This window comes from Prionailurus bengalensis, chromosome B4, assembly GCF_016509475.1.
Source record: "Prionailurus bengalensis isolate Pbe53 chromosome B4, Fcat_Pben_1.1_paternal_pri, whole genome shotgun sequence".
Taxonomy (NCBI): Eukaryota; Metazoa; Chordata; class Mammalia; order Carnivora; family Felidae; genus Prionailurus; species Prionailurus bengalensis.
Window position 1 is genome coordinate 6761124 of NC_057358.1, and position 144179 is coordinate 6905302.

Genomic DNA, 144179 nt, shown 5'->3' on the forward strand with positions numbered 1-144179 from the left:
GTCGGTTTAACGTGTCACTCGCTGCTCCGTTTACGGGTATTTCACGTAATTCAGAGATTTCTACAAGCAAGGGGTGCGGTTGGATTCATCAAGGCTTTTTGTCTACAGCCCTAACTCCACGATCCCTCAAAACATAAACGTAACCACATGCTGTGTCTTTATGTTTCATTCTCCTAGTTTAAAATTTTTTTAATGTTTACTTTTGAGAGAGAGAGAGCGCACGCGTGCACGTGAGCGGGGGAGGGGCAGAGAGGGAGACGCAGAATCTGAAGCAGGCTCCAGGCTCTGAGCCATCAGCACAGAGCCCGACGCGGGGCTCGAACCCGCGAACTGTGAGATCGCTTAACCGACTGAGCCATCCAGGCGCCCTGGTCTTAATTTTTTTTTTTTTAAGTCTCTTGAACGTGAACTATCTCGTGCCCTACTTATTAAACCGACTAAAATAAATATTTAAAGTTACGTTTCTAAGTCTTTGCCTAGCCGTGTGACTTTATGTGCTGCTTTTTTTTAGCTGGATCACGTTCTAATGGTTCCAAGTTAGTAACTGCACTGTACATGTTGTGGGTGGCTGGACGAAGGAGATAGAATTCGCATTTTGGATTCACTGTCTCAGTCGGCTCAGGGTGCTATTCCAAGAATGCCATAGACCGGGGGGCTTAGACTGGGGGCGCTTAACCAACGGACTTTCCTCTCCCACAGCTCTGGAGGCTGGGGGTCCAGGGTCCATGGGCCTGCGGGTGCGGCGTCTGGCGAGAGCCCTGCCCCTCGTTCACAGACAGACGCTGACTTGGGTCTGTCCGCGCGTGGGGGAGAGCAGGAAGCCCACCTCTGCGGTGTCCCTTCCTACAGGGGCACTAATCCCATCCGGGGGCCCCAGCCTCGTGACCTCATCACCCTCCAAAGGCCAGGCCACCACACTGGGAATTTAGGCTGCGGCATGTGAATTCTGGGGGGAACACAAACATTCTCTGCATGCCGTTCACTTCGGCCGGGAGATAAATTTCAAGAAATAAATCCTGTCCCTTAATCCACCTATGAGGACACAAGACGCAAAGACTCGGCATGATGCCTGAAAGAAGCAGGGAGGTGGCCTGTCCCGCTCCCAGCGTGCCACCGCTCGGCTCTGATGGAGTGTCACCGAGGTTTATGCGACCGGCCCCACCCCCTCTAGCCGGAAGTAGTAAATCACCCAAAAGTCCCACGGAAGAAGATAAGGCACCCAGCACGGGTGGGTAGAGAACATTCCGTCCCTTTAATTGGGGAAATGGGATGCTTTGAATCGGGAAACCCTTAGGGAGGGACCCGCTCAGAGGTTTCTCTTCCTCAGATGAGGAGGGGATACGGATCCGGGGGCGGTGGGGGGGGGGCCTGCTAAGACCCCAGTTCGGCAGCCGCTTGGACGTGCTAACACGGCTGTGGTCAGGACAGGAGACTCTGGCTGGAACGTGGTGGTGGCTGATGTCATGTAACTGCTCACTCAGCACCACTCCCCCCATTGATACGGGAAAGACATGACGGCCCGGACGGTGAGGTCACGGTGAGGTCATGGCAAAGCTAGCAAGTTCAGCCTGGCCCTGTTTTAGGTCTTCCACACGACGTGGGGAAAACCGCGCAGCTGCGCTCTGCCTCAGTTTCCCCACCTGAGAAGCGAATTCCTTCCCTCTGCATTTACTTTTTCTCAAAGGCTTGCGATGCACAGCACACGTGACCCACGGAAAACACTATGTTTTCCAACCAGATTATGAGGTCCTTAGTACAACGTGAATGTGGAGATATCTGGAGATATCGCGGTCTCCAGCTAAGAACACTTAATGGTAAATAACTTCCGCAATAAAAAGACGCAGACAACAAAGAGGAGGAAGAAGAAAAGTGGGATTTGTCTGAAGTAAGTAAAAACGTTAAAATAAAAGCTCAACCTTGATACTTGAGTATAGGAGAGTGAGAGGTACCTGGCAGGAATACTCGTCTCTGCTCTTAGAAACCAGTAGTAACTGGGGGTCCCCGGGGGGATTAGTCGGTTGAGCGTCCAACTTCAGCTCAGGTCATGGGCTCCTGCTTCGTGGGTTGGAGCCCCATATTCGGCTCTGTGCTGACCACTGAGAGCCTGCTTCGGATTCCGTGTCTCCCCCTCTCTCTGACCCTCCGCAACTAGTGCTCTCTCTCTCTGTCTTTCAAAAATAAATAAATAAATACATAAATAAATAAATGTTAAAGAGATGTTAAAAAAAAAAAAAAAGAGGGGCGCCTGGGTGGCTCAGTCGGTTAAGCGTCCGACTTCAGCTCAGGTCACGATCTCGCGGTCCGGGAGTTCGAGCCCCGCGTCGGGCTCTGGGCTGATGGCTCAGAGCCTGGAGCCTGTTTCCGATTCTGTGTCTCCCTCTCTCTCTGCCCCTCCCCCGTTCATGCTCTGTCTCTCTCTGTCCCAAAAATAAATAAATATTAAAAAAAATTTAAAAAAAAAAAAAAAGAAAGAAAGAAACCAGTAGTAACCGGGAGTTAACTGGTAACGTGTAGTAACAGCCCCTTCTGTAATCTGTTTGGGTTTTTTGGTGTTTTTTGTTTGTTTGTTTTGTTTTGTTTTTTGAGGAGACTCCACGCCCAGCACGGGGCTCGAACTCACAACGCTGAAATCAAGCATCAGGCGCTGCACGACTGAGCCGGCCAGGCGCCGCCCCCCCCCCCGCCCCTCCCCCCACCGCAGCCTGGAGGCCCAAACCCGGACGGCAAGGCCGGCACGGCACCCCGAGAGCTCCAGGGACGTCTGCCCGGCTGGGCGGGGTTTACATACGGGAGGCCCCCGGGGAGCCCGCCCTGCTTCACACCCCTCCTCTTCCTCTGAGCCCCGAAGTACAGACGGACGCGTCTGTCCGCGGCTGGGCTGGTGTCTTCGCACCGCCGGCACGAACTCCGGCAGCGGGTCTGGGAAAACCCGAGAGCTGGGTGGGTTCGCGCGGCGGAGAGCGAGCGGGTCCTCGAGACGGAAGGGAAACGTCCCCCCCCCTCCCCCCCGGCCGCCCTCAGCCCGGCTTCCCCCCCCCCCCCCGATGACGCGACGGGTTCACGGACGGGCCCACTCACTGACCTCTGAGGCCCCCGCCACCGATGTAACCTTTCCCTCGCGCGGTCGGACCGTCTGTCCGGAACAGCCGCAGTGCCCCCCGCGTGCCCACTTCCTGGCTCCGCCTCCCTGACACGTGGGACGGCTGCCCAGACTGCCGGCGCGGCCGCACCTTGGCTGGGAACGCGGGCAGGCCCATGAGGCCCCGTGCCGGCCCCACCTCCCATCCCAGGGCCGCGGGGTCCTGGTGGGTCACCTCCCCCGGGACCGCGAGCAAATGAGGCCGGAGTCACGACACAGGTACAGCAGGAGGGCCGAGTGGAGCACCGGCCGAGTCTCCAGCTCCGGGACGAGCCAGGAAAAACCAGCCGCGCGGGGCTGTCCCGTTTATTAGCGTTACCGGAACAGACAGAAACATGTCAGCACAGCCGAGCGGCCTTTTACGAAGCCCGCAGAGAGAGAGATGGTCTCTGGGATGCAAGTTTTCGATTTTCAACCACATTTTTTTTTTAATGAAAACTCACTTTCAAGGGCAAGGTATCACAGCAGAAGAAAATCCCCTCCTAAGAAAAGCCTCAATTGCTTACAGTGATCAAACCTACGAGCTAGCTGCATGACCCGGGCCCGGGCCCACGGCAGGCTCCCCTGAGGCGGAGGGTGGCCACGCACGCGGAGGCCACGCACGCGGAGGCCACGCACGCGGAGGCCACGGGAGCTCTGCGAGGGGAGATTCCGAAGCGCTAACGGCAGGCGAAAAGCAGAGTGCCCAAACGTGGCCCTTGCCACCGAGGAAAGCGGCTTTGTGGCGACGTTCCTTCACCGGTTCCCTCACGACAGGCCGTGAGGGGGACAAGCCGGCCGGCCTGATGCGCGCGCACCGGGCCGACGAGGCGGCGTGACCTTTCTCCTCGGTGCTACCCTCTCTCTCCATCACGGCGGCGGCGGGGGCGGCGGAGGGGAGGACGCAGCAGGAAAGACCCCTGTCGCCCCAGCGCCCCGCCCCTACGCTTCTCTCAGGCCGACCTGGGGCCTACGCGCCAGCAGGGGTGGGTCACGGGTCGCAGTCAACCGTCGGGAGGCCGCACCGTGGCGTCCCTGCGCGTCCCCGTCGTGCACCCTTTCGTTCGGGCCCGGCGTCAGAGCCCCCCGGGCGCTCCCAGGCCGAACGCGGTCTCTGAGTCAAACGGGTGCGCTGCTACGTAGTCCCGGTACTCGCCGTCCAGCAGCCCGGCCGCGTTGCTCCTGGCGAACCAGCAGTCTACCTGCTCCTCCCCGTTGTAGATCCTCCTCTGCTTCCGGACCACCGGGACCTGGCGCCCTCTCACCTTCAGGACCGTCTCCGGCCCGTCGCCCGCCCTCGGGAGCGGAGGCCGGCCAGGGCCCTTGCTGAGCCCGGCGGGCTCCTGCGTGAGCGTGGCGTCCCGGCTCAGGAACTGACCTAGGGGGACACAAGAAAGCGCCGGGTGTGAGTCGAGTGCGGGCCGCCCTGGGCTGAGGAGCGTCAGTCCCGAGGGGCCCACCGGTGGCGGCCGGCCAGCGCTCAGCGCTCGGGGGTTACCCGAGGTGGGGGGCGGGGGGCGGAGGAGCTCGGAGGCGGGGGGGTTTGGCTGACCGCGGTCCGAGGTCGGACCCTCCCGGAAGACTCGCGCCTTCTGGTGTCAGCGACGGGGCGCGTGTTGGGAGGGTACGGACGGGGGACGGGGGGGCCCCAGGTGGCATTCAGAGCGCCCCCCCCCCCCCCCCGTTAACAATGGGAGGCTGCCGGGGAACCAGAGCTGGAAGGACAGGAGCGGGGGAAGGGCGGGGCGTGCCCTCTCCTCCGGCCACAGGCCCCTCCGGACCACGCATTCGGCGGGCAGGGGCCGAGGGTGCTGACGGCAGTCTGTTCGGTCTCCTCCGGAAACACTCGGCAGAGTACCGCAGGTCACGTGAGGGCACGGCCGAGGCCAAAGGAATCCCGGCCTGCGCCCCTGGCCGTCAGGCCGGACCCCACCCGTCCAGCTCCAGTGCCAGGAAATCCTGCTTTCTAACCAGGCCCTGGCGGCGGCCGCCCCGCACTTGTGGGCAGAGGGCCCACGTGGGACCTGGCGCGGAAACCAGAGGACACGGCCTGCCGCCCGGGGCGGGACGGGAGCCTCACGCCCGTGCTGGGCGCGGACTGCCCTCCGCTTGCAACTTCCCGAGTCAGGAGCCAGACCCCGAGAGGATTATCCCCCCAAGTCTCGGCCCCTTCTCCCAGAAGGCCGGTGACAATTCGTTTATGAACCCCTCCCCGTTCCGGAAAGTCGCCAGCAGGCAAGACGTGTGATTTCACGACTGCGCTTCTCACTCAAGCTAAAGGCACGGGCAACAGGAGCCTCGCTCTGGGACCCTGACGTCTAACGCTCGACCCGGCGTGAGGGCGGCCGCCCACCTAACAGTCCGTGGCAGCTGCTGGACAGGCCTCTGCTGCTGGAGATGTAGAAGCCCAGGTGGTCCCGCTGGTAGGGGGCCGGCTTTTTGTAGAGGTGAATGAGGACGACGAAGGCAATGGTGCCCTGGATGGTGACGGTGACGTTGGCGTTGGCGGACACCGACACCTCCAGCCCGCGGCGCCCCACCACCGCGCTCCGGTTGCACGGGAGGACCACCCTGTCCCCGCCGTCCAGGATGACTCTGCTCGGAGTGATCTCCAGATACGACCGCTCGGGCTTGTTGGCGAGGATGGTGATGGTGCGGAAGTAAGTGCGCTGCTTCTTGTGGCCGCCTGGGGGAGCCGGCGCCCCAATCAGCTCCCCGTTCACCGTCACGCCTCGGAGGCAGAGGGGAGAGGACAAGGGTCAGCGGACCAGCCCACCTTCCAGCCACCTGCACCCGAACATCTGATAGAATCTCCTCCCTCCTCTGGCCTTGACTCTGAATCTCCAGCCCCATGAAGTCTGACTCCCGGGTAGGTAGGGGCCGCTCAGTCCTACCGCGTGAATGAGTGAAGGCAGGAAGGTATGAACCTACCTCCCCCATCTTTCCCGTATCTTGGGGTGGGGGCAGCAAAGAGGGGGCGTGGGTCAAGATACCACAGAAGGAGGTGTGCATGTCTGTTTGCCTTTGTCACTGGGTCTGGTTGTAGTGACGAAAGCCCTTCATGGCCCTGACGCCCATTTCCTATCCACTAGTTTCCACCGATCCTGATGTGGTGATCCCGTGATGCCACGGGCAGTGTGGGAGAATGTGAAGATTAACATCTTCTCTAGTCCAAAAACTCAGGTTCTGCACCTCCTAGGTGGGTATGCCTGGATAAGTCACTTTAAAAAACAGCCTTGATTATCACATCTATAAAATGGGCATGTAACACAGATCAGATCCCAGGAGGTCGCACACGCATAAGATGTCAACTGCCGTCAAGCTGAACTCCATTCTTTTTTTCCTTCATCGTCACTAACACCATGGCGGCTTTCCTAGACTCACGTAGGCCCTAAGGTTCTGCGTTGTCCCAGTGGACAGCTGACAGGAGAAGATTCCACGTGGAGCAGCCAGGCCTGCATGAGATGCTGCCTGGTGAGGGTGTAATTGGCAAGACTCAAAGACTTCTATCTAATGAACTCTTGTCTTGCTCTGCTTTGGGAATAACCTTCCTCTAAATCTCGGCTAGCGGCTCCTTAGACATTCCAGGAGAAAAGTGCCTTCCCTGGGACAAGGGGTAAGGGGGACAGGAGAAATCCCAGCCAGGTACCTCAGCCTCAAGGCTCCAGGCATCACCTTCTGGCGGTTTCCCATCTCAGACACCACGCTGAACACAGGAACGCCAGGAAGGTGGGTGGGTACCTCCTAGGAAGGCGGGTACCTCCGGGGAGGACACAGGCAGGCCCCTATCTCACTGCTGAGCCCGAGTGAGGACAAGCTGACATTTAGCTCAAAGGCTACGAAACCTCGTGAGAGCACAGGGCGGGGAAGGGGCCCCGGGACCGCACATTATGTAATCACATCGCACGGTCACCCGGCCATGGGACGCTCTGTAACCTGGCCTTCCAGAAACGCATCCTCTCAGAACTGAGAAATGCCACATAGCCAGCCCTCAGGCACTGTTACCTGCGTGTGACTCGAGAGCCTTTCACACTGACCTCCTTCCCCCAGCCGCTCTACAGACTGAAGGAGATCAGAGCCCTCGTTAGCTCAGTGTTCAATGCTCACAGAGCCGTGGGCTTCGCATCCGCGTCGCCGAGGAACCGGGAGAGAGGACCGCAGGACTCCAGCCCTCCTGCCGTTCGAGTCCTCGGCTGGAAAGTCACAAACTCCACAGGACCCGTTCATTTACAAAACAACTTCAGATCCATTACTGACAACAGCCTGGTGGGGCTGCCCGAGGAGGTACCACTGTCTCCATGCTATGAGGAGCACGTGTGCCCAAGGCCACGAAAGGAGTCACGTGAGAGCAGCGCTTCTAACCCACGTCGTCGTGACACCGAGCCCCGCACCCAGCCCACTGCCGTCAGTGTGTGGTATGTCCCCTTACACACACACACATACCCGTCGCAAGGACAGAGGGGGCTGTGATACCTACCTTAACCTTGCCCAGAGGTCACAAGGGAGGGAAGAACTTACCAGAATCCGCGTGATCAGAGACGAGCCTCAGGATGTCCCCCGGCTGCCCGTCGATGTTGAAGCAGACGGTGAGATTGCTCAGGGGGAAATCCACGACAAAATGGGGGTCTCCGTCCACTGCCAGGCCGGCAAGAAACAGGACAGAGAAAGAAATTTACTGGGTGCTTTCTGTGTGTAAACAGTCCCCTCTGTTTTCTCCGAAGTCAGTTAGCTAGCCTGTCCCTCATCCTCCGTGTGTGTGTGAGGAAGGGCCAGGCGGCTGAGGCACCAGGGTTACCACACGTGGAGTCTGTGAACCCAGGTCCCCGAAATCCAGACACGAGGCTTTCGCCACACCGCAAAGATCATTTCCTTTCTCTTTGACCGCCTGTCCCGGGAAGAGACGTGGTGACAGCCCTCCCCCTCCTGTGATCCCAACGCCACGGCACTGGAGACAGCGATGTACACGGTCCCCGAAGGACAGCGGCAACGGCCAAGCCCGGCGCACGGCGGTGACCAGGAAGGGTGCAGGGTCACTGGGGGTGACAGTGGAAACCCCCACTCTGGGGCACACCGACTTAAACGCTCTCAAATTTTTGCCCACAGATGAGACCACAGAGCGTGGCCGGCCCCTGTTCCTTCCCACTGTCCTCACGGTCACCTCTGCTGAACACGAACAGCCTCGCCTCGTATTGTCCAGACAAAACAGTTCCCGACAGTCCACAGCAATTCTCCTCCCTCATGAGACGGGACAGTTAGTTTCCTTCTAACTTGCATGCCGAACACAACGTGTCTGTGAACTCCTCTCCGTTTTACGTGCACGTACCCGCGTGAGCATATGGTCAGTCTTCTCAAGTCCCAAGCAAATTCATGTCCTTGGTATGACTGCTGAAAACCCCTTTGTGTCCCCAGGATGACTCACAAAGGCCCATGGAAGAATCTGGCTGATCTCACCGTGCAGTGACCAAAGCATCCTATGACTATATAAACAGATATAAGGTACTGGTCTTTTACAGATGGGGGGACCCGGGACGCCCATAGCAGGTTAACAGTGCTGTGCATACTTGTGGCGCCCCCTAGGTCTGAACACAACGATGTGACAGTTCTTAGAGGGTTTCTTGTGCTCAGGCCACATCACTTCTACTCAAATCATCCGGATCATTCTACAGGGAAAGATGCTCCTTATTCCAAAAAGGAGAGGAGATGTCTGAACGTCATCACTCCACACGGCATCCAAGAGGGAAGTTCCCTCGCACTCCACAGAGCACATGTGCGTTTGGAAGCGTGCGCTCTTATCCGTCGGAGACGGCGCGCACCCCCTCCGCACGGCTAACCTCGGGGACGCTCCCAGCTTTGTGAACCTGCGCGTCCAGCACGATGGCAGCGAGGCGATGACAGAGACTCACCGAGGAAGACGTGTGCCCTTTAAGAATACAACCCTGTCTTTGTGTTGTCATCCCGTCTGGATTTTTATTATAATCCCAGAGAGCCGGCCAAAGGGCATTTCATGGTATTTTTATTTGTCTTTCCCTTCTAAAGCCAAAGATTAAAATAATAATTAGTAGTAACAAACCCTGTTCGGGACGCCAGGAGCTGGAGCCTGAAGACCTCGGAGGTCTGAAACGAGTACCTTTTAACTCAGTAATGACGAACACACGCCCCACTGTCCATCCCTCCTTCCCTCAGAGCCGCCGGGCTCCCAGGGCCGTGCTGGCCACGGTGTTCCTGCAATGGTTTAAGGACCACCCTGTTCCTGGAGCTGCCTCACGCTGCTGCCTTTTGCTAACCATCTGAGGGTTGAATAAAGGCCGTGTTCTAGGTGCCGGTACCGTAACTGGCTTTGGGGACGCCCAGTGCCCTGTACCATCGGTGCCCTGCATGGTACACCCCTCAGCTCCCCCAGGGACACACAGCCACATTCTGTTCTTTACCTGATGTTTTGGAGACTTTAATTCTTGGGTTGTATGGTTTCTTGAGAGCAGGTCCTAGAAATCAGAAGAAAGAGAACCACCCGTGTTATTAAGGAGGACACGGATGAGGGGAGAGAGAGACAAGAGGTTTGGGGTGAGTGAAATACAGCTTTCAAAGGTGTTCGTGGCGATTTAAAAACATCATCTTTTTTTAAAGAGGGAGCTTGGCCTCACGACACGAGTGAGGGCGTAACACGTGGAGGCTTATTTTAATTTTTTTTTTCACACTTACTTAGTTTTGAGAGACAAAGAGAGAACATGAGCAGGGGAGCGGCAGAGAGAGAGGGAGACACAGAATCCGAAGCAGGCTCCAGGCTCCGATGTGTCGGCACAGAGTCTGACGGGGGGCTCGGACTCCTGAACTGTGAGATCATGACCTGAGCCGAATTTGGACGCTTAAACCGACTGAGCCACCCAGATGCCCCTAGGCTTATTTTATTCTTTTGTAAATAGATAATATTCTCTGAAGTTCTACCTAATTCTAATATTAGCTATTCTTCCTAAGACTTCTGCCCATGTAATAGGGGAAAACATTCTATTGTATGTAAGATGCAGTTATGGGGTGGAGGGGAGCAGAGTTGTCTAAGGGTACGGAGTCTCAGATCTGCAAGATGAAACAAAGTTCTGGGGCTACATGAGTCTACTTAACATGACTGAACTGTACACTTAAAAACGGTTAAGAGGGTAAATTTCATGTTATTTTTTTTGCCACAATTTTAACAAGCATTTAAATACAAAAGTGTGAAAAAAAAAGACAGTTAAGATCCACATATAATTATAATCTGAACTTTTCCATAAATTTCCATCCAGGTCTACAGACCTCATGGCAGAGGGTGTCTAACATTTGTAGAACGCTTACTATGGACCAAACACTTGTACATCTTTCCTTGGCAGCCCTTCAGGGAAATCATTAGTGTCTGTGTTTTACAGGCCAGGGAACAGAAGCCCAGAGAGGGTCAGGAACCTGCCCGGAGCCACACAGCCAAGCCGAAACGGCGGTGTCTGGGTCCTGCCCTCACGCTCGCTCTCAACCAGGCCCGGGTGCTTCTCAGAGTTGAGCACACGAGGGACAGGTGAGGCAGCACTTGTAGGCCCTGGGTTCCTGTCCCCTCCCTCTCTAGGAGATGTGAACTTGGCAGGAATGTAATAATCATGTCGCGCATAGACACCATGCTGTTTGCCGCCGAGTGGGATCACTGAGGACGTTCGTGCTCTGTGTGGGCTGAACTACGTTTCCTTTCCTTTTCTTGTGCTTGTCGCTACGAATTTCCCCCAACAAAACGGCACGAGACTAAACTCTGCGCTTTCTGTTTGGGCTCTGAGAGACCAGTCGAGGATGAACTGTCTCGAGAAGTGACAACACAGCTCCTCACGTATGTTCTCAGGACAACAGAAACCATGCATCTGAGAGGAGAGTTCTCTCGCCTTCCACAAAGCCCAGTGCGTGCTCAAAGGAGTTAACGTTCTTCCGCTCGGGGCCCGTGTGCTTCCTGTCCGCACGGCTAACCTCTGGGCGCCCAAGGCTTGTGAACGTGCACGCCAACACGTAAAATGGCATGGTCCCGAAGTACCTAAAAATGTAGCAGGGCGGGGGCGCCGGGGTGGGTGGAGTGACCGAGCTAGGGTCACGATCCCAGGGTCGGGGCATCGAGTCCCGCATCAGGCTCTGCGCTGTGCACGGAGTCTGCTTAAGATTCTCTCTCTCTCCCTCTCTCTGCAACACCTCCCCACTGGCTCTCTGAAAGTAAACTTTTAAAAAACGTAGAGGGGCACTCAAACCGAGTACCGTATCCGTTTATCTGTGTGTTCACCATGCTGCCCCGTGCTGCCTCATCCGTGGCAGGCCTCCAGTGCACGAGTTACCAACAGACCGACTTCACCTGGCGGCATTTCTGGGACAAACGCCACCTCTGCTCTGCAGAGACGCACTGGGTGCATCGATACAAACACGAGGGTTTACCACGGCCTGTGCAGACCGGTGGGCAGGCGGGCGTCCGATTTATACAGACTGTGACACGGGAGGGCGAGGCGGACGGCCCAGGTGTGTACGGAGTGTGACACGGGAGGCCCGGGCGGCCGGCCCAGCTGATGCGGCCCACGGAGGGCTGAGCACGCACGTCGGCTCCCCACGGCCGCCCCCTCCAGGCGAGTTACCTGGCTGCGGGCTGGCGCCTCGCAGACTCTGCATCACAGGTTCGGGGCCTGCGGCCGCGGACATGCTCTGTGCGTCCTCCGGCTTGTCCGTCTGCAGCCCCGACCTCTTCAAGTGCATGGACGTGACCGGGGTGAGGAAGCGGGAGGCCACGGCCAGGGCCTGCGCCTTCTGCCTCAGCCGCTCTTTGTCCCGTTCGTCGCTGCTGTGCAGCCAGGCGCTCAGCAGCTCCTTCGTGCTCAGGTAGCTCCAGAGCCGCTGCACGTGGTTGGGGTCCCCGGCGCCACCGCCTTCGGGCCTGGCGCTTCCCGCCACGTCGTTCCCCGCCTCCGGGGGCTCCACGGGCACGTCCGCCTTCAGGACGACAAACTTCTTGCTGTTGCTGGCCATGACTTCCACGTGCAACCGCTCCACCGTCCTGTGGGCCAGCTTCCCGGCGATGACGATCTCCGAGCCGTTGAAGTAGTTGGGGAACAGGGTCCTGGTGACGCGCTCCACCGCGGCGGGGGGGTAATCAATGCGGATGTCGGACAGCAGAGGGGTCCGGATCTCGTCATAGAACCTGCAGCGGAAGGACAGAGAGTCAGGGCCACCGTGGCAGCACAGGCCCTGCTTGCCAATGGCGGGGGGAGGGATCTGCTACTCTGGGCCCTCAGTGCAGCCCTCCCCACAGAGCACTTCCGGCAGGAGGCCAGGCAGAAGCTGCTTGAACACTCCTGGTGACGGAGAACTCACTCTCGCACTGGCTTCCCACCCGGTCTCAACTGCTGCGACGAGGCAAAGGAGACCTGGGAGTAGACTGCCTCCTTCCTTCCATCAGCTTCCACTCGCCGATGCCCGTCCCGCCTTCCTTCCAGCAGCTTCCACCCGCGATGCCCCAACCACTGCTACAGCAACGCCGTGCGTACGGTCTGATCTAACTCCCCTTCCGCACTCAGATGCTTGACAAACGGCCGTGAAGTGTGCGACTGCCATGTGCTCCTGTTCCTGTGCACCTCACCCCTCCCCCGGTTTCAGGACTATCGCCAATGGGATAGGATTTCAAGAATCCCCAGCTGAGGGACCTTGGGGTAACTTCCCTCTGTACACACCCACGCTTCTCAAAGGGCCTCTTAAAACCCGGTTCCTTAGAACACGGCACGTATTCCGGATGCACCCTAACCGGCCTGCTCTCCTGGAGAAATCACCTTGATGCTGACACGAGGCTGGCGTGTAACGGATGCCACATTCGCTTACCTTACCTTTCCCCCGGTTGTTACGCAGCTGCTTTTTGCGGAGTAAAGGGACAGTCAAAAACCTCCTCCCAAAGATCTAGAGAGCAGAGGCGGTGGAGGCCATCTTAACCACTTCCCGGCTGTGTGTCTTGGGACATGTGACTTACCCTCTCTGAACCGCAGTTTCTTTCTCTCCACTTGCAACGTTGAAGTAACTACTTTGGTAGACTACTGCCCACTTCCCGGCTGTGTGTCTTGGGACATGTGACTTACCCTCTCTGAACCGCAGTTTCTTTCTCTCCACTTGCAACGTTGAAGTAACTACTTTGGTAGACTACTGCCCCCTCGAGCCCATTCTCCTTTTTTCACAACTGAGTTCTAACCATCCAGCTCTAAAGTACATCTCTCAGCCTCTACTGTGGCCAAACACGGCCATGTTCTTACCAACGGAACAGGAGGAGGAGCGATCTATACAACTTTTGCAATGCTTGCTTAAAATACAATGGCTTTCTCTGGCTTTCTTTTCTCTCTCCCTCTTTGGGGCTGGAATACAGAAGTGACAGTGACCTCATCTCAGGGTTGCAGCTAAAGATGAACCGAAGGGAAGGACCTGGGGTCTCCGAATGACTTCATGGAGCAGAGTCCAGTGTCCCAGATATCACAGGAGAGAGCCACCTGCGTGATTGCTTAGCTTAGACCCTAATACACCTACTCCTTGGCTTTCTGGGAGGATCGCAGGACGTAACGGATGCAGGAAAGCCTGGCACACCGTAAGTCCTCGAGAAATGCTGGGCACTGACACTGTCTTGGTGACAGGGCAGTGAAGCTGATTTGTTGCCACGTGATTACTTTTGCTTATGAACACGCTATTAAATCTTAGCCCTGGTATACAATGCCCTAGATTCCCCCTCTCTGAATGTAGTTGTGAATAATTTTGAAAATATGGGAAGCAAATCTGTGTTTGTATTTAAATCTTTTGATGGAAACGCCGGTGGGGGGGGAGGGGGAATGGTGACTAGCCCCTTACCAAGAACCCACTTTCACTGCCCACCTTACAGACCTCCAGTTAGACTGATCACCGGTGAACGTTCCTTGAATGTGGCTATCGAACAGCTGTAAATCTACCGAAACCTCACTTTCCTTTGAGCTCCCTGCTATATGCGAAGGTGATCCAAGGACACGATGTGGAACTGAGAGTCAGTACTCTCTCAAATCAACAGCGAAGTCGTACCCCGGGTGTGGCCATGTGGCATCTGAGGGAAGGCTCCGGGCGTAATTAGAAGACCTAAGATCTAGTCTTTCCTCCACCTCAAGAAAATAAGCGCGTCAGTGGCCAGTCTTCACCAGCTCACAAAAAGGGGACAGCGGGACCTCTCCTGCTTACGCCACCTGTGAACTCACAGCAAATACACTAGCAAGCGTGCTGGTCCCCTGGCGAGGACACGAGAAAAGGCAAGAACAGAGTCACAACCACGAGAGCGGACTGAACATCTAACGTGCAACAGCCATCCCGCCAACAGTCTGCACGGTTTTCTCACTAAACTCTGTCAGCCGACTGTACCCCTCACATCACAGACGAGGAAACGGGGCGCAGACTGGCTCGAGTCGTGCCTAGAGTCACAAAGCAGGGCCAGGACCTGAACCCGGATCGACCTGGCTTAAAAACCCCTTCCGACGGCACCCAGTGTGATGGGTTCCGGCCACATGGCCCCGCACCCCCTTCTGAGAGCCTGAGTCTCACTCTCCAGCGCGGACGGACCCGACGAGCTGTGAGCCCGCGTCGTCCTCCTCGAGAACGTGCCGGGTGAGGCCGCAGTTCTCCAGCGACAGTTTCTCCAGCAGCTTGAAGTCCACGTCGTTCCCGATGCCGATGGTAAAGATGCAGATCTGGCCCCGGGCGGCCTCCCTGGTGTTGTTGAGGATCCTGAGGGTGTGGGTCTCCCCGACGGTGGGTTTCCCGTCGGTCAGGAAGATGACAAGGGACACGCTGCGGTCTCCGACGTCGTCGTGAGCCATGTAGTCAGTGAGCAGCCTGATGGCCCTCTGCAGCGCCCCGTTGATGTCCGTGCCTGGGGAACAGCAAAACAGGCCGGCTCGAGCCCTCGTGCTGCACACATGCACGGTCAGGCACGGACACCCCGCCACGTTCAGGCGTTAGCAGGAGTACGTGCGTGGGAGGGGGTCACCCGCACAGGCAGGTGATGTCAGCTTACACAGTCTGTCTGGACACTCGCCAGCGTCTGCCGAATGGACGGAAGCGGCACGGGACTATCCCCCGTACAGAACTCCCGAACGTATGCTGGAGAAGACGCCTTGGCTCGAGCCCCTCACTACCTAACCATCAATGGCTCCCACTCCTTTCCTGGGAAGAGCTCTGTAAAGGGCAACCCCAAAGGGGTCGGATACAGGAGTTTGGAGGGAGGGCGAGTCCCACAGGGAAAGAAAGGGCAGCTGGGGAAGGCCTCTGCTGCCTCTCCTTTCTCTGCTTCCCGCCCCTTCGGGTTACCTCTGCCTATCGGAACCCCCACGAGGCAGAGGCTTTAAAGTTTATGCCTCCCGTCTCCACCTCTGCCCCTGCCATTTCCCCTTCACACAGCTTGTCGCCAGCAGCTCCGTCAAAAGCCAGGGACAGTGTCTGCGGCAGGTGCCGGAAAGGTATGTGCTTGCTGGATGGAGAGACGGGTGGTTGGTTGGTGGAGGTGGGCATGGCCCCGAGATGAGCCTTCTGGATTAGCTAAGAATTTCATTCGGGGGCTATTGTTCTACAACCACCCAGGAAGACTGAGTGCGAACACGTATTTCTGCCCCCTGGCTCCAGGGGGGTTGTTTTTCTTTTTCTTTTTTTCAATGTTTATTTATTTTTGAGAGACGGAGACAGAACACAAGCAGGGGAGGGGCAGAGAGGGGGAGACATAGACTCTAAAGCAGGCTCTAGGAGGGGGCTCGGCGTGGGGCTTGAACTCATGAACCATGAGATCACGACCTGAGCCAAAGTCAGATGCTTAACCAACTGAGCCACCGAGGTGCCCCTCAGTGGGTTTTTTAATCTTACTGACTTCGCTGAGATGAAATTTATGTACCAAAAACCTTACCCGCTTTCGGTACACAATGAATTACTTTCAGTAAATGTACAAAGCGGTGTACCCATCATCACCGCAATCAATCACCCTCACCGGAGGGATTTTTAACTACCTGCAAAATGTACCATGTTTCAGTGAACCACATAATTTCCCCCCATTGCTTCACATTCTGCAGAATTTCTGGCTAAAAGAAAAACAAAACAATCAAACAAACAAAAACAATACCCGTCTATGTCCGTGCAAACACACTGATAATTCTAAGATGCACACCGAGTCTGAAGATAAGGGAAAGTTACAGCTGAAATAGTATTTAGCATTTCTTTGGGCTCATTAACATGCCTTTCTGGAAGCCCAGCTTACTTTCACCTGGCCTCTGGATATATGGCCCTGGAAGAAAAGGCAGGTGTTTATTTTCCCTTTAATCTAGAACCTGGCAATGGTGCCCAACCTTTTATTCCACCTTAAGTCCAAGGAGCCCAGGCAAAGGGATGCACTTAGCTTTTCTAATACCAGCACCAAGCACAGCAGGGCCTGAACCAAACCCATGCTAAGAAAGGGGGGGGCATCTCCTGCACTCTTAAGAACGGGGAGGCTCCCTCCACCGGTAGGGGGGGCCCCACAGAGCTGCCCCAGCCCTCCCCCTGACAGCCCACCCAGGTCATCAGAGGACCCACGTGCACCAGCAAGAGGGACTACTTGGGTGAAATCGGCCACGTCTGACACGAAAGAGACCCTCCCGTGTGCCAGCCACTGTTCTCGGCACTTCAGATATTTTAACTGATCTCATCCTGATCACAATCCCATTACTGTCCCCATTTTAGAGGAGGAAACTCAGGTGCAGACACATTAAATGGCTCGGACACGGTGGGGCTGGCTTCAGAACCTATGTTCCTGATCCTGACGTCCCCACTTCTTTGAGAGGAACAGATTAATCTTCTGTTCACCTATAGAGGTTGGGGTGATGGCCGCATGGCGAAAAAATACAGGAGACCAATAAGGTTTCTAAGGTGTGGACTCCAGAAGGACATAATACACATCAGCTGTCTCCTAAAGTTTTATCCCCACACCCTCTGCCAACACACACGCGCGCGCGCGCACACACACACACACACACACACACACACACACACACATCCCATTCTGCTAGTGAGTAGTGCCACTGAAATACATTCAATTGAGCAAATACTCGTTGAGCACGAGCTGTATGTCAGGAGCTACGCTGGGAACCAGGGGCCATGCAAAGATGAAGAGTTTCTTCCCTCAAGGACTTGACTTGAGTCTCGTCAACTTCCTGCCGTGTTATTAAATCCGATCTTTTCTCTCTCCCATCAACCCGTCAAGCAGTTCCCATATCACACGGCTGTGGGGGCAGTAGGAAGTCCCACTGCAAAGTCAAAGTCCCATCCAAGCAAGATCAAGTTCCAAGCAAGATCAAGTTCCAAACAAAGTTTGTTTGGGGAATCAGAGCTCTGTCTTGGATAGAAAAGAATACATATCGAAAGATGAAGATAGAAAATAATACACATATGAAAGATGAAAAACGTCAGAAGAAAACTGAACTAAGTAGGTTCCCCAATAACCAAAACAGAATTAACCGAGACAATCACCCCAGAAGAAGGTGTCTCTGCAAAGGCCCTTTTCAGAAAGCGGGGGAGGGAGTCGGGATGAGTTTTCATAAACACCCCAACACTGTGCGCCGGTCATGTGCCCCCTGTGCTAGGGCCAGACACGCCAGCGACAGTGAGCCCCAGTCCTGAGCCGAAGGGACGGGCATCGAGCACAGCTGGGTAACGTACTGTCCCGATTCTATCTCCTTAAATCCTGTATGACCGTCTCCGTCCTCCGCACTCTTGCCTGCGCGCCGTGCCCGAGCCCAGTGTGCAAGACTCCGAGCTCGTCACGCTCTGCGTGCACAGCATCTCCCAGGCCGCCTGGGCCCTGTGCTCTTCTCACTGGCACAGACTGGCCAACGGGGCTGTCCCGCTGACGCTGCTAACGTTCAGGCACACAAAATACGGAACCATTTCTTTGACTCGGATTCCCCACCCGAGAGCAATTCACAAAAACGGCTTCGTTGTTCGGCTCCATGAGATAAACCAGGAATGGCTCCAAAACCTATCGAGTATTTCCCCCCTAACCTACTTGACCATCTTACTTCGGGCCTGGAAGACGAGAACTGACAGACTTGGTATTCAGAGAAACGTAAGCTTCTGGGAAAGCGCTCACCTTTATCTCCTTTCCTGTGATCGGCTTTGGCTTTCAAATCCTTGTCTCTTGGCAGAAAATTAGCTACTCACTTATTATCACGTCGAAGCCAGCGTGGAAACAAGGACTCGCATTTACCTCCGCTGGGCGACATGTGGTGGATATACACTTTGCCGTCGCGGACGTTGTCGGGGGTAACTGACACCAGATGGTCTTTCCACACTTTGATGCGGTTGGAAAAGCCGATGATATTGAAATGATCCTGGGGTCGGAGGTCGTGGAGAATCGTGAACAGGGCATCCTTGGTCTGAACAAACACAGAAGCAAAACCAGTCACATCTGATCGCCCGGGTCCTCGCGTCTCCTGGCTCGGAAACTGCATGCCAGGAACAATCCCGGGGTTAAAATTAAGTGCCTAAGATGTGGAGGGACTTGGATAGATGTCGAGCAGCTTGGTCACCTAACTGGGAAAAACTGGCATCAACGTGTCACAATGTTCTACGAGACACAGATGTGTGTTTAATATATGAAATGTCACACACTGCTGTGAGTCATGCTATGTCAGGCCTCCGTATTTTCACAGCGGCCGTTCTCTTGACCCGGAAGGTTCTTTTCCTCTGTCTTACGCCCATTTGTTACCTGACAGGCTCCTAGTCATTCTTCAAAACCCAGCTAATGTGCTCTATCCTCCATCTGAAACATTTCCTCCTCCTTCCAAAGAGAACCGATCCTCTCTCTTCTAGGCTAGCGCTGCACTCAAAATACTCATGGGGTGCGTAATTACCCAGTCGTGATTGTTTGCTTCGTATCTGTGTCCCTTACTGTCTTGTAAGCTCTTGGCAGGGAGGTCCCATTCATCTTCATATCGCCCCGTGGGCGGGAGAGTTCCCAACACACGGCGGGGGGCGGGGGGCATACGTGGAAGTTCAGCGGAGACATGCATGCAGAAACATTTTATGAACCATAAGACTAAAGGTATATATAATTAATACCCTAAGAACTTAAAAGAGAATGCAAACATAGGGCCGCAGCGAGGTGAGAGGGCTTCACGGAGGAGGGGCAAGATGAGGGCAAAGGAAGTGGGTGGGCTGAAAGACTAGGAAGGGCATTCTGGAAAGCAGCGAGGACAAGTGAGCTGAATGAGTAAATAGAGGGAGAGCAAGGGAGAGGTGTGGAATACAAAATACCGTTGCCGATACAAATGAAGTCGGACAGACACCCCCCTTCATCTCTGGGACCCACAGAAAGAGAACACCAAGAAGGATGGGGTGTAGGACACACAGAGCTGACAGTGTTCGAGTAAAAATAAATCAGATAGTTACAATAACCAGATGTGGGTGGAGGGCCCTAAGTGTTGACACGGACGGTGTTGAGGCAGGAAGCTGGCAGAGCTCAGACTCCTCACCCTTCCTTCCACGTGGAGCCAACGCCACCCCCAGCGTGAGCATCGGATGGCCCGGCAGTCTAGACCTCCGGGACGCCCGGAGGCCCACAGCTGCGCGGTGACGGGACCGCGGGCACTGTTGTCCCTGAGACAGCCCCGCCGGCCGCCCGGCTGGAAGGCAGGCACCTGGACAAACTCGCACGCTCCCCAGAGTGCGGAGCCGGCCAGGCGCCACAGGGCGCGGGTGTGGACACGGGGCAGCTCCTGGGAACACCACGGCAGCCAGCATCCTTAGGGATCCTTAAATAGTGCGCTGGAGACCTCGGCAGGGGCCCGCCCGGCTCCTCTGTGCCAACTCCCCTCCCCCGGCCCCTGATGGATACTCTGCTTTAGGAATAGTCGCTCCAGCCTCTTCCCCCTCCTCCGCTTGACTCGGCGGCTACAGGTTTCTTGTGACCTTGTAAGGCCACAGCTGCAGCTCGCTTATCCTCACATGCACCCAGGGGAGGCGGGCCGGCGGGCTCCAACGGCCGCCTTTCCAGTTGCCCCGGGGACCGGCCGGACGGCCTCCCGCCCCTCGTCCCGGGAGGCCCGGATGGAAGCTGCCACCGTCTACGGCCAGCTCCTTCCGTTAACTCTTTGCAGCCGCGGCCCCCCTCCCCGTGTGGCCGATGACGCTGGGAGCTCTGCATTCTTGGAGGGCTTGAAAGGCAGGCGGAAGGGGAGCGTCCAGAAAGAAGAGTGAGCGCGAGTGGACTTCAGCCGACATTTCTGCACGCTCTGTTTACGAGCCGAACGTGAACACAGACCTTGTCAGACCTTCCAAGGGTACAGTCCAGAGAACTAAGCACATTCCAGGAAGATCAGAGGAGGCCCAGAACGGCACAGAATGCGCGGTCCAAGCTTGCTTGAAGGCCTCAACTCCCCGGAAGGCAAAGCTGTGTCACGTGAGGGGCTGGCCTAAAACCCTTAAGAGACTGGAAGGTGACAAGGAAGACGACCTGTAGACGCTTCCAGTGCAGGTGGGCAGATGACGACGGTTCCCACCGGCGCCCCGGCACCCTTGCCAACTAGTGTGACCGACGGGAGAAGACACGGATATCCCAGCCTGCCGTGTTCCTTGGCCTTCTTCCCTGTCCCCAGAGCTCCACTCGGTGCCCTTGTGCCCTAGAGAGAAGCCTGTCTGCTCGAGACCAGTCACTCCAAACACAGCGCTGGGAGTGACGATGCCCTCACTGAACAGGTGACCACGGGACACCATGCAAATGTCTTCCCCGGAGACGTTTAAAATAAGCACATACGACGTGTGCACAGAGTTTCTGTGGAGGTTAACACAATCGGTGGCTGGGTCTGGTTAGCGAGGGAGGCTAACTGTCCGACACTGGAAAGTTACACTGAGCCTTTGGGATCCCGAGAACACTTCCAGGAAGCCACCATCGTCCACGTTTACTTCCTGGGACAAGGACAGGGCTTCTCTGCGAAGACGGGTTCAGGTCACTGTATCCAGCCACCAGGTGGTGAGCCTGCTGGGGAGGAATCAGGAGGTCTTGGGGAGAGGGGGCGGTTGGGAAGAGGCAGGAAAACCATACCCCTTGCGGAGGGAAGGAAACATAAGGAACAGCGGGGGATCTGACTGCGGAAGAAAGCAGAGTTCTTAAAGAGGCCAGCCGGCAGCAGAGACAGCAGGCCACCTCTGGGGCCGCGAATCAGTTCCTAGAGGCCCCAGTCCACGGACGACAGGCACCCGCACTGTCCCTGCAGACGCCGCTCTGCAAACGTCACCAGAACATTCCAGAGGGCTTTCGGACTGAAGAGAGATGAAAGGTGCACAGCTACAACTAATAAAATAAAAGGATGTCTCTCTTACTGTCCAGGCAGTGAAGAAGTACCTTGGCCGGCAAGGTCATTAACGATGGCTTTGTATAATCCTAGCTATCTGGAACCACGATGGATGGGGACTGCTCTCAGCTTGAGCCTGTTTTATGGGGATGAATTCCTCTTCTTACACACTCTCCTTGGGTTAAAAGAAGGAAGACATATTTCCCTTGGAAACAATGCCTTAGAAGTTAATTCCAGCTCTGCCGTAGGGTTACCATTAAGTCTTTTAGTCCCTGTCCTTAAAGTTAAGTACCTTCGGGAACAAGGTGGATATAAATAACTACAAATAAAACTCTCTGGTTCAGATTCTCCATTCATTCAGTGTGCTTGGCTACAGTCCCCCTGTTCTAGTGGATCTTCAGGAAGGAAGCGATTACGGTACCCTCTGATGGCATCTGTCGAACGGGCAGGACTGGGTCCCTGGAGTTCGAGCACGCCGCCCCTCGGGAGGGGAGTGTCCAGGAGGCAGCTCTGCCCTGTGCACGTCGGGCCCTGCATTAAACCAGGGCCAGCGATGGGAACGTCCTCTCCCCCTTCCCTGCGAAACGGAACCCTAGCAGCTGCAGGCGCTCGGCAGAACCCTCGAGGGGGTGAGCGTCCGCCGGGCTAACTACCGCGCCAAGAATGACCGTTCAGCATTTCACAAGCAGGGAAGCATCGTATGGTGAGACCCTCAGAGTGAAATGTCAGTGAGGCCGTGACAAACACAGCTGCCTGCCCCCTCCCAGCTACCACTGCCACCAGGGTTCCCGACGATGCCGCTTCTCTCAAATATTTCTGTGTCTGTGCCAGACCACACTCGACAGGAACCAGAGGACACAAACGGCTTTTGTACCACAAAGTCTGGGTTGTTGGGCGTAATATGAGGGGATCCATGACATCATGGGCGAAATCCAAGTTCAAGGGTGTTAGGTATTAGCCCTTGTATGTTTCCAGCAGAATGGTCACACTGTTCTCCTAAGCAGTGCCCTCACTTCCTCGTACTGAGAAGTTTACCAAGACGTCAGCGTTCTTTCATTTTTCCACGTGGTCCTTTTCAATGAACCCAAGAGAAAAATCGCCTCTGATGAACAGCTTAAAATAATCCCGCAAAGAAACGTAAGCCCGCCTCACGTCTGAGTTGGGCCCCGAACAAAAATCAAGAACAGACACACACCAGGGAAACAGCCCTGTTTCTGAAAGAGAGGCCCCGGAAGTGGACGACGTCCACTATAAACCGAGGCCGTGTGTCCGCCTTCTCCCTTCCCCAGGGGGGTCCATACAGGTAACGGGGAGAAGGAGCAAAGCCAATTTATACTGTGCTCCTGTTAGCCTGCAGTCCTTCTTGACGCCAGCAGGGGGACGGCCTCATTGCCCACGGCCTCCCCTGGCAGTCCGTCCCCACAGTCATTCTACCATTCTACGCAAAAAAGTCTGTGACTCCAGCAACGTCTGCAACACCAGATCCCCACCGCAGCGTTAAAGTGCGTGTCCAGGCCCGAAACGGGGGGAATGGATACGTCCGCCATCCCAGAATCTCTGTGCTCACGCCACAGGCTTCCACGCAGGACGCTGTCCCAAGTCTCCCTGGAGTCACGGTCACGGTTCAAGACCGCAGCAGCCCCAGCGTGCCAACAGATGCTGCAGTCCATGGGGATCAGCTATGCTTCAGGGGGACTATTTCAAGACCGTGGTATTTCAAGATGACGAGAACTTAATCCACAAGAGGCAACAGGACCTTAATATTTTTACACACTGCAAGTCTTCCAATAATTTAAAGGAAAGTTTTGAAATCTTATTGTGACTGACCCACCAAATTATCAGATTTTTTAAAATCCCAACTTCAGGAGCAAGGCAATAAATGGGGTGAGAGAGACTGTTTCTTCATAACATAATTCATGCCTATATCATTGTTACATTTAAAAACAAAAATCTAGCCACAGACTGGTTTCAGAGAAGAAACCAAAACATTAAAAAACAACATTACCCCACTGACTACGGTTAAGGCGCCTCAAGAGGTTCTGTAAGCTCATAAAGGAAATCCGTGATAACACAATGCCTCTTGCCGCCTCTCTGCCACAGTATTTCCTAAAATGAACCTCATTATATAATTTACATTTTAAAATTATAAACTATAATACAAGAACCAGAGGGTCGAAAAAAAAGTGTCTCTCAAATTTGAGGAATCTTGTTGAAAAAAAACTAAAACTATTTTTCTATTGGCTGAAATGTTCTTTATGGAAAGAGCAGAAACTAAGAAGTCTGCTTTACATAAATGGAAAACTTGGAATAGAAGTCATCACGCCTTCCAGTACTTGAAACAACAGATGTCGGTGAGGATGCAGAGAAAGGGGAACCCTTTGGTGCTGTTGGTGGGAATGCAAACTGGTGCAGTGGCTCTGGAGAAGAGTATGGAAGTTCCACAAAAAATTAAAAATAGAGCTACTCTAGGATCGAGCAATTGTACTAGTAGGTATTTACCCAAAGGATACAAAAATGCTGATTCGAAGGGGCATAGGCACCCCAGTGTTTACAGCAGTGCCATCGACAATAGCCAAATTAGGGAAAGAGCCCAAATGTCCACCACCTAATGAATGGATAAAGAAGATGGGGTTTATACACAATGGAATTTTACTCGGCAACCAAAAAGAATGAATACCTGCCATCTGCAACAACGTGGACGGAACTAGAGGTATGATGCTAAGAGAAATTAGTTAGTCAGAGAAAGAGAAGTATCATATGATTTCACTCATATGTGGAATTTAAGAAACACCACAGATGAACATAGGGGAAGGGAAGGAAAAATAAGATAAAAACAGAGAGGGAGACAAACCATAAGAGACTCTTAAATACAGAGAACAAATGAAGGGTTGCTGGAGGGGGTGCTGGGTTGGGGGATGGCTAAACGAGTGATGGGCATTAAGGAGGGCACTTGTTGGCATGAGCACTGGATGTTATATGTAAGTGATGAATCATTAAATTCTCCTGAAACCATTACTATACTGTATGTTAACTAGCTTGGATTTAAAAAAAATTTTTTTTAATGTTTTATTTATTTTTGAAAGAGAGAGACAGAGTGCAAGCGGGGGAAGGGCAGAGAGAGAGGGAGACACAGAATCCGAAGCAGGCTCCAGGCTCCGAGCTGACAGCACCGAGCCCGAGGCGGGGCTCGAACTCACGAACCGTGAGATCGTGACCTGAGCTGAAGTCGATGCTTAACCGACTGAGCCACCCAAGCGCCCCTAACTAGCTTGGATTTAAATTAAAAAAATTTTTAAAGTTCAGTAAATGCTAAGTGAACTTGAAATCTCACCTAGAAGCAAATGTAGAAAACATTATTTCTTTGGTCTCTACAATGTAATGCTCATGCTAGAACGAAGAGAATATTTGAATTAAGCAAAAGCATAAGGTTCCTATATTTGAAAATGTATTGTGTTATGCTATATAATCTCCTTTACCGTTTGACTTCTCACTTCAAATGCTCTTTCAATGCAGTATTGCACTAGACTCCGTTAGATTACCTCCTTACTTCTGTGCTTACCCAAGCTGTGTAAAACTATAAGATTGTGGTTATTTCATAGGTAGAGAAAGGCCCCTTTTTAGCCTAAATATCATTATTCCTTCAGGCCTGGATCTAAGAGAAAATGATTGCTAAACACCAAATTCTGTCTAAATTCAGCCTTAACGAAAAAAAAAAAATCTGAATAGGTTTAGATATTAGAACATCTTTGTGATGTAAGCATAACTACACTTCCCAAGTCTTTCGTGTTTGAATAACATTAATCTAACTTGAGAAGCAAATGGTCTCTCATGTTAATGCTCTGGCTAATGTTAAGATTCATCACCTAATGTTTTGACTCTTTTTGACAAATATAAGAAACATTTGCCTAATAATGTCATTGTACATTCTTCTAAAAAGGCTCCCTGCCAATAACATTAACATCTTTGATTCTTTAGACATTAATCACATCCATTTTTCACGCTAGATGTGTCAACAACTAACTCAAGACTCAAAACAGATTATGTGTTCGCACCTCTTTGCGTGGTGGATACTCGGTCGGGATTTGTTCTCATTGTTGATCCCTCACTGTGGCCAAGGATGGAGCTGAACCACTTCTATCTGTAGGCTCCTGCTCTAACAGGAAGTAAGAGATACTGACCATGAGATGTCCACCTCCATTTACATGTCTCCTTTGTAACTGGTGTCCTTCATCCATGTTCTGACACACCTACTGACTGCCCTGATTGAGTTCTTCGTCCCCAGGGCCTGGTCTAACTTCTTAAGTTTGCACTGCCCAACTGCGTATCTGGATTCTGGAGCCCTGTTTCGTTCTAGAGAATTTCGTGGTGTCTGACTCACTGAGTGCCCTTTGACCCAGTCAGCTCTCTCCTGACGTGTCAGTTCTCATGCCCGTCGCCAGGGCATAGGTCCACCCTGTGCCACCTGCTATAAACCTCCAGGGATGTGCCTCGACGAGCATTTAAGAACCGAAAGGTTGGAGAGGCTGCAAAGAGCCATGCTAAATATGGAACAGTGGAACGGCTAGCAAGCAACCACAACACAGCAGCACGTGTAGATGGTACGTACAAGAAGATATTCGGAGGAAGTGGAGTCACCCCCCCCCCGGCAGGCAGGGGCAGTGATGACGTCCCTGTGTCTCTTTCATCTTCCCATACCCTCGAAGACACCGTGAGACTGCAAAGCGAGATTCTGGTCGCAGGAAGGAATAGGTGAACTTCGCTGTCGGGGGTTGGGGAGGATCTTCGCTTTTCTTCTGAGTTTTGGTAACACTTATTCTTATTTGCAGACGGAGACTGATTCTGGAGAGTTAGAGGGTCCAGAGCAGAGAAGGCAGGAGCTTCCTTCTGCCCCCTGCCCACTGCCGTCCTTCAAAGGAGCCAGCTTCACGCAACGGTCTCGGGCTCAAATGCCCACCTGCCGCCAAATGGCACGTTCACTCTTGTCTCATGACTTCCTTCGTGTTTTTCCCCAACCAAGAATTCACTCCCTCCCTTCCTGTCAAGAAAACTGCGTCCCATCTTCAAGGACTACACTTGCTAGGTCACCTCTGTCATTCATCTTTTGTCGGCTACTTCAAGCCCTTGCCCTTCCCTAAAATTCTTTCCACTAACCACTTGACGCGTTGGTTTGATTAACGTGGGATTGCTCCACATTTCTTTTCCCCAGCAAAATTCCGAGGTCCTTAATTAGAGGGGCTTGAATGTGCTTCTCCGGCACACACGTTTTCTCTTGCCATTCATCCCCCTCTGCTGGGCTCCTCTGGACCTTCCCACCCCACCGACTTGACTAACTTCTAAAAGACCTTAAGGCTCACTTGACTACCCCTGCTCTGAGAAGTCCATTACCCCCTTCTTCACTCCTAAAAAGACTTGACCGGCACCCGCTCTGTGCCATGACTGGACCACCGTATACCTCTGTCACAGGGAGCACTGTGCACACAACGCTCACGCGACTTTTCTTCTCCTCCGGACCTCCTGAGAGAAAAGGTTCTGTCGTACTTATCTTTGTATCCCCTATGCCTCGCACCTCTCCCACAGCACATAATCAACGTCTGTTTCATTCTCTGAGGATCTGGAGTCTGCAGTGGAAGCCAAGGTGGGACCCGGGGGCAGAGTCAGGCGTCCCGCAGGGGAGGGGGGAGCCCGTGCTCTCGGGCAGGGGTGGCACTCCGGGACCTCACCCTGGCGCAGTTCCCCAGCCCGGGCGGGAAATCCCTGATAAGCATTTGTTATCTCATTTAGCTGGCATCGACAGGATTCATCTTGTTCCTTGTAGCAAAAGTTGCCTTTCGGGCCCCGTCTAGCCCTTTACGGACAGCCGGCTGATCCGACTGGAGAGACTTGAGTACACACGTAGGACGCCAGCAAGGAGAGGCCAAGCTTTTTGGTGATACGAGGACCAGGCTGTCAGATGCTGACCAGGAGGCCCACAACCTGAACAGATCATGCAGGAGAACTCACAGCTCTATACTGTTCGTGTTTCCTTCGTAGGACAGCCACGTGGTGCCTTTATTCAGAGAGCCTCAAAAGTTTTTAAATGTGACCTCATTTGGGTAAATCTTAAGTGCCTCCACAAAAAGGGTTTTAAATGGGTGCCTCTGATTTATTTAAAATTATCTATATTATCGTTGTTGAGGAGCAAAAAAAAAAAAAAAAAAAAAAGAAACAATCCCAAGTTTTCCTTGGTGCTAGGGGGAAAAATACTTTGCCCTCTGTCCATCATTTATTTCCTCATATTCTGAGTCAGAGTCACAAACACGTTTTCCCCACTGCCTTCTGTTCCCCACCCGAAGTCCCAGATCTCTGTTTTGCAATGTGCTTCTGAAACACACGTCTGCTGGTGGCCGTGTCTGGGCGAGAGCAGCTCAGCAGATGAGAATAAATCCTACCAACCGGAATGATCTTTAGCCATGCCGGTCAGTCACCCCTGTAGACCAGGGGTCAGCAAAGGATGGCCTGGGGGCCAAACCCAGACTGGTGCCTGTTTTCTGATAAGCACGGCTTCTCTGCAGATTGCCAATGGCCGCCTTTGTGCCACAAAAGCACGGCTGAGTAGTAAGACGGGGACCGCCGAGCCTGCAAAGCTTACGGTATTCACTATCCGTCGTCATAGAAAGTCTGTTGACCTTGGTTCCAGGAAACCAGCTGGACGTTTTTGTTATTAGCTGGAGCCACGTTTTCAGATGCTTACAACAAGGTCTGCAAGAGTACCCAAACCTTCCATCATCCATTTGTATTCCGATGACAGCCATATAGTGCCTATCTCTGAGACCCTCCAAATTTCCTAGACATGATCTCATTTGGCCCGCTGGCATCTTTCCTCTCCAGAGCTCCTTCATTTGTTCAGGGAGCTCCAACCAGGTCACTACTCCCTGAGGCCCTTCTGGGTTCTGCTGGCCTTGCCCACACTCTTCCCAGCCGCTCAGTGAACCTCAGGCCGCCCTTCCTTTGATCCCCATCCCATAAAAGCTACTTTCGGGGTGCCTGGGTGGCTCCGTCAGTTGAGCGTCTGACTCTTGGTTTCAGCTCAGGTCACGATCTCATGAATCGTTGAGTTCGAGCCCTACGTCACTGACGGCTTCGGAGCCTGCTTGGGATTCTGTATCTCCCTCTCTCTTTGCCTGTCCCCCGCTCGCTCGCTCTCTCTCAAAAATAAACATTTTTTTTTTTAAAAAAAGCTAATTTCTCAGTATCTTTTTTTCCAGCATCTTCTCTTTCAAACTGTGACAGATTGACATGTTCTTGAAGAGGACGGCTGGAAGGAAGGTCACGGCATCACTGCACCTCCCAGTCACAAACCTTCTCCTCTCTACACCCCCGCTGTCTCCATGCCCGCACTCGGCCTGTCCAGCCCCAATCCGAAACGGAAAGAAGTCTGCATCCCTGTACGTGCCCATGGTGTGCTTCGAGTCGAATAATAAATCACTAGTAGTTAATTCTGTGCAGCAGGGCAGAGCAGCTCCATTCGTGTTTCGTGGCGCCAGCTGCCGGCCGAAGCCTCCCAGGGCAGCTGGCATCCGTGTGCACTCACCCGCGACGGGCAGCGCTCCGCATCACGTCGCTTGGCGGTGAGAACAGGTAGAGCCTGGAAGCTGGAAAGGCGGTCCAGTGTTATGGTCCATGTCTAACGGCACAGTGAAGAATGACATGGGGAAGAGCTTCCGAGTGGGAGAGACTGGGCTTGACGCTGAACTTCTCGACTTCTAACTTTCTGGATTTCAGCACAGTGAAGTCACCTCCCTGCCCCTCACCTTCTCGTTTGCAAAAAGGGAATAACAACGTCTCTCTCATTGCATTGCTGAAAGATTGGATGAAAAAAAATGTATGTAAACCACTTAAGAGTGCTTGGTATATACTAGTCACTCAGTGGTACCTACTGTGACTTAAAAGAGCATGCTGCATTTAATGTGCACGTGGTGGTATGCTTTTCAGCAAAAATCATTACCTACTAGGTGGGAATATGTACTCTCATGATCAAAAGTAGGATGGTTCCCGAATCCACGCAGACAGGCTATATGCACATAAAATGTCCACACAGCTCCTGGAAGCAAAATTCCAGACGTGAAGACGAAAGTGCTTTCCTGGAGCATGAAGGGAGCCAATGAATAAGGCACAAGCAACATTCACGTCTCCCCTCATTTTAATTTGGCAGTTACAGAGAGGAACATTATGCTTGTTCTTTACCCTCCAAAATCGTTCACCAAATGAACTGGTCAAAGAGGGGCGCCTGGGTGGCTCAGTCGGTTAAGCATCCGACTCTTGATCTCCGCTCAGGTCATGAGCTCATGGTTCATGGGCTCGAGCTCCACGTCGAACTCTGTGCTGACAGCATGGAGCCTGCTTGGAATTCTCTCTCTCTTTCTCTCTCTCTCCCCCTCCCTCCCCGCCCTTCCCCTGCTCATTTATTCATTCTCTCTCTCTCAAAATAAATAAACAGACTTTTTCAAAAATGGAGAAAGGAAGACAAGCTTGCAAAAGCTACATGGAAATCTAGGGTTGGCACAGAATGGCACAGATTATGGGAACGAGTCTGTAGAAAGTTATAGCAAGAAAGACATCTGGTAAATGATGCATCAGCCAACTGCTCGGTTGCCAGATAGAGTCCGTTAGCCAAGTTCCTAATTATGAAGGCAAAAGTAGATCCAGTTATATAGATTAGGGAAAGGAAAGAGAGGAACATGTAAATCTTGGTCAAGGAAAAATGAATTTCATGGAAATACATTCCCCTTAATGTTCCCAAGGACATGTATGTTTGCTAGTTCCAGCGCTTGAAGCATGAAATTCATAACGAGAAAGAGGTCTACGCTGATCACATTTTCTGAGGCTCTTGTGAGCTCTTCTTCCCACGAAGAGGTTTTACAAGTTGAAACGGAGAGGCGGAACTCTCGCCTACCCTAACACCAGACCTGTCTCTCGACAGATTCACCAGTCAAAGCACACGGGATAGAAAACAGAGCCAAGTCCGGTGCCAGCAGCCTGGGGGAGGCTCCGTAGCTGTTCCCCAGCCAGTTAGGTCCTGGCCTCCAGACTCGCATCCCCACTGGGATGACGACCAGAACCAGAAAGTGCCAGGTGCGCACGGCTACGTGCACTTCCCAGGCACTGACAAGCCCGTTAGCGAGAATACGTTTCAAGATCAGATGATCCCACGATTTCTATACATCAACTGTTCAAATGACAATGATTAAATACCGACTCTGTGTCCTTATTGTGATGAGTAACGTGAAATACTTCAGGCCCATCAAAGATGAGGGGAGCCAAGAACCTCCAGCCTTACAGTGACTGATTCTTCACAGGATCCAAGTGGACCTGTGACAAATGTCTGACGTTGCCAAGCCTGTTGACACATCACGAAAGCCCCGTGCTTGGAATAATTTTCCTCTTCACCGGTGGACATGATATTGTGTTCGAGACTCTGCAAACAGGCATGTAAGCTTTTCACTCACTGCTGTGGCCTTTGAGAGCTGCTAAAATAGCCAGCAGTTTTCGAAACACTCCGAGGCGGCGATGGGCTTTAGGAATTGTCTAGAAGCTTCTGACATGTGTTTGGCTGGTCTAGGGTGGTTCTCCTGGAAATAGGCCACGCTGGAGCTCAGAAGCCAGCAGAGCACATGCCAGATTTTCAGTGCCCAGAAGTGATGGAATTTTAATACCCAGGAATGAGGGAGGAGGGGAGGCTGGCTCCCCGTGTGACGTCCACACTGCTCTTGCAACAGTGTGTGGACATCCCTCCTGCCGCGACACGGGTCCTGAAATGTCAACCTGTGCTCACCTTGCAGCCATGTGCGCTTCCAATGTTGCACGCGAGAGCGATGCCCAAGCACACGGCTAACCTGCACCAGGACACCGCACCATCATGGTGGGGTTCACGGGCTTAGAGTCAGACCTGGCTTTGGAGCCCGGCCCCGCCACGTACTAGCTGAGTTATCTCCCATTGCGAAGCCTCGGTTTCTCCATCATTAAAATGGGGATGACAGCCAAATTCTTACAAAGATTAAATATCCTCTTATCCAATAATTCACGTAATACCTTTAGCATAATGCTCTGCGTGTCGAAAATGCTCCGTGCTCTATTTTAGAAGTGCCCAAATTATTTTATCGCTAATGGTAAGTCTGGGAGACCCTGACTTAGTCCATTAGTTTTCTCTGAACGATTTGGGGCAGGATTTGTCTTTCTGGGGGTTATTTAGTTAGGAGGTTCTTGATCGTTCTCCCATCAGAAGTGGAAGAAGACACTGCGCCCAGGAACGGACTGGGTTTGAGGTTAAACCCTGATGTGACTCAAGCAGCTAAAGACAGGAGTCCTTCAAGCTACCGGGGCTTTGGGGTAACCGATGACCTTCGTCAATACTGGCCACGCATTTTACCATTTTGGCGTTCCTTAATATTTACTGGGACATAACTTAAATATTATAATTGTGCTGAATTCTACCAATGCATACTACAGATGCGGTCACTGTAAGTAATTTACGTTATTTTGACAACATGAAGATAAAAACAGCATTTTGTAATTTGCATTTTCTTAGTTACTAGTACACTGGGCTCTTTTTTCATACTCTTACTGAATCTTATTTCTTTTCTGAAAACCGTTTCATCTTCTCTGCCCATGTCTCATGTAGGATGAATATTAACCGATCTGGAATAGCTCTGCTATATTAAAGGCAAACTTCTCTTTGCCACATACGTTTTCCCAGCCTTCTGCTCGCTTTCATTCTATTTCCACGGAAAACAAAAGTTTAACATTTTTATATAGCTACAGTGATTGGCTTTTTCCTTTTGTAATTATTCCCATTGCTTTTAGGCTTAGAAGGTCTTTCCCTATTTCAGAACTCGTTCAATATGCGCCCATATTTCCTTACTTATTTTTGGGTGTGGTTCATTGGTTGGTCTTCGCTGCTTAATCCGTTTGGAATTCTTACTTGGGCAACAGTCATAAATATTAATAAACTGGTAGGGCCTTTCTAGAAAATGTGTTTTTAATATCTGTACAAGCCACAAATTAGTTAGTATTCCTTACCCCATTAATTCCACTTCTAAGAATCTAGATTACTTAAGAAAACGATTGGCACGTGGTCAAGGATTTCTACAAGAAGACAGTCAGTCATCCCAGGGCTGTTTACAATGGCTTAAAAGTGGAAATAACTGAAAAATCTCTCGCGGGTGGTGTGTGTGAGTAAATGTCTTCAGCTGCACCCTCCAACACGGTGACCACTAGTCACACGTGCCTACTTATATTTCAATGTATTAGAATTCAATAAGATAAAAAAATTCAGCTGCTCAAGTTGCATTAGTCACATTTCAAGTGGTAATAGCCACGTGTGGCTAGTGGCTACCACACTGGAGACAGCACAGGTACAGAACATTCCCATTCTCATAGAAGTTTCTATTGAGCAGTGCTGCCATTAAAGTCAGCTTTTTATGGAATAGCTAATAGTATCAGATGTATCCCTAATATGAAGGTAAGTAAAACTACCAAAATACAAAAAATTTGGTGGGAACACAGATTCAGAGGGGTTGCAGTAATTTTTTTTTTATTTAAGATTTTTAAGTTTATTTGAGAGAGAGCACAGTGGGGCAGGGGCCGAGAGGGGGAGAGAGGGAGAATCCCAAACTGTCAAGCGCAGAGCCCGATGTGGGGATCGAATTCATGACCCGTGAGATCATGACCTGAGCCAGAATCAAGAGTGGAATGCTAAACTGACTAAGCCACCCAGGAATTTTAATTACCAACTTCTTCATCAAGTTGTATATTCTTCCCCCAGAGGAAACCCAAACCCCGGCCTCATGAAGGTCATTGTGTTAAAGAAAAAAATAATTAAGAAAAATGAAGATTTATGGGTGCATAGGAAGTTGACGACATACACAGGGAAACCTAGTTCATGGCACCTACTCAGTAACTTAACTGCTAATTTTTTCCAGATCCAAATGGGACTTCCCAGACTGGGTCAAATGCAAGATGTAATTAACACTATATTCTGTGGCCAACAGCGGTCCCCAAAGAAGCCATGATTATCCTTCTGTCACCACCTGTATTCCAGCCAACAAAGTCACAAAAACAAGAATGGCACTTAAGAACCTGGAGTACATAAAGAATATTCAGTAAATATGGAAAGGCTGTGAGGCCTATCAAACACCTCTCAAGAATCAGCCACTACCGAAGAACATTTCACGTACGTGTGATTAATCACTTTGGGAAATACTGCCTGTAGAGAAAACCTACAGCGAATCTGTACCCAACTCTCCCACTGAAAACAAGTAAAAAAAGCAAACTACAAAATGAAAAAAATTTTGAACCAAAACGGTATCGAAATAGCGAGAAAAAATGATCTGCGAAAAGATGAAAATTTCAAGAGGTGGGCTCAGCATTTGGGATCACTGTTATCTAAGGGATGTCTGTCAAGGCCAAAGAAGCATCTGAGAGGCTGAGCATCATGTTAGTTCCTTAGAGGGTCGGAAGTCAAAGTCCAGAGCCCACCAGGGATAGGTGCTCAGGAAAAACCTCCATATTTTGTACCAAACAGAAATAAATCAGTCTTGAGAGGACTGTGAGCCATCTGGGCCATCCAGGAAAACCCCAGGCCATGAAAATGGACTAAAACAATCCCAGATTTAATCCCCCAGCTACCTTACAGAAACACCCCAAATTTTCTCTAGCAGAAAAGATCATCATCCGAGGCTTTAAACTATTTCTACAAACAAATGTTTAATATGATGTTCATCACGCAATCAAAAATGACCAGTCACACAAGAAGAGAAGAGAAACAGTAAGAACAGCTCCTCCTGGCCTCAAGTTTGGGATTATCAGATACGGACTTTAAAATAAGTATGTTTATGGTACTTGAAAGAAATCAAAAATGTTATTACAAACTTTGCAAAATAACTGAACATTCTAAAAAGTGGCAGATTGGAAAAAGAACCAAATGGAAATTCTAGAACTAAAAAACGCAATAACTGAAATAACAGGATAGACGAGTTTAACAGCATACTGGACATAACTGAAAAGAGAATTTGTAAACTTGAATAGCTTTGGAATGAAGTATGGAAAGGCAAAAGTTGGAATAAATAGAAGAGATCGTGGGAAGCAGAATATGGAGTGATATTCTAACACTGGAATCCTAGAAGGAAAAGGAAAAGTGACCCAAAGCAATTCCAGAAATAATGGCTGAGGATTGTTCCACGGATCCACAAATTCATGAAATCCTAGGAACCTCAGGCAGGAAAAATAAGAAGTCTACATCTGAAATCATTATACTCAAACTACAGAAAACTTAAAGAGGAAAATCTTAAAAGCAGTTGGCAATAGAAGATCACCTTTAGGGGAACAACAGTTAATAAGACTCCTGACTTTTCAACAGCAACAATGAAAGCCAGGAGACAATGGGATCGATCTTCCAGGGACTGAAAGAAAATCACTACCAACCTACAATTCCATTCCTTTCAAAATATCCTTAAATACTGAGAGTGCAAGAAATAATTTTCAGACAAACAAAAACTAAGAGAATTCTTTACTGGCAGACCCACATTTAAGAAGATACCACGGAGTGTTCTTCAAGCAAAAGGAAAGTTAATCCCAGATGGAAGGTCAAAGATGCAAAAGGAAGGAAAAGCAATCACGTGGAGGAGGCAGCAGGTTGAATTCTGGACAAGGAGGGGGCGTTGAAGAACTATCCAGAACCGATTTACAGGGTGAAGTTATCTTGCCCCTATACTAGTTGAAATTATATCTGGCAATCTTCTGAAAGAAAAAGAGTTCAACCTTATTTTTGCATGGAATCTCTTTTTTACTATTTTGGAGTGGAGAAAAACCAGATGCCATGAAGAAAAAAAAAATCAACAGATTTTACTACATGACTCTTCAAACGCAGATGGCCAAAGAAACAACTTACAAAGTCGTAACTGAGAGAAAATACTTACAACAGCTGATCAGCTAAGATCAGGTTCCACTGCATGTGGAGTGGGATCTAGAGGTGGAAAGAGGTGAAGCAGAGGACTCTTTTGAGGTCTGAGGTACTATTTCACGCATTAAACCACGTATTTTTAATTGCTAAAAACAGATCGTGAATTAAGAAAGAAAAGTTAAGCGAACTAAGTGTTTGATGAATGTAGAGTTATTATTGGCTCTGGCAGCCAGTAGCTTTTTGTTTTCTGTTATGGGAGTTGAAACTAGATTATAAATGCAAGTTTCTGATATTTATGACACCAGAGCAACATGAGGAATAGCCTTTTCCCGTGGGTGAAAAAGAATAATTTAATACTTGTATTTTTAGTATAATTTATAAATTTATAATATTTAATATTTCATGTACCTTAATGTCCCTCCTATCCCTAGAACTTTAACATTCATCCTCAACACTATAAGAATATCGCTCCTGGGGCACCTGGGTGGCTCAGTCAGTTAAGCATCCAACGCTTGATTTCAGCTCAGGTCACGATCTCGCCGTTTCATGGGTTTGAGCCCCACATCGGGCTCTGTGCTGACAGTGCGAAGCCTGCTTGGGATTCTCCCCCTCTCTCTGTCCTTCCCCACTTGCATGGTCTCTGTCTCTCTCAAAATAAATAAATAAACTTAAGAAAAAAATAGTATCACTCCTGAATTACTCAGACAGAAGTCCTTTGTTCTGAGGATAGGTCAAGGGGGCCGCCAAGGACTCTATTCTATTGCTCTTCAAAGGACATCACTACCGGACAGAATGACTCCGTCGACGATGGTGCTGTGAATTCCTGTCCTGCTCACATTATATACTCTGCCAGTTCCCTTTATTTCAAAGTATTTCTATAGCATATGTCTCTGCTCTCTTAAAACTGCCATCCTGAAACGATAATGTCAACGGCTTAACTGAAGCAGTTCAGGAATGTTCTCTGTAGGCAAGAAGAGCTGGATGGCAGGGCGGACATTTGGCATCCACTGCACTTTATTCACAGAGAACGTCATGGCTCCAGGCACAGGTGAGAAAGCACAAATCTGGCGGCTGGCGGCCACTCACCTGCCGGAGCTTGGTTCCCACCATGGAGGCACTGCTGTCCAGCACAAATACCACGTTCTTGGGTAAAGGAGGCAGGTCTTTGGGGGCAAAGTAGTGCACAAAATAGCCATTTAGAACCTGGTGGGGGGAAGAGAAGGTCGAGATGGTAGTACCCAGGACGGGCAGGCAGACGAGCTAAAACGGCCAGTCTCCATAACTTCTAAAAGTCAGAGCACGAAACAGCTTCCACACCCCCAGCAAAAGTATCTACTGACCCCTCCGGGAGACCCAACTGCCGATTTAATCTGCATACGGTTAATATCAGCCCTTAGAAACTTCCCGACTATGCTGACTAGCTCAATTTCTTTTACCCACCCCCTTATGACCCTTGGCCACTTGGAATTCCTGCTTCCTTCAGTATCTGGTTTTTACAAGTTGAGACGTCAAAGTTGTCTGCATTCTGGACGCGTGCAAATACATTTTAATATTCCCGCCCTGTCTCTGGAGCAATAAAACCTAAAGGGAAATGAGCCATTGCACAGGCTCTCAATTAAAATTGAAGACGAACTAAAATTCTAACTTCATCTAAAACACGGCAGGGAAAATTATATTACAGATTTCATTTGCTCTCCAGATTACTGAAGCAGGAAATAGCCTCAGCCTCTAGGAAGGGAACACCCTAGTCCCCTCGGAGACCTATTCTAGGGTAAAACAAATTTCTAAGAACCAGAGAGTTCTCCCTCCCTTAGGTAAGAACTGGAATCCCTCGCCCTGAGTCTAACGACAAGTATCAAGCAACTGACAGGAAATGGTAACAATGAACGCATTACCTGGATGTCCCCAATGCTCTGCTCCCTGTTGACATCATACCTAACGATGAAATCTCCCAAAATGCCATTCTGGGCAATCTTGGCTTGTTGTACCACGCTAGGCTTAAAAATGATTTTGGCAAAAGTGTCATTTTGGTTGATAACAGTGGAAGGAGGCAGCTCAGAATCACCTGCAAATAAGACACAAACATAATCAATAACTGAACCTACCAGCATTTTTCTGAAGAGAAGCTGGGCTGTTTTCGATAGACACAGAGGGTTAGAGTTTATTTTATTGCAGGTTTACTTTCCATATGAACTTCACAGACTTCATACTGATAATATGTCACCGTGCAAGAGAGGTTAGATATGTCACCTCTATGCCTTCTTTTTCAACTTTTACGTGAACTGTGTAACGTACGAAAGCAGGGAGAACAGTAAAATAAACCTCCGTGTGCCCTTTATCCAACTTTAACAGTTACCCACCTCGTACCAATTTCTTGTACCCGTTTTCACGAATCCCCTCACCATCTTTTGCTAGAATATTTTAAAACAAATCCCAGACATCATATTTCATCTGTAGCTACTTCGGTATGCATCTCTCATCACAAGTAACAAAACCAATGTTCAGTGCCGTATCATCCTGGAGTACTCCGTCTGTATTGAAATTTTCCTGATTCTCTAGAACGTGTCTTGGTAGGGCTGAGTTGTTTGAATCCAGATCAAAAACAGACCACACATCACACTGGGTTTATGCTTCTTAAATCTTTTTTAATCTACAAATATCCCCTCCCCCTGCCTTTCTTCGAATGCTACGTAACAGTGTGGTGAAACACTAGTCATCCGTCTCATGGAATTTCTCACATTCTGCATTTCGCGATTATTTGCTTGTCTTGTCTTTTAACTTGCTCCTCGATTCCCCTAGTTTCCAGCCTTAGCTCGCATTCTAACATCTGGGGGAGCTAGAAAAAATACCAGTATCCAGGCCAAGAGCTCATTTAATTGGTCTGGGGCACAGCCTAGGCATCAAGACTTTAAAATTCCCCATGTGAGTCTGACGTGCAGTCAAGGTTGAGAACCCCAGCGCCATCCTCCGTGTTGTCCTGTGTTCTGGTAGGAAAGTTAGAGGCTTGGTGGGGCTCAGGTCAGGACCACTGACAAGAACACCTCGCAGGTGATGCTGAGTACTTACCGCTTTTTCAAATCAGAAGTATACAGTATCTACTTGTCTACCTTCAGTCGTAGTAAGAAAGATGGCGGGCGCCCATATGGTCAATCGGACCCCCCACTATCAAGCTCCTCATCGATCTTTCACTTCATAGTTTTACCAGTCACTGACGAGGTTCGTCTGGGTCCACTATTTCATCAGAGTTGCAAAAGGGCGGGGTCTAGTCCTGCCATGCCTTCCATATGGGAATCTTCCACAAAAAACACCTTTCTCACCCCAATCTTTTAGCTGCCCTAACATACTGTGTGTCCGGAAAGTTTCTGGCTCTTTTTAAAGAGCCAATGTTTTCCCCAGCATAAATCTTTACATATAAATTAGAATTACAGAAAGATACATACATGGATTTTAAATGATTTATGAAAAATAACTGGGATGAAAGATTAAGTACAGCCCATGTTTTACCCCTGACCTTCATTTTCTCTTAGAACAGAGAATTATTTTGCAGACTACTCACCTTTCTAAATCCAAACACCACCATGTCTATGTACTTAGCAATGGAAATTCAAATTTTTTAGCTCTGCATGCACCGAGGGGAACATAAAAATAAAATGGAGAATATAGGAACATCAGTATACGTGGAGACTTCATCCGGATACTGAATCAAAGCCAGGCTTACAACTGCTGCAAAGCATCTGACTGTTTTTTTTAAATCTATTCAAGTTGATACCATAGAGTGAGCTGACCAGCCATCTCCCATCACTAATTAACAAAATAAAAAAGGAAACAAGGCATAATTTGCCCATGCCAATTTGTATTTAAAAATAAACTTCCTTCTGCTAAGCGTTTATTAGACATTTAAGTCAAAGGAAGTTTAAACATTTCCTGCAACAGAACAGAACGTTATTTTTCAGGAACAGTTTAGGTGTAACTTGAACAGGAACCACTGGGAAGAACTGATTCTTGTATTATTTGCACCCATCAAGGGCAGGAGTTTCGGGTGTGACCGGAAAGGCAGCAAATCGGAGATTTCATTCTTACAGGAGGCAGTTGTAGGAAAGACACGCTTCCAACAGACCTGCTCATCTGCAGAAGGAGCTGGAAACGTCAACCGCACATTTCCAGTTCACCAACACGGTCCAAGACACCTGAGCACCACTAAAGACGAGGAAGGAAACAAAGGCTGAAAATGGAAAGGTCCTTGACACGGAAGGAAAATGCACGCTCTTCAGAGTGGATCTCACATTGGTGATCACTGGTAAAGCACCAAGAGTGAGAGTCCTGGTAACACAGCTGAGCACTTGGAATCCTGAATGAGTCAGAAGGACCTGCTTCTGATACTGGCTCTACCTCTTATGACCCATGAGACTTTGGGCAAGTCACTGAGCCTTGGTCATCTCATCTGCAAAATGGATTCTTTTTGTGTCTACCAAACACACACTATTGAAAAGATTAAGTGATGTAATAGAGAGCAGTCCTTCCTTAGCCCCACCCTTATCCACATTCCAAGATCCCAGGGGATGCCTGAAACCCTGGATAGTACTGAACCCTGTATACACTATGCTTTTTTCCTGTACATACGTACCTACGATCAAGTTTAATTTACAAAGTAGGCACAGTAAGTGACTAACAACAATAGCAAATAATAAAATAGAACAATTACAGCAATAGCCTGTAATAAAAGCTACGTGAATGTGGGTCTCTCTCTCTCTCAAAGCATCTTCTGGGGCTGCACTCTTCTTCTTGGGATGATGTGGGATGATTAAGCGCCTCCATGATGAGATGAAGCGAGGTGAACGACACAGGCACGTGACCTAGCGCGAGGCCAGTACTGACCTTCTGACCACATGTCGGAAGGAGAAGCATCCGCTTTCAGGACCGTGGGTGACCGTGGATAATCGTGACTGAGGGAAACGAAATCATGGAGAAGGGAGGGGGGCTACTGTACTTAGACCCTTCTGACTCATGGTAAGCAGTCATGCTCGCTAATGTTATTGTAAGCCTTAAAAATACACGAAACAGAATAAGGGAACTAAATGCAAGACAATACAACAGATTGAACTTGGGATACTGCGTGCAACAAAAAGGAGAGAGCCGCTGTGATTTACAACATCTCACAGTCATTCTGAGTGGAAACAGAAGACACAGAAAGAGGATACTCTCCACCCTTCCATCTACGTAAAGCTTAAGACCAGCACAGCGCGTCCGCGGCAACTGACGCAGGACAGTGGTTAAGAATGGTCGATACCCCTGGGGGACAAGCACCTACGGGGAAAGAGTGCGGGAAATCCTTTGCGGTGGTGAAAATACTCTATGTCTTGGCCCGGAAGTAGTTGTAGTACGGGTGTACACACGTGTGAAGATTCACCCCCGAGATTTATACGCTTTGCTCTACGTGCAAACCCAATTTAAAAAAACCCAAACCCGCTGGGAGTTGGGTAGCAGAATAGATTGAACAAGCATTCCCTAGCATGGAGCGGAACGGCATCATTGGCCAAACGGACCCTATCTGTTCTTCTCCTTAGGATAAGTCTGTTAGCGTAGGCATTTATATGGGGATTAGGTGTATTCAGAGTAATTCCAGCTGGCAGACTTAGGACCGGGGTAGGGTTGCTGGGAAGCAGGCTCTGTGCAGTATGAAGAAGCTCTAGGAAAGATGCCCCGCGGGCAGAGGAGGCAGCTTTCACAGTCCATCTCACTGGAAGGGTTCCAGCAAACCCTGCATGCATCAACCACCCGCAGGGACCGGGCAGCGCAGTGCTCATGACACGGCCTGGGGCAGCAGCATCACCGGTGAACTTGCCAGAAACACAAACTCTTGGGCCCATCCGGAGACTCTCAATCAGAAACTCTGGAGGTGGGACCCAGAAAGCTGTATTTTCAGAAGCCTGGCAGGTGACTCTGTTCCTGCACAGAGACAATGGTCACGTGCCTTTTGGTGTATGTAATTGGGCGGCGTTAGATTATCTCCAACATTCAAATTCTACATTAGAATTGACCCTCTTTACCCTACCAGCATGTACCTACTTTTCCTCACTTCAAATCTCTCTCACTCAAATGCTCCTTATAATGCTCTGAATTAATACCATTCATGGTTGAACGAAAGCACTGAGGATTCAAAAGTATAATTTCTCCCTTCATAATTCATTTGACTAGGCTCTTTGATAGAAGCCATGAGAAAGATAGTGTATTATTATTTTGGTTTCTTAATGACCTCCGATGTTTGTTAGTTCGTGATGAAAATTCATGAGATTCCTCTAAATGGGCTTATTTTATATGCCCCAAGAGTGGGTTGATTCCCACTTTGGTCACTCACCACGAAGCCTAACTCCCGAGGCTGATTTCCACCCATTGAGGATCAGAAGTCCATGTGACCCAACGAATTTTCCACTAACTATCAAAATTTAAAAAAAAAAGAAAAGTTTGCTGGGAAAAATTCCGGAGCAACAACTCTAGGAAATAAAGTCGTCTTTTTTATTAGAGAAGGGAAAAGCCTTTTAATCAATGAGGTTAACATAGGCTGCCCCACAGTGACTGACCAACATCCCAAACCAGAGCACTGCTGAGATTTTCCTTATGTGCATTGTGGCCCGTACTGCTGACGGCCACAAAACAGCTCCCGAGCACAATGAGCTTTATGAGCAGGGCCCTGGGCGGTCACGGCATGTGCTCTAAAGATAATGAAGAATACAAGGGAAGAGGCTGGGAGCAGACCAAAAGAGTGAGACTCTGACCTACTTTTCTAATGAGAACCCACATGTCTTTTCCTCCTCTTGGTTTTCTCTCCTTCGTGCCCACTTGGTTGGGGGGAGAGAATGCAGCGCGATGACCGCTCTGATTTGGACGAAGCCGGGTCTCCTAATGGCATCTTCCTGTTTCAATGCAAGCATCAGAGCTCGTGAGCGAGACGGCCTTCTGTGGCCCACCGGGGCCTCCAGTACCTCCCCGGGAAGGTTCACCAACCACTCCTTCTCCACCCACTCTTCCGCCACCCGCAGGTCACCAGTGTCCCCGGGACGTGCTCTTTTTTCCAGACCCCGGTATTTTCGAACAAGATACATGTTCTTCTAGAAGCCACATACTACTGAGGAAAGTGGACTCTAGGGTCTGACAGAATCCCCGCGACTGACTTAAAGCTCTGAGCCTCAGCTCTACCTCCGTTTGACGTGAGTAAATCCACATCATAGCATCGTTGTCGGAATTAAGTGAGATCACATATATAAGGTACCAAGCACGGTGCCTGGCACATAGTAGGTACTCAATACGTATCAGCCTCCAGCCTCTGCCCCTTTCTGAAGTAGCTTCTTATACTCTCTGTCTGGGATGAAAGGCAACTCATGAGGAAAAAAAAATACTCTTTTTAACACACAGTTTACGTTTTTGCGGTGACAGGCTTCTCCACACAACTGAGAGCTTGGTAAAAACGAAATAATCATTATTTGGAGCAGAAAAGAGAAATCATAATGAACATTCATAATAGGGAGTTCAAGAATGTTTGGAGACAGAACAATCTTTATAAAGCATAAGGGAGCCGGTAGTTTCCCAAGAGCCCCCTGAAATTATACACAGAATTTGTCATGAAAGTATACATGGATGGATTTTTTCTGGACACAGCGCCCAAAGCCTTCTTTCACGAGACTCTCCAAGGAGTCTACGTAAGGTTAAGAATCATACATGCAAGTGCTATTAAGTAGTCCTCCTGCTGATTCTATCTTGTAAGGACAAAGCACTTCATACATTTTAGAGAATGAAACGGATGTTCTCCGTTTTGTCCTGGAGCATGGATGTTATTCACAAATAAACATTCTCCTCCCAGACAACCACATGGGGAAAAACGGAAGTCAGCTGCTATGTAAAAGGTCTAAAGGTGAAAAGATTTAGGAGCAAAGAACCACAGTCAAGGACATCAGCTGAAAGCCATGCCCGTTTGGGTGAGCAGGCAGAGGGCTTTCCTGCCTCTTTCCTGTGGCCCGCGGGCTTGCTACTGAGAAACACGGCAGACACCTGGTGCTTTACAAAAGGATTTCCAAACAAACACCGCCTGCTCATTTCCCCCCCGGGGAAAGGGCTAAACTATCTACATTTGTTTATGTGACCTGCTCACCTGGACCCCAGTGGGGAGATTTCTTCAACAGAGGGCAGTCCAAAATATTGTGACTAATTGGGCAACCACCCTTTGACGGTAGCAATACAGACGAAATTCAAGCAAGCTGGCGGAGCATCCGGAGAGAAGGTGATGAGGTTGTAAGGCACAGCACGCTGGCCAGAGTTCATAATGCTGCACCACGTGGCTGAGGACAGTCAATCTTAAAAGAGCTCTCACCACAAGAAAAAACAACTCCGTAAGTGGGTGGTGATGGACGCCAACTAGAGTTATTGCCGTGATCACTTTGCAACATGTACAGATATAGAATCATCACGCTGTACGCCTGAAACTAATATAATGTTGTGTGAATTACACCTCAATGAAAAATACATATTGGCGCGGTCTCGGGGGGGAAAGCGGTAAAGTTGCGTTGATCAAGATGCGTAGGAATTTGGTTCGATGCCTTCATAAGTCCCCTATTATCATTTTCTCATGGGAAGGGAGTTTTGTCCCCTATCCTGATAATAGGTATTTTATACCCTTTTGGAAAACAGCATCATATAGACATGACAGCAACATGCAGCATAAAATACTAATGCAAATTTATAGTTGGAAGAGTTCAAATTCAACTCCATCACTTGACATTTGAGTGGCACTTGCCCAAATTTCTTAGAAAATTTGCCTTCTTCACTACTTCCCCGACGCTCTTTCTTCCTAAAATAGTACATTCCTGAGCCTCAGTCTTCCCCGTGTGACTGACTTCCTCAGAGAAACGACGTGGGAAACAAGTCAACTACCTCACACATTCTACACGCAGTTAGCCCGCAAAGCATGTGTTCTCTCTTCCTGGTATCGTTTTGTGTCCATGGAAGGCCTCAAATACCAGCCACTCTAAGTATAGATGGAAAGCCTACCAAAAGCGGTGCCACAGCAACAAAGATCCAGAGATTTCTGTTAAATCCCTCTACACTGTTCTCTTGCACACAGGAGGAACACGGCCCAATCACTGGGAAAGCCTTCATGGCATCTCCTAGATTCAACCTGACAAAAGCGTTGTTATTATTCAAAATTGACAACTCTATATACCATTAGGGTGACTCCAACCCAAAACAAACAAACAAACAAACAAACAGAAAATAACAAGTGCTGGTGAGGATGTGGAAAAATCGGAACACTTGTGCACCATGACTGGGACTGCAAAATGGCATAGCCCTATGGAAGACAGCATGGAGGTGCCTCAAAAAATTAAAACTAGAAATACAATACGGTCCAGTAATTCCACTTTGGGGTATCTACCCAATAAAAATGAAAGCAGGATCTCGAAGATCCTGTACGCTATGTTTATAGCAGCACTATTCACATTAACGAAGAGTGGAATCAACCCAGTGACCTCCAACAAAACGTGGTCTATATACACAATGGAATATTTTTCAGACGTGGAAAGGAAGGAAATCCTATTTTTGCCACAATACGGATGAACCTGGAGGACATCACGTAAGTGAAATAAGCCAGGCACAAAAAGACAAATACGGACTGTGTGATGCCACTACGTGAGGTATCTAAGATTGGCCAAACTCCCAGAGACGGAAAGGAGAATGGCAGTTTCCAGGGATTTGGGGCATGGCGGGGCAGGGGGTGGGCAATGGGGAGATGCTGTTGAATGGATACAGAGTTTCAGTTCGGGAAGCTAAAAACGTTCTGGAGATTGGCTGCACAGCAATGTCAGTAAATTCAACACCGCTCAACTGTTCGCCTGGAAATGGTGACGATGGTGAATTGAACGTGCGCTTGTTACCACAATTGAAACTTTCTTAAGTTTTAAAAATTACCAGCTGTAAGTTCGGCAAGGGCTGTGACAAGATCTTAGACGTTTCTAGGTTCCGGGCATCTGGCACAGCTGCCAGGAACACGATGAGAACTCAGGACAGGCTTGTGGAACATTTAACACGGAGACGACTCAACATATCGGCATGTGGTTGCGCAGACGAAAAGGGGAGACTTTCAAGAAATCCATCGTGGGAGTGTTCCGGTGGTGGGGCAGGTGCTGTCAGTAACCCAGGTCCCACGCGACAGGCACATCTCTGGCTTCAGCCACAGCTAGAGTGGGCAGTGCCTACGCCTGGACCACATTCCACCTCACACACCAGAGAAGAAGGAAGAAGGAAGAAGGAAGAGAGAGAGAGTGAGGCGTCCCCGAGAAGAGCAGACTGGTCACCAATGTCAAGTGAAAGAGAGAAGGCCACCTCTTAGGTCTCTCTGAGCCATCCTGCTCACAGCTGGCCAGTGTCAGAACAAACAAGAGAACACGGTTCTCATATCAGCATTAAATACAAAACAAAAGAAAACAAAACCAAACAAAACCAACTATGGAGCCAAATGATTCATACCTGAATCACTGCTACGCTGAACAATGCTGGAAACCCTCACATAACAACCAGATTATTATTTCCTGGCAAGTGTACACAGCCCAAACAGGGCCATTCCCTTCCAGCTGAAGAGACTAGATCCCGGGGAAGAACACGGAGAGCAGGGCAGCTGGAACCAGGGGTGAACCATCAGTCACGACACAGTGACTGGGTTAGCAAATAAAAACACGGGATTCCCAGTTAAATCTGAATCGCAGATAAACAAAAGGTATTTTAGTGTAAGTATGTCCCAGAGATGGCACGGGACATACTTGTCTACCTGAAACTCAAATTTAACTGAGCATCCTAGCTTTTCTCTGGGAACCCAGGGAAGAGGAGAACAGCCGTGTATTTGCAACCAGTCTTCTGGAACCAAATTCTTTCCCCTAATCCCCACCCATGCACAGAAAATAAGAGCTGCGCCTAAATTCTGGCAAAATTACCCAACTTAAACCAAGAAGTTGTTGAAAACCTAGCGGCACCTTCACTGCCAACAGTTATTTGTTCCTGAGTTCACTGAGCAGATACTTCCTGAGCACCTGCTCCACGGCAGGCACCACGCTGGGTGCCTAGAATACAATCCTAAGAGAGCCTGCGCAGCAGAAGACAGAGTCTTGAGGTTAACAGACCAAACAGAGAAAAAGATAAATGGGATTTTTTTGACAGATTCAATCAACCCCTTATTGGGTGTTTACTGATCTACAAGACCCTGTGCGAGTCTCCGGTCGGAGGTCACTCGATCTTGCAGGACGTAACCTCAAAGCCTGCTGCGGGCCAACCTCCTGCCCACACCCACACAAGAGGCGATGAGGCTCGTTTCAAGTGGTTCTCTTCTTTCTAACTAAGTCTCCCCGGTTCTTAGGCTTATTTGAGGGTCAAAATTTTATCGGATGCTTCTCACGTGGGAGGACAGGATTAAGAAGCAGGCTGTATGGAAGTGGAGTTCCACTGAACCCTACCATCTGTCTTCTGGGACATAGAAAGGGTGCACAGCCAAACGCTGGAGGGCACAGCAGACCCTGATGCCCAGGACACTGGGGCGAGGTAGGATTCTAACAGGTAAAGTCAACCATAGAATGAACCTTTCTGAAGTGCACGATTCGGTGGCATTTGGTACATTTACAATGTTCCAAAATGCTTTCATCATCCCCAAAGAAGCTCTGTAACCACTAAAGCAGTCACTCTCCCTCTGTCCCTTCCTCCCCAGACCCTGGCAATCATCAACACGCCTTCTGTCTCTCTGGATTTATCTATTCTGGATGTTTCATATAAGTGGAATCATATGGCACATGACCTTTTGAGTCTGGCTTCTTTCACTTGGCATAATGTTGTCAAGGTTCATCCATGTTGTATTTTATCCCTTACATGGCTGAACAATATCCCATTGTATGGCCATAACCGGATGCCGACCATCCATTCACCTATTGATGGACATTTGGATTGTTCGCACCTTTTTGCTACTGTGAATAGCGGTGCTATTCACATACAAGTATGTGAATACTAGTTCTCAATTCTTTCGTATATACATCTCGAGAAACTGCTAGATCTTAAGGTAATCCTCTGTTTAACTTTCTGACGAACAATCGAATAGCTTTCCACAATGGTTACACCATTTACATTCCCACCTGCAATGCACAAGGGTCTCCACATCTCTGCCAAAAGTTGTTGTTTTCCATTTTTGTTTCTTTGTATTATTACAGCCATCCTAATGGGAGTGAAGTGCTATTTCTTTTTTTTTTTTTAATTTTTTTTTTCAACGTTTATTTATTTTTGGGACAGAGAGAGACAGAGCATGAATGGGGGAGGGGCAGAGAGAGAGGGAGACACAGAATCGGAAACAGGCTCCAGGCTCTGAGCCATCAGCCCAGAGCCTGACGCGGGGCTCGAACTCACGGACCGCGAGATCGTGACCTGGCTGAAGTCGGACGCTTAACCGACTGCGCCACCCAGGCGCCCCTGAAGTGCTATTTCATTGTGGTTTTGATTTGCATTTCACTAACGACTAATGGTCGTGAATGTCTTTTCATGTGCTTCTTGGCCATCTACATGTCTGCTTTGGAGAAATGTCTATTCAAAACATTTGCCCGTATCTAAATTGGGCTGTTTATCTCCTTTTGATTGAGTGGTAAGAATTCTTTACATATTCTGGACATTGGATGCTCAGACATATGAATTGCAAATATTTTCCCCCATTCCGTAGGTTGTCTTTTCAGAACGTACTTTCACAGCACAACCCTGGTACTCTAGCTTTTTCTGTGCTCTTGAGTATGGAGCCCCAACGATGATGAACCAGATACTGGAAGAAAATGAAGATAGTTATGTTGGTCTCTTAGCTCCTGAAACTAAAATTTCCTTTTAATGTCAGATTAGGGTGACATCACATGAGTCCGTCAGTTTTGGCAAAGATGAGGAGTTGGGATTACTTAGGAACTCCAGCTGGGAGGCTTGGAAACAGAGTCAGCAGCCCACGATCCCAGTTTTAGGGAACAAAGAGGTAGGAATTAAGCCAAATAACACTTGAAAACAAGCTTTCACCCCTGGTGACTCTAATTTAACTGGCATGGCTAATAGATCTACAAAAGCTCCCGGTTGATCCTAACATGCAGCACAACCTGATGTTTGGGACCCACTGGGCCAGGAAAGGAGCTGTGGGAGACAGGAAGGCTGAAGGTGGACACGCTTCGAAAGGTAGGAGCCCCTGCTCTCACTGTGGTGTGGGGAAGAGTGGGGAAGAGCAGGAGAGGTCTAGGAAGCCACAGTAGGAATCAAGGAAAGGAGAGAAGCTCTTTTGACTCCCCCCAACCCCTGCCCGCCAATGCACTGAATGATCACGTTCGTCTTTTCCAAGAGAAGATGGGCTACCCAGTTTAATAAGCTCAAGACTATCCTAGAAAGACTGCACCAACCCATTGGCTTGTTGGTACTTTTCCATTTCCAACCATGTTGATGAGCAGAAGAAACTGCTTATGGAAAGAGGTTATTTTCCACCAACTGTGTGAGTAATCCTATGTTGGCCTGTATTCAACAGTAAAAACATGTTAGTGGAAACGAGGGACGATGCACATTTTAGTAAGGGTCAAAAGTCAGAGTGTGCTGAGGGTCCCGTGAAAGTACAAGAACAATCTTACTTATTTTCAAAGGTGTTTCTGTAGGTCAAGATCTTGACCAAGCGAATGTCCCTAAAGTCTGCTAGTAAGTTCAAAGTAAGGGTTCCTAACATTTGCAGAGCATCAAAATCACCTGGGCTGCTTCTGAAAGTACAGCTGTCTGAAGACACACAGCACGTAGATTAGCGGCTGCCTGGGGCTGGGGTGGAAACAGGGAGTGACTGCAGATACGTGGATCTTTCTGGGCGAAAGAAGTGTTCTAAAATTGGATGGTGGTGATGGTTGCACAACTCTGCAAAAACTAAAAATCTACAAGTCGTACATTTACAATGACCAAATTTTATGCTATATAAACTAAAACCTCAATGAGACTGCTTGTTAAAATGTTAAAATAAAGGGGAAACCATGGAAGTCATAGAACCAGACCCGTTCCGTGGTAGAAACATACGCAGCCTCATTCTTTAGCCTTACAACTAAATGAACACGTTAAAAGCACTCATATGTTGTTTGGCTTCTCGTATAAATTTGTAAAGCTATCACACCCAGAAATCCAGCCACCTAGGGCTCACCCTGGTAAATTCTGATTCAAGTGCTTAAGGCAGGGCTCAGTCATCTCTATGTTTTTTGGGTTTTTTTAACCTCTCCAGGTGATTAACGGGTAGAGCCAGGTTTGAGGGTCATTGATGTAAAGCAAAAGGGAATAAAACAGGCAAGCTACCCTATTTCTCACTTTGTTTATCTCATTCTGTTTTACTCCCCACTATCTGGGATCTTATCATAAATAAAAATTTTCTGCAAAAAAAAAAAAAATTGGAATCATGGAAAGGGCAGTAATTTAGGTGTCATGGGACAATAGGAAGTTTGGGTTTAACACAGAAAGTGAAATAACCAGCCTCAAACAAGCCACATACACAGAATATCCATCTTGGCGTGTGCCTTCAGAACATCACACATCCCATCATGCTCCAGGAGAAGTCTCAGTTTCAAAGACTCTTTCCCACTGAGCTCATAAACCATCAAAATATTTTAGGGGAAGAGAAACTGCGGGTGGGAGGCATAAGAGAGGAAGTCTTGTCTTTCACTGTAAACCAATTTATAATCTTTTAGACTTTGAACCACATACAGGAGTTCACTCTACTTTAATAATCCAGTACGTATGATGCCTTGGCTTCCAAATTACATCTCCCAAGATTCGTTTTTACACTGAGAAGCAACACTAGCTATGGGCCCAATCCTGGCATACCTGATATATGAGACAATGAAACCGAGGCCAAGATAGGTTGTACTGCTTCGAGCCTTTCTTTTTCTTCTTACGTAACTAGGGAGCCATCTGGAATTTGAGCTCAGACCCTCGGTATTTTGCCATTTCTATTTACTAAGGAGGCAGTACAGTTCAGAGGGCAAGGGCATGACGTTGGGAGTCAGCTCTATGCCTAGAGATTCTGTTTCTAACAGTAATTAAATATGAGTCCTTGTTCGTATTATAAACTCTATAAGCCTTTTTCAGAAATAAAATGGGATAAAAAATACAACACAAGAGGGTTGTTGTGAAGGTTGAATGAGATAGCGCACGCAAGTGCTGAGTCTAGGATCAAGCACACAGTCATCCCAATCCAGAAGTGTATCCCCAAGGATGCAAACGGGTCCAGTGGTCACAGATTTGCTTTGAGAAATTCCAGAAGTCTGATCTCTTCACGGCAGCCAGATCTATCAGAGGAATGTACTGGCTTGGGTCCACATTCACACAGTTACAGCTCATGTTCTGGGGCAAGCCCAATTCTAGTTTGATCTCTACCCTGGATTTCTTTGGGTAACACGCAATAAGGTCCAGACAAACATCACAACATCCTGTGCATTTCCATGTCGGGGCCGCCATTTTGCAGGGACAGTAACAGCTGAGCTCGGAAGGATGGGAACGAGGAGCCAAAAGGGAACTGGTCCACTGCACCTGGCTTGGATACGTGCTTGTGAAATCTCCATGCTTTGGAAGGCAAAATATCCGCTTTGGTACAAAAAGCTAGGAAAACAACTTTCTTAAAAATAAACAGGTCCCAAGAGATCAATGGTCTGGAAAAACTCCTCTGAGGTTCTCACAGGCCCAGAATATAAACAGTAAGCAACTTTCTTGACTAACAATCCTAATCCATATGGCCTCCACAGATAACACATGCATGCCACAATTCACACACTAAAGAGTCACAGCGGTTCTGGAAATTCGGCAAAGTGCACACATTTCATTACCGCAGCAGGACTACCCCAGCATCTCCAACGAGCCCCTCCACATGGTGGCTCCGCCCTCTCTGAGATCCCAGCAACTCCTAAAGAATTTTCCTTCTTCTGAAAACATACCTCCTTCACACAGCAGTACATAGGAGAATTTCCCTATAAGTTATGATTAGGAAAAAATGAAATTTTAAAACATTCTTTTTTTTTTTTTTAACGTTTATTTATTTTGGGGACAGAGAGAGACAGAGCATGAACGGGCGAGGGGCAGAGAGAGAGGGAGACACAGAATCGGAAACAGGCTCCAGGCTCCGGGCCATCAGCCCAGAGCCCGACGCGGGGCTCGAACTCACACAGGGCTCGAACTCACAGACCGCGAGATCGTGACCTGGCTGAAGCCGGGACGCTTAACCGACTGCGCCACCCAGGCGCCCCTAAAACATTCTTTACTAGCTTTGGTATATATTCGTTCTTCTTTCCTCACTGGCAAGCACTTAATTAGCTATCTACAGTTTAAAAGGCATTGAGTTAAATACCATAAGGAGACAAAGCATTTTCTGGGCCTCAACATCACAAATACTGAAATCTAGAGATTCCCAGCCCTGTGCAGCTTTCTAGCACATCTGCCTCGTTATCTGACTTGACACGAAGGCTTACTGGTCTGCTTACGGCACAGCCCAACACAGGTGAACGTTCAGGGGCTCCTGGGTGGTTCCGTCGGTTAAGCATTTACCTCTTGGTTTCGGCTCAGGTCACGATCTCAACGGTTTGTGGGATTGAGCCCCACATCAGGCGCTGCGCTCACAGCATGGAGCCTGCTTGGGATTCTCTCTCTCTCCACCCCCCCTCTCGCCCCCTCCCTGGCTCACATGTGCACAGATGCACATGCGTTCTCTGTCTCTCTCTCTCTTAAAAACAAACATTTAAGACAAAAAGAGGGGGGCACCTGGGTGGCGCAGTCGGTTAAGCGGCCGACTTCAGCCAGGTCACGATCTCGCGGTCCGTGAGTTCGAGCCCCGCGTCAGGCTCTGGGCTGATGGCTCGGAGCCTGGAGCCGGTTTCCAATTCTGTGTCTCCCTCTCTCTCTGCCCCTCCCCCGTTCATGCTCTGTCTCTCTCTGTCCCAAAAATAAATAAATGTTGAAAAAAAAATTAAAAAAAAAAAAAAATAAAATAAAAAAAAAAAGACAAAAAGAGGTATAATGGGGTGCCTGGGTGGCTCAGTCGGTTAAGTGTCCGACTTTGGCTCAGGTCATGATCTCACGGTTCATGGGTTCGAGTCCCACATCAGGCTCTGTGCTGACAGCTCAGAGCCTGGAGCCTGCTTCGGATTCTGTGTCCCCCTCTCTCTCTGCCCCTCCCCTACTCTCTCTCTCTCTCTCTCTCAGAAGTAAATAAACATTCAAAAATTTTAAATAAAAATACATACATAAGTAAAAATAAAACAAAAAGTGGTATAAGAAAAACAAGTGAACATTTACATATAAACTATCAGCTGAAATTACTGTAATTAAAATTATATTATACTGAATTTATCATTATCATTTCAACAAACAGAGTGCTATTTTAAAAATCAGATTTTGAGAAAAACCTAAACTAAGAAGTCCAGGTTATGAACCAAAATGCCCATGCCCTCAATCAAATGTATAGTACAGAGTTTCCACTACTTAATTTTAGAAAGAGTCTCACACGTTGTTGAAACGTTTATGTTAGTGTTATATGTTTAATGTTTCAAAAATGGATTTTTAGAAAAATAACCATGGAATCCCTCATCCTCTAGTATAAAATGATTACTTTATATAACTTTCTAGCCTTTTGTCCACTTCACATTTAACATAATTTTTAAATTATAATTAGTTAAAAATTAATTTTAATTAATGTTTATTTATTTTTGAGAGACAGAGAGCATGAGCTGGGGAGGAGCAGAGAGAGGGAGACACAGAATCTGAAGCAGGCTCCAGGCTCTGAGCTGTCAGCACAGAGCCTGATGTGGGCCTCGAACCCACAAACTGTGAGACCATGACCTGAGCCAAAGTTGGACACTCAGCTGACTGAACTACCCAGGCGTCCCTCATTTAACATTATAGAATGTGTACAAATGCGTCTTTTTCCCCCCAATCACATGCTGAATTGTTTTCATAACCATATTTTACTAATCACGTTTGTATGGTTGAATATTTAGGACGATAGAACATTTTTGCTACTACAAATGTTATCAAATAGGGTTATGCAAAGGGACACCTGGGTGGCTCATCAGTTAAGCGACCGACTTCAGCTCAGGTCATGATCTCACGGTTCGTGGGTTCAAACCCCACGTCGGGCTCTGTGCTGACAGCTCAGAGCCTAGAGCCTGTTTTGGATTCTGTGTCTCCCTCTCTGTCTGCCCCTCCCCCACTCACGCTCTGTCTCTCTCTCAAAAATAAATAAATGTTAAAAAATAAGGAAAATAAACAGGGTTATGCATGTAACATCCCCAATATTTTAGATGCTTCACTTGGGTTAGATGCCCAGAAGTGAGGATTACTGTATCAAATGATTTAAACTTAAGACTCCTGATAGAACCCTGGTTTAGGAAAAAAAAAAAAAATACTCTACAAGGGGGCGCCTGGGTGGCTCAGTCGGTTAAGTGTCTGACTCCTGATTTGGGCTCAGGTCACGATTTTGTGATCGGGCTCTGCACTGACAGCACAGAGCCTACTTGGGATTTTTTTCTCTCCCTCTCTCTCTGACCCTCCCCCGCTTGCACACACGCTCTCTCTCTTTCTCCCGAAACAAATAAATTAAAATCCCGTACAGGGCATTGCCTTTGCTTCGCTGTCGTCTTTCAGATTCCCACAAACTCTCAGAGCCTTTGTTGAAGGGGAGCTGTTTTATAGGCTTCCGTAAAGCCAACACCCGCCCCAAGCCAGCGCCGAAGACCCAGCAACCGCACTCACCTTCCCCCCTCACGCTGCCCTTCTGCCTACTGTGCTGTAACCGCAGCACCTCCAGCGATGTGATGCCGGACCTCTCCAGAACATTCACTTCCACCGTCAGCCTCCCCACCAGCTGCTGGGGCCGCACGCTAACAACGTGCTCATACTTTCCCAGCCGCCTCTGCAAGAGTTCTTCGTAACTGAGCAGGAAGGCAGCTTTGTCCTTGCTGGGAATCACGACACAGGCTCTGAACGTTTCAGTCCCCTTTTCCCTGTTAGAAAGAGAAAAAGGAAAACCTGGTTCCCTCAAGTCCCTTCAGGGCACCGGCCACTGTCCCAAGAGAGTCCTTGGGAAGAAAACCGATACGTTAGTTTTGGGAGGGGAAGCCAAAGGCCTGAACTAGAGGAAGGCTACAAAGGATCAAGGAATACTGAAGAGACAGAATTCCAGACTGCTGAGCGTCCTTACCTCTCCCCAAGTCACGCCCAAGGGGCAGAGAGGAAAGGGCATTTTGAAATAGGTGGCCTGCTGGAAAACACAGCTTTGGGGTCAAGATGTGAACTGCATCCTTCTCTTTACAGGAATGGCCAAACAAGCCTGACATCTGATGTGACTTTAAAATGCCTAATATATTAGGTTTTTACACTTGGTAAAGTTTGGTGGATGTGGCCAGGGGTAAGGGTAAGGAATAAGGGATTACAAAGCATATAAAAATACAAACCATTCCAAATGTTTTCAGTGCTTGCAGTGAAGGTTCTCTGATTCAAGATGGCAGACTGACCATAAAAGGGATCGGATTAAACCAAAGGAATAAGAGTGGCAGGGGCAACCATTAGAGGGTACAACACTTCAAACATTTCTGGAAGGTGGGAAATTGGGCAGAACAAGAACTCTACAGCTCAGCCTACGTGGGAAGAGGCTGCAGTAAAGGACCAAGATGCAAACCATCCACAGAACATCAGAGAGACGGCAAGCTCTGGCTCAGCACAAGCTGGGAGTGAGAAGGGGGCCAAATACAGGAAGGAGACCTCCAAATCCATGTGTGAATGAGTGACTAAGGTGAAAGGCTTCCTACACTTCTCTTTCCCAGAACTAAAAATGGACATACATACTAAGATGGAAAAGCTTCACTGACAGTTGGGAAGAATGGCTGAAGAAAGACTGACACCTAAGCCCATTACCGTAAAATCTCCAAACATCCAGTAGAGAAGACACAGAAAAGGAATCAGGTATTAGAGCATATTAAATGCATCACCAGCAATGCTGATTGTTATAAGATGCTGGGATGATGAAGTGTTCTGAATCTTCAATTTCACATACAGTCAAAATGTTAATCAAGGTCTCAGAAAGTTTGTCTCTCACATACCCATCCTGAGGAAGTTATTTCAGAATATACTCCAGCAAAGTAAAAGTGAAAAAGAAAGAGGAAGACATGGAAGACCAGGAGAAATAAGACCAACTTAGAAGAAAATGAAAAGAAATCCCAGGGCACAAGGCTGCAAAGCAATGACAGTATTCCTTGGACCTGGAAACACCATGCCTCCACGACTGACAGCTCTGAAATCAAGATGTGCCTCCCCATCCACGATGCCTTCCAAATGCTGTTGGCAATAATGTCGATGTCATCGCTTGTCACAGCTGTTCATTTAGTCACCATTTCAAATGACTTATGTGTCTTGCTAGATGTTAATAATGACAAAATTGAGTTGTACCTCATAAGAAAAAGAAAGACAATTAAAAACTCCAGGAAAAACAAAAATGCATATGTTGTGATCCAACTAAACTGTGGCATGATTATGAACAATTTATGAATGGTAACAAAAGATATTCCCCATAAAATTCTTCTGATAAAGACCACTTGGGACCCACCTACAGTCCAACAAAACTAGGTTTTAATAAACTGCTGCAGTAAGGGAGACTATATATCAAAGGCATCAAGGAGAATTTTGCCAAAGGAGAACACAGGGCAATACTGTAAGACTGGGGGGAAAGGGGAGTGTAGATAGTGTTTGGAGCATTTGGAGGCTTAAAGAACAGCAGGATGTGTGTAAAGTGGTTAATATCAGACTGGACTAAGAAGCAAACTTGAGGTTCTCTGTCCTTAGGAACTATAAAGCTAAGATAAACGTGGACTTTTGTGTCTAACAATGCCTTATCTGAAGCTTATACCTCAGCTGCTTTTTGTATCAAAGTAAACCCATGATTCACATCTTCCAGGCAAGAGTGAGATGTTCTGTTCTCGCTAATAGGACTTCCAGCACCAAAGTTTCTGACAGTCTATGATTTTAGAGATCAAGCTTTCTCAAAACTACGTCTTTTTATTAACGAACAAAAACAGGTTCACGTGTTCACACCAACTTATCTAGATACCAAGATCAGTTTTCTTCAGAGGGAACAGATCACTTTTCTTCAAACAGGCTGGTAGAGAGGGAACCAGAATCTGAGTATACCCAGAGGCTCTGCAGTTAATGCCATTTATGTAATCATTAAAAATCAAATGCTAGTTATTGGCTTTCAGTGGTTAGATTCAAGTTATAGACCAAACAAAGAAAATAAATTTCATTAAAGATCAGAATTTACATGTTGGTAACACTGACAGTGCAAAAGTAAATGATCAAGTAGAAAAAGGTGGACACTGGAAATGGGAAAGAAAAGGTACGGTTTCACTGAAGGACAGGGACTATTACCACTGAAGATAGCGTACGGCTAGTCTAGGACGGCATAACACTGCTTACACTGATGGAAGAAGAAGAGGGAAGAAAAGAATCTAAATATGTGGCCCACAGAGGGAGGATGGTCGTGTTGTACACATGCCACACTCCTTCAGAGCAGAAAATCAACAGATGAGGTCTCATTTTTAACATCGCTCATCATCAGGGAAATACCAGTCAAAACCACAATGAGATACCACCTCACACCTGTCAGAATGGCCAACATAAGCAACTCAGGCAGCAACAGATGTTGGCGAGGATGCAGAGAAAGGGGAACCCCGTTGTACTGTTGGTGGGAATGCAAACTGGTGCAGCCACTTTGGGGTTCCGCAAAAAATTAAAAATCGAACTACCCTATGACCCAGCAACTGCACTCGTAGCTATTTATCCAAAGGATACAAAAATGCTGATTCAAAGGGGCACGTATACACCAATGTTTATAGCAGTGCTATCAACAACAGCCAAATTATGGAAAGAGCCCAAATGTCCACTGATTGACAAACGGACAAAGAAGATGTGGTATATATATATTACACACACACACACACACACACACACACACACACACACACAGTGGAATACTACTCAGCGATGAAAAACAATGAAATCTTGCCATTTGCAACAATGTGGATGGAATTAGAGGGTATTATGCTAAGTGAAACAAGTCAGTCAGAGAAAGACAGATATCTTACGACTTCACTCATATGTGGGATTTGAGAAATAAAACGGGTGAACATATGGGAAGGGGAGGAAAAATAAGATAAAAACAGAGAGGGAGACAAACCAGAAGAGACTCTCCAACACAGAGAATGGAGGATTGATGGAGGGGTGGTGGGTGGGGGGATGGGCATTAAGGAGGACACTTGTTGGGATGAGCACTGGGTGTCCTATGTAAGAGATGAGTCGCTGGGTTTTACTCCTGAAGCCAAGACTACACTGGATGTTAACTAACTTGAATTTTTTTAAAAAACAGAAATCTTTAAAAAACAAGACTACCGTAAGTTTTAGAGTTAGGGAGGTCACTACAAAGAAACTACAGAAGTATTAGAAGTGGATGTTTCTAGGAAGTGAGACCCGGAGAGCAGTGGTGGTAAAATGTTCCTTTTTATTATAAACCCCTTTTCTGCTATGTTGTTAGCTATATATATTTAACTATTTATGATAAAAATAAAAAGCACGTAAGTACTGAAGGAAGGGAAGGGACAAGATGGGCAGGCAAAGGAGGAGAAGATGTGGCCCCTTGCTGAAATGGAGTCTTTAAGCGGCACTTACCCGTCGTCTTCTGAGGTTTTATTCCTTTTCTCTTTGACTTTATCACCAGTTTTCTTTTCTCTCTCTCTAATTTCTCCCTGATACACCTTGTCTCCGATGAGCCTGAAACACAAGAGACAGCCCTGCTACCGGCCTCCAGTTCCAAGTCAAACTCAAACATGGATCTCATAACCATGACATCCCCAGAAAATATTTTTATGTGACTCTCAGATATGCAGAAAGAACGCATTCCAGGCCGGGGCACTACCTTGAATCATTCATTTCATTCTGGGGTAATTTCCAACAGGTCGAAATAGGCAGGTCTGACCCATGGTGCCTCTGGGATTCTCCAGGAGGACATCAGACCAATTTCCATGAAGATTCACCAGCCTGAATCTTACCCAGGCCCCAAATTAAACCCCCAAACCTACTCTACTTTGCATGTCTTTACCCCTTAGCTCAGAAGAAAAGAAGAAATACGGTTTATGTCACATATCATAGGGTTCACACTGCCTCATTGTTCAGATCTCAACTTAAACATCGCCTCTTGTAGGCCACCTCCCTGAATTCTCCCTGCCTAGACAAGCCCCTCTCGGTCCTTCCTGCCATCCCTAAGCACCCACTACGGTCTAAAATTGTCTCATCCACTGACTGGTTTCCTTACTTATTATTTCTCCCAAGGCAATTTCTGCAGCCGAACAACACTGCCTTTTTCTCAGAAATATACTGATCACTTTGAAGAGTTCCTGGCCCAGAGTGGGCACCCGTTTGTTGGAGGGAAGGAGAGAAAGACAGAGGAATGGGGAATGGAAGCAGGGAAGAAGACAGGAACAGAATGAAAAAAGGGATCATGGGAAGGAGGGAAGGGTGAAGAAAGGGTGGAAGGGAGACAGAAAGGGGAGAACGAAGGTAGGGAAGGAGAGAGAGGAGGGAGTCAACCTTCTGAGCCATATACATCTGCTGGGATAAATTCTCACGCCAGAAGGCTGTGGACCCCACATCCTGGCAGACTCACCCTGGCCGCTGCCACCAACACACACACACACACACACACACACACACACACACACACACGCCTCCATCTCAGCGTCTCCGATCAGAGTATCGCTTACATAGTGAAGTTGGTGATGAACGCCGCAGCCGGAACCTGCATCTGAAACTCAATCTCCTGGTCCTCAGAAGCTCTATTCAGCATTCTACAGGAGACCGTAGTGAAGGCGTAACGGGAAATGATGGTGGACTTCACCGAGAATTCTGTCATTAAGGGCTTGGTTTTCTGTTGGAAGGGAAACACGCAGTGTTTTCAGTGCCGTGTGAAAGTGCGAGAAATACTCTCCAACTGGGGAGGCTGTGGCGTGTGATTCCCTTCTCCTTTCCTTGTCTTGTCCTGACTTTCCCACTCACAAAGTAACCGTGGTTGAACAACCAGTTGGTGACATGGAAGCACGCTTTTAACCTAACTTGAAGAAGTGACCATGGGGCGCCTGGGTGGCTCAGTTGGTTAAGCGTCCGACTTCAGCTCAGGTCATGATCTCGCCGTTTGTGAGTTCGAGCCCCACATCGGGCTCTGGGCTGACAGCTCGGAGCCTGGAGCCTGCTTCGGATTCTGTGTCTCCCTCTCCCTCTGCCCCTCCCCTGCTCACGCTCTGACTCTCTCTGTCTTTCAATAATAAATAAATGTTAAAAAAAAAAAAAAAAGAAGTGAACACAGTTAGGATTTCCAATTTAATAGAGAATATACATGGCTTAACTAGTCCAAAAAGTAGTGGAATTTCAGAAATGAAGTACATACTGTTATCCACTTTTAGATCACATTGACAGGATCATGAAGTGATGAAAAACGTCAGAGGCTACCTAAAAAAATTCTCATATTTTCAAGTTAAATTCAATATCCTGCTTTCCTCCTGAGACGACAATCACACGACTGTAAAGTGGGAATCGATACCGAGCTCAAGAAAGTATTGGGGGAATGAGAACCCAGAAAAAGGAAAGTGTAGGCTAATTAAATTTGTCCCCAAAGTCTCTGATGAGAGCACTCACTACACGGAGATTGAAAAGCTGGTTAAACTTTTCGGTGTATTTCTAGCCTTCCCAGCAGCGCTCCATCTGACCACAGCTGGAGCTGAAGAGGTTAAGGAAACATGCATGGGGAAAGTCGGCCGGTGGCAGAGTGGTTCTCTAACCAAGAACTGGCTGAGCAACTCCCAGGCATGTTATGGACTCCGTGTTTGAGTCTCCCCCAACCACGCCCACCCTGCAGATTCATGTGGTGAAGCCCTACCCCCCCAATAGGATGGTACTTGGGGAGGTGGCCTTTGGGTGTGATTTGGTTAGATGAGGTCACGAGGACCTTCACGATGGGGTTAGCCACGGGAGGGTCCGCTCTCACTCTCCACGCGTACGCCGAGAAAAGACTGTGTGAATGAGAACGTGGCCGCCTACGAGCGAGGAAGAGAGTCCTCCCCAGGAAATGAACCCTGACAGATACCGATCTTAGACTTTCCAGCCTCCAGAACAGCGAGAAACTAAATTTCTGTTGTTTAACACCAGTCTATGGCATTTTGTAATGGCAGCCCAAGCGGACCAAGACAAGAAGACATCATCTCATGATAGGCTTGGACACACATGCGAAGCAGGCGTTTTTTACTCCCATTTCATACGGGAGAGGAAGTCAAGCCTGTGAGTCAACCCTCTGGCTCACCAGGCGTCAATGGAAATGAGACTTGAACTCCACCCCGCCTGCTTCAGGCGCCACCATGATGCAAGCCTGCCTCTCTGGATGGGTCTTTCTATCTCTGTGTGCTCAAACCCCAGCACGGTCCTCAGTATGCAGCGGGCTGTCAATAAATGCTGAATGGAGCCAGGTTACTCTGCTAGGATCCTACGTTCCCCTACCGGCATCGTCCTGCCCAGTCGATGTGTACTTCAACCTTCCTCTGCTCTCTCGATTGCTTTCCAGTGCTGAGCTAGTTTTCAAAATAAATACAAGATGATGGCCTGCTGATATCAAAGCATATTGCCCCGTGAGAGACAAAGATAATCTCTAACCCCATTTCAAAAGAGTTTCACAGAGTGTTGTTCTGTTTAAACGTATTTAAAGGGCATGCCCTTCACAGCAAACCATCCAAAGCTGGAGAGGTATTCCATATGATATGTTAGAGAGGTAAGACTTTGCACTCTGAAACAAAGCACATTTGAGAACACCCACGAACACCCACAAGATGGGGTGCTGCATGGAACAGAGCCACACAGGGGCCCGGCCAGAATGGGTGACTACTGGGTGCAGAGGTCAAGGGGTTATTCGTCCTTGTGGCTGAACTTCGGGTCCTGGTGACATCAAAGGGTCAAAACAAACGGCACGAGGTGCAGGAAAGATGTTATGAGAGCGTGTAGCTGTCTTAGAAAAGCAGAAAAAGATAAACATATAGGTTCAGTGAAGTGATCATCGGGTAGAGAAAGAACTCTAAACATACTTGAAACATTCTTCCCCTGCAAGAGGAAAAGAAGTTCTCCGACCTGGTCTGAGAAGGAATGACATCAAAGCAGTGGTTCCCAAAGTGTGGTCCCAGAACTACCAACATTACCATCGCCTGGAAACTGATTAAAAATGCAGAATCTCAAACCCCGTCCCAAACTTGCAGAATCGGAAACACAGGGGACGGAGCCAGAAACCTGTATTTTGACAAGCCTTCCAAGTGGTCTGATGGTCGAGTCTGAAACCACTGTTTTAAAGTAATAGGAAGAAGTGGACCTCTTCATATATTTCCTCATCTATAAGAGGGCCTGAATAAGTCACTAAAATTACACTCGCCTCTGAGATCCAAGAATCTGAGGCAAAGCTAGCTTGAGGAACAGGGACACGTGGGTGGCTCACTGGGTTAAGCGTCTGCCTGTGGCTCAGATCATGATGTCAGGGTTCGTAGGTTCCAGCCCCGCACTGGGCTCTCAGCTGTCGGCACACAGCCCGCTTCAGATCCTCTGTCCCCTCTCTCTCTGCTTTGCCCCCACTGCGCTCTCTTTCAAAAATAAATAAACATTTGGGGCGCCTGGGTGGCGCAGTCGGTTAGGCGTCCGACTTCAGCCAGGTCACGATCTCGAGGTCCGTGAGTTCGAGCCCCGCGTCGGGCTCTGGGCTGATGGCTCGGAGCCTGGAGCCTGTTTCCGATTCTGTGTTTCCCTCTCTCTCTGCCCCTCCCCCGTTCATGCTCTGTCTCTCTCTGTCCCAAAAATAAATAAAAACGTTGAAAAAATAAATAAATAAATAAATAAACATTTAAAAACATCTTCAAAAATAATAGTGATACTCAAAAAAAAAAAAAAAAAGTAAGGAATAAAACACTGGGTTTTAGGAAACCATTCCTGAACTTAGAAATACTTGATTGTAAATAGTCTTCATGAAAATTTAGTCTCTTGGGGCACCTGGGTGGCTCAGGCAGTTGAGCGTCCGACTTTGGCTTAGGTCGTGATCTCACAGTCCATGAGTTCGAGCCCCGTGTCGGGCTCTGTGTTGACACCTCAGAGTCTGGAGCCTGCTTCGGATTCTGTGTCTCCCTCTCTCTCTGCCCCTTCCCCACTCATGCTCTGTCTCTCTCTGTCTCTCAAAAATGAATAAGGTTAAACAAAAAAAATTTTTTTAAAAACAAAAAATTTAGTCTCTTTAGGACACTATTGCTCTCTCCTCAAGTGATCTGGATTAAAAAGAGATTCTAGGGGCGCCTGGGTGGCGCAGTCGGTTAAGCGTCCGACTTCAGCCAGGTCACGATCTCGCGGTCCGTGAGTTCGAGCCCCGCGTCAGGCTCTGGGCTGATGGCTCGGAGCCTGGAGCCTGTTTCTGATTCTGTGTCTCCCTCTCTCTCTGCCCCTCCCCCGTTCATGCTCTGTCTCTCTCTGTCCCAAAAATAAATAAACGTTGAAAAAAAAATTAAAAAAAAAAAAAAAGAGATTCTAGATGTGGTTTAACCAAATGCTTCTGTTAACATATACCATGTTTCAGTAAAGACAATGTGAATTAGGCTGGGGAAGGTATTAATGACGATGAACCTAAGAGCACAATAACCTGCTGGGTTTTCTCCTAATGAAAATTTGTATCTTCTCCTCTTTCCAAAATGGAATTTGTCTTATCCAAGATAAATTAAACCGTAAATTGAGAAGCAGTGTCTTACTTTGATTTAGGTTTCCCTGGAAATAGGTTTTCTTCCTAAATAGTCCATGTTTCAACATATTCTTTGATCTCCAATATCCTCATATTCTCATACAAGTGAATTTGTGAAGAGTCTAAAATCCCACTTGCACACAGCTCTAATTCCTATAGATGCACCGGGTAAAGGAACCAATGTTAAAAAAAATCCCATGAACTCAGAAAATTCTAGCTCTCATTCTCCACTTTATTTGAAATGTAAACTAGGGGTGCCTGCGTGGCTCAGTCGGTTGAGCGTCCCCTTCCTGGTTTCAGCTCAGGTCATGATCTCACGGTTCATGGGTTCAAGCCCCACACTGGGCTCTGCACTGATGGCATAGAGGCTGCTTGAGATTCTCTCTCTCTCTCTCTCTCTCTCTCTCTCTCTCTGCCCCTCCCCCACTCTATCTCTCTCTCCCTCAAATAAATAAAAACTTTTAAAAAAAGTTGACAAAAAATTTCAACATTAAAAAAATGTAAACTAGTTTTTAAAAAAGTATCAAGTAACATCTGTACATGGTAAAAACTTCAAATTACACAGAAAATAAAAGGAAACACAATGGTCTCCCTCCCACCCTGGATCTACAGTTCTGTTCCCCAGAAGCAATACTTAGATTAACAGTTTCTTGGTGTATCCTTCCATAAATACATGCTGTATTGATTTGCTTTAATTTCACTTAATGATACGGTGTATTCATCTTTCTGTATCTGTGCACGTTCCAATTACCTAATGCTGCACATCCGACCACTCTAAAACTTAGTGGTTTAATAGCAACCATGGCATTTTCTCCTGTGGTTTCTGTGGTCAGGAATTCTAGAAAGGCTTGGCCGGTGGGGGCGGGGGCAGTCAGAAGGTGGCTGGGGCCGAAACAACGGGCCCCTGAAGCAGCTCGGGGCCGAATGGCATCTGTCTCGTGTCGTCCCAGGGCCCCTCTATGCGATCCTTCCACATGATCAAGTTCAGACCACCTCACACGTCAGTCAGGCTGATGGCATGGTAGCTAGAGGCTTCATGAGTGCGCATTTCCCAACATCAAGGTGGAAGCGACATCCCCTCCTTTGCCCTCACCCTGAAAGTCACGTGGCATCGTTTCCACTATACTCTACTGGGCAAAGGAGTCACAAAGGTATGTTCTATTTGTTTTTGGTTTTTTTTCAACGTTTATTTATTTTGGGGACAGAGAGAGACAGAGCATGAACAGGGGAGGGGCAGAGAGAGAGGGAGACACAGAATCGGAAACAGGCTCCAGGCTCTGAGCCATCAGCCCAGAGCCTGATGCGGGGCTCGAACTCCCGGACCGCGAGATCGTGACCTGGCTGAAGTCGGACGCTTAACCCACTGCACCACCCAGGCGCCCCGGTATGTTCTATTTGAAAGGGAGAGAGCCCAGACCCAATCTCAATGGGAGGAGTGGAGTCTCAAAGTGCCACTATCTTTGAAAAATGCAATCTGCCACCGTCCGGAACGATCACCCTCATTCTTTTAACAGTTGCACAGTATTTTCTTTTTTACAGATGCACTATATTTTATTTTATTCTTAAATTTATTTGAGAGAGAGACAGTACACACATGAGTGAGGGAGGGACAGAGAGAGAGAATCCCAAGCAGGCTCCACACTGTCAGCACAGAGCCTGATGCGGGGCTCAATCTCACGAATCATGAGATCACAACCTGAGCCAAAAGCAAGGGTTGAACGCTTAACTGACTGAGCCACTCAGGCACCCCGAGATGCACTACATTTTAGTTAACCAGCCCCTATTTTATCCATCAACCCTTTATAATTATTTTTCATGATTGTTTGAAATGCTCATGCCTTCAGATGGCCCTGCCCTCTGATTCATCAATACCGGGGGTCAGCAAACTATGGCAGGCAGGCAGGCCACAGGGGTTTTGTACATAAAGTCTTATTTGAACATAAATTCGTTTACATCCATTCACCTGCATACCGTCTGGAGCTATTTTCATGCTACGGTGTAGAGAAGTTACGCAGTCACGTATCTGTGACACGCTACAGCCTTACTTACAAAGCCTGGAGTACCTCCTACCTACTCCTTCAAGTAAAAGTTTGCTGCTGCCTGGTCTGCACTATTTAAAAAAAATTGTTTAACATTTGTTTATTTTTGAGAAGAGAGAGACAGAGCATGAGCGGGGGAGGAGAGAGAAAGAGGGAGACACAGAATCCGAAACAGGCTCCAGGCTCTGAGCCGTCAGCACAGAGCCCGACATGGGGCTCGAACTCACAGACCGCGAGATCATGACCTAAGCCGAAGTCGGATGCTTAACCGAATGAGCCACCCAGGCACCCCTGGTCTGCACTATTTAAAACAGGTAAAGCCCTGATATCAGTCATTTACATACCTTTACTGATTGGCGTGTTTTAGGAAGAAATCTTAAATTATACAGACCACACTTTTATTTGACTTGCACAATCTTTTAAAATTTTTCATGTAGGTGACAACATTTAAAAATTAGGGGCGCCTGGGTGGCTCAGTGGGTTGAGCGTCCGACTTTGGCTCAGGTCATGATCTTGCTGTTCCTGAGTTCAAGCCCCCTGTCGGACTCTGTGCTGACGGCTCAGAGCCTGGAGCCTGCTTCGGGTTCCGTGTCTCCCTCTCTCTCCCTGCCCCTCCCCTGCTCACGCTCTGTCTCTCTCTCTCAAAAATGAATAAACTTAAAAAAAAATTTAAAAACTGGAAAGTTCACATAAAAATCCAGAACTCTCACATCTCTTGGAACAGACGCTGGGGCAACTCTGGAGGTACATTCCCCCATGGCCGTGACTAACAGTGGCTGTGGCTTTAGATCAGACCCAAATCCCATAGTCCCGGCTCCCCACGCCTACTGACTCATGGACACTGGCCCTGAGTAGCCGCGTTCGCTGTGTTTTTACTAGAAGTGTTCTTATTCCAAGCCTGTTTTGCTCGCTAGTCTCCTCTGTTCTACTAGATTAAAAATGGCCACAACCTGTACACTTATGTTGAGAGCGCCATTTTTCACAACAGCCAACATGTGGAAGTTACCCAAGTGTGCACTGGCCGACGGAGAGAGAAACAAAATGTGCTTTATGCACACAATGGCGTATTACTCAAAAAAAAAAAAGGAAAGAAATCCTGCCACACGCTACAACACGGATTAATTTTGACAGCACTATGCTAAGTGAAATAAATCAGCCGCAGAAGGACGAATCTTGTGTGGTTCGCTTGTATGAATTACGTGCAGCCACCAAAGTCACCGAGACAGAAAGGAGGAAGGCAGTTTCCAGGGGCTGGGAGGAGGGGGAACGGGGAGTTTTACGCGAAGGGTACAGAGTTTCGGTTCTGCAAAATGAAAAGAGTTCTGGAAATGGACGGTGGAGCTGTACGATGCGTGAATATACTTCATACCGCCGCACCGTCCACTTTATAACGGTTTAGAAGTTAAATTTTACGTGATGTGTATTTTAATACAGTAACAACAAAATGTTAAAGATTTCCTGATGGCCCAAATTCTTGGCTTTTCTTGCCATTGAGAGGTGCGTTTTAATTCACTTATCTTTTGATTCTGGGTCTTAGTGGCTTGTTTCACTTACAGAACACACACCAGAAGCGATGTTCTGGGACTCTGAGGCCAGGCCACAGAGCAGCCTCACCGCTTGGACGCAGGTGTTCCAGAACTCTCCTCTCGGCCCTGAGTCACCAGGTCGGACGGAGCCCGTCACGCCGGAAAGGCCGGGCGTGACCACTGCAGGCGACAGGAGCAGCCAAGGCCAACTGCTGCCCAGGGGTCCAGCGGCCAAGGACACAAACCCTCCGGCTCGGCCCACCTGCCAGCTGAGCGGCCGCCATTGACATCGCTCGGCCAACAGAATCATCAGGCTGAGCTCTGCCTCAGTCCCTGCCCCACAAACAGTACGACAGAGTGATTGCTGCTTTAAGCCACTGGGTTTGGGGAAGATCTTTACGCAGCAATAGAAGCTGAGCACCCGATCGCTACGCATTTTTTTTGTTTTCTTTTGTGAACTTGTGCCTATTAGAAACACCCCTGAGGGGCACCTGGGTGGCTCAGTTGGTTGGGCGACTGACTTCAGCTCGGATATGATCTCACAGTTTGTGGGTTCGAGCCCCACGTCAGGCTCTGTGCTGACAGCTCAGAGCCTGGAGCCTATTTCAGATTCTGTGTCTCCCCCTCTCTCTGCCCCTCCCCTCCTCACGCTCTGTGTCTCTCTGTCTCTCAATAATAAATAAACATTAAAAAATTAAAAAAAAAAAAGAAACACCCCTGAAACCCTACTGGAGAAAGTCACCGTATAAATTATAAACACAAAATATAAAGAGTAAGAGTCCAGCCCCCTCGCCTGACCAACGTAGGCCAAAACGGTTTCCTTGCCTCGAGTCACACGGGGAGGAGGCCATCAATCCAGCGCGAGAGCCGGGAGCCCCTGGCTTCCGATCACGCCTCTTTTGCGAAAGGACCTAGAGGCAGCCCGGCCATTTGGGGCTTTCCACAGCCACCACCCTCAGATGGCCACTGCAACCCAGCACTCCAGACACGTACTAAATATCAGTTTTTGCGGCTGATTCAAAAGTGACCTGGGAACCTCCCCTCACCGTCTGTTACGGGGTAAACACTTAAGACGGAACATTGAGTCAAATCCGTTCTGCACTGCTTTCACATTCCGGCATTTTCCAAACGTTAGCAACCCGCCGCTTAACTCTTGCACGTCAAAGTAGAGTCGTAGTTGGGAAAAGAATTTAGGAAGTGTGCAGCTTAGGGAAACAAAGGTTACAGATGAGCTGCGGGGCTTTCCGCGTGAAATCCGGCTCCTCCGCGGACAATCCTTGCCCAGCACTGTTCTGAAAATAATTTAAAATTTTCTTCACTTCGTGCGCCGGAGACTATTTGTCATGCTGATTTGTCCTTATTCGTAGTGTCAATTACCATGTCATGAAACTGAAAATGTGACATTGGAAGACACCTCACAAAACACAAAGCCTAACTATTATGGTATTTCTGTTTTGCCTCAAATTAAGATTATGGATGTGGTAGAAATTTTCCACACTATTACATCAGAAATAGGAGGCATAGTTTACGGGCCCAAGAGACAGATTGAGAAAAGTTTCAAGAAGCTATTTTAGTTTGACTGCTTCTGCCCAGTTACTATTTTCCCACAGAGGCCCCCACTGTTACGCCTCGTGGCCCCTGCCCCACCGGACAGCACCCTCCGTCCACAACGTACGGGAACCTGTTATGTGCAGGCCTACCCCCGCCCCCAGGCTGCTCACCCCTTCCCCTGTCCCAACGAGACAGGACACACGTGCAGAACAGGAACCGTGACTTCGTCCTCGTGCTTGCGTTTTCTTCCCCGCGGCTCTCAGCATAAAGTAAAACTCAAAAACATTTGTGAAACTGAATTTTTGAATCTTGACAATTAAAGAAAAATATATATCCCCCCCCCCCAAAAAAAAAGAAATGGTAACTAACTAGAATTTGTTAATCACTACCATAGATTAAATTCCATGAAGGACCAAGAAGGTCTATTACACACGGTTCCTTCTCTCGGGGCACTTATGATCCCATTGGGAAGAAAGTGCAAAAAACATAAAGAAACATAGGGAGATACGTAGAGACATACATTTCACTCATTGGCTGGAAGACCTGCCAGAGTTCAGAAGAAAGAACAATCAGTGAGATCTGTAAAAGTAAGAAAAGGGTTTTTTTTAAATTTTTTTTTAATGTTTATTTATTTTGGGGACAGAGAGAGACAGAGCATGAATGGGGGAGGGGCAGAGAGAGAGGGAGACACAGAATCAGAAGCAGGCTCCAGGCTCTGAGCCATCAGCCCAGAGCCCGACGTGGGGCTCGAACTCATGGACCGCGAGATCGTGACCTGAGCTGAAGTCGGACGCTTAACTGACTGAGCCACCCAGGCACCCCAAGAAAAGGTTTTATTTTTTATTTTTTATTTTTTCAACGTTTATTTATTTATTTTGGGACAGAGAGAGACAGAGCATGAATGGGGGAGGGGCAGAGAGAGAGGGAGACACAGAGTCGGAAACAGGCTCCAGGCTCGGAGCCATCAGCCCAGAGCCTGATGCGGGGCTCGAACTCACGGACCGCGAGATCGTGACCTGGCTGAAGTCGGATGCTTAACCGACTGCGCCACCCAGGCGCCCCGAAAAGGTTTTAAAATAGACGTAGACTTGGTATGTGGTGAAAGAGAACAAAAGGAACATTCTGAAAACACAAAAGACACAGAAGCAGGAATGAACCTTAGCTCGTTCCTGGAACAAAGAACAGAGCAGTTTAATTAGAAAGGGGGGCACAGTGTGAGGAGAATCCTGGACGGTCAGGAAACCAGAGCCCAAAGCCAAGCACGGAACTCGGAATGGCAGAGCTTCATGAAAATGTGTCAGGAAAGGAAGGATGTGAAACAGTTGCTTCAGTTCTTCCCAGTGCACGGTTCCTAAAAATCCAATGTGTTTTCCATATTGATATTTAACTCATTATTTTAGTTGGGGATGTCAACTGGAAAATAGGAGGCAAAATCAAGTCTTCCTGTGACAAAACAGCTTCACTATTTTTCTTACAAAGGCTAAACTACTGGAAAAGCAGTTTGAGGCAGGGAGTGTCTTAATGAGCTGCTCGAGGGACCAAAGTCTTGTGTGTGACTCATGTGAGCCACTTAAAATCAAGCCACCCAGAGGATGTCCTGAATTACCCAAGATGCCATCTGGAAATGTAACGGTGCAGTGTTTGTGACGGCATCTTCCAGCACCAGGACTCTTCCCAGATTAACCTTTTGTTGTTTTATTCTGGTCTAACAGTTCTCCAGTGACTGTTAGAAGAAACGATTCTGGAGACGGCAGAGAACCTTAGAAGTCATGCAACTCGCCCCCCCCCCCCCCCCACTTTGTAAAGGAGAAGGCTGGTGCTGGGCAGCTGGCGGACTCTGGGTCCCCAGATCGGTACCGAACCTTCACGTCTCTCCTTTCTGAGAAGAGCAACACAGCCCGTGTTGTCACTGCATGAAGCAGAAGACTGCCACACAAGGCGCCTCCCTGAGGGCCGTATTTGCACCCGGGCGAGACAATTTTATCCCTCTGTAAACAGAGAGCGGCATCAGCTCCCAGTTGCCTGTTTGTGGCAACCGGTTCTACTTAGCAACATCTCATCATGCTTAGAGGAAAGGAAACATAAAAACGCAACTGGCATCTTCATGTAGAAAAAAAAAAGTGTACTCTATGCACCTCCTAACAAAAGATAAACCGTGACGGCTGGAGTCAGGACAAAGGAAACAGACACACACCTAACTAACCCTTAGTGATGTTAACAACCCCCGGGACCATGCTCCCTGTGCACAGACTGTATTTTCTATCTTCCTGATGCTCTGGCGTTTGGGGCCTTGCTCCCGGAGAGAAAGTCCCTCCCAGGGCAAGCTAATTCCTAGAGACAGCAAACTCCCCTTGTGTGAGCCTACCTTCGATACACAAGCAGCCAGTCCAGAGCCCACACCAGCCACCTCCTTCATCAGGCTTTCACACGCCAAGCCGATATTGCCCTTTCCCCAGGTCACCCCAGGGCCAGGTACCAGACAGCTAGAGACCATCACGGGGCCTCCCGTCCCTAGGGATCTGGGAGCATAAACTCCTTCCTTCATGGTGACCAGTTCCAGGTCTCCGCGTCTCACCACATCTGCTTAAAACAAACCCCAACTACAAATCTGAAGAAGATGCCAAGCCACGGTCCTGCCCCTGGGAGGTTAAACGATGGCAGCGAAAAGCCGGCCAGTGTCTGTTAGGGGCCACGGATCTGCGGACACAAAGATACCCCTGCTTCTTAAAATATCATTTTTCTCTGTGTACGTGTTGCCAGAGGGAGTCATAAAAAGGGTATCTAATTAATTCAGAAGAAAATCAAGCAAATCCTTGTGATTCAGGAGCTGGCAGTGATGGGAGAACAGCAGCTGTTGCCACCCACACTCTATTCATTGGTCAGGGAACATTCACAGACCTTCAGATTACTGTGGTATGGCTAGAGCATAAAATAGAAGATGCATGGGGTAAACTGAGGCTAAAGAGGCAGGCCACAGCCAGATCACACAGGGCCTTACATGTCTTTGGAGTTTATCCTATAGACAACGTGCAGTCACCAAACACATCTGCAAAAGAGTGTCGCCAAAAGTCGGCCGCTGGAAAGATCATTCTGGGACCAGCTGGAGGTATAAACAAAGTTCATTTTAAACAGGCATGATGCATGTGAAACTAAGACTTTTAAAATTCTTAAGAGATTTTTAAGAAAATCCAAGTGATTACATAAATATTCTAAGTTTAAGGGTCAAGAAAATCTTGGAAACCAAGGATGAAAACTCAGCTATTTTAAAAAAAGATAAACTTAGTTTTTACTAACAGACTGAAAACTTTTATACGGAAAACACAGCGTAAACAAAGTTAATCGACAAACGACGCATTTAGGGGGGAATTCTTCCAATTCAGAAGACAGAGTAGCTCTGGCATAGAAAGATGTCCATCATACCAACGACTAGGGGATAAAAAACACAACAGAAAGAGGTACAAGACACACACACCCCCACTTCACAGAAGAACCACTCTAAATGGCCAATAAATGTACAGAAAAAAGTCTACATTCACAAGTAGTCACGCAAATGCTAAAGGAACAATGAGACAAACAGCGTATATCTAAGAGACTGACAAGTCAAAAAGTAACACACATCTGCTGGCAGAAATGTGTGTGCTGATCGATGCTGACAGAAATGCAATTCATACAGACAGTACTAAGGGCACGAGTATTCGAAAGTAATCCAGCGACATCCACCCATATGTAAAATGCCCATGCACTTTGATCCAACAATCCTCCTATTGAAAATCTAGTCATAGAATAAAAAGCACCCACATAACAGAATAAATAAAAAGTTTTTTACAGCATTTTTTCCAAGGACAAAAAACTGGAGAGAAATCTAAGGCTCATCCATAGCAGAATGCTTCGTAAGTTACGGTGTGCCCACGACATGGAATATTTTTCACCATCGAAAAGAATGGATACGGTTAGGCCAAGCGAAATACTGTGGATTGAGAAGAGTAAGAAATGGAAAAAAAGAGACGTAGTTGAGAAGGCGGGATGCTGTGTTAGGTAAGAGCACACACAGATGCCAGACATGGGCCTCAAATCCCGGCTCTGCCCCACCTCCCCAAATGCGTGGGTCTTGGGTGAGTTACTCAGTCCCTCTGAGTCTCTGCTTCGTCATCTGTGATGTCTCAAAGAACGGGACAAGAGCGACTGAGTTATGACACGTGGAGGCACACAGTTAGCCCTCGGTCACCATTAGCCATCATCATATGATCCCACTGTTTGAAAGCAATGGTCAGAAATCTCCTATCTGCAAGTGTCTGTTTCCCCCATCTTCTCTGGCGCGTTCTTTTTCTCAGTGGCACCTGTCATCTTCTCCATTACTCATACACTTGTCATTTATTTATTCACTTTGTCTTTTTTTTTTGTCTATCTCTACCCCACCTTAGAATTCAAGCTCTGTGAAAGACAGGGGCCTCTGTCTGTCTTGTTCATTGCTGTATTCCCAGTGTCTACAGTGGTGCAGGGTAGATAGTAAGCATGCAAAAAAACGCTTACCCTCTTAGTTGGAATGAACGTATGCATGGATGCGTGCATCAATGAATATGTGTACAGGTCTCACTAGGAGACTATTTTCCATGAGCCTCTGCTATTTCTGCACATTTTTCAATTAGGGGCACTAGCTACCTTTGTTTTGAACCGTCTTTTCAAGGATGTTTGGACAGTGAACAGATTTGGAAGAGGGGGTTGGTATCTCCCCCCAGAGCAAAGGGGAAGCTGGATTAAGATCTAGAACAATAAAGAGAACGTGCCCCTCGAGGGACAAAGATCAGGCAGGTTTAGTCCTCATAAGAGAGTCCGGTTCCCCAAGTGCAGAGTTCCTCCCGTGTGTAGGTGTCGTCAGGCCCTCTCCGTGTGACCATATGGGAACCGCGCCCGGGAACGGTACAGACTCTGACTGTCACAACACCGCTACTCTGTGAGCAACGATCACCCTCTGTCTCTGACCCGGGAGTCTCCTGTACTCTGCCGGCATCCATGCAATGGCACCAAACTCCTTGGCTTGTAAACCGGGGAAAATCCAGACTCCTCACAATTCTGGATAAACAATGTTTATGTTCATCGTCTATCTGTCTATAATCACACGAACATGGAGACAAACATGAAAGAATGACTACAAGATTAATAAACTTGGGAGGATCAGGAGAAGGAAGGGGGAGGAAGCCAAGCAAAGAATAACAAGAACACAACGCCCCAGTCCGGCAAAGATGGGAATGATTGTGACGGCGGTCGTGCTAAAGCTAGAACTGACTCACACAGCACCAAAGTGTAGAGAGGCCCTGGATAGATGCCTACCCACTGAGGACCTGTTGCAGAATCCACATCCCAGAGCCGGAAGGTGTGTCCCCACATCCCAATATGGCCCTGCACCCGCAGTGGTAAGGAAGAACCGAGTCTGGGTCAAGTAAGCTCTTAGGGTTCCTGATCACGTGCCCAAATTCCAACCCGAGAGCCCCAACATGCGCCGAGAGCCGTGCTCAGCTCCATCACAGGAAGCTGCCACCTACAAATGTGACTTCTTGGCTTTAGTTGTTTACTTCACAACAAAGCCTTTATTTCTTATGTAAGAAAGCCATTAAATGTGTAGGTTAATTTAAGTTTTGTTTCTTTGTTTTAAAGGCTCTGAAACCCCAAACTTTGTCCTCAGAGCCCTACTGAAATAATCAGGTCTCTTTCCGGAAAGAAAAGTTCACTTGCAGAAAGGCTTGTAAAAGCTACGCTGTTTCATGTCAGGATTCTTCTACATGCAACTTTACAAGCTTTGGAAAAGCTGCCAGCAGAGCCAGAGCCTGGTTCAAAACACGCAGAACAGGAGGGGACGGACATCGAAGATGCACCATGAGTATACGTACCAGCCTCTGCAACAGTCTGACCTGCCTCGGTCCCCTGAATCCAACCTGTAAGAAGAAAAAAGCCATGAAATAGGCTTGTGAGGCCATTCTGAAATGAATTACCTGAGGGGGGTTAAAACCGATCCAAACCTACAGAAGGGATTATGCATCCTGAAAAGCAGATTGAAAATTAATTAATTACTCACCCTGAAATTAAGATTGGACCCTTAATTAAGTCACTGCCAGGCCAGAACTAGAATTCATCCCCCAGAGTCCTGGTTGACTGCTTGACCCATGATGTCACTACCTCCTCACCTGAGAGTTCTTCTATCTGTTACAACAATAAGTATGAAATGATAAAAAGAAAGAATTCATCAGAATGTCTGTGCTCTGTTTCACTGTATTCCCGGCTTGAAAATAAAGCTCTTTTTGTCTATTACAATGAGTAAATGTATTCAGTTCTACTCTGATGGGCTCAATTATTCAACTCAAAACTTGAGGAAACTCTGCAAGCAAAACCGAATTTACCTTGAATTTTCTTACTGTATTTTTTCTGGTTTAACCATACTTTCTCACATGTGGAAGAGGGGCATGAGAAGGTGATAAAATCCTCATTAAAAATTGTATTAATTAATCAGCCACTCTGGACTAATTTAAAAGTCTTATTAGCTGCTTGTCGAACATCATTCATAGCAAATCACTGCTTAAATAAAGTGTTAACGACAACTGCTGTGAGTAATAAATCATCCTTTCTAGAGGACAATTTGATAATGTAGATCAAAAGCTTGAAAACTATGCCTAGACTTTATGAGTATCTTTTTTTTAACAGCTCTACAATGTGCAATTTACAAATATAACTCAGGGGCGCCTGGGTGGCGCAGTCGGTCGAGCGTCTGACTTCAGCCAGGTCACGATCTCGCGGTCCGTGAGTTTGAGCCCCGCGTCGGGCTCTGGGCTGATGGCTCAGAGCCTGGAGCCTGCTTCCTATTCTGTGTCTCCCTCTCTCTCTGCCCCTCCCCCGTTCATGCTCTGTCTCTCTCTGTTCCAAAAATAAATAAACGTTGAAAAAAATAAAAAAAAAAAAAAAAAAAAAAGAAGAAAAATACAAATATAACTCATTCACTTGAAGTGCACGGTTTAGTTTTTTTTTTTTAGTATATTCAGAGTTGTACATCCATCACCACCATCAATTTAGAACATTTTTATTATGTCAAAAAGAAACCCTGCACCCCTTAGCTGTCACCTCCCAACCACTAATCTACTTGGTCCCTGTGGGCTTGCCCATTCTGGACGTTTCACAGGAATGGACTCATACGATACACAGTCTTTTATGACTGGCTTTTTTCACTTAGCGTCATCTTTTCAAGGTCATCCCTGTTTTCTTTTAATTGTTTTAATGTTTTATTTATTTTTGAAAGACAGAGAGGGAGAGACACACAGAGCACAAGTCGGGGAGGGGCAGACAGGGAGACACAGAATCCAAAGCAGGCTCCAGGCTCTGAGCTGTCAACACAGAGCCCGACATGGGCTCGAACTCAAGAGAGATCATGACCTGAGTCGAAGTTGGACGCCCAATCGACTGAGCCCCCCAGGTGCCCCGAGGCCATCCCTGTTGTAGCATTTATTAGTACTTTATTCCTTTTTGTGTCCAGATAATATTCCTTTGTATGGATAGACCACATTTTGAGTATCTGTTCGCCAGGTGATAGACATTCAGGTTATTTCCAGTTTTTGGCTATTGTGAATAATGCCAAATTTACATAAACATTCACACGCAAGTCTTTGTGTTGGACATAGATAGCCAGGAGGGGAGTGCCTGGGCCATACGGTAAATTTCAGTTTGACTTTTTAAGAAACTGCCAAACTGTTTTCCAAAGTGTCTGCAGCATTTTTACATCCACACCAGTAGGCATGTTTTTTGATTTAGAAACCCTACTTAACAGAAAAGTCCCATGAGAGAAAACAAATAACAGAAAAAAAAATAAGAAAATTCTTTGCAACTTTTAAAACAATTGCTAATAATTAGAAATAGCCTAAAATAGTCTTAAAAAGAGGTCTGGTTAAGTATATTATGATACACAGATCAATTAGAATACAGCTACAGAAAATAATGATGTGTATCCATACATCAATAAATGTTCATTTTACTGAATCTTTATCTGCAGAAGTACTGCGTTTCCTCGGTCCCTGTGGGGAGACAGGGCCATGTGACGAGCTATTGCCAAGAAGTTATGAATGTAAGTAACATTTGTCACTTCCGGGTTAAGTGATTTAATTACAGTGGACCATCCTACAGAACTGCTTTTTCTTTCTGGCACAGTAAACAGCAGTGTTGGAAATGGTAGTGGCTCCATCAAGCCCAAGTTCCCAGTGGCCCCCACCAACCCAGGACAGACGAGCTGTACAAGCAAGGAATAAATGTTTGGTATCTAAGACACTGAGATTTTTAAGACATCGTCACCACAGAGTGACCTAGCCTATCCTGATTAATAAATCCATGACGCGTTTTAAGTGATTAAATCTGGTAACAAAACATCACATCTAACATGATCTCGTTGTGTGTAAGTCACGTGTTTGTATGTGTAGAATGTATACTGAAATGTAATGGCTGTTACCTGTGGGTGGCTGAACTCTTTTTCTTTATACTTCCCCGTATTATCTCCCATTTTGACAATTTCACGTTTTACTTCCGAAACAGGAAAAAAAAAAGCAATAAAGATATTTCCATTTAGGAAACTAAAATCATAACAGTAACTGTTTTAATCCCTATCCTCTCCTGATCTCCCCTGAAAAACACAAAAATATATATATGTGTGTGTGTGTATATATATATATGCTATATATATATATATATGCTATATATATATATATATATGCTATTATAAATTATCATTATAAGCCATTATAGAGCCTCCTACTCTACAGAGCATGGAACAGAAGAAATACCACAGGATTTAGGTTGACACCCACCACCCTGACTCCAAATGAGAACCAAAGAATTAGTAGGATGATACTGATTTCTCTTTCTACAATGAGGGGTGATGTCTGAGCCACTCTCCAAGGGACGCTTTCTGGGCAAGGTCTCCACCAGTTCTGCAGGTTCATCTCAGGTCTTTCCCTTCCTCAAACTGTGGAATAGGCTGGGGACCGCTTAACATAGCGCCGGTCAGAGGGAAAGCCCAGCCCCTCCCAGGTATTATGATCTGTGATTGATCTAAAGTATTTCCTTTGAAGTTCCCTCCTTTGTAAAATAAGTTCTCCAAGAAAATAAACAAGTTTTAAGGAGAACAAGAGAAGTTGGTTTTTCATTTTTGAGATGACTATCTTATGTCTCAGGGGATCGCTATGGCAACACTTCAGTCCAAGTTTAAACGAGATTGAACCAGAATCAAAACTTCCCGGTACAGACAGACTCCTGGTGCCAGCTAGGATCGGCTCTGGAAATCACACCGATGTCATCAGCATTGTTTTTAGTTAGGGATTCCTGATCCCTCTTATTGTTCAAATGCTTCCCTGGGAGTGGGGTTCAAGAACAGATATGTAACTGACTCCAGCTCATTGTCAAGGGCTGCCACGAACAGTAATCTCAAGAGCTTGGGGCTCCAAATCACAGACTTGCCAGAGAGCTCCAAAAAGATTCTTTGCTCCTACGGAGCTGAGCTTCCTTCTCAAGCATCAGAACAGAAGATTTCCAGGCCACGATATTTAGTGAGAAACGTAAGCCAGGATCCTTGCCATTGAGGACCATACCATATAACTTGAAAGAAAGAACTGTGCTCATGACAACTTAACAGACAGGGTCGTTTTTGTAAGTTACAAAGGAAACGGGAAAAAAGTCGAGTTTGCTAGGCTGCAAGTAACGATGAGAAGCTTTACGATGGAGGTACGGTTGAACCAGCCAGGTAGGGGTTTGGGGAGTGGATGAAAGGACAGGAGAAATGGACGGAGAATCAGGTTCAACAGGAACTATGCTGAGAAACAGCTTCAGAGATCCACAACTGCCTCTCCAATATGTATGGACCAAGCAGCACTCACTACCAGGAGGTGGGGGTCGGTGAGGATTTCCTTTGTGCAAAGAATATAGTACTAACAGTCACGGCTCTGGCGTCTAGGTCATCAGTTAGTCTAGCTCTAGTAAGATGGCAGGCACGGCTTAAATGTTCACAATTTGACTAAGGACTGTACTTGTTCCCCAAGATTTATCACAGTGTTGGATCACGATTAGAAGAGAAGAGAAATGCCCTTAGAGCATTCCAAGAAGTCCATAAATGGGAAGAGCATGCGAGGAGAGGAAAACGCAAAACCCAATTCTAACCAGGGTGAAAGACACTCAGAATATGTAGGACACAGACATTCCCTCTTGGCATGGATGTTTTAATGACCCAGGATGACTGAAGAGAGACGTGAAGACAGAGTTCATTCCCTCTACTCTTCCATTTGAGCTCTATCACTGGGTCTGTGACCCCAGGTCCCATAACAGATCCAAAGGACACTGCATTTGGGCTAACCTCAGCCACACCGCCATCAAGGGACTGAAGTCATGAGTTCCTACAGGGCTCTGTGCTAGGAACCGACCTACCAGGTGGCCCGCGTCCCCTGAGGATGTCTGCAATCCTGAAACCAAGATCCAGGAACTCAGAAGTCAGTGCCTCAGGGATCTGTTACAGGGCCTGAAACAAAACGTGGTTGGAAAGGCACTGGGTCACCATCTGTCACCTGGGCTGGGAACAATTCGTGTAGGTAACTCTGAAGGACTCGCACAGAAGTTTTACTCCTTTGGAGTAATGTTGCTACAGGCTGCTCAGCTATTTGCAATTCAGGATGCCTATAACCTCAGCCGTGGAAGAAGAAACTTTAGTTTGTGGTTACAACTCCAAACCAATTCCAGGTAGGTTAAAAAAAAAACCAAACGGCCACTGGCCTTAGGCAAGTCACTGTTTCTTTTCTTCACCTGTGAAAAACAAGGGAAATGGACTTTGCCTCTAGGCAAATAAGGAGGGGATTCAGGAGCCCCCCCACCACAAAGAGCTCAGGTGTCCATCCGCGGCCCCACCTTCTTAAATGGAGCCAGTCCCTCGTTAGCAACAGAGAACTTGCTGGGGTCTCCGAACCAAACCCTGAAAACACGGAAGGCCAGATCGCTTTCTGTGGAGCATCCAAGGTTTGGGAAGAGTGCTGGTTAGGAAAATGACCCGGTTCTCTATACATCCCTATCCTCCCTCCCCCTCCCACTCAAGGAAACGAGAGATGGCCAGTTCGGGAGCGAGTAAATCTCTGGACTCTCTCCCACAATAACCTCCTTCCGGTTCAGCCTGACCACTCCAATTCTCCAATCACACCCGTGCACATAAAGGAGACGGTACAGAGTGGCCTGGAGCTCACAAAATCTTTTATGGACTTTACTTGTTAAAGAGTTAAGTACAAAAACAAGAACAAAAAAATTTGTGGTCTCGATTCTTGATTTGTGTTTCTGAATGCAAAGGTTTGGTTGCTAGCGACAGATTATAAAAAATTAACACTCCCAGAAATTCTCAATTCGGGGGATCAGAGCATCCCCACACTCGATGTGGTCACCACAAGCCTATACTCAACACCATCCCTATTCCAGGAGCCACAAATAAAAATCACAGTGAAACAAATTCTATTAGGTTATAAATATGAAAGTGGCTTTGCCTTTGGAGGAGTCCTTGAAAGCCTGGCTTTGGCACTCAGCACACCTGGGTTCTACCCCGGGCTCTGCACGTATCACTTGGGTATGTCACTTCCTCTGGGCGGATTCCCATGGTTCTCCTGGAAAGTACGCACACGGAGACTTTCCTTGCGGTGGTAAGTCAGAGATTCAACCAGGCCGTCCAAAGACAATAAAAGTGGCTCATTTTACTTTAGTGCTTACTGAATGCATGCACTTTGCCTGGATTAACCCACTTAATCCTCACAATAATCATAAGAGCAGAACTGGGTTTATTATTTTACTATTACTTAGAGGCTAGTAAAACGTAAGCTTCAGAACCTCTCGCTTGTACAGTCTTAACAATGGGAGATACCCGCAGCGTTTGCCAGCCTATAGAAATGAGGCATTTGTTGTGATTTATCATCCTAAATAAATGTTCACTTTAGCACCTAATTTGGTAGTCATAATTTGACATACTTTTTCTTTAAGAGGGCCCTGCCAATTATGTAAACTTTATTTGCCTCTAAAAATGTAAAACTTTAATTGCAGATGAGAGTAATGATCCTATTTGGCAGATGATGAAACTGAGATCCAGAGAGGTTAAGTCACTTGCCCAAGCACACACAGCCAGTTAGTGCTGGGAATGCACATTTGAACCCAGGCAGTCTGGCTCGGAGTGCTCTTACCCATATCCTTTACTGCTTCTTATTTTTACACAGAGCCACTAGCAAACTCTCTGGGACATTCTGAACATGCAATAATTAGTCGCTTTCATTATTTTGTACATGAAAAACTGCTTTTGTAATAAGAGGAATACAGTCCTATCCTGATTTAAAGAAGCCATATCAGTTTGAAACTTGGGAAACAGATACATCTGTAACAGGCTGACTTTATACAAGAGACTTCCTTTTTAACATTAATTTCCTGGAAGGTTCTTCTAAAGCCGTATTATTCTAAGTGTGGTCAGCGGATCATCTGTATCAGGATCCCCTGAGCCCCACCCCAAACCTAATGGATCTAAATGGATGGGAGTGGGGGCTCAGGAGTCTGCGTAGTTAATGAGCTCCTGAGCCCTATTTGCACACCAGCGTGTGAAGACCACTACTGATAGCCCTCCCCGCTATGGGTAACAAATGGGGCACAGGGCCGAAGGGGAGAAAGGAGATTGAATTTAAGGTGTCATTAGTGATATTGACAAATGAAGGTAATTAACAAGTAGCAGTTGCAATGCAAGGGAAGGGGTCATGTTCATGTAAGTTGAAATTTACATAAAATTCACATATTCATTTACATTGAACAATTAAGTTTGTATGTAACTTTGAAGACCATAATTATGGGGAATAAGCACCAACTACACGCCCACGTGCTGTTGTTTTAAGTATGTTAATTCTTTCAATCTTCAAACTCCTTTTAATTAAGTAATTTCATCATTCTCACTCTCGAGATGGGTAAATAGAGACTCCCAGACAGACAGTAAGTAACTCTCCAGTACGTGCAGAGCCAGGATTTGGACCCAGGAAATCTGGTTCTGGAGCCTGTGTTCTTAAATCCCACATCACTCACACACACACACACACACACACACACACACACACACACACACACCTTTTAATAGAGATAAAAAGGTAAAATTGCAAACTTTCATAGAACTTCGTATCCTGCAGTTTCTGTCTGAGTTAGTCATTTTCAAGATGAATAAATAGTGCTGTGGTTTGAGGCAGCAAGAATCCCTAAAAGGGGCAAAGCCATGTCAGTCCGTGCAGAAAAGTCTAGAGTGCTAAGCCCACTTGCTCTGGCAGATGCTGGCACTTCCATCCCTCCTCCTAACTCATAAATATAATCCTTGTTTCAGTTTCTCCCACACTTTCCTCCCTCCACCCCCCCCCCACAAAAGTTTCAAGCTCTTTACCCCAAATTCCTTCCCTCTGCGCTTCAGCCGTCCAAGCCCAGCAGCAGGAGCTAATGTAAATGCGGACACCAGGCCAGGCACTTGAGGCGTATTCACTGCGCAATCTTTTACACCCCAGTAGTGCCCACATTTTAAAGAACTGGAAGTTGAAGCCCCCAGTGACTTGCCCAGGATCACAGAGCCGGCAAGTGACAGGACCAGGAATCAAACCCAGGCAGCCTGACACCAAGCCCGTGCCCTTAACCACTTTGCTAACACGTCTACCATTTATTGAGTGCCCACTGCATACCAGATCCTTTGCACAAACTAGCCGCTGAATCCTTACAAGCATACTCGAGAGGAGGTGTATTCTCTGCTGCGACCAAGCAGAAAGCAAGGCCCAGAAAGATTACACCGCCTGTCCAGGCCACACAACTGTAAAGGGCTAAGTGAAGGCCAGATTTTCTTTTCTGGATCCAAAGCCTGCACTTTCCCCACTCCACCTCTCCCCCTCCTGGAATTTTTACTGGTTCCTCCTCCTGCCTGACAAGCCTACAAGAGAAGGGTCGCCTAGTTTATTTTGCAGAAATCACATCCACGTGCAGACTCAACCAGAGAGTAACCACCTTCCAGATCTGCTCTTCAAACCACAGTGCTGGAAAAGGAAGAGGACAAGCAAGCCTACTTATCTCCTGTTCCCATCGTGTGAAACACGCTTTAAGCTACACAATTTTAAAATAATTTAAATGAGGCGTGTGTGAACAGCACCCAGAGATGCAGGTAAGCACTGCCTGCTTTAACTGGGGCACAGCCACTTCCCCCATGAGGTCTTCAGGCTGATATCTGTCTCAGTTTGTCCTATGTTTTTCAATAGGCTTTGCTGTTCCTCAGACATGGCATTGAGCGTTCATACATGTAGAACTTAACCACCTGTGAGGTTAGGCCTTTTGAAACACGAACTCCTGGCAGACGCACAGAATATTAACTAGGGGAAGTGAGCCTTGGGTTCTGGTCCTCCCCGTCAGGCCACCTTTAAACGGCTAACCCACTGATAGGAACCTGATGGGAAACGTGTTACCCTGGCTTTCAGATGGGGAAAGTGGAGGGTTCTGGGAGTTTGGAATTTCTCCTAGATTGTGCTTTTTCCCTGAACAATTAGGAACGACGGTAGTTAACACACTACCCCCTACATGCATCTTGAGGAAGAAACTTTGCAATTAACTGGGGGCTCTCTCTCAACAATGAACATCACGCAACAAACTAGGAGAAATCCGCGCAGATAACGGGAGCCAAGATCTGGTTGTGCAGGACTTTCAAGTCCCAGACACAATTCTGCAGGAAGTTCACCCTCCGGGCGATCGCCAAGAGTGACCAATAGAGGGGGAAGCGCAGGAGAAGACTGGGGAACAGAGAGCAGAAGGGGGTACGATGTGGCAGGAGGTGGAGGTGATCCCTCCCTTCCTCGCGTCCAGGACCCATCCGAGGGCGTCTGTCCAACAGCCACGCGCCACGAGAAGCCGGTGGGAAGGGACGGCAGCCCGCGCCCGGAGCCATCCCTAGGTCCTCCCGCCTCTACTTACTTGCTCCGAAGTGTCATCCCGGGGCCAGGCCTCTCCCAGCGACCCCGCGCAGAGCGGCAGCCCCAAGCACAGCCCCAGCAGCAGGAGCATGGCGGGGGCTAAGGCGCGGCGGCAGGGACCAAGCGGGACGCGCTCAAGGGACCGCTCCCGGGCTCGGCGGCTGCAGAGGCGCTCGGCCCCGCCTCCGCGCCCCCTCCGGGCCCCGCCCCCCACGCGCCCCGCCCCCGGCCCGCCCCGCGTCGATCCCGCTCCCAGTCGGGTCTCCACCGCCCCAGGGAGGAGGCCCCCGCAGGCCAGCCTCACCGCGAACCAGCTCGCCCCCCGGTCCCCTCCGCGGCCCGCCCTTCAGCTCCGCCCTCCTCGCCCCGTCTCCCTCAGTCGCCTTCTGCCGCCACCTTCAGGGCTTATGACACCTGCCACCCCATCCCCAAATCTTTCTCTCCAGCAAGGTGTGAAATGCTTCTTCCTGGACTAGCTAAAATTCCTGTCGCAGGAGGATACGGGAGTAGCCAGACTGGCCCTCAGTATACTGCCCACCACCCCCCCCCACCTACCCCCTGCTCTATATACCAATACCCCCCATCTGTTAAATATACTCCCTCCCCTGCTCTATAGCCACAACCGCTCCCTCCCTGCTAGCATGAAGCCAATAGGAGACCTTCTGACTTCTGCCCGGAGAATGGCATATGCCCCTTGGCATCCTGCACTGATGCATAAAAGCCAAATTAAGGGACGCTAATTAGTCGTCTGATGCAGAGAGTACTAGCAATGTTGTCCTCTTTTATGCAGTTCTGGCATAAGGGGGCAGAAAAGGAGAGGCCAGAACTGGCCCTGTGTAGAGTCTCTCTAAATTTTTGGTTATTAATCATGAAAATCAATATCATTGTGTATGTCAGTGACAAACTATTGGTGATAATTCCGTTCCGCCCTAGGAAGAATTACCTGTCAACCACCCACATGCAGGCTTGATAGCCTGGGCACCAAGTTTTTATCTGGTAAACACACACTGTAGCTAGAGCTGCTCATTTATTTCAACTTTCAAAAGACAATCACTTCCAAGACGTTTTCTCTGTCTCTGTTAAGAACTGCATCCAAGTCCATGAGCTGAATGATACTGAGAGGCTGGCAACAACCTCAGTGGCTAAGAACTGGGAAATGACTAACTCAAATAATGGAACATCCATCCTGTGGAATCTTATACAGCCAGTAAATAGTAATCACAAAGTCTGTGGAAACAGGAAAAAAGCAAACAAACAAACAAACAAACAAAAAAAAGGTTTACAGTATAATCTAAAGGAAAAACTCAACAGTATGGTTATATTTAGGTAAAAATACGGATTCATACACATAAGAACTAGGAAAAAAACATGAAAAATGAAAAGAATGGGTGGTTAGTTTATGGTGATACCTCTTCTTAAAATACTTTACCTAGGAGCACCTGGGTGGCTCAGTTGGTTGGGCGTCCGACTTCAGCTCGGGTCATGATCTCGTGGCCCATGGGTTCGAGCCCCGCGTCGGGCTCTGGGCTGATGGCTCAGAGCCTGGAGTCTGCTTCCGATTCTGTGTCTCCCTCTCTCTCTGCCCCTCCCCTGTTCATGCTCTGTCTCTGTCTCAAAAAAATAAATAAACATTTTTTTAAAAATTTAAAATACTTTACCTACTCTTTTTTTAATTTTATGTTTATTTTTTTTTGAGACAGAGAATGAACAGGGGAGGGTCAGAGAGAGAGGGAGACACAGAATCTGAAACAGGCTCCAGGCTCTGAGCGGTCAGCACAGAGCCCGATGCGGGGCTCGAACTCACAGACTGTGAGATCATGACCTGAGCCAAAGTCGGTCACCCAACCGACTGAGCCACCCAGGCACCCCTACTTTATCTAGTCTTATTGAAATGCTCTTTGCTCAACAAAGACATTAGGAGAAGGGGGAAAAAAAACGTGTTGCATTGTAAAACAAAGGAAAATCATTGGCATTAGCAGTTACTCATTTCTAAGCCTAACCACTGGCCCAGTAAAATACACGCAACCAACAAGAAGCAACAGCAGCTGGCCCAGCAAGGTTTTACAGCAAAACCACTAGTAAACAAGAACTCTGAAGAAGGGTCAAAGCATTTTTATTCTTAGTTCTTGAACACAACCTACCAGTGAGGTTGCCAACGTACCCTGTACCCAGGCTGACTCGGAAACCTCGCAGCATACAAATTATGTGCACGCCCGCCCCTCGTTTCTAACTAAGGAGGACAGTCCCGGATCTTCTGGAATCAAAGCTTGCCTATTCCCCACTCCCCTCCCAGAAGAAAAATACCTACTATATAAACTGAAGTTGAATTGGGACAGAGCCGCGGTTTTTTTTTAATTTTTTTAATATGAAATTTATTGTCGAATTGGTTTCCATACAACACCCAGTGCTCACGCCAACAGGTGCCCTCCTCAATACCCATCACCCACCCTCCCTGCCCTCCCACCCCCCATCAACCCTCAGTTTGTTCTCCGTTTTGAAGAGTCTCTTATGGTTTGGCTCTCTCCCTAACTTTTTTTTTCCCTTCCCCTCCCCCATGGGTTTCTGTTAAGTTTCTCAGGATCCACATAAGAGTGAACACATATGGGATTTGTCTTTCTCTGTAGGACTTATTTCACTTAGCATCACACTCTCCAGTTCCATCCACGTTGCTACAGAAGACCAGATTTCATTCTTTCTCATTGCCACGTAGTATTCCATTGTGTATATAAACCACAGTTTCTTTATCCATTCATCAGTTGATGGACATTTAGGCTCTTTCCATAATTTGAGAGCCGCATTTTTTGAAAGGGGACAACAGCTACTATTATTTCGGTCTTCCGACAGAACTGGGACCACATCTTTGTCTTCCCCTTCCTTTATCCCCTCTCCATCTTTTCCACATTTGTCCCGACTGGTCTCTGCAAAGGTCCAATGTCAAGAAAAATGACTTTTACTTTCTTCATCTTGTGGGACTCTCCAATTGTCCTGCAGGCCCTGGTTCTGCTGCATGGTCATGCTTAGTTCAAGGACAGCTCTACCAGCTGGATCAGAAATTCCTGGGGGAAAAGCATCTCCCACAACTTCTAGCACCGGGCTAAATACATGGTTAGCACTTGGCAAACATTCGATGAAGGACATTAGGAGATGGGAGGCTGCGGGGTGGGAGCCCCAGCTGGCTGTGCAGGAAAGAAGGCTGGGCTAGCATCACAACGTAGCCACTACCCAGCTACACGACTTGGGGGACTTTCAGAAATTCCTAGTATCTGCAATACCGTAATAGCCCAGGCTTCTTTGTGACTTCTGAGCATCTGCATGACTGAATAGGGTCGCTCTTTACATTTTTTTAAATGTTTATTTTGAGAGAGAGAAAGACAGCATGTGAGTGGGAGAGGGGCAAAGAGAGACAGGGAGACACAGAATCTGAAGCAGGCTCCAGGCTCCAAGCTGTCAGCACGCGGGGCTCGAACTCACAAACTGTGAGATCGTGACCTGAGCCGAAGTCGTATGCTCAACTGATTGAGCCACCCAGGCCCACTAGGTTGCTCTTTGAAAACTATGTCGGTGTAATAAAAATAAGACCCAGTGAAAGTTTTCCAAAACTGTTCACAAACATCGGTCATGACTTATATTGGCCTTATAAAGAAGGATGAAAAAATTAACTGCCCCCCCAAAAAGGGGCTGAAGTGAGACCCCCCACATTTGTCTTTTGAGGTCATGTTTCTCATTTCACCTCCAGGGGAGCTGGTCTTCCAGTTTGAGACTCCTGAGCTCTTAGAACCTCAGAGCTCACAGCTAAACCTCAGAAGACCCTAAAGGACATCTTACCCACTGCTCATTTTTCTTTCAAGACACCTCACAGGGCTTGCCCGGGACCTCACTCCAGTTATAGAGAAATCTCTGGCAAGGTCCCAGACATTCATTGACAGAATCTAGTGTGGGGTTCAGCAGCAAGGGCTTCGGAGAGAAGGACCCGCTGGGTCAGAGAGTTCCCGTGTGCCAGCTCTTGCTAGGAAATGGCTCCCCGAATAACTGAAGGATGGGCCAAGGCTTCCACAATTTTAGCGCCAGACTCATCAGAGTTAGGGGCTTTATCCTGGTCTCCCAAGAGACTGCCAACAGATGGGCCTGCAGCCGTGGCTAAGCCTGTCACGGCAGCGCCTGAAGAGCAAATGGCAAGTTGTTGTCTCTTCCTCTCCCTTGAATCTGTGCCCTGAAGCCCCAGGTTCCTCTACCCAGCTTCTGTTTGAATCGGGCCCTCCCCAAGTCCCCTGGGCTCCCCCTTCGGTCCCTCCCATGCCCCATGCTCCCTTCTGAGTATCTGTGAGGCCACTGTTCTAATCTGGGCCAGCCATTTCTCCTCTCCTTGGTCTCACCTTTTTATCTGTTTATATGGCCTTGTGTTTCTCTTGGATCCCTGACAAGCTTGCATAATTGCTACAGTTTCTTGGCCTTTTTTTCCCCTTAATTCGAAGGACTGGGGAGGAAATGGAGTCCCTTCAACCCTGGCTCCATGCTTTCAGGAGCTCAGGATATCCTGGGAGTCTAGTTGCACCCACTTTTTACCTATTTCACCAACCACTGGGTGCGATCCAGGGAGAAGACTTACGGAAGTGGAAACAGAGAATGCACATTTTCTGATTTCTTCTGACAACGTGCTGAAATTACCAACTATTCACAAAGTGTATCACATCAGATGCTAAGTACCCGCACACAGATCTGACTCTGTGTTGGCCAAGGATTGGCTCGTGCTCATTTTTATATCCTGGCACATGCTGTGGAATACGGCAGACACGCAGTTCGTCCGACGGATGCGTGAAAGAAGGCATATCTGTCATCATGTTCCCCGTGCTAGCTGTGTGCGATATAACAGAAGTTGCAGACATGGTCCATCACCTGGAGGAACTGACCATTTGGATACGAAGGTGGCACTAACAAACGACATCATCTGAGCTCAAACTGTGAGATGGTAATGTAGACGAGGGTGAGACACAGCTGTGGAACAGGGGAATTAGAGAAAGCTTCATGCAGGACGTGGAAGTTATCGGCGTGAATCAGATTTTGGAAGTCAGCTGGAGAAGAGGGAGATTAAGGAGACAGAGAAAGGAGAGGATGCAAGAGTGGGAAAGGCTTTGATGTCAGGAAAATGACAATACAAGCAAGACGCAGGACAGAAAGGTTCAAGTTTGGGGAATGACTTGTAGAGTTTTCTTGAGCTGAATGGTGGAAAAGGCGTGTTCAGTGATCCCCAAGTACAAATCCGCTGATCAGTGGCTCATGACAATGTTTTCTCCAGCTCCTTGCAACAGGGGAAAAAAGAAGGCATTGCAGTCCACCTTTTTCATAAAGCTAAATTTTTTTTTAAAGAACTGTCTTGTGCTCTAAAGGCCTTTGTTATTCCCATCAATGACAGTGTCTCACTATGGGCCCTGGGGGTGGGAGACTGAAATGAGCATGTCCCCCGGGCAGGTATGTATCCTGTCGGGTGAGAAGAATGGTAAACCAGAACCTTAGGAAGGTGCTTGGGGTGTTGGGGGGCGGGGTGGGGTGGGGACGTGCCATTGCAAAACCTGTCCATACACCCCCAAAACATTGTACCATATCCCTAGAAGTTATAAAGACATTCCTATTTCAGTTACCCATGCTTGCTCCCACTATTGGTACTATAAATTGAGTAGGTGAATGAATACAAGGACTTTTTAGAGACGTCAGTGTTGGTGACTCCCCACCTAGGATTCAGCTGGCCAAGTGACAACGAGCCCAGTCTGTATGCGCAGAAAGCTCTGCAGATGTGTGTGATACGCCCCAGAGTTGAAAGCCAAAGAAAAATCTAATCTCTCACAAATCTGCATATCCGTCTACGCTTTGACCCATCGAACCCATTTTGAGGAGTTTATCATAAAAATAAACCTGCTCCCATACCAAAGGATGTAGATACACAGTTATTCATTACAGAATTGTTTTCAATGCCCGGAGTCTGGAAACAATCCAGAAGTTCATTAACAGGAGGAGTCTGGTTAAATATAACGTGGTACTATGAACCTACAGGAAAGAATGAAGAAGCTTTCTAGGTACTGATATAGATACTGAACATATTATATAATTAAGAAAAAAAGCAAGTGTAGTACGTACTGAATGTGTGGTACAGGATACACTGTCTTTAGTGTAAGAAAGGAAGAAGGTAAGATACCTAACTGCTGAAAGGAATTTGCACGAAGGAATCCCAGGAAGGACAAACAACGAAGAGAAGTGTTTGAGGAAGGCAGAATGGTGAGAAAACGGGAACAGGACAGAATCTAGCACGAGGAAGGGAGAGATTCTGTTTTCACGTTTGATTCTTTTTTTTTTTTTTTTTTTTTTTTTTTTTTTTTGCTTTTGAGCACTGTAAATGTACTACCTCTTCAGGATTAATCAATGAACTTAAAAGTGTAGCTACAACAACAGCAGCAGCAACAAGAATGGAAAAGCTGACTCCTGAGGTTTCTCTATCGCGATTGTTGGGTAAATACTGACCGCAATAGCATATGGTGGGAGGGGACTGTACTCCCTACCTCCAGCTTCCCCCAAACACACACACACACACACACACACACACACACACACACACACACCCATACTCAACAACTTCTGGTTTCCTAAACACTCTTGGTCATTCCTGCCCTCTTGCTTAGCATGGACTCTTCTCTTTTCTGGAATGCCTTCCATGGACTCCCCACCCAATCCTGCAAACGTCACTTCCTCCTCCATGGTCCCGGTCAAGTTGGTAAGTGCTATCGTGCACACCTCTGATGGAGCTCTCATCTCTTTGTTTACCTGCCTGTCTTTCTCACTAAACCACGACCCACTGAAGGGTAGGCTCTGAGTTTTGTTCGTCTTTACATGTGCACTGTCAGCGTCCAGCGTGTCATCCAAGCTTGAGAAATATTTATCGAGTGAGTAAGGAAGGCTCCGTTAGAATGGTATGCTTTCCATATTGTACGTTTCACTGAGAATTTCTAGAACACCAGCATGCAGGGCACGCAAGACCTTAGATGAGCACAGACGTCCCTGTAGGTGCACATTTTCAAAGAGAAACATAATACTGTCTCCTCAATTGCCAAAAACATTTAGCCCACAACGATCCCTCTTCATCATGTATTTTTGTAAGAGTTATAATTACAAGAACCAGGGCAACACAAGGGGATTTTAGACCCTCAATATAATATTCTATGCGATGCTCAATCTTCTCTTAGATTATTAGATTCCTGATAGACCTGAATTCTACATGGTGACAGAAATCAAGTACGAATCCAACAATTCCCCACTTCTACGTCTAGTTTTCTATCCCAGACACCCTTGCCCCCCTCAAAAAATCTGCTTTCGGAACCCTGTACAATCTGTCTCCAAGCACACACATCAGAAGCATCTCTCTCCCTTGAAAAATGTTACGGTTTATATGTAGTAATGTATTTTTAATATTCTTGAGGTCATCAAAAGGCACAGTCACTGCTAATGTTGCCTTATTTCCTCAAGTTGCACACACACACACACAAATCAAAGCCAGTCCTTCACTCTTTGGCATTAGCCAGAGATGGCTGCCTTTGTCTTCTGCATCTGCATTAATATGGAATTAAAGCCAGCAAATAGTTCTGAAGAAATATTTGACGGCTGAACAATGCTTTGTCTCCACAGAAGTGCTCATTAAACAGCGGACCATCTCAGTGCAAAGCTAAGGATCATTTTCATTTTCTTTTGGAGGGATGCCCAGGGCAACAAGCTGTGTCCTAGTTTTCCAGGCTTTAACCTGCGACCACGGAACACTTGAAATAGCACAGAGGAGCCACCGATGCTATGACGGAGACGGACATCCAGTTCAACCCGCCTCAGTGCCCGCGGTTAATGCCCCTTCCTGCTACTGTCTGACTCCAGGGCACAAAGACAGAGGAGCCAGCAAAGCCTGCGCTTGATCCACAGGGTGTGTTTTCTCCCCAGAGACCTGCCAGATCCTTTCCAGACAGATGCTGGGAGACGTCCGGAGAACTTTCACTGAAAGCCACAGGTGGGTCTTTGGAAGGCTTCTGAATAAAACAAAACAGCGTTGGCTTTGTGGTTGATGCCGAGAGGTATCTCGTACCCCGTGAATCAGACCTAACAACCAAGCTGTCATCAGGGTCTTTCGGTGGCAGGAGAGAAAGTCTCCTGTCTGCGTAACACGCGCAGCAGGTTTGGATCTCACGGGTTTAGCAGACTTGCTAAACAAAACAGGTAATCCTTTTTTCCCTACATCTCAGGGGTTCCCATACTGAGTTCCCATTCTCCCACACAGAACAAACTTTACTCTTGCCAAATTCGTGATAAAACACCAATATGGATGTTTTAAAAAAAATATTGTTTTCTTAGTCAACTTGGGGTTCTTTGCCTTCTTAACTATCCACTGGATTGGTTCTAAACTCCATTAAGTCATGAGGTAGTGGAGTGGGGGTACAAAGGAGGGGCCACTGGTCCTTGGTCACCACCTGTGTTATGCACTGAATGTTTGGATCCCTCCAAATTAATATGCTAAAGCCATGACCCCCAATGTGATGGTATTTAGAGGTGGAGCCTTGAAGAGGTAATTAGGGTTAGATGAGGTCACAAGGGTGGGGTTCCCATGATGGGATTCGGGACCTTATGAGAAGAGCTGTGTAAGGACACAGTGAGAAAACGACCATCAACAGGCCAAGAAGAGAATCCTCACCAGGAACTGAATTGGCCAATACTTTGCTCTTGGGCTTCCAGCCTTCAGAACTTTAAGAAATAAATGTCCTTATTTAAGCCACTCAGTCTACAGTATTTTGTTACAGCAGCCTGCCGCTGACTAAAACAACCCGTCCGCATTGCTATGTGCGCCATCCCATCTGACTTAGGGACATATGTCTGTCTGCCTCTGTGCTGGACTCCACTCAGTGACTCAAGAGCCCATCTGGCCTCCGGTTATAAAGTTTATCTCCATTCACCCCAAATTCCCTCCTTCCATTTGCAAAGCCCTTCCAGGTCTGCTGACCCTCAGGCTCGCATGGCTATCCTCCTCAGTCACCTAGCGACACCCAGACTCTTCCTGTCTCCGTTAGGACCTCCATCGGGCTTACTGAAGACTTCTTAGACATGACCCCCAAAGAACAATCCATACAAGCAAAAAATCATTAAATTGGACTTCACCAAACATGAAAACTTTTGCTTACAAAAATATGTCACTAAGATGATAAAAAGAGAGGCTACAAACTGGAAGAAAATATTTGCAAATCACTAATCTAACAAACCACTTGTCTAACTTATCTCATATCTAGAATATGTAAAGATTCTCCAAACTGTAAACAAACAATCCTATTAGAAAATGGGCAAAAGACATGAACAGACATTCACGAAGAGGATACATGCACTGCAGATAAAGACATGAAAAGTTCAACATCTTCAGCTACCAGGGAAATGCAAATTAAAACCACAATGAAATATCACTACACACCTATTAGAAGCACTACAATAATTAAAAAAAAAAAAAACAGTGACAATACCAAATGCTCGCAAAGATGCAAAACACTGGCTCTCTCAGAATTGAGGGTGGAAATGTAAAATGACATGGCCACGTTGGAAAAAAGTGTGGAAATGTCTTTAAAAGAAAAAAGACAAAATTTACCATTTAATCCAGGAGTCCCACCCTTACACATTTATCCCAGAGAAATAAAAACACAAAACCTGGGCATAAATATCCGTAGCAGCTTTATGTGTAAAGACCCAGAAACAATCCAAATGTTTTTTAAAGGTAAATGATGAAACACACTATGGTACATTCGCCCCCAGGGAATACTAAGCAATAAAAAGGAACAAAGTACGGATACATCCGACAACCTGAACGGATCTCAAGGGTATTATGCTGAGTGAAAAAAGCCAGCCCACAAAGGTTACATACTGTATGGTTCCATTTATGTGATGCTCTTGAAATGGAGAAGAAGACATTAGTGTTTGCCAGGGTTTAGGGATGTGAGAAGGGGCTGGAGGGAGGCACTGGGTATATCTACACAGTGGTAATACTTTCGGGAACATCTTTGTGGTGACAGCACAGTTGTGCCTCTTGGCTGTGGTGGGGGGTTACACGAATAAATCTGCATGTGGGATATTTACTGACTTAGGGAGAGAACACACACATGCGCAAGCAGGGAAGGGGCAGAGGGAGAGAGAGAGTCCTAAGCAGGCTCCATGCCCAGCACTGAGTGCAACATGGGGCTCAATCTCATGACCCAGAGATCATGACCTGAGCTGAATCAAGAGTCAGACGCTTAATGGACTGAGCCACCCAGGCGTCCCTATGTGTGTGATGAGCTGCAGAGAATTAAACACACACATGCGTGTACAACTAGGGAAATCTGAGTAAGTCTGTGGAGTGCCAGTGGCAACTTCCCCGATTGTGATGTTGTGCTCTGGTTATGTAAGATGTTACTAGTGAGGACACTGAATGAAGGGTACACAGATATACCGTATTATTCTTACCACTTCCCATATATCTATAACCATCTCAAGATAAAACAAAAGTTAGTAAATAAAATTTACTACACTCTATGTCCTTACGTAAAATGGGACTCTAGGTGGAGAAGGGGGCAGGCAGAGGAGGGAGGGTGTTTTCCTGCTATTATTCCAGTACCGTGTGTGTGTGTGTGTGTGTGTGTGTGTGTGTACGCACACGGGCATGCGTGGTCATCTTCTACCTTCTCTTTATCATAGCTACCACCTTTATTTTTGATCTGTTTAATCAAAAATAGAAAAGAAGGTCATCATATTTTGGTTTACTCTATCAATCAGACATGACATATGGAGTAAATAAAACTGCTGACCAATGAACTTCTGCTATACGTGTTCATTTGTCAGCCCTGCCACTGGCTATATAAACTAGAGTATCTTTTCGAAAAATATCGCCATGGTTTTACCATTTAAGTGAAAATGCCAGTACACGTTCCCCTTCTATCAGGAGTCTGGCTAACATAACTTTATAGACACATGAGCGAAAGCCAACTCGCCAACGTTATGCTGAGCGTTGTATACGGCATATCTTATTCTCTCCTCAGGACAACCTCCAGTGTCCTGACTTAATGAGGGTGAAGTAACTTCTCCAGGGGGTTAAAACGGTGGGGCTGGGATCTGATAAATCCATGACTATCTGAACTTCACAACAGCTACATGGCTGCCCAAAGAAAATGAAAACGCAAATTGAAAAAGATGTAAGCTCTCCTGTGTTTCTTGCACCATTATTTCCAATAACCAAGCAACGGAAGCAGCCCAAATGTCCATCGACAGATGAACGGATAAAGAAGATGGAACACACACACACACACACACACGCACGACTATTACTCAGCCATAAAAAGGGACAAGATCTTGTCATTGGCAACAACATGGATGGACCTCTTAGAAGGCATTATGCTAAGTGAAATAAGTCAGCCAGAAAAAGACAAATACCATATGATTTCACTCGCATGTGGACTCTAAAAAATAAATCAATAAACAAACAAAAAGCAGAATCGAACCTATACATACTGAGAACTAATGGTTGCCAGAGGGGAGGGGAGTGGAGGGAGGGACAAAACGGGTGAAAGGGAGTGTAGATGATGTAAGCCTCCAGTTATGGAATGGATAAGTCACTGGGATAAATGTCGACAAGTAGGGAATATAGTCAATGGTGCTGTCACAGTGTTGCATGCGACAGAGGGAAGCTGCTTTTGTGGCGAGCAGAACAGAACATACAGACTTGCTGAGTCACAATGTCGTCCACCTGAAACTAATGTAACTAATGTGCCAATTGTACTTAAAATAAATTCAAAACCCCAGCTACATAGCTTATATTTCCTCATAAGGCTGCTGTATTTTCATTATATCTTTGTCATATTCTAGTCTAAATTTTTAAAGTCACTAAATATATCATAGAAAATGCCACTGACCATGTAATTTAACCTGATAATGGAGTATCTTTTTATTTTTAAACTGCCATGGTTTTACCACCTTTTCAGAAGGAAGGCCAACACTGCTCCCCTTATATTAAGAGCCTCGCTAATTTTGTAATCACAACAGTGAAAGATCATTTTCTGTATTTTTACTATGCATAAATGATACATTCATTGGTACCAGACGCCATAAGAGACCACCTGTGCTAATCTCAAATAGTTGCTGTAACAAATTTAGTGGCTTAAAACAACTCAATTGTATTCCCCTAGAGTTCTGAAGGGCTGAATTCTAAAACCGCATTGGCAGGGTGTCCTTTTCTGGACGCTGTAGGGGAGAATAGTTCCCTCGCCTTTTCCAGCTTCTAGAAGCCGCCCGCTTTGGCTCACAGTCCCACATCGCCGCATCCTCTGCTTCGAACATCACATCTCTCTGACCCTGCCCCTCCAGCTCCCTTCTTTCGCTTACAGGGGCTCTCATGATTACACTGGACCCACCCAGATAATCCAGGATAATTTCTTCATCTCAAGATCCTTAATCACATCTGCAAAATCCCTTTTGCCACATAAGGCAACCTAGTCACGTGATCTGGAGATTAGGAGGTGGAGATCTTTGGAGGGCTGTCATTCAACCTGCCACGTCTTCTGCATATTCACTTCGTACCCTGCCCTCAAGTCTGCGGAGAGGAGACTTCTGAGGAGAGAAGAAAGAGAAACGTCTTCTACAAGAATTCTTTCTGTGAATTCCCAAAGATCAAGGACAAAATGATAGGTCCTACTACATTCCAAAATGAGTACCACACTCGCTCCCCATGCAGGTCTTGTCCCCAGACCAGTTTTGTGCCTCTTCGCCCATCACCCTCCTCAAGGGTCGATGCCGGAAAGGCGGAGGTAAGGGATTCCTTTGGAGAAGGTTGTTGGTGGCCCTGGTGTCTCCCCTCCCCGAGCGGCTGGCTGAAGCCACCGTGAGGGGAGAAAGCAACCTACAAAGTGAACAGCACTTTCGGGATACACGTGTGCACACTGAGCAGCTGGCACGGGCTCCCTTCGCTTCTATACAAAAGGACTGCACAAAGAGGCCACACATGACCCCCACGGGGGTGGGGTAAGCAGAAAACACCAGAGGCTGAGGGAGGCACACTCAGCAACTGAAGGCCAGACTTGGTAACTGCTAAGAAATCTGCGGCTGGAGATTCCGCTGGAGCAAGTGTCCTGAGAGGTGACATTAGTCAGGGTTCTCCAGAAAAACGGAACAGGATGGGTGCATACAAGACAGACATTTATTGTAGGGAATTGGCTCACGTGATCGTGGAGGCCCGGCGAGTCCAAAGTCTGCAGGGTGAGACTCAGAGACGAGGTGCAGTTGGAGTCCAAAGCCAGTCTGTTGGAGAATTCCCTCCAACTGGGGGGAGGTCAGTCTTCGTTCTCCTAAGACCTTCCACTGACTGGATGGGGACCACCCACAGTGGGACGAGCCATCGGCTTTATCCAATGTCCACCTATTTGAATGTTCATCTTGTCCAAAACACATCCTCACAGAAACATCCAGAATAATGTTTGGCCATATATCCGGGCACCGTGGCCCAGCCAAGTTGACACATCAAGTTAACCATCACAGCACCTATACTGGGTTACAGCTGTGTCTCTCCTGGCCCTCACCTCTCATCTCTCTCCCTGTGTACCCCAGAGAACACGCCCGATGAGAGGACAAGGACCCAGAGTGACGTAGGGAGACAGAGGAGAGCCGCTCGCCCCCGTGGAGGGCTTCGGGCCTGATGCAAGACCCGGCATGAACCCAGGGACTGTGGGAGCTCCCAACGCTTACTTACAAATTTTGCGTCCAACTTTTCCATCCTCACTAGAAGTGATGGTTGTACCACACTGTGAATGTACAAAACACCACTGAATCATTCACCTTCAAACGCTTACTTTGTGTGAATTTCACTTGAATTAAAAAAAAAAAAAAATTACTTTTACAAAAACAAAACCAAAACTCAACCTTCTTACACTCCAATAGCACTAATACAGTGAAGTGACATGTAGGGAAACTTGCAACTACAAATGTACAAGTAAAGGTATGTGAGGCGAAAATGTAGAGAAAATAAGGAAATAGCGAAGTGGGGGTTTTCCGTGAAAAGCAGTCAGTCATCATGAGCACTCCTGCTAGTCTTTCTTTCGCTTAAATTTTGCAATTTTCCATAATACGAATTTTTATCCGTCATGGTGTCTTTTCATTTAATTTTTTATATTTATTAACTTTTTCATTTTAATTCCAGTCTAGTTAACATGCAGTGTTATGTTTCAGCGGCTCAACAATTCTATACATTGCTCAGTGCTCATCGTGATTAAGTGTGCTCTTAATCCCCATCACCTATTTCACCCCTCTCCTCACCCACCTCCTCTCTGGTAACCGTCAGGTCGTTCTCTCTAGTTAAGGGTCTGTTAACTGGTTTGTCTCGCTCTTTTTTTTAATTTAAAAACAATTTTTTTTGTCAATGTTTATTTATTTTTGAGAGACACAGAGAGACAGAGCATGAGTAGGGAAGGGAAGAGAGAGAGGGAGACCCAGAATCCGAAGCAGGCTCCAGGCTCCGAGCTGTCAGCACAGAGCCCGACCCGGGGCTCGAACTCAGACTGTGAGATCGTGACCTGAGCCGAAATCGGACGCCCAACCGACTGAGCCACCCAGGCGCCCCCACCTCTCTCTTTTTTTTTCTCCTTTGTTCTTTTGTTTCTTCAATTCCACATACGAGTGAAATCATATGATATTTGTCTTTCTCTGAGTAACTTATTTCACTTGGCATTATCTTCTCTAGCTGTATCCATATTGTTTGTTGCAAATGGCAAGATTTCATTCTTTTTAGGGCTGATAATATTCCATTCTGTGTGTGTGTGTGTGTGTGTGTGTGTACATATATATATATATATATATATATATATACACACCATCTTCTTTATCCATCCATCAGCTGATGGGCACTTGGGCTATTTCCATATCTTAGCTACTGTAAATAATGCTGCCATAAACATAAGTATGCATGTGTCCTTTTGAATCAGTGTTTTTGTATTCTTCGGGTAAATACCCAGCAGTGCAATTGCTGGGTCATAGGGTAGTTCTATTTTTAACTTTTTGAGGAACCTCCATACTGTTTTCCACAGTGGCTGCACCAGTTTGCATTCCCACCAGCCGTGCATGAGGGTTCCCTTTTCTCCACATCCTCACCAATATCTGTTATATCTTGTGTTTTTGATTTTAGGTGTGAGGTGATAACTCATGGTAGTTTTGATTTGCATTTCCTTCATAATGAGTGATGTTAAGCATCTTCGCCTGTGTCTGTTGGCCATCTGCATGTCTTCTTTGGAGAAATGTCTGTTCGTGTCTCTGCCCATTTTTTAATTGGATTATTTGGTTTTTATGGTGTCGAGTTGTATAAATTCTTTATATATTTTGGATACTAACCCTTTATCAGATATGTCATTTGCAAATATCTTTTCCCTTTAGCAGGTTGTCTTTTAATTGTGTTGTTTCTTTTGCTGTGCAGAAGCTTTTTTTTATTTTGATGTAATCCCAATAGTTTATTTTTGCTTTTGTTTTCTTTGCCTCAGGGAGACATATCTAGACAGCTGCTGCTATGGCCAATGTCAGAGAAATTACTGCCGGGGCTCTCTTCTAGGATGTTTATGATTTCAGGTCTCACATTTAGGTCTTTAATCCATTTTTAGTTTATTTTGGGGTATGGTGTAAGAACGTGGTCCAGTTTCATTCTTTTGCATGTAGCTGTCCAGTCTTCCATAATAAGAATTTTTTTTAAAAGAAAACCTTGATTCCACCAGACAGGATGTGTCCGGCTCCATGTAACAGAATACCTAATGAACGCTGGCCAACTTCATAATGATACTTATTTTTCTCTTAACAGTAATTCCAAACAGGAGGTTGATACCATTGATTCAACTCTCCCATCCAGTAAGTACCTACACTCTTTTTATCTCCCTGCTTTGTGTTGGCTTTTCATCCTCTCCCTTGTTACCTCAGGGTCTCAAGAAGATGTAGCTTCTGTAACTGAAGATGCTATAACATGATTAAGACAGGAAACACAAAGAGACAATCTCCAACTGTATCAGTCGTTTTTGTCAGGAAAGCAAACACTTTCTCGGAAGCCGCCCAACCAACTTTCCCTTATGTCTTATCTGCCAGAACTGGACGACAAGGCCACTCCCAGCTGCAAATGGGACGGGAAGCCCAATAGATGGCAAGACAGCATCGAATTGTCATGATATGTATTCACCAGTCATGATTCATCACCTTCTCAGCCAGGTCTTGTTAGCCAGGAGGAAGGAGAAACGACTGTTGAGTTAGGAACCAAGCATGCCTGCCTCCCTGCCTGTTGCCTGTTGAGCGAGCTAGCAGCGGTCTCCACGGGCCTGCAAGATCATCTAGGTGCATACTCCCTTCCCAGGCATGCTTTACTGCAGCGTCCGGGCTTCGTTCAGTCCGGCCCTCTCTGGATTCTACAGACGTGTCCATGCGGCCCCTGTTTTTGAGTGTTTATTCAGGCTGATACTTGGCCGAGAGTGCTTCCGCCCACTGAGCCCCTTCCCATTTGGGAAAGGTCTACTTTAAAGCGACTTCGGGGGCGCCTGGGTGGCGCAGTCGGTTAGGCGTCCGACTTCAGCCAGGTCACGATCTCGCGGTCCGTGAGTTCGAGCCCCGCGTCAGGCTCTGGGCTGATGGCTCGGAGCCTGGAGCCTGTTTCCGATGCTGTGTCTCCCTCTCTCTCTGCCCCTCCGCCGTTCATGCTCTGTCTCTCTCTGTCCCAAAAATAAATAAACGTTGAAAAAAAACAAATTAAAAAATAAATAAATAAATAAAAAATAATAAAGCGACTTCGTCTTTCCAGATGATTGTGGTCACCAGCACCACTCTGTGTTTCTTCATGGTCTAGTTATTTGGGTGATTTCACCTCTTCTATGAAATTCCTGGATTCTGCCAGGCAGAAACCGTGTCTTCCACATTCTCGTAGCCTTCTGATTCACCCATGGTGACCAGTACCCTGTCTCATACGTAATAAGTACTCGATAGATTTTTTGTTTCATCGAACCCTACAGTCAGCTCCTTTGTAAAGTGGAGAGTCGGATTATAATGATAACGAGGACCAGCACTTGTATAATGCCATATTCCAGGCAATATTTGAGATGCTTTACAAAGATTGACCCTTCACAATAACTCTGTGAGGAACATATTATTATTCCCATTTTACAGCTAAGGAAACCAAGGCAAAGAGAGGTTAAGTAACCTTCCCGAGGTTATAGCTAATCAATGGTAGAAACTAAGGGCACAAATTCAAGCCGTCTAAAGTCTATGCTCTTAACCACCAATCTGCTATATGTGCCATAAAAAGTCTAACAACATGCGTCCATATAGACAGTATTCAGTAAGTATTGGTTGGTTGACTGGCTGGTTAGTTTACTGTAAATAATTATCCACATCTTTTGTTTTGTAAGTAAAGTTTCTGAGTAACACTTGTAAGTGAATCACTCTTGTATATATTCATTACGTACATGTATTGTATATCAGACTCGATCAATAGTTTTACTACATGACTACTTACACGTGTTTTTAGAGAGAAACTACACAACTAGCTCTATGATATTAGCTGTGTCTTTTTAACGACACTACAATAAAGCTCCTGATTATATTATTTTGGAATGATGTAGTGGTTCATATCCACCAACTGCCTGGTCAATATTTGATGTTCAAGTTCTTCCCCTACTTTTGTGCAAGGTCCTCTGGATCAGCTCAAAATAGGCGAGCACCTTACGCCATCTAGTGGGGACACATGATGAAAAACATTTCCAGTGAGTTGCTTACTTCTCAGAATTGCGTACTGGTATCATCCAAAAGCCAGAGAATCACGATGAAAACAGAAACTTGGAATAAAACTGGGATCTTTGCTCCAATACGCAGCAGTTCTAAAATCATTCCTCTAGACTCTTCTGGATTTTCCTGGTTCTGCACAGCAGCTCCCTATTAAAAACTCTCCAGTGTTTCCCTTGTACAACGGACCATTCTCCCTATCAGCTATTTCCTTCAAGATATGATTGAAACAGCTCCTGGAAAAGCCACGTTGTTGTCTGGTGCATAAAGGAGAGGCGTGTACGGTCTGGTGGAAAGAGCAGATTTGTGATTACAGTAACCCTTCGTCAGCTGGTCGGTCACCTTTGCTATTTAGGTGAATGTCATTTGAATGTGCTATTCCTGCTAGATGGAGAGTCCAAGCCCTTCCCCCCTTCCTCCCCCCCCCTCCCCCCGCTCCAAGATTTACACAAACATCTCCTTTTGCAGATGTTTATTCTACATGAAAATCTAGTTTCCATTTCCAAGCATACATAAAGATCGCAATGCCCTGGCCCCTGAAATTCTTTTTAATATAATTTATTGCCAAATTGGCTTCCATACAACACCCGGTGCTCATCCCAACAACTGCCCTCCTCGATGCCCATCACCCACTTTTCCCTCTCCCCCACCCCCATCCACCCTCAGTTTGTTCTCTGCATTTAAGAGTCTCTTATGAAATTCAGGATGGCCATATATGTGCCATGCTCTGGCCAATGAACTATGAATGGAAGGGACATGTGTCACCTCTAGGTAGAAACATTTAAACAATGCTCTCCTCCCCATTTTTCCATACTCCCTACCATGGCGCTCTCAGCCTGGGCCTCTGAGTGAGGGCACCAGAGTGCAGACCCCTCTGCCCACCTGCAATGGACAGGTAGTAAATATGCCCGAAGTCTGTTGTTTTAAGCCCCTGGGATTTGGGAATTATTTGTTACCTAACCATAGTCTAGCCTATACTGACTAATACACTTCCCAAACTAATATTCATTCTCTCTCTTTCTCTCTCCCCACCTCCTTCGCTGTCTTATTCACTGATCTATCCATAGATTTTGTCTTTTTTTTTAATTCTCCAAAATACCATTTTCAAAAACTTCTGGGAGTATAGGAAGCATTTTTAAATTAAGCAAGATACATTCTGGTACTTAAAGATTCTTTGTCCACATCCTCACCACACTCTTTTCTTTCTTCTCCCCCCAACTCCTGGTACACACAGAGCATATTAGCAATTCCTTTGCCTTGTCTCCTTCCAAACCCCTTGTTCTCAATTCTATCAGACTCAACATCTTGTTTTTTATAGTAAACGTTTTAACACTCCCTTTACTACCTTAGAATAAAATTCATAGATCATTAGCATACCTACACACATAATTATTTTAATTCAATATAAACTCTTAACTACAATATAAAGAAAACAATCTATAATAAAATCTGATGTTCAGTAGGCACCTGCTCAGGTATAGCCACATGAGATGTTATGAAGAAGTCAGACGCTTGCACATGAACAGATCACCGTGACTTTGATACCAAAAATTCACACCGATAAAGATATGTGGCGCTGGTGATACAGACTCCATAAGCAGCACTGTCATCGGTGATGTTATTTTCCAAAATGGTGAAAAGTTCTTGGTTCAAAGTACAGTTACACTTTAATCTACACAGTAGCCGCACTTCCACAAAGTCAATGTGTATTAACACATTTCAAAAATCTTATGTGGTATCAAATTCTGTTGTGGGACCAAATAATTTTCAACATAAATTTTCACTGACACAAATGTGGGGCAGAGCATGCAAATGTCCTGTGGTCCTCAAGACAATTCTCCCTTATGAGGCACCGTCCTGTGCGTAATGGGACCCCTAGCATTCCTGACCTCATGGAGGAAATACTATCAGCAACACCTTTCAATTACAGGACAATCCAAAAAATGCCCCCATAAATTCCCAAAATGACGCCCGGTGGAGGTCCACTTCATGGTTCTGAAGCATTACAAAGGGGGCTTCATTTTTACCATAAAGCAAGATACTGTGCACATGTGAGTTTATTTCCATATTTACACACACACACACACACGGGTAGTTCTCACATCCTCATGATCACAGAGGCTGCCAGAGTGCAAACCAACCTTAAGAATCAATAGGGACAAATACGATTTGTATTCCTTGACCTTTAAATGCTTTTGCCCAGACATTAAGAATTCTGCACGGGAATTACACTATGCAGTTATACACGCGTAAGACATGCATAAATCCCAGAACTTGTAATTACTTAATACACCGTAAGTGCAAACACAGGAAATGACTGAGAATGAGTGTTTCGTTTTTTGGTAAAAACTTACCAACAGTGCTTTGAACGCTGGCCTCCTTCCCGCGGCACAGGTCAGGACGCGAAGGGAGCCTCTTCTAACCTTGAGAACCGCCCACCCCTCCTAACTTTGGCTCCTCCTCCAAATTCGTTTCGTCTGTGCTTTCCAGGTGGCGCAGTATCTCCAAGCACGCCCTCACCCGTGTCTCCTGGGGGCGTCGCTTTCTCTGACACGTTCTCATCACGACAACCACTTCCCTGAAGGATGCCACCCAATTCGTCCCCACGGATTTTTCTGGCCGCACCTCCAGGGTCTCGAGGAGCAGTGGCGGCCACGCGGCCCGGGGGCCTCCCTTCCCTGAGTCCATCCACGCTCAAGTTCAAATTCCTTTCCGGGGCCCACGCGCTCTTTCCGTCAGCCATTTTGTAAGGCGTCACGTGGGTTGATCACGTGGGACAGAAGCACCTGCTCTACTGCCTGTGTGAAGCCAATAACCACAGAGGCCAATCGGGAAAGAGAAGAGGCGGTGACGTCATTGGCCGTCCATCACGGCGCATCTGCTGTTTACACGTTGATTGGCGGACTGAGGGGCTGGCGGCGAAGGCCTTGACACAATTACTCCCAGGGATATAGTGTGGTTGTAACTGAAATGTGGTTGGGGACCCGTGTTACTTAACCAAACCACGGCAGCTGAAATCCAGGCATATCAGAACCGTGCAAAGCAAGGGCTTCCTGTAAGATAATATTACGGTGTGTGTAATTGCATTTTCTGGAAAGTATACCAGTCTCTTAGGGACAAAAGCTACAACCATCTGTGACTTTAAGTTTCCTCGCTTCCCCTCTTTAGGTACCAACACGGGAATATTCAAGAGCTGGCTGTGTAGATGATTAAATCGACAAACTTATCTCCACCTAAAAGAAACAAAACTATAGTAAATTGCTTTATATAGATCAGATCCTATATAAAAGATAAGGCCATACATGTAAATGCATGTTTTACAAGGGATTTTGTTTGTTTCTTTGCTGTAATTTGAAGAGTGCGGTAGAACCACATTGACCCCAAATACTTATTCTTTTGGTATGCATTTATATACCGCCTTATTTTCAAAACGGGTCTCCAATAGGCTGTCCTCTAGAAAAGGCAAGAAAGAAGCTGGATGGGAGGAGGGTGGGTGATCTGAGACAAGCAGAAATGGGAGGAAGTCTTTTATTTTTAGCTTTCTGTTGAATGATGGAAGCTTCAATGATGTTCATCTTTCCACAGTTTACCCTCCCAATGCGGGAATACCTTCTACTCCCTTCTTAAAATCTGATCAAGCAGCCTCTGTTTAGAGTGTAGACACTTTCATGACAGACATAGCATTAATAATAGTAATAATAATAATTTTATAATTATTATTATTATAGCAGTTACTACAAGACCTTGCTATGTGCCAATTATTAGATGGAATTCTCCTCTGCGAACCCAGCTGCTATGCAGGGAGAAGCCCGAGTCATATGGGGAGGCCACATAGAGGGAAACAGATGCTCTGGTCAAAGACCTGAGCTCCCCGCCAGTAGCACCAACACCAGCTACATCATGAACTGTGTTGGATGTCATAATCCAGTTGACCCCAGGCACAGCCAACACCACACGGGGTAGAAGAACCGCTTATCTGAACTCCGTCAACCCACAGACTCAGGAAAAATATTAAACTGCTGTTTTAAAACAATGGAACATTCCAGATGCAGTCTTCTGGAAATATGGTGATTTAGACCATCTCCACAGGACAGTTTGGCCCAGTTTACCACCAATGGACCCTTGTCTTGGCCCAACGAATCCTGCCATATTGTGCCTCAGAGGAAAGTGCTGGCAGGTTCTTGGTGCTCATGGTGGTAGTTCTAGAACGGCCTGGTTTTACCCACTTGAATCTCCTCTACTCACAGCCTCCCCAGCCAGGGCTAATCTTGCTCATTCTTCTGCCTCAGAGACGGGCTACCTGCTCAGTTCTTCCAGCTTGTGATTTCCTGGATTCTAACTTCTTTTGTCCATTTTGGTGCATAGTCTCCACAGGACGATCACCTCATAACGAACCCCCTGTTTAGCCAAGAGGTCTCCTGTTTGGAGAGTTGTGATATCCTCCCCATCTTCTCATTTTTGAATAGCCTTTTTCTTGAGCCGTGTATTAACATTATATCCTCATACGATATTTTTCAAATCCCTAACTGTCCTGAATACCCACCATGGTTTACCTCTAATTAATTAAAATCCTTCATGATATTTCATTCAGAATTGGATGCAGTATTCCAGGCATAGTCTACCTTGGAGAATGCACTCAGACCTTACAAGACTGCTTGTAGAATTTATTTTTGCGTATAAAGATGCCTTTGAATTCTCAGTCTGTCTTCCAAGATATTAAGCATCCTTCCCAACTACGTGTCATCTGAAATTTTGTTCAGCATCTAATTCAACTTTATTTCAAGTATCTTTTATTTGAACAGGTTCCGTGAATTTTAGGACCCTATTTCTCACCACTAAATTCTTTCCTGCAAGTTAACATTAATCTATTCATCAAAGCTTTTCTGCTTGGATTTGTTCAAACAACTGGTTCTATAATTAACCAGTTGAAAAATTATTCTATTTTCATTTTCCACTTCATCCATGATAAGCACATTAAAATCCATCTGTGCTTATGACAAATCTGGGTCTCCAGTTTAGAAACACCATGGTAAAAAAGAAGTCAAATTAGTTCAACTTGACATTAATCAAGCACTGTATAATCACTGATCCTTTAGGCAGTAAATGGCTCTTTGCCATTCACAAGCTCAAAAATCAAGGGGAAGAACTTGGCTATGACACAGCAGCCGTGTTCGTGGGTTATGTGTGTTACCAGCCCCCAGCTCTGCTGACGAATTAGTTTGCCTCTCAGTGCCTGACCTGGATCGGGTCTGTGTCTCTGGCCGTCAACATCAGCATGCACCTGAAGATGCTTTCCTTTCTCCTGCTTCCTGACCCTTAAACATATCTGTACAGTGTTCTCTCAGCTTACCTTGATTTTCAAACTTCTCTCCTGCTTCCCATGCAGTCACCCCTAGGATTTCAGTGCCCAGGCTGTGCCCTGCCCTCTGTGGTCTGTTGACCCTCCAATTCCACTGTATTCCTGTCCCACATCTAATGAGCCTTAGTTGTCAAAGCCCTTCCACATAGATGAAAAACCTGTTTTTGGTAAAAATAGAGTCAACTTCAAGTTCCCCAACCTAGGGCACCTGGCTGGCTCATTCGGTTGAGCTCCTGGGCTCCATACTGGGCATGGGGCCTGCTTGGGATTCTCTGTCTCTCCCTTTCTGCCAGTCCCTACTCTCTCTCAAAAAAAACAAATTAAGCTCCCCACCCTATAATTTATAGAATCTAAATTTCTTCTTTTTTGGAAGAAAACTGAAGTAATCTAATAGTACTAATTTATAAGTTCCTTTATTTATTTATTTTTTTTTTTAGTAGGCTCCATGCCCAGTGTGGGACCCAACATGGGGCTTGAACTCATGACCCAGAGATTGAGATCTCAGCCGAGAGCCAAAGGTCAGATGCTTAGCCGACTGAGCCCCATACAAGCTCTTTTAACCTAGAACTTCTTTCAGTTGCCTGGAATATCATTAGAAATGATTCATTTGGATTACTTCAGTGCAGTCTTATTCTTCATGTTTCTCTTGGGTTTACTGTCCTCTCATCCATCGCTTCTACTACTCTCTTCAGATTCGTGGTCATATTCCAAGGAAAACCCATCTGAATAAACTACTACAGAACATTACCGCCTCTTTTTCTGGCTGGAGACCTACAGCTTTTCTTAATTTTTTCCCACGTGTTCCAAATATAGTTTTAAAACTGAGTTTACCAGGCGCCTGGGTGGCTGAGTCGGTTAAGCATCCGACTTCGGCTCAGGGCATGATCTCGCAGTCCGTGAGTTCGAGCCCCACGTTGGGCTCTGGGCTGACAGCTCAGAGCTTGGAACCTGCTTCGGATTCTGTGTCTCCCTCTCTCTCTGCCCCTCCCCCACTCATGATCTTTGTCTCTCTCTCTCTCTCTCTCTTTCAAAAATAAACATATTTAAAATTTTAATAAAATAAAATAAATTCTGCTTGAAAAACCTAAAACAAATTGACTTCATTATGAGAAGGAAGCCATCAGAGTTCAAATATGTGTAAAAAACCAGACTTTCTCCATATTACGCCTCATCTGAACCAATGAACAAGTAGGTCAGGGTCAGATAGAGCTATTTGTAAGTTAGTTCACTTTTGACTTTGGACTTTTAAAAATATACTCTTTCACAATGAAGAAACTAGAACCAAATTTTATAAATGAGTGCTAGCTTTTGCCATACTGTTAGCTAAGCTACAATGACTTATATTCAGAGTCATGAATTTCAAGTTTATTGATGTTCCTTAGAATTTTCATTGAGCACTACATGAGTTATTATGTGGCGTAAGCATTATAGTATAGGGAGATTTTCTTCTCTACACTTCCTATTGATTTACACAAATCTGAAAGTGAATATTCTTGTGGCATTTGCAGGAGTGATTTCCATCCTATAAAAGGAGTTTTAAGTAACAGCAGATACTTTCAATCACCAACTACAGCTGCCCAGGCCCAAAGCTGGCTGGGAAAGCCCCAGGTTCAGGACCCAGTGACCTGAATACACATTACCCTGATAGAGAGCCATGGTGCTTCTCAAGATCAAGAGAGATCAAACATGGTGTTTTTGCAAGACCTCGGGATATGGAGATAGGCTGTCAGCATAAAGAGAGAGGAGTGACCCAGGCCGCCCTTAGTGTGGTTTCCTCTGAGGTCATCTGAATATTAGATGACAATCCGGAGGTGAAATGGTCAACGGAAGGGGCCATAATGTTGGAAATCATAATTACTTCTGAAAAACATGCCACAGGGTCTCAACTGCTCGGGGGCACGATCTCCGCAGAGAATGCAAAGCTGTGACAGCATTTCTCCGTGAGGGTCTGGCTGAGAGCTCACCCAGCCGATCCGACATGAGGAGGGGGAACGTTTGTGTTCTCCCTTCCATCATTCCAGGAAATGCATTTTCCCAGAAGATACACCGCTGTGCAATTTCGATGGCTGAGGGAAAACCTGGGCAGAAAAGTAGAGACAGCTCTGAGTTCTAGGCTCTTAGTTTACATTCCGAGCTGGTTTTCTTTTGCTGTCTAGAACAATGACAGTAATGCTACAGAACAGCCGCAGCCACTGGCTTTGTGCCAGGCACCATTTGCCGAACCCCCCCCCCTTCGGTTACCCCCTCTTGGGCTGCCCTGGGACATAGATGCTATATCCTCATTCGACCGATGAGGAAACTGATTTACAGAGAGAGAAAGTAACCAGCTAAAGCCACACATCTCACAAGCGATAGACTCTTGGGAACCAAATAGCATAATGGTAAAATGTGAAAGTATTTGGAAAAGTACAGGGATGAGAGGAAAAATTATTACTTTTATCACCTTCCAACAGAGATTCAAGCCCGTGCCGGTGCGTAAGCGCCGGCGGTGTTCAATAACACGGTGGTGACCACTGTATGCAGTGCGGGCAAACACATGTTCAGTGTGGGTGAGGTGTGCGCCCTTGGGCAAAGTTTGCAAGGCACGTAGTGCATCTCACTGGAGGAGCCCCCAGAAGACACGAGTGATGAGTGTCAGCTCAGGAATCTGGAAAACATCGGTGACTGAAGTCGCAACTAAACGGGCTTTGGAAGATGGACAGGATTTTAACGGGTGGACACTGGAGAAAGAGGGGGCTCTCCAGGTGAAGGGAACCGTGTGAGGGAAAGCACGTGGTGGAAACGTCTGGGGACGAGCAAAGCGTCTGGCGTTGGGGAGCACAGAGCATTTGCAAGACTTCAGAAGATGGGGCTGAAAGGCAGGAGAGCCAAGAGCCTCAAATACCATGAAGAGCCATCAGCTGGATCCTCCATAGAGAAAGAGGAAGGTTTATTGAGCCGGGCGAACAGCGTCAGAGATGGGCTTGGAGACTGCGATGGCAACAGGGTGAGGTGATAGATTCAGAAAAGGCAGGTGGGTCCTCTGGAAATACTGCCGACGTTCCAGAAACGGTGACAGTAAAGACAACGGGAATGGAGAGAAGAGGCAGTTGAGATCAGTTGGTAGGTTCCTGGAAATGCTCACCACGGCACTCGCAGCTGAGCCCAAGCATTTGGGAAGGAAAATTCACCCCCCCAGATCATGCAGTGTGTACTAACCAAAACGAAACCAATGCAGACAATCCGACCCAAGTCACCTTCATTCACAGCAAAGGCCACTCCACCTTTAATAGATACACCTGTTGAGCTTAGATCTCTATCTTGTTTAAACCAAATTAGCTGGCATATAAAACAAGTGATTTTATGTATTCTGCCAAGTTTGCTTTTATCAGTTGCTTAAAATATTGCTAACTCATTTGAACCTGATCTTTTGCTTTTTAAAAAATTACTTTTTTAAATAAATTTTTTATTAACGTTTATTCATTTTCGAGAATGAGAGAGAGCGCGAGCAGGGGAGGTGCAGAGAGAGAGGGAGGCCCAGAATCCGAAGCAGGTTCCAGGCTCTGAGCTGTAAGCACAGGGCCCAATGCGGGGCTCGAACTCACAGACTGTGAGATCATGACCTGAGCTGAAGTCGGACACTTAACTGACTGAGCCACCCAGGTGCACCTAAAAAGTTATTTTTTAAATGCTTACTTATAGGGACGCCTGGGTGGCTCGGTCGGTTAAGCGCCCGACTTTGGCTCAGGTCATGATCTCACAGTTGTGAGTTCAAGCCCCGCATCAGGCTCTGGGCTGACAGTGTGGAGTGGGCTTGGGATCCTCTCTCTCCCTCTCTCTCTCTCTCTGCCCCTTCCATGAACATGCGCACTCACTCTCTCTCAAAAATAAACATTTTAAAAAATGGTTAAGAGAGTAAATTTATGCTACATGCTTTTACTATAATTAAAAAATATGCATATATAAGTACATATGTATATAAAACAACTAGCATTTCCATTTCTCATATTTGCTTCAAGTTCTTTTCTCTAAGAAATAATAACAGATACCACTGACGTCTCCTCCTTTCCCTTTCTCTGTCCCTCCCCTGGGAAACCATTATTGAAAATTAGTAGGCATTATTCTAATGTAGGTTTTCATAGTTTCCCTACAAGCGTATACATCCACATACAATACAGTACTATTGTTTTGTGTGTTTAAAAATTATACTTTTCTTAATGTTTACTTGTTTTTAGAGAGGGGGGAGGGGCAGAGAGAGTGGGGGAGGGGCAGAGAAAGAGGCAGAGAGAGAATCCCAAGCAGGCTCCACGCTGTCAGCACAGAGCCCGACGTGAGGCCCCAACTCATGAACCGTGAGATCACGACCTGAGCCAAAATGAAGAGTTGGACGCTAAGCCAACTGAGCCAGCCAAGTGACAGTGACAGTGAATCTTATCCTTTTAATTTATGCAGTAGCTTTTGCCCCAAGACCCTTCAAAAAGTCAGTGAGGGGACGCTGTGAGTAACGGCTGAGAAAGTCTCCTTTATAGGGTTGACCCTCTGATAAGCATGTGGCAGCCACAAAGCGTGGCTTGGTGACTCCCCTGTGGTTTTACTTGAGGGGCTCCCCAGCCCCCACTTAAACCAGATGCCTGCACATCACCTGCATCTATACATCCTGAGCATTTGGATGAATGTCACCCAAATGCCCATTATCAAGCCGGGAGAGTCTGGTGCTCCACTTTTAACTCAGTGGGTTCCCAGCTGTGAATCTCCTTGGCTCCCACATTCTCAGATCCTGTGTCCATGTAGGCGACCACTCAATCTTCCTGAGAAAGGTGACCATGGAAAACAAGACGGATCACAGGAGCCTGTAGCCATCGGTCCCCCATGCTGGACACACTTCTCCTCTCTCTTAACTCTGCTGGAAATACAAGAGGTGCCTAAATAAATACTGACTTCTTTGCTTTCCCTCTAAACCCCTGCCATCAAAATTTCCAATGGATATAGAGCCCTAGAGGCCCCCCAGTCAGGTCCCCTCTTCCAGTCCGCTACCTTACCAGAGTGGAGACGACGTGAAATGTAGCGGGAAGCTCCAGGCCACCAGAAGCTGGGCCCAGGATAAGACACATTTGCTTTGTCACACAGTTCTTCCCCGGGCGGGGGCTGCCTAGTTCAGTCCTTCGCCGAAGACGCCACATTTCTTGTTTGTTGCAAGGAAAATAAAATTCTGCCAGGACTGGCTAATATATAAAATTTCCTCACTGTGTTGGTCTGAAATGTGGGTTTTATGTGCTATTCTCACAGGGAAAGTTTGGTGATAAAGCATAAAATCTAAGGTACATCATGACCGCCCTAAAGACAGCAGCAGCTCTAAATAGCATATGAAGGAAAACTTCATAAGGCGTTTAGCAAATGTGTAAGGAACTGTGCTGGCAGGTGCTGAATTAAGATTCACTGTCACAAATCTGAAAAATAGGAGAGGTAACTTCATGGATAAAAATGGTTCAATAAGTATTAAACTCTGGTTTTGCGTGCCCTAAATCTCAGTGCATAGAAATCAATCTTTAGTGATGAAAGTAATTCCTGGGGCAGCTGGCTGGCTCAGTCAGTTAAGCGTCCACCTCTGGATTCCGGCTCAGGTCATGATCTCACAGTTCATGAGTTTGAGCCCCAAGAGGGGCTCTGCATGGACAGTGCGGAGCCTTCTTGGGATTCTCTCTCTCCCTCTCTCTCTCTCTCTCCCTCTCCCCTTCCCCCACACTCACACACACGTGCTCTCTCGCTCTCTCTCAAAATAAATAAACTTTAAAAAAAAAGGAGTTCATAACTATAGCTAATGTTTATTGAGCCCTGAGTACATGGCGAGGATTTTATATGTGTTATTGTCCTTAATGCCGACGAGAACCGTGTGAGAATGAGTGAGGGACCTGGCCTGCCGGGGCGGTTGTGACAGAATACCACTCTGGGTGGCTTACACATCAGATATTTTGATTTCTCACGGTTCTGAAGGCTGGGAAGTTTAAGACCAACTGGGCTTCTGGTGAGTGGTCTCCCCCAGGCTTGCAGACAGGCTCCTTCTCACTGTGTCCTGTGTGCTCCTCTGGCAGGGAGTGGGGGGTAGAGAGGGAGGGAGAGAACTCCCTGGTGTCTCTCCTTATAAAGACACTAATTCTGTAGGATCGGGATTTTATGGGTTTTATGACCCTCTTTAAGCTTAATTATCTCCTCATAGACCCCATGTCCAAACACAGTCACCTTGGGGGTTAGGGCTTTAACATACAAATTTGGAGAGCACATAATCCTGTCCATAGTAGTGGGGAGCTTTCTTATTTTACTGATAAGACTCAAAGAGATTAAAAGATCACGTGAGGTCTCACAACTCGTAAGTGAAAGAACCAGAATTATGAACACAGGAAGCCAGACCCCAAAGCCCAATGTTCTTAACCATTATCCTACAGAAGAAAGGATAAATTGTTCATAAACCCTCCACCTAGGGACACCTAGGTCGCTGAGTCTGTTAATCGTCCAACTTTGGTTCAGGACAAGATCTCGCAGTTCGTGAGTTCGAGCCCCACGTCGGGCTCTGTGCTGACAGCTTGGAGCCTGGAGCCTGCTTCCGATGCTGTGTCTCCCTCTCTCTGCCCCTCCCCTGCTCATGCTCTGTCTCTCAAAAATAAATAAACATGAGAGGGAGGAGCCAAGATGGCGGCACAGCATGGAAGTTTTTCGTGTGTCTGGCATCCATGAAATGTAGCCAGACCAACACGGGACCATCCTGCACACCTAGAAAACTGACCTGAGGATTAACACGACAATCTGCACAACCCGAACCACAGAACTCGGCAGGTAGGAGGGGTGGAGAGGCGAACTGGGGGAGAGCAGAGGGCGGGGAGCCTCCGGAGAGAGGACGGAGACGGTGGGGGAGGGGCGAATATGGGAAAAGCATCCCCCTCAAAAGCAGCTGGAAAGAAGGTGGAAAAAAGGAAACAGCCGCAGGGACTGAACCTAAAAAGGAGAAAGGAGAGGGTTTAAGTGCCATTAAGACCATAAGCAGGGGGTGCGCATAGGCTGCAGCCCCGCAGCTCCATACCTGGCGGTGCTCTGGTGGGAGGGGTGAATCCCCAGGAGCGGAGTGGGGTCCGGGGGTCTTGGGGCCACACGGGGAGCGGCGGTACCCTGCTGGGAGGACACCTGGTAGAAGCTGTGTGGCTCCCCGCCACCAAAGGCAAGGCCCCAGGGGACCCGGGAGAACCACCACATTCGCTCCGGCTGGAAACAAGGTCGCTGGGGGTGGAGCCTGGCGCCAGGCGTGTGTTGCGATTTGCCGTCATCCCGGAGGCGCTGCTGCTACACTGTCTCGAGAACTTTTTCTGGGGCGGGCTGGCATCCAGCCGCAGTTTTGGGGCAGCAGCGGCAGCAGCCTGGTACCGAGAACATCCCTGGGTGTGGCCGGCACCCGGCCATCGCTGGTGAGAGCCTCCCGCAGACGGGCGGGACAGGTCAAAGCCGCCCTCCCTCACAAGTAAGAGGTTGGGAGAAACAGCCGCATCGGAGACAAAACTTGGGAGAGAGGTACTACTCGGGGCTCGGTCACAGACTGGGTGAAAGCGGGGAGTGGATGGAAGCCGGAGACAAAGGTCGGGAGCGCCACTGCTGGCGGGGAGAACAGAATTCTGGTACTAGAGACTGATTGCTGGGGAACACCATTTTCACCGCTATCACGCATGCGCCTACACACACCTACACGCTCTGCAACGATCCACCCCAGGAGGCGAGCAGTGCCACCTAGTGGAGAGCGGAGCTGTTACACCAAGCCCCGCCCACCTGGGCCAACCTCGCTCTTCAGGCACACAAGTCTCTCCGCCTGCTTAATTCATGAACTATAAAGCGCTTCATAGTCTGACTTCTAGGGGAAAATGAAGTAATTTCAGTTGTATTTCAGTCTGTTCACCGGTCCATCTATTCAATTTTCCTTCTTTCTCTTTTCTTTTTTTTTTTTTTTTTGCTTTTTTCTTTTTCGTTTCTTTTTCTTGAAAACAGAAAGAGAAAAAATTCATTTTTATTGTCAATTTTTATTAAAAATTTTTTTCTTTCATTTTTTTTCTACTATAGTTTTTACTTTCGTGCAAATTTTTTCAAATTCCATTGTACTTCCATCATTTCATTTTAGCCTACTTCAGTGTATTCATTTTTTTCAAATTTTCAAATGATTTCCTTTTTTTCTTCTTTCTCATTTTTTCTCTAATCTATCAAGCCCCTTTCAACATCCAGACCAAAACACACCTAGGATCTAGCATCATTTATTTGATTTTGTGTGTGTGTGTTTTATTTTAATTTTTTAATTTTAATTTTTTTAATTTTAATTTTTTTACCTCATTAATTCCTTTTCTCCCATCAAAATGACAAAATGAAGGAATTCACCCCAAAAGAAAGAGCATGAAGAAACGACAGCCAGGGACTTAACCAACACAGATACAAGCAAGATGTCTGAACCAGAATTTAGAATCACGATAATAAGAATCCTAGCTGGAGTTGAAAACAGATCAGAATCCCCTTCTGTGGAGATAAAAGAAGTAAAAGCTAGTCAGGATGAAATAAAAAATGCTATAACTAAGCTGAAATCTCGAATGGATGCTGTGGCGGCAAAGATGGATGAGGCAGAACAGAGAATCAGCGATATAGAGGACAAACTTATAGAGAATAATGAAGCAGAAAAAAAGAGGTAGATTAAGGCAAAAAAGCACGATTTAAGAATTAGAGAAATCAGTGACTCATTTAAAAGCAACAACGTCAGAATCATAGGGGTCCCAGAAGAGGAAGAGAGAGAAATAGGCGTGGAAGGGTTATGTGAGCAAATCATAGTGGAAAACTTTCCTAACCTGGGGAAAGACACAGACAGCAAAATCCAGGAAGCACAGAGGACCCCCATTAGATTAACAAAAACCGAGCATCAACAAGGCATATCATAGTCAAATTCACAAAATACTCAGGCAAAGAGAATCATGAAAGCAGCAAGGGGGAAAAAGTCCTTAACCTACAAGGGAAGACAGATCAGGTCTATCCAGGATCAGACCTATCTACAGAAACTTGGCAGGCCATAAAGGAGTGGCAGGATATATTCAAAGTGCTGAATCAGAAAACTATTCAGCCAAGAATTCTTTATCCAGCAAGGCTGTCATTCAAAATAGAAGGAGAGATAAAAAGTTTCCCAGACAAACAAAAATTAGAGTTTGTGACCACTAACCCAGCCCTGCAAGAAATTTTAAGGGGGACTCTCTGAGAGGAGAAAAGATGAAAAAAACAAACAAACAAATAAATAAATAAAGACCAAAAGTAACAAAGACTAGAAAGGACCAGAAAACACTACCAGAAACTCCAACTCTACAAGCAACATACTGGTAATAAATTCATATCTTTCAGTTCTCACTCAAAACGTCAATGGACTCAATGCTCCAATCAAAAGACATAGGGTAACAGAACGGATAAGAAAACAAGATCCATCTATATGCTGTGTACAAGAGACCCACTTTAGACCTAAAGACACCTTCAGGTTGAAAAGGGGATGGAGAACCATCTATCATGCTAATGGTCGCCAAAAGAAAGCCGAAGTAGCCATACTTATATCAGACAACCAAGACTTTAAAATAAAGACTGTATCAAGAGATGAAGAAGGGCATTATATCATAATTAAGGGGTCTATCCACCAAGAAGACCTAACGATTGTGAACATTTATGTTCCAAATGTGGAGCACCCAAATATATAAATTAATCACAAACATAAAGAAACTCATTGATAGTAATACCATAATAGTAGGGTAATTCAACACCCCACTCACAGCAATGGACAGATCATCTAATCAAAAAATCAACAAGGAAACAATGGCTTTGAATGACACACTGGGCCAGATGGACTTAACAGATGTATTCAGAACATTTCATCCTAACGCAGCGGAATATACATTGTTCTCCAGTGCACATGGAACATTCCCCAGAATAGACCACATACTGGGACACAAATCAGCCCTCAGCAAGTACAAAAAGATCAAGATCATACCATGCATATTTTCAGACCACAGTGCTATGAAACTCGAAATCAACCACAAGAAAAAAATTTGGAAAGGTAACAAATACTTGGAGACTAAAGAAATCCTACTAAAGAATGACTGGGCTAACCAAGAAGTTAAAGAGGAAATTAAAAAGTTCATGGAAGCCAATGAAAATGATAGCACCACAACCCAAAACCTCTGGGATGCAGCAAAGGCAGTCATAAGAGGAAAGTATATAGCAATCCAGGCTTTCCTAAAGAAGGAAGAAAGATCTCAGATACACAACCTAACCTTATGCCTTAAAGAGCTGGAAAAAGAACAGCAAAGAACACCCAAAAACAGCAGAAGACAGGAAATAATGAAGATTAGAGCAGAAATGAATGCTATCAAAATAAAAAAACCAAAACAAAAAACAGTAGAAAAGATCAATGAAACCAGAAGCTGGTTCTCTGAAAGAATTAACACAATTGATAAACTACTAGCCAGTTGGATCAAAAAGTAAAAGGAAAGGACCCAAATAAATAAAATCAAGAATGAAAGAGGAGAGATCACAACCAACACAGCAGAAATAAAAACAATAATAAGAGAATATTATGAGCAATTATATCTCAATAAAATGGGCAATCTGGAAGAAATGGACAAATTCCTAGAAACATATACACTGCCAAAATGGAAACAGGAAGAAATAGAAAATTTGAACAGACCCATAACCAGTAAAGAAATAGAATTAGTAATCAAAAATCTCCAAAAAAATAAGAGTCCAGGGCCAGATGGCTTTCCAGGGGAATTCTACCAAACATTTAAGGAAGAGTTAACACCTATTCTCTCGAAGCTGTTCCAAAAAATAGAAATGGAAGGAAAACTTTCAAACTCTTTCTAAGAAACCAACATTACCTTGATTCCAAAACCAGAGACCCCACTAAAAAGGAGAACTATAAACCAATTTCCCTGATGAACATGGATGCAAAAATCCTCAACAAGATATTAGCCACCGAGATCCAACAATACATTAAAAAAGTTATTCACCATGACCAAGTGGGATTTATACCTGGGATGCAGGGCTGGTTCAATATCTGCAAAACAATCAATGTAATTCATCACATCAATAAAAGAAAGGACAAAAACCATATGATCCTCTCAATAGATGCAGAGAAAGCATTTGACAAAATACAGTATCCTTTCTTGATAAAAACCTTCAAGAAAGTAGGGATAGAAGGATCATACCTCAAGATCATAAAATCCATATAAGAAAGACCCAATGCTAATACCATCCTCAATGGGGAAACACTGAGAGCTTCCTCCCTAAGGTCAGGAACAAGACAGGGATGTCCACTCTCACCACTGTTATTCAATATAGTATTAGAAGTCTTAGCCTCTGCAATCAGAAAACACAAAGAAGTAAAAGGCATCCAAATCAGCCAGGAGGAGGTCAAACTTTCACTCTTTGCAGATGACATGATACTCTATATAGAAAACCCAAAAGACTCCACCAAAAAACTGCCAGAACTGATTCATGAATTCAGCAAAGTTGCAGGATATAAAATCAATATGCAGAAATCGGTTGCATTCCTATACAACAACATTGAAGCAACAGAAAGAAAAATCAATCCCATTTACAATTGCACCAAAAACAATAAGATATATAGGAATAAATCTAACCAAAAAGGTGAGAATCTATACACTGAAAACTATGGAAAGCTTATGAGAGAAATTGAAGAAGACACAAAAAAATGGAAAAAGATTCCATGCTCCTGGATAGGAAGAACAAATATTGTTAAAATGTCAGTACTACCTAAAGCAATCTACATATTCAATGCAATCCCTATCAAAAGAACACCAGCATTCTTCACAGAGCTAGAACAAACAATCCTAACATTTGTATGGAACCAGAAAAGACCCCGAATAGCCAAAGCGATCTTGAAAAAGAAAACCAAAGCAGGAGGCATCACAATCCCAGACTTCAAGCTCTACTACAAAGCTATAATCATCAAGACGGTATGGTACTGGCACAAGAACAGACACTCAGATCAATGGAACAGAACAGAGAACCCAGAAATGGACCCACAAACGTATGGCCAACTAATCTTTGACAAAGCAGGAAAGAATATCCATTGGAATAAAGACAGTCTCTTCAGCAAATGGTGCTGGGAAAACTGGACAGCGACATGCAGAAGAATGAACCTGGATCACTTTCTTACACCATACACAAAAATAAACTCAAAGTGGATGAAAGACCTCAATGTAAGACAGGAAGCCATCAAAATCCTCAGGAGAAAGCAGGCAAAAACCTCTTTTATCTTAGCCGCGGCAACTTCTTACTCAACACGTCTCCGGAGGCAAGGGAAACAAAAGCAAAAATGAACTACTGGGACCTCATCAAAATGAAAAGCTTCTGCACAGCGAAGGAAACAATCAGCAAAACTAAAAGGCAACCGACAGACTGGGAGAAGATATTTGCAAACGACATGTCAGATAAAGGGTTATACAAAATGTATAAAGAAGTTATCAAACTCAACACCCAAAAAACAAATAATCTAGTGAAGAAATGGGCAAAAGACATGAATAGAAACTTCTCCAAAGAAGACATCCAGGTGGCCAACCGACACATGAGAAAATGCTCCACATCACTCATCATCAGGGAAATACAAATCAAAACCACAATGAGATACCACCTCACACCTGTCAGAATGGCTAACATAAACAACTCAGGCAACAACAGATATTGGCGAGGATGTGGAGAAAGGGGATCTCTTTGGCACTGCTGGTGGGACTGCAAGCTGGTGCAGCCACTCTAGAAAACATCATGGAGGTTCTGCAAAAAAGTAAAAATAGAACTACTCTATGACCCAGCAATTGCACTACTAGGTATTTATCCAAGGGATACAGATATGCTGTTTTGAAGGGATGCATGCACCCTAATGTTTATAGCAGCACTATCAACAATATGGTAAGAGCCCAAGTGTCCATCGATGGATGAATGGATAAAGAAGATGTGGTACATATGAACAATGGGGTATTACTCGGCCATCAAAAAGAATGAAATCTTGCCATTTGCAACAACATGGATGGAACTAGAGGGTATTATGCTAAGCGAAATTAGTCAGAGAAAGACCAATATCATATGACTTCACTCATATGAGGACTTTAAGAGACAAAACAGATGAACATAAGGGAAGGGAAGCAAAAATAATATAAAAACAGAGAGGAGGACAAAACAGAAGAGAACAAACTGAGGGTTACAGGAGGGGTTGTGGGAGGGGGGATGGGCTAAATGGGTCAGGGGCACTAAGGAATCTTCTCCCGAAATCATTGTTGCACTATATACTAACTAATTTGGATGTAAATTAAAAAATTAACTTAAATAAAAAATAAATAAGTAAATAAACATTAAAATATATGTCTATATAAAAATAAATAAATAAACATTAACATTTTTTTTTTAAAGAACCTCCACCTAAACACTACATTTTAGTCACCAAGACTTTGTGGCTATTTGCCAACTGCCCGGTTTTTATAGCTGTAAATGCAAGTCTTCACCCATCTGCAAGCTGTTCGTTGTTACTCAGCAATAATCAGCGCATGCACTTCTATACATCAAAAGCACCCGCTTGCTAAGTGACATAAATACAGAGCATTTCACGTGAGCATCTTACTATCCGTCCTCAATGCGGCTGCCTTGGCTTAGAGCTCCATGCCTCCCTTGTGCGTGAGCACCTCCGCTGCCTCAGAAACTTCCATTTCCGTCATCCTCGCTTCACCTGAAGTGAACTTTATAAAACGTGTTTTGTCTTGCTTCTGTCCTTCTAAAAATCCTCGTTGGACTCCCAACGCCCAGAGCACAACGTTGAGAGTCCCTTGGTGCAGCGTATCACGCTCTCCTACACCTGGGCCCCTGGCCATCTCCTGCCAGACCGAGGGACGCCCATCGCCCCGAATGCCCCGGCCACCTCTGCACCCCCTACGCTCCCTTTCTGGGTGGCATTCTCCCATGGTCAGCCTGGACAAATCCTGCCCGTCCTCCTAGACCCACGGAAGCGACGTCTCCTCTGTGAAATGGGCGTCTTTCCCGAAGGGAGTTGGCCATACCTTCCGGAACCACGTCCTCTTCTCCAGTTCATCACAGGTTGCTGAGTGCTGTCTGCCCTTCCCACGTCCTTGTGCACCGCCACGCTGAGCCACTTGACAGTCAGTCACCATCAGGGTGTTTATGGTACATGAACTAGTTCGTTAACCAACACGCAGCTCTCTTAGCCCCCGATCGTTTCTCCCTTTGCTGTTTATCCATATTTCACTGGTATAAACTTTGTTCTACATTTTCCCCCTTTGTATCACTTCCCAGGAATTTGTTTCTGGGGTAGAGATAGTGTGGCAAGATTTTAGAGCTCGTGGCTTATATTTGTACCATGTCGGTCACCAGACAGACGGAGCAAGTCTCTGTGCCACCAAGCAATCCGTGATCATCCATTTCTCTACAGCTCCCGGTACCGTTTGTAAGACTCTGAGTTGTGTTTTGGTGGAATACAGCAGTCCCCCCCCCCCGCCGACCCCTTATCCAGAGTTCCAGTTTCCAGGTTTTGGTTTCCTGCCATCTCAACCACGATCTAGAAGAGGATCTTCAGAAGGTCAGAAGGTCAACAGCAGCCTCACGCTACATGTGACCCCTGCGTCACCTCGCTTCATCTCATCACGTAGGCATTTTGTCATTTCACGCCATGGCAAGAAGGGTGAGTGCAGGACCGTAAGGCATTTTGAGAGAGAGAAGAGAGAGACCACACGTACAGAACTTCACTATCTTGTTAAATTGCTCTATGTTCTTGTTAGTTATTGTTGCTCCTCTCTTACTCTGCCGAACTTGTAAGTTAAACTTGATCGTGGGTATGTATGTAGAGGAACCAACAGCGTACATAAGGCTCAGTACTATCCACGGTTTCAAGCATCCACTGAGGATCTTGGAACTTGTCCCCACGGATACCAGAGGACTAAGGTATGTGTTTGATAGCAAATTAAAGCCGCTTTTGTTTTCCATCTGAGTATTGTTTAACCCGTGTAATGTAACGTCTACATTTCCTTCTGTGTCATGTCTCTGCTCATCTAGGAGCCACATCTTCTGTGAGGCTTGCCAGCCTCAGCCCGTGTTCCCGTCCTGCCTCCGCCACCTTGAACGAGTCACTTAACCTCTCTGAACCTCCGTGCCCTCTTCTATAAAGGACAGGTAAAGACAGATTGCAGCTTTCGTCGGTCCTAGTAAACCTTAACTCGTTCTACTGTTTCCTTTTTTAGGTGTCTCAAAAAAGACCCAGCACGTAGTAGGCTAGCCAGTTTTCATTACTCTTTTTAACATGAAATTCTTTGAATAATTTACATTTTTGCTGTATATCACATGAGGTACGGATTACAGTTGATTCTTTTTTTTTTTTTTTTAATTTTTTTTTTCAACGTTTTTATTTATTTTTGGGACAGAGAGAGACAGAGCATGAATGGGGGAGGGGCAGAGAGAGAGGGAGACACAGAATCGGAAACAGGCTCCAGGCTCCGAGCCATCAGCCCAGAGCCCGACGCGGGGCTCGAACTCCCGGACCGCGAGATCGTGACCTGGCTGAAGTCGGACGCTTAACCGACTGCGCCACCCAGGCGCCCCAACAGTTGATTCTTTTTCATACCCCTATCAAATTGTTCCAGGAGCATTTATGAAGGACTGAATTCATTCCCTAGTGTTTTGTTGCTACGGGTCTGTAATGTATTCTATATGACATGTATTTCTGGACTCACTATTTTATTCCATTGATCAGCATCTATACTTTTACGCATCACACCATAGGTGTTTTTTAGCTTGTGCTTTGTAATGAATTTTAAAACCTAAAACATGGGGCATAATTCTTAGTGGTTTCAAACCATGTTTCTTTGACTTTTGTCTTTTCATCCCGTAGAGTTTTCCAGTTCTATAAACTCCTTTATTTTACCAAAGTTGAAGATGGTTCTTGTTATAAACCTCTGTCCTGACTTAAATGTCTATGTGCTTTTGATACACTTAGTCAAAAGGTACTTCTTTTGCGCCATTTCTAGGGCAATCACTAGTAAAGAAAAATGTAACTGATTTTGCGGGTTCACCTGTGTACCTTGCTGTTTGGTAAACAGATTTGCTACTTCTAGTAAATTTTTTAATGAGAGTCTCTGAATTTTCTACATTAGGAATCACACCCTCAACAAAAACTAATCTTGTGGTTTCTCTTTTTAAGAGAAGTGACTTTTCTGCATAGTGTTTCTTGATTTTTTCCAGTTTGAGTCTTGGTTTCATACGTGTGTATGCGCACACACACACACACACATTCACACACTCACACACACATGCACATGCACTCTTCCTGTATATTAAAAAAAAAAAAAGCTTCCTGAGATTAATGTTTTAAGCACTTTCACCTGAAATAGATTTTGTAATTTATTGAGTGACTTCTCAATAGCTATTGAGAGTGAGAAATTTTTAGTATTTTTGTTGCTGAAGTTTTAGTTTGATAAATTTTCTTATGTTATAACAGCCTCAATCACCTAGGCAAATCCCCTTTTCACTCTTATGGATTATTCTTTCCTGGTATGAAAATGTGGTCCAGGATAATATTTATTGTTTTTAGTAAGGTAAATTGGTTGTAAAATTTTTTTAGTGTGTAATTCAGATTTGTGGGTGAAAACAACATCTACTTCATTGAATTAATTAAAAACCACGATGTCACTTTCAGTACGTTGTCCAGATATTGTATATCGTGTGAAGTTCCAAAAAGTGGTCAGGCTCAATTATTTTTTTATGTAATTTTTCTATTTCTCTCTCCGTGTTTTTGTTCTGTTTACCTCTATATTATGGGCTATTTTTAATAAATATTTTACATTTAATGTAAATGAATTTGACACACTGGTCAATTCATGTGGATACTCTACATCTTGGGACACCTGGGTGGCTCAGTCCGTTAAGCATCCGACTTCAGCTCATGTCATGATCTCCTGGTTCGTGAGTTCAATCCCCACATCAGGCTCTGTGCTGACAGCTCAGAGCCTGGAGCCTGCTTCGGATTCTATGTCTCCCTCTCTCTCTCTCTGCCTCTCCCCTGCTCATGCTCTGTCTCTCAAAAATAAACATTAAAAAAAATTCACAAAAAATGCTGTATGCCTCATCTTCACTTTTAAGTTGTTTTCACATATTCTGCATTTATTAATCACATTGATGGATCACTGTCTTCCAATTTAAAAACGTATTTTATTATCATTTTTTCTCCAAACTGTTGATTTCTTTTTTTTTTAATTTTTTAGTGTTTATTTATTTTGAGAGATAGCAAGAGACAGAGTGCGAAAGGGGGAGGGAAAGAGAGAGAGAGAGACAGACCCAGGATCCAAAGCAGTCTCCAGGCTCTGAGCCGTCAGCACGGAGCCTGACGTGGGGATCGAACTCATGAACCACGAGATCGTGACCTGAGCTGAAGTGGGACACTTAACCGACTGAGCCACCCAGGTGCCCCTCCAAATTGTTAATTTCTAATCTTAAACTTAATTCTCTCTTCTGACTTTCTTTTTGTTATGATTTGCTACATCTATTTTAACCTGACACCCCCTTTGTAACACCCTCTTTGTTTTTAAGTCTTTGAAATGAACAGAATTTTAATGCAATATCAACTTTTAGTCTGTTTTTGTCTCATTGAGATGAAGTGTCTCATGGAGACGGCGTATGGTTGACTTTTTTTTTTAATTGTCAAATTTTTTAAATTTAATTTGCATTGTATATTCTACTTGAAACTACACTTCGAATGATTTTTGGCATGTGCGTGGATATTATAAATAAAATTGTAGTTTTTTTATGTACCATCCTGCATATTTCAATATAAATTTCTCTTCAGGGCATTGTTTTTGACTTTCTTTCTTCCTTTGCATTGTTTCTGAAATAAACTTTTAAACCATTTCCCTTTAAACAAAATCCACGGCTGTCTCAGACAATGGCCGTGTGTTCGATGTAACTCTCACAGTGAGTCTCTGGGTTCGAGGGAAGCTGCTGGGTGTGCTCAGAATAGGATCCCCTGGAAAGAGCTCTCCAGCATCACGCGTCTGAGGCCAAAGCAGACTTCCTCGTTCCATGCAGGTGCAGGTTCCCCCGTGGGAGTGGACTTTTAGGGAGTGGTCATTTCCAGCTACAAGTCCAAGGCCAGGTGTTAGATCCCAGAACATTAGGCAGGAAGCCATGGGTTCTACTCTGAGAAGGAAAACCAGAAAAGGCATGGGGGCTCAGGTCCCCTGCTGACCAAACTGGGGTCCACGGCATGACCCTTGTTCAAGCAAATGTCTGGGATAGAAACTCAAGAGAAAGACTCATCAAGTAGACTTACCATGCAGGTTGGGGACTTCAGGTGAATTCTAGTCTAGATTCACACCTGGAATACTGGATCCCAGTGATGGACGGCAGGTTACCTCTCCTAAGCCCGCGTGGTCATGGAGAGCAAAGTGCTTGGGGTCAGGCCAACCTTGCTGGATCTGTGTCTCCACTTAACGTGAGATGTGGAATAAATTACTTAGCCTTATTTTCCTCCATTATAAAGGAGGATAAATATAGCACATACCTTGCATGGTTCTTGTATAGATTCAAAAAAAAGAGAGAGAGTTAAAGATAATAAGTAAAAATGCCTGACACCAGAAAGGCTCAGTACCTCTTAGCTGACATTATCTTATTATCTCCAGACCACAAATGGGAAGCAATCATCCACAGTGTTTCCAGACTGGGTTTTCTCTGATTCTGGAACTGAGGAGAATTAATTTTTCCACGGACCTGAGTGAGGCTGATCAGGGACAGCCACAAGAACAGATACTGTCCTCTGAGTCAAAGACACTCATGAAATATCCCCACTGAAGAGCGTGCCTTTGTACCTGGCACAGCTGTGTGCCCGGTGCTTTACTGCAGCGGATCCTCAGTTATCAGAGACAGAGGGGAACGGGCTAGCAGTGAATGCTTTGCTCAGAAAACCATTGTGTTTCTTTCTCCACTTGTGCTAAACTTCTCCTGCTTTCATTTGAATAAAAGGGCTTCATTTCCAGAAACTCTACACTGACGCTATTTCTCTGACTCTCTTTCTCCATATAGTTCCCCACCTGGTCCGTGAAAGAGGATGATGCTGATCTTCAGGTCCCTCTGATTCTGAGATGAACAGAAATCAGCAAAAGGCAAAGAAAGCACATCCATCTGACCCTGACTTGTCCTCACAGCCCACTGACTACCTCTGGCTTTGCTGTTTGAATAACCTCTGGGTGTCCGATCCACCCCCACAGCGCAAGTTTGAACTCCAGAACAAATATTTGTCCCGTTTTTGAACAAAGTTTGAGAGCTTTCTTCTTCTTTTTTCTTCTTTTGAAAAACGCACTCTTCTGCTGTTCCTTTGAACTGGGTTCAGTGAGGAGTGGAATTCTCCTGAGACGCTGCACGGAGAGCTTGGCAAAGCCACCCAGCAAAATGAGTCGACTCACGTGCCTTCTCGTCTGCTTCTTCGTTTCTGTGACACGAGGCTTCGAAATCCCTACCAGTGGACTTCCAGAAGTAAGTACTTCCAGAAAACCCCTTGTCGTTGCCCTGTGGGTTTGCCCAGTAGTCTGTGGCCATTGCCATTTAAGGACTGTGGTCTGTGCGGAAAGGAAATTGTGGTAAAATTCATCTGGGTAGGAGTGTTTGCTTTTCTAATTACTGGAATGTATACTTACCTTTGAAAGCATTAATGGGATTTGCATGAGTATTAAGTCAAATTCAATGGACCGGCCCCACGGGGTGCCATCTATGGAACCCGGCTGCCTACTCCTTATCTGAAAAATGGGGATCCTTGACCTACCCCAAAGGTACTAGGGGAATTCAATGCCATATGTAAACTACCTAGCACCATGCAAGCACTAGGAAGCACTTAATAATTATTAGCTGGATGAGGATGACACATTGCTTTCAGTATAAGAAAAGTCATTAACACTATTGGTTTTCATACCCATGTGTACCATGAGTCCTGTAGTGAGGGCACTTTAAATATTCCTGTTGGGAGGAGATGGCCTGCAGGCTGGCAGATGGCAGGAATTATTTCCAGGGAGTTCAAGGCCTTTACTTCAGATCCTTGGCCATCGCCAACAGAAGGAAAGTTTTGGACTGAGTCATTTTGAATGTCACGCAAGAGTTATTCCGACGCCAGAAAAGCAATGTGTGTTATGGGAATATCGTAGGAGATGCAGGGGCTTTGTAATACGTGCAGAGTGGATTACCCACAAAAATGCCAAAGAACGGGATGGCAGGGGTGCGGGGGGAGTCACTCTGTCTGCTTAGAAACGATCTTATTTTCCAACACCTTAAGAACCCCCGGAGGGTGTTGGAAATCTCACTGACAGAGCCAGGGATCCAAGCCAAGATACCCAAATGTGTTTGTGCATTCCTTTCCTATCAACATTTTAAATTGGAGGAGACGTATGGACATATTTATCCACTCACACATTTGCTGATGCCAAGATCTACCCCATGCCTCCCCCAGGCACCTCCCTGATCACTGGGTTGCGGTGACCCCCACCTGAATGCCCCCGTCGTCTTCTGGCCGACTAAAAAATGCGTTCCTTCGTCCAACAAATTGGAGGATAACAGCTTCCATTTGGTCACCTTTGAGACACAACTAGCAAACATAAAAACATTAAAGAAGTCATTGTATTAAAAAATGGGATTTCCCAGAGTTATAGGAAACAAGATAGCAAAGCATAATGAATGAATCCCTTATGCCTGTCCCTCGCTGCCTCCTTTGCTCTGAATCTTTTTTATTAATAGAAATAAATATCCTAAATTCTTTTCTAAGTTTGCAGAATATGGAGATCTCGTGGAGCTGGCCCCGGGGAAATTTCAGTTTGCACCAGAGAAACAGAGATTTCAGGTACAGTAAGCCTCAGTCTCGAAAGGGACAACGAGTGAAAGAGATCACGACCGAAGGAGGGAAAAGATTAAGATGCTTCTTGCTAAGTGGTCTCAGAGCTTTATTTTTTATCATAATGGTCACCTTAGTTCCTTAAAGGATGAAGAGCTATGTGTTTCCTTCTAATTTTAAGACTGTGGGATGATGTTACTGCCTCATAAGGAAGGATTTCTTCTTAAGGAGGGCATTTCTTCTCCCGGGGGTGGCAGATACCTCCCTCTGAGCACACATCCTCCTGGGGCAGTCACTGCTGCGGTGGGGAGTAGCTCAGAGTCTGGGGACCGGCCATGTCCAAGGCTGTATCCTGGAGGTTGCCAGCAACAGCACAGATGCGTCCTCTAACTCTTGGGGGTGAGTTCTCCAGGGAAGCCAGCCAGGGTGTGGCTTCTCCTGCATGGAGGCCACGTGCTGAGAATGGGGGTGTTTCATGGACACCACACGAAGCCGATCAATGGCTTATTTTGTACGGATGTGACTTTTTGAGTCTCTGAAAGTCCAGGTTTCTTGTAGACCAGTAGTATTGAAACCCAATAGGCAAGTTCTCATGCCATCCGGCCACAAGAGGGAAAACTTCTTCTCGTCACTGAAAATTACATTCAAAAAGTTCAGAAGAGGGTAACTGTTGACCTCACGATGTCACGGAACACTGCCCTAAAACCTCAGTTCATCCCAAATTAGCATAACTAGCCTTATATCCAGCACCTGACTTATTCTGTTAAAGTTCAACAGACATTAGGTGTTCACCCTTTGCTTTAAACCCATTCGGCTTTCCGTGTCCAGAGGACAATCCTTCATGTGGATAATTCCCTCGCATGGCAGTTGAAGTACAGGATTTTTCACATGACAGTCACTGTTCTTGGCCCCAGAGAGGAAATACCTCGAAATCCCTACCCTCACGTAGCTGAGCCCAATGGAAGAGAGAGACACACGTCCACACTGTCTCGCTTGGAAGGAAGAATTTAGCTGCCATGGAAACTTAAAGGAAACGTACCTGGATTTGGGGGTGGGGGGCCATGAGAGAGCTTGACTGACAAAATTCCCCCAGGCTGAGGTCTGAAGGATGGGGGTGGGGTGGGGTGGGGGACAAGGGACCCTGTAAGGCAAAGCACTTATAGACCTTGTGAACGGCATGCCCAGAGCCCCAGCATCCAGATCACCACTCAACTAAATAAAAAATAAATAAATAAAACAGGATAAAGGTGATACAGGCCACTCAGTGTGTGTTTGGTTGAATGTTTTTTAAAAATATTTGTTCTGGGGTGCCTGGGTGGCGCAGTCGGTTAAGCGTCCGACTTCAGCCAGGTCACGATCTCACGGTCTGGGAGTTCGAGCCCCGCGTCAGGCTCTGGGCTGATGGCTCGGAGCCTGGAGCTAGTTTCCGATTCTGTGTCTCCCTCTCTCTCTGCCCCTCCCCCGTTCATGCTCTGTCTCTCTCTGTCCCAAAAATAAATAAACGTTGAAAAAAAATTAAAAAAAATAAAAAAAATAAAAAAATAAAAATAAAAATAAAAATATTTGTTCTAAAACTGAGGGTTGATGGGGGGTGGGAGGGAGAGGAGGGTGGGTGATGGGTATTGAGGAGGGCACCTTTTGGGATGAGCACTGGGTGTTGTATGGAAACCAATTTGGCAATAAATTTCATATTAAAAAAGAATAAATAAAATAAAATAAAAATATTTGTTCTAGCATTATATCAAAGAATGATGTGCTTGCCAAGTGGCTGGGAAATGTGTTCAGAGAAACATACCATTGGGAAAATAGTATTCGAGACTATTTGACATTTATGTCTCGGCTCCAGTGAATCAATTACAGATCAGTATTGAAGGGAAACAAATTTTTTTTTTTGACTGAGAGAAAGCAGCTTTTGTCCTCTAGGTAATAAGTAACACACTTTTGAAGAATGATTATCTAACTTCCTTTCACAGAGAAGCGTTTCCGGAGAATCTGGAGAAACGATGGTGAGTTTACTTTGATTTTGTTAAAAATTAACGCCAGAATGATTTTCCTGTTACCTATTATCTGGAGATCAATATGGTTGCCTCCTTCGTCTCTATCCCTGAGAGCATTTACCTGACTTGCGAAATATCCTCTTGCCCAATTCTGTTTGGAAGTGTGTCTGAAATTCAGCATGAGAGTAGCCAGGAGAGATGGCACCAGGAGCTGAAAATGTCGTTTCTCTCAACCGTCTCAAGTTTTGCCAACAACACTGGCTTCACCCAGGCACATGTATTCATTCCAGCTTAGCCGTTTTCACTTGAAATATGGAGGGGGGAATGGGACTGTGAGAGGGAGCTCCCCAACACAACATGGCCCGATTCCCTGAGATGTTCGAAGAAGTCCTTCCTGTGGTGAGAAAACATCAAAAGGAAGTGGTTTACGTTGGCTTCTGCACGGACAGAAACTTTGAGAAGCATACATTTAAGGGGTAGTAAGGACAAGTAACGTAGCCCGGATTTTGTCGTAGCTTGAAGTTTGCTGGCTGTTACCGAGTCCAGAGGCTTAATCTTGGCTGACGGACTTTGGCACGTGACACCTACTATCGAAATAAGCAAATCCGTTTGGAGAAACAAGAAAAATCTTGTGATGGGTCACATCATTGCCATGGTCCTGAAGAAGCCCGCAGTTCTCAGGCATCTCCTGAAAGATGTGGGCTTTTAGTACCTTGCCTTTGAGCGCACTGAGATACCGTAATTTTTCACACTAGAGCTGCCTTAAGTCTGTAGAGCAGCGTGGGGAAAGGTGATCCAGAGCACGGGACCAATCATCGCGTCCACACGATACTTTCTCTCCACGTTCCATTGGTTGCTCACACCCGGCAGCGTGTTACAGTTTGTATGTTGTTCGAATTGGGGGAAGGAGAAGAAAAGTGGGAGAAGATGGCCCCGTAACAGATACGGTGGAAGAAGGCAGGTAGCAGTATGGGGCCGCACGTGTATTTCAACCCCACTGTCCCCTTGCTGCGCCCCACTCTGAAGACGCAGCCAGGGTCCCCTAGACCCGCAATCCTGTATCCTTTCCTTTGCTAGGGCCCTGCATTTGACATTATTGCCTGAACTTTCTCGCTCCAACCTTGCTTCCCACAACCATTTTCTACTCGCATTCTCACTTTAAACGTCATTATTAATAGACCCATAGAGCTGAAAGGCATCTCCAGAGATCTTAAAACAAAGGCAGGCTTCTGCCTGGAGAATATTCTAAGCGAGGAGAAAGCCTAGTAATACCTGAGTCATATGCTTCGCAATGCCTGAGGATTGTTCATGGTAGAAGGTAGTGCTGTTAACATCAAATATGTGGTGAAGTTCTGTGCCATTTTGCCATGAGTACGCCTATGCTTTCTTACCAATTACAGGACGATGTTGATCAAGTAACTCTTTATAGCTATAAAGTCCAGTCCACTATTACTTCTCGTATGGCCAACACCTTCATCCAGACCAAAGTGGTGAACAACTCCCCACGGCCTCAGAATGTTGTGTTTGATGTTCAGATTCCCAAAGGAGCCTTCATCTCCAACTTTTCCATGTGAGTAACTCCTATACAGACTACAAATCGGCTTTGCTCTACTCATAGAATCAACCCCCCTCATAGTTAGAGTGGACCTTCATGGCCAACTGCTCCGGTGGTTCTCACTCTCAGAGCTGTGGACCCACTGGATGTCAAGAGTCATGGTGGGCTGGGTCCCCATGATTTGTTTCTGTTCAAAGTATCAGACTTTGTGAAGGATTTGCTTTTCACGCCTCATAAATGAAAGCTAACTAAGCTATCTCTCTGGTAACAACTCTTAGTTGCACTTGAACGTGCTTTCTCGGGGGAGATATATGGAGTGGCCGTGGCTTGTAGGAAACCAAGTATGTGTGCAGAGCAGTTCTGTGTCTCCTGTCATTTGTTTCTCCATTTGTTGAGGAAAAAATATGAGAACTACTGATTAAGTCCAATCACGTGTCCAGTGATCGGATTCCTCAATTACGCTGAGGACAAATGGCTCATTCAGGTTTGACTTGAATATCTCCTTACGATAAACTCACTACCTTCCAGAGCAATCCACTCAATGGTTGACAAGTCTGTTAGAATTATTTCTCATACTTCACTGAAATCTGTTCCGCTTCTACCCACTGGCTCTGGTTCCACTCACAAAAAATTTTCTTTTCCTAATTCTCTGCAAAATACATACTGAAGTGTTCGAGGATGAAATGATATGCTGTCTGAGATTGGCTTCAAAATAGTCGAGTAGGGGTACAGGTGAATTGAGACCAGCTGAGTACTGACTGATAACGGTGTGGCTCAGGGATGGTTTCATGGAGGTCTCTTATATTGTTCTATTTTTGTATATTTAAAGATTTCCATAACAAAAAATATTTTTCAACCACTCCAGTGCTTTCTAAAGTGAAGTCCAATTATCTTGTCCTGCCTGGTGGCTTCACTTATCAAGGCTAAACATCGCTTATTCTTCCAAGTGATTGGATGGCTTTCTACCCCCGATCACTTGGGTGGCCATCCCCACAGTGTGCCCCACCCGGCCACGTCCTTCCCGTGTCCTGTGCCCAGCACAGAGCACACGGCTCTGCATACAGTCTGCCTATATTTTTTTTACTAAGATATTAGATTGAGATAGTTCTCATCGGCTTTGGTCTTTCATATACCAAGGTCACCAACAATAACTGTGAATAAATGAAGCGTTCAAATACCACGCACCTTGGCCTCTAAAAACTGCAGAGCATGATAATCATATTTTCTAAACCAAGCAAAGTAGGTGGGGAAAAGGTGTCAGGTGACTTTGGCTTGATATCCTTTGAATTGGCTTAGAAATTTATTTTTTTATTTTTTATTTCTGTAAAAAAAATTTTAGTGTTTATTTTTGAGACAGAGAGAGAGAGAGAGAGAGAGTGAGTGGAGGAGGGGCAGAAAGAGAGTGGGAGACACAGAATCCGAAGCAGGCTCCAGGCTCTGAGCTGTCAGCACAGAGCCAGATGCGGGGCTCGAACTCACAAACCATGAGATCATGACCTGAGCCGAAGTCGGATGCTTAACACTGAGCCATGCAGGTGCCCCAAGAAATTTATTTATTTTTTTAATTTTAGGCAGCCTGTTCTAAAAACAAAAATGTAGTAGGAAGAGCTTTTATGTCGCGGTATAACATGACACTGTGTCTGAAAAATCGTCTTTAAACTCTTTGACTAAATTTTTGTTTTTCAACCACATAACCAGCATTTATTCTAGACATTGCTTCTTTCTGTTTTCTTTCATTCTTTTCTTTCTTTTCCATCTCATTGCATAGAAGATTTGAGGTGACAAAGGATGATGGAACTGTGACACACATTTACTTTGGTCTCTCTCTAGTCAGGGATGACTTTGTGAGACCAGAGAATTCTACATGAGTTGCCAAGCCCTCCTCTCTGGTCAAAACATTTCTTGTGCTCCTTTTATCAAGGTTGCAAATATTCTCCTGCTAGAGATAACTTCCTTTTGTCTTAAAGATTTTTCGGTCTTTGAAACTGAGATCGGGTGGATGGGGAGTAGGGCAGACCTGGACACGTGGGTCTAGTTCTAGCTCTGTTTTTGACCGACTGTGTGACCTTGAGCAAGGAAGTCACTGTCCCCTGGCTCTGATTTCTCTCATCCGAAGAAGCGGCCTTCAAGCGTGCCTCACCAAGCATGCCAGTGGCTCCTGGGATGAGACACTGGCCCTCACACCTGCAGAAGGTCTAGCATTCTGGGTCCCCTCCCATAATGCCAACGGTACTTTCGGTCATCGGCACAACAAAAGACTTCTCCACGCGTTTCTAAATACCTCCTTGGTGAGAGGCACTATCCCTTTGAGTGCCATGGGCGCCATTTTACTTCTGAGATCCTGTAATTTGATGGCTCTGACCCATCATTAACTTGGTACGCAGTAGATGACAAGCACTTAAAGTGGGGCAGGTAAAGATGGAGAAGGAGAAGGAAGCCAGAGGTCCCCGAGGGAGATGTTAGAGGGATAAACACCCATGTGCTAAGGGATTGCCCAGCACCGTCCTCCTTCCTTCCTCTTCCCCACCCTTGCAGGGCAGTGTGACGCCCCCAGGCTCTTAGAAGAAGAATTTTCTGAACAAATATAAGCCAGACAACAGTGATTTCTCAGTCACCTCCCCTGGGCACATTTCTAATTCAAAAGGGATACCCAAAGGGAACACAGCTTAATCTGAAGGGTAAAACTTGAAGATGTGGAGTGATTTTAAACACACGCAGCAACTCCAGCAGGGAAGCTCTCAGGATGGGCGCCTACCTCTTAAATCACACTCCCAGATAAAGGGACTCCTGACCGTGAAATAGGCAGATGCCTCTCTTCTTATTACGTCTAGGTGCAACATGAGAATTGCCCCCATTCACTAAATCCTCCAAGGTGGGTTGTTTGTCTTTAGTTTGCTTTGCTAAGACTGCTACTCGGGACAACTCAGTGGCCCCCTGTCATTTTTTAGGACCGTAGACGGCACGACATTCACGAGTTCAATTAAGGAGAAGACAGTGGGTCGAGCGCTGTACTCTCAGGCAAGAGCAAAAGGCAAGACGGCCGGGCTGGTGAGGTAAGGGCGGGGCCAGCTCGGCTCATCCGTGGCTCCTCCCACTCAATCCCATTTAATTTTTAAAAATCACTCACGGTTGCTTCTAACGCCCACATCATCCTCACTTGCTAACCGTGCTGTTTCCTCTTTAAAACTAAACACCTCAATCAACGATCGCGGTAACCTTGACGTGTATGTGTTTACATCAGGGCTTACGCTGGAAATGCATATCGCACTTGATGCAATAATAGATTTCTTCTTTCTGCAAACTTTCACAAACGGAAAGAGCCTCTGGAATGAGGCTCAAATGCCTCAGAGGAAATATGTGCGGTGTCTGGAACCATCTGAGTTTGGGTTTGAGTCCTGGCCCCACAATTGGGTGGTCCTGAGCAGGTTGCTAATAATCTGTTAGCTTCATCTGTTATCATCTGGGAAATGAAGGTACTGATATCCGTCCTGCAGAGCCGCTGTGTTAGAAATGACGCCTGTCAAGTTCCTGGCGTGGAATGGGGATCGATAAGTAGCAGAGGGCACTCAAATCTGTAAGAAGCTCTGGTAGAAAACGATCAGGCAGGAGAGGAGACTAAGCTGTTGGTGGAATTAAAGTTACCTGGAAGTTTCAGTGATGTCTGTTGTACCTCCTGTTCACTTTCACGAACACTGCAGCAGGCTTGATTGCCCAGAAAAGCCTAGATGCCCTCCGCATAGACGTGGGGGTCTTGCTCTCCCTCGTGCATGTGGGGACTTACGTCGGGGGTGTTAAACTTTTAGGAGCAGGGCTCTTGACATGGAAAACTTCAAAACCGAAGTAAACGTCCTCCCTGGAGCGAAGGTGCAGTTCGAACTTCATTACCAGGAAGTCAAGTGGAGGAAGCTGGGATCCTATGAGCACAGACTCCATCTGCAGCCCGGACGACTGGCCAAACACTTGGAGGTGAGCCAAGATTTGCAGGGCGTGCGGTGATGCCCTCCCCTGAAGGCTCCTACCCCCGCCTGTGCTTTTCTCCCGGTCATCACCCTTTGGGGGTGCTGGATGCATTCGACTCAGCAAGACAGTGAGGGGCACGGATCAGCTTATGGGTTTGGAGTCCACCCATAAGGAGGGCACTTCCTTATGGATTTCAATGCCAGCTCAGCTCCCTATTACTTGTGTTCCTTTCCTGGGGTGGCCCTAACAAATGACCACAGCTGGGCGGCTTGAAACAACAGGAATTTATTTTCAGGACACAAGTCTGAACTCAAGGTGTTAGCAGGGCCTTCCTCCTAACGGCTTGCGGGGAGAATCCTGGCTTCTCTCGGCGTGCGGCAGCCACTGGCACTCCTTGACTTGTGGCCTCCTAGCCACACCGCTCTGATCTCTGCCTTGGCGGCCACACCACGTGCTCCCCTACGTGTCTCACGTTGTCCTCTGCCTTCTTCTTATAAGAAAACTTGTCCTTGGATTTAGAGTCCACTGAGTAGTACAGGAGGATCTCATCTTGAGGTCCTTACCTTAACTTCATCTGTGAAGATGCTCTTTCCAAAGGAGGTAATGTTCACAGTTTCCAGACGTGTAGACCTGGCTTCGGGGGTCATTGTTGGGGGAGTGCCATTCAGTCATTACGCTGGCCTGCTAACACGGGACACGTTATCTTGAGCGTCCGTTTTTTCATCTGTAGGAAGGGTACGATAACATATTTTCCGTGTAATTTATGGCAACGGGTGGCAAATAGTAAGGACTCAGTGAAGCTAGTTCTCTTCCTCTGCCCGCCCCCCACTTCCTTACCAATATGAGCTGAGCATTGCTGACTTGACTTCACCTGTTGCCCTCCAAACCGAGACAACTCTTTAGGGAGTTTGAAGCTTTGTGACATCACGCGAACATTTTGTGTAGGAGGCAGAGCAGAGCCAGAAGCAGCCCAGGAGAGCATCCAATCCAATCTGCCTCTGCATTTGACAGATAGGCTGTGAATGGCCCTCAGACCGAGAAGACTCCAGGGGATGATCTGATCCTGGCGAAATTTGTATCCTGATTTGGAAAGTTGCATAACTGACCAATAGAACACACTTTCTTCTCGTGACCGCTGTGTGGCATCAGCCTGCTCTCAATGCCACTCCGTTCTTTTAAGTGTCCCTTCTGGCACATACTGTGCCTTTGTGAAAATTTGGATAAGATGCCCTTCCTCCCGGCAAAGGCCGCCTCGTGTCAGGACACGTGACTTGGCAAGTGGGTTATGGGCCACCTCCCAGCATCCTTGATGGTCCTGGCTGGCGGCTCTGCACAACTCAACAATGTGACCCTGGTTATTTTCCTGGGAGTGATGAAGAATGTAGGCCTGTCACCCCCATTCTCTTGCTCAATGCTTGAATCCCATGGTAAATAGATACGATCAGCATCTTGCCTATAGTGATGCAAGTACTGAGGTGGTTAATAATATTAATTAGTAACTGAGTTAATGGTAGGAGAAGGCATATTCTATGTCATTGACTCCTCCCACAAATTATATGTGTGAAGCACCTGCCACTCATAACGAACAGGGACTTTTTTTTTTAAGTTTATTTATTTTGAGGTGGTGAGGGGCAGAGAGAGAGAGGGGAACAGGATCCTAAGCAGGCTCTGTGCTCCGCACAGATGTGGGGCTTGAACTCACAAACTGTGAGATCATGACCTGGGCGGAAATCGAGAGCCGGACACTTAACCGACTGAGCTACCCAGGCACCCCTCCTCCCCACAAATTATAAAGTAGGTCTCATTAGCCCTGACTTGCAGATTTATATAAATAACTTGCCTAAGGAACCAGACCTAAGAAACCATTAAGATCTGGAATTATGTCTGACTGCATCCCAGACTACATTCTATGCTACCAATGCAAGAATTTGAGTTTGAGTCCATGAAGATAATGATTCTTAACACACATACCGAGTAGCACATAAATCTTTCTTGTATTTCTGAAATGTTTGTTCATCCTTAAACTTCCCATGCTGCCAGGAATTCCTTGTTTTTAAAACAAAACAGGTGGAGTCTTAGAATATTAGCAAGGGCGTTAGACCCGGTGGCAAGTTTTCCGAGTTCTGCCAAATCTGCTTCCCGGCCTTCAGTTTCTCATCTGGGAAATAAGAGGTTGGACTAGATGGTTTTTAAGGTACTTTCCAGCCCAAATAGTCTATGAAATATTTCAGTTTCTAAAGAGACTTGATTTCATCCAAAGATGAATGAAGGAGAAATCATAAAGTTAGACCTTCTCCCCGTGCTTATTCCAGAAAAGGTTTCTAATCACCATCGGAAGGACTGGAAATACAGGAATTGCGGGGAACACATCTCTTTTTAACCCCCACCCCAACCCCCCAGCTGTATGTATCAAATCTTGGGAAAATGTTTTATTCCAAATCCTGCGTTCCTTACCAAAAAGTCAACAAATATGGCAAGTGACTCACTCTACACTTGTTCACAGGTAGAATCTTATGGGAGAATGAAAGCAGTATCCCCAGTTCTCTGTCAGTTTCTGACTTTTCTCCCTGACCTTCAAGAGCTGCTTAATCAACTGCCAGCAATGACTGGGTCAGACTGTCCTGGGATGGCTGATTTACTCGATTCTGTGTAGATTTAATCCTTACCAACATGGAGAATCTGGAGCTAATGGGAATTTTGGAGGCAAATTAAGTTCCCATCTTGTAACTACCAAGAAAGAAAATGTTGGCTCTGCTTAGACAAGTGTCCGTGACTTTATGAAAGCAGATTTGAAAAAATCAGAGGGAATTTTGACATGATTCCAAAGGCAGGTACTTCCAAAGGGGAGATAGCTCATCACTGTTGCAGAGGGTCCTAAATGAGGAAGAGGCAGTAAGGAAACCAATGTGCACATGACTCTATCTGATGACCTCACATGAAAGCAGGCATGTGCAAAAGAAGGGACATCTCATGGAAAACAAATAGGCTATTGTGGCATGGGGTTAATGGATAGTTTGGCGATATCTACCGGAAAGACGGAGCAGGAGCTATTGGAGGATAGGAAGCGGTGTACAAAGTATTAGGGGCTTGGGCCCTGCGTTTGAAGCCTGCCTCAGCCACTTATGAACTGGGTCACTCTGAATGAGCAATAACAAATAAAACGATAATAGATAATAACATTATCGATAAGAGTTAAATGAGTTCATACATGTGAAGTGCTTAGCGGACCATGTACAGTCTATAGAGAGGAAGCCAGGATGATGGTTTTTCCAATGATCACCCAAAGGGATGTCCTTCTACTTAGCTCTGCCCACAGCAGGTAGATAGAAAAGACATGAAAAAGCCCAGGAGAGAGCCACAGAGTAACTGCAGAATCCTTTAGAAATGGCTTTCTTTCCCCCCCCCCCTTTAACAGCATGAAGACCCTTAGAAACAACAACAGCCCCCCAAAACTGGAATAGGATAGAAACGGGGCATTAAGCCCAGAGGAATAAAGTACTAGAAAGGAAGAACTGAGTTGCCCATCACATGAGATGAGTCATATCCCACAGAAGTTAAGGACCATGCGGAAGTGATCATGGAACCAGGCTGGGTTGTCTCTGGGAAAACTTACAGCAGAGGATGTAGTAATTGTACTTTTTGCTCAAAAAGCCTTGAGGCTTAGAATAATTTGCTTTCCCTTCTCCAGGTAGACGTGTGGATTATCGAACCTCAGGGAATAAAATTTCTTCATGTTCCTGACACATTTGATGGTCATTTTGATGGTGTTCCAGTGCTATCTAAAGGACAGCAGAAGGTATCATAAGTATTGCCCATTGCAAAGGGTCTAAGTGGCTACTAGCTCATGAGTTCTCTTCCCTCCCTGCACTCTGGGGAACAGAAAAGAGTTCAGGTGTTGAGCTCTGTGAAGGAACAGGCACCCCTGAGCAAAATCTAGGGTCTTCCCCGGGGTCTGCAGAACACAACTCCCAACTGTCTCATTGCATTTTGACCACTGACTTTGCCTTTGGGGGCCCCATTTCCCTCAAGTCATCTGCTTGACCAGTAACCAAAAGACAGCTTCCACATAAATGGTCTCAGTCATAGCAAGAGATCCTCCGCTTAATTCTCTTTACTTCAAGACCAATAATAACCAACAGTGGAGGAGTCCAGTTCCTCTAAGAACCTTTCACAAACTCATTCTCGAAGCTGGTAGCCATCTCTCTGGTGGGGGAAGGGAGTCATTCTTTGGCTATCTTGAAAAGTCCTGAACCGGAAACCAATGTGACAATACATTTCATATTAAAAAAAAAAAAAAAAAAAGAAAAGTCCTAAACCTTGGGCAACAGCGCCACAGGCTGGCAGATACTCCCTCACGTGCCCGGCACTGTCCCTTGCATTGGAAATGGGACAGTCAGTGGTTCCTGGGTAGAGGATGGCCATCAAGCCTTGGGCAGTGCCTCTTTACCTGTGTGCGGCTGTCAGCCCCTCCTCTGGGGAGGGACAGGCGCAGAGGCGGGGCTCTGACATCACCGTTCTTTCCAGGCACATGTTTCCTTCAAGCCCACTGTGGCGCAGCAAAGAAAATGCTTCAATTGCTCTGAGACCGCGGTAGATGGAGAGCTGGTGGTGATGTATGACGTGAACAGAGAAGAGAAAGCCGGTGAACTTGAGGTGGGTAAAAACAGTCTAGGAGAGGCACCATGCTGAGGCCAAACAACTGTTCCTTGTTGAACAGACGCCCTGGCTTCCGGGCGGCCCGTAGCATTCAAGGCAAGTGTCGAGTTGCAGAGAACGGACCACAGTCATGTGTCTCTAAGTGTTACTAAGCATTATCTTTTCATAGGAAGACAACTAAACAGAGGGTCATTAGGTTTCATGTCCTTGTCCCAGAAAGGTTCTTCTAGGCCTTCTATGAAGTACAGTAGAAAACCACAGAATGGGAGTTTTGGATAACCTTCGAAGGCCCTTTGTAATTAAACTGTCAAAGAAAGCAGGGAGGTTGTGGGGCTGGGTGGATGGAACAACCAAGAGAAAGATCTGGGCTAATGGTGAGTTCCAGGGCCAATGTTCCTTGTGAGATTTCTAAAGTTTCCTTTCCCCTTTTGCCATGTCCTAGGTGTATGTCTGTATTTCCCTTGTGCTCAGGTAAGAGCCCCGTAGAGGGTATCCAAGAGCTGTGCTCTCCAGGACAGGGAGGTCGAGAAGCATCCACAGTGACACCCTCCACAGTTAGCCATTGTACTGTCTTGGTGGAAGCAACCAAAGGGCAGTGGAAAGAGAACTTGGGGAGGCAGGCATCAGAGCCTGCAGTAGAAGACAAAGACGATGATCAGGAAGGTAGCTGGAGAGGCCTTCTGATACCTTCTAGAACAATCCGAACCTAGCACCCTAGAGTGCTCGTAAAGGTCCTTCGTGATCTGTCCTGCTGATTCTCCACCCCAATTCCTTGAATTCTTAAATGCTATAGCCCTGGTGGTCCTGGACCGCTCGCAGACCCCCTAGGGTGTTATGTTTTCCTCCCCCTTGTCTAGAACTTCCTCCCTACTCCTACCTGTACCCCCAAACCCTGCCCAACTCCCACACTGGCGGACCAACTCCAAACTCATCCTCAAGGCCAGTGTGGATGTCAGCTTGGGAAAGACTCCCCCATCTGAGTCAGATCACATCCGCTGGGCATTCTCGGAGCCCTTTATTTTCCTCATCCTAGCACGTAGCACTCTATGTTACTGCCTCTTTACTTGTCTGCATCCTCGGCTGGCCTGTGGGCCCTGTGAGGGCAGAGCCTGCCTGCTTTACTGCTGGCTAGCACGGTGCCTGGAACACAGGCTCTCCATGAAGACTGGGTGTGTGGAGGGAGTGGAGGGAAATGCCCTGGGAGTTAAAGTACCCAGAAGGCTTGGGCGCGCATGGGAAAGGAGTGAGGGAGAGAAGGAAGGAGAAGAGAGAGACCTGGGTAGACACCAAGCCTCTGTTCTCTCCTTTACGACCAGCCTGCTTCCACACCTCTCCTCTCTTAGCCCCTGGGCCCCGTCTTCCTACACCCTAACCACCGTGTTCTGTTTTCCAGGTATTCAATGGATATTTTGTCCACTTTTTCGCTCCTAACAACCTGGACCCAATTCCCAAAAACATCCTCTTTGTCATTGATGTTAGCGGCTCAATGTGGGGCATAAAAATGAAACAAGTGAGTATCCCCTTGTTGGCAGTGGTACATGGGGCTCCCCGCCTTCCTTGGTCCCCTCCGAACACGGTAGTCATTCAATGCACCTGTCCCATTGGGCCTTGTCTTAGTCCCCTCGGGCCACTGTGACAAAGCACCACAGACGCCGGTGGCTTGTAAACAACACATGTATCTCACAACTCACCGTTGGGAACATTTTCATCTCGGTTCCTTCTCGCATTGAGCACTCCTGTGCTTCCGTCTTGCTCTTCTGCATAACGTTTTACTTCAGCACCTGCCCATTGTTCATGGGTCCTTATAGGCACATCTTTTCTAATCACACTGCAGTTCCTTGAGGGGGGCCATCCTGCCTTATGTCTCCCAGGCTGCAGTTCAATATGAGCTAGTCCAGCGTTAAATGGTATAGATGAGGTTCTATAGAACAAAAGAGGAAATTTGTTTAATGTTTATTTTTGAGACAGAGAGAGAGAGAGAGAGAGAGAGCAAGCAGGGAGGGGCAGAAAGAGAGGGGGACACAGAATCCGAAGCAGGCTCCAGGGTCTGAGCTGTCAGCACAGAGCCCGACACGGGGTTCGAACCCACGGACTGTGAGATCATGACCTGAGAAGTCAGACACTTAACCAACTGAACCACCCAGGCGCCCCTTCTTTTTGTTATTTTTTTTTTAATTTTTTTAATGTTTATTTATTTTTGAGACAGAGAGAGACAGAGAATGAACAGGGGAGAGTAGGAGAGACAGGGAGACACAAAATCCAAAGCAGGCTCCAGGCTCTGAGCTGTCAGAGCAGAGCCCGACACGGGGTTCGAACCCACGAACCGTGAGATCTTGACCTGAGCCAAAGTCGGAGGCTCAACTGACTGAACCACCCAGGCACCCCACTTTTTGTTATTTTATTTTATTTATTTATTTTTTTTAATTTTAATTTTTTTTTTTAACGTTTATTTATTTTTGAGACAGAGAGAGACAGAGCATGAATGGGGGAGGGGCAGAGAGAGAGGGAGACACAGAATCGGAAACAGGCTCCAGGCTCTGAGCAGTCAGCCCAGAGCCCGACGCGGGGCTCGAACCCACGAACCATGAGATATTGACCTGAGCCAAAGTCGGAGGCTCAACTGACTGAACCACCCAGGAACCCCACTTTTTGTTATTTTATTTTATTTATTTATTTTTTTTAATTTTAATTTTTTTTTTAACGTTTATTTATTTTTGAGACAGAGAGAGACAGAGCATGAACGGGGGAGGGGCAGAGAGAGAGGGAGACACAGAATCGGAAACAGGCTCCAGGCTCTGAGAGGTCAGCACAGAGCCCGACGCGGGGCTCGAACTCACGGACTGCGAGATCGTGACCTGAGCTGAAGTCAGACGCTTAACCGACTGAGCCACCCAGGCGCCCCATCACTTTTTGTTATTTTAAAGAGGAGTGTAGGGGCGCCTGGGTGGCTCAGTCCTTTGAGCCTCCGACTTTGGCTCAGGTCAAGATCTCATGGTTTGTGAATTCAAACCCTGTGTCGGGGGTTTGCCTGCTCACACTCTGTCTCTCTCTCTCTTCTCTCTCTCTCTTTCTCAAAAATAAACTATTAAAAAAAAATTAAAGAAAAGCGTATTAGGAATCAAGACTGCCACTTGCAGGGGATTAAAGTTTTAAATAGGTTTGTCACCGAAACAGCTGCCTGCATTGAGAAGAGCTTGCGGAAACCCTTCAAAGGTGTGGGGAGAGGCACGCAGCTCTCTGGGGGCAGACGGCTGTAGGTGGCGGGGCCAGCCAGGGCAACAGCTCTGAGTCAGAAGTGTGCCAAGTGTCCAAAGAACAGAGAGCAGCCCGGCAGAGAGGAGCAGGGAGAGGGCAAGGGAGATGAGCTTCAAGAAGGGAGGGGCAGGACAGGTCGCTTGAAGCCCATTAGGTCACCCTGAGAACCTTGGCTCTACCTTTGAGAGAAATGGAGAGCTACTGGGGGTTGAGATGAAGGAAAGGCCCCATCTGACATGTTTACAGCATATCCCTGGCCACTATGTTGACAACAGACTGGTGTGGAGGTGGGGGTGGAAACAGGGAGGCTAGAAAAGCAGCTATTGCTATAACCCAGGCAAGAGATGATGGCGGCGTGGACTAGTGGATGTGGTAAGAGGCCACTGGAATCTGGAATCTATCTGGAAGGTGGAATACACAGAATTTTCTAAAGCTGGGAGGTGTGAGAAGAAAAGAGGACTCCAAGATGCTCCGAGCTCTTAGCCTGAGCAGTCGGAAGGAAGGATGCAGGTCGCCATTGGTGAGTGGGAGAAGACAGGCAGAGCGAGACTTCGTGGGGGGACGCTGGGGGTTCAGTTTTGGACGTGTGAAGTTTGAGACGTCTGTTAAGCATCCGAGCAGATGTGTCCATGATGCTATTGGCTATGCAGGTCTGGGTTTCAAACATGAGAAATTGACTGGGGCGCCTGGGTGGCTCAGTTGGTTAAGCATCTGACTTCAGCTTAGGTCATGATCTCACAGTTTGTGAGTTCAAGCCCCGCATTGGTCTCTGTGCTGACAGCTCAGAGCCTGGAGCCTGCTTTGGATTCTGTGTCTCCCTTTCTCTCTGTTCCCCACCCCCCTCTCTTTCTCAAAAATAGAATAAACATTAAAAATTTTTATTTTGAAAAACATGAAAGATCGAGATGTACAACCAGGACTTACTAGTATGTGCAAGGTATTTGCAGCAATGGGACTGGCTGAGAAGTAAGTGTAGATGGAGAAGAAACCCGAGAGCGAACCCTAGAATATTCCCATAGCTAGAATTTGGGGAGAGGAGGAGGAACTGGCAAAGAAGATTAAGGAAAGGCAACCAATGAGAGGAAGAGAAAACCAAGAGAGTCTGAGGTTTTGGAAGATAATGAGGAAGTCAGAGGAAGGAAGATGGTGTGATCATTTGGTTCAAATGATGCTCGTAGACTGAATCTCATGAAAAGGATGAATAGTCCATTGGATTTGGCAACCTGAAAGTCACTGTGATCTTGATGAGGGCAATTTTTTGTTGTTGTTT

At 46.7% G+C, this 144179-nt stretch overlaps 2 protein-coding genes across 2 annotated transcripts in view; one reads left to right on the top strand and one right to left on the bottom strand.

Annotated features, from left to right (window-relative positions):
* Window positions 1-3846: 3846 nt before the first annotated feature.
* ITIH5 (inter-alpha-trypsin inhibitor heavy chain 5) lies at window positions 3847-83581 on the bottom strand. Its single transcript, XM_043564311.1, has 14 exons — window positions 83404-83581; window positions 74286-74330; window positions 59245-59408; window positions 58154-58255; window positions 54191-54441; window positions 37291-37460; window positions 36482-36598; window positions 18375-18543; window positions 14711-15020; window positions 11740-12299; window positions 9547-9600; window positions 7637-7753; window positions 5472-5849; window positions 3847-4496 (listed from the first exon to the last, which is right to left on the bottom strand). Exons 1-14 carry the CDS (start codon window positions 83491-83493, stop codon window positions 4195-4197), a joined length of 2829 nt encoding a protein of 942 aa, XP_043420246.1. The 5' UTR covers window positions 83494-83581; the 3' UTR covers window positions 3847-4194.
* Window positions 83582-125937: 42356 nt separating this feature from the next.
* Window positions 125938-144179, top strand: part of ITIH2 (inter-alpha-trypsin inhibitor heavy chain 2) — a 38310-nt gene continuing 20068 nt past the window's right edge. The window contains exons 1-9 of the mRNA XM_043561581.1: window positions 125938-126144; window positions 127421-127495; window positions 129460-129492; window positions 130884-131053; window positions 133987-134091; window positions 134842-135004; window positions 138687-138794; window positions 139523-139651; window positions 141048-141164. Coding sequence (XP_043417516.1) covers window positions 126061-126144; window positions 127421-127495; window positions 129460-129492; window positions 130884-131053; window positions 133987-134091; window positions 134842-135004; window positions 138687-138794; window positions 139523-139651; window positions 141048-141164 — 984 coding nt within the window. The 5' untranslated portion in view covers window positions 125938-126060. The remainder of the gene's footprint in view (window positions 126145-127420; window positions 127496-129459; window positions 129493-130883; window positions 131054-133986; window positions 134092-134841; window positions 135005-138686; window positions 138795-139522; window positions 139652-141047; window positions 141165-144179) is intronic.

Excerpts from the sequence above, each read along its gene's own strand:
- ITIH5 (XM_043564311.1), bottom strand. The coding sequence starts at position 83,493 with ATGCTCCTGCTGCTGGGGCTGTGCTTGGGGCTGCCGCTCTGCGCGGGG. Across the intron at positions 18,544-36,481 it reads TGGGAACCAAGCTCCGGCAG|ACCAAGGATGCCCTGTTCAC; the intron begins GTGAGTGGCCGC and ends GTGTTTGTTCAG. Across the intron at positions 7,754-9,546 it reads TAAAGTCTCCAAAACATCAG|TGGACGGAGACCCCCATTTT; the intron begins GTAAAGAACAGA and ends CCGGCCTGGCAG.